The 132,084-nt window shown below is 42.5% G+C and overlaps 2 protein-coding genes and 3 pseudogenes across 2 annotated transcripts; 2 read left to right on the forward strand and 3 right to left on the reverse strand.

Annotated features, from left to right (window-relative positions):
- The first annotated feature begins 2,687 nt into the window (after positions 1-2,687).
- Positions 2,688-17,492, forward strand: Klrg1 (killer cell lectin like receptor G1). The gene is made up of 5 exons (XM_075981973.1): positions 2,688-2,906; positions 6,638-6,742; positions 7,861-8,033; positions 16,173-16,270; positions 16,599-17,492. Exons 1-5 carry the CDS (start codon positions 2,825-2,827, stop codon positions 16,708-16,710), a joined length of 570 nt encoding a protein of 189 aa, XP_075838088.1. The 5' UTR covers positions 2,688-2,824; the 3' UTR covers positions 16,711-17,492.
- Positions 17,493-39,545: 22,053 nt separating this feature from the next.
- Positions 39,546-40,175, forward strand: LOC142855310 (U6 snRNA-associated Sm-like protein LSm7 pseudogene; annotated as a pseudogene).
- A 1,881-nt stretch (positions 40,176-42,056) lies between these two features.
- On the reverse strand, positions 42,057-42,702 carry LOC142855311 (PRELI domain containing protein 3B pseudogene; annotated as a pseudogene).
- Positions 42,703-43,584: 882 nt separating this feature from the next.
- On the reverse strand, positions 43,585-51,894 carry LOC142855312 (DNA-binding protein inhibitor ID-2 pseudogene; annotated as a pseudogene).
- Positions 51,895-55,040: 3,146 nt separating this feature from the next.
- Positions 55,041-104,182, reverse strand: LOC142856068 (alpha-1-inhibitor 3-like). The gene is made up of 37 exons (XM_075982869.1): positions 104,055-104,182; positions 100,933-101,116; positions 100,069-100,228; positions 99,903-99,955; positions 95,161-95,181; positions 94,725-94,893; positions 94,255-94,339; positions 93,144-93,252; positions 86,667-86,784; positions 86,406-86,515; positions 85,785-85,946; positions 84,554-84,784; positions 84,375-84,438; positions 83,493-83,534; positions 82,039-82,187; positions 80,801-80,950; positions 75,903-76,055; positions 74,483-74,570; positions 71,745-71,907; positions 70,896-71,124; positions 70,075-70,201; positions 69,734-69,855; positions 69,209-69,260; positions 66,769-66,852; positions 66,328-66,504; positions 66,036-66,117; positions 65,074-65,230; positions 64,779-64,853; positions 63,387-63,567; positions 62,414-62,637; positions 60,846-61,064; positions 60,556-60,683; positions 58,462-58,552; positions 57,758-57,826; positions 56,793-56,895; positions 55,501-55,542; positions 55,041-55,185 (listed from the first exon to the last, which is right to left on the reverse strand). Exons 1-37 carry the CDS (start codon positions 104,138-104,140, stop codon positions 55,169-55,171), a joined length of 4,476 nt encoding a protein of 1,491 aa, XP_075838984.1. The 5' UTR covers positions 104,141-104,182; the 3' UTR covers positions 55,041-55,168.
- Positions 104,183-132,084: the final 27,902 nt, after the last annotated feature.

Consider the following 132,084-nt stretch of genomic DNA (forward strand, 5'->3'; position numbering starts at 1 on the left):
ACTAGAGCAGTGAAGGAAGCTGCTTGTTCCCACAGGAGAACAGTCTGCAAGCTCAGTGACTGTAGACGTCTGACCCCTGAAACATCAAGAAAATACATTTATGTCACTGTGGCTCTTAAGTGTGTCATAGGTGGCTTGTTACAGCGACGATAGGAAACTAATACTCTGTTTCAGGCTTCTTTTGTTTACCATTCATTGACTTGTATATTTATTTTTCTTTCCTTTTTCTTTTGCTTGTATGTGTGAGTCTGTGGTGTGTGTGTGTGTGTGTGCGCGCGCGCGCGCGTGCAAGGGAGCATGCACATGGAGGCCAGAGGAGGATGCTGAGTGTCCCGCCGTGTCACTCTCTCCTTTATCCCTTGGAAAGGCTCTCTCTGAATCTGGAGCTTGGCTGGCAACCAGCAAGCTCCAGCAATTCTCTTGTCTTGACTCAGCCCAATACTGGGGCTGCAGGTGCATGCCACTTTTGCACAAAATTTTACACGAATGCTTAGGATTTGAACTCATGTCCTCATGCATGTGTAGTGACGAGTGCTCTTACCATTGAGCAACCTCCCCTGTCCTGTATAGTAAATTTGTTATAATCTATTTTTTCACCTGGTGACAGTCATAATACATTACCTACCCCCATGCATATGTGTATATATATATGTGTGTGTGTGTGTGTGTGTGAATGTAGAGGCCAGAGATTGATGTTGGGTGTCTTCTGAAATTGGTCAACTAATAATAATACTGTAGCTCAACAATTTGGCTAGGCTGGTTGGCTAGCGAGCTCTGGGGATCTTCCTGTCTCTGCTGTCCCAGCGCAGGATTGCAGATGCATGCCACCATGACTGGTTTTTATGTGGGTGCCGGGGATCTGAACTCAGGTCCTTATGCTTGCATGCAAGCATTTTACGACCTAAGCTAACTCCCTAACTTTGTTATTATCCTACAAGTTCTTTATGTTCATTGATCTTCCTTCTGAATGTTCCAATTTGCTATTGACCATATTCAATTAAAGATTATGAATAGTATTCCAGAACGTTTGTTTGATTCTTTTTTGTAGTTTCCAATTCTTTGATGAGATTCTAAGCTTTTTATTCACTCTGACCCCCCTTTCTAAAGTGTTTCAAAATATTTTTGTAATTATTATAGCTCTTGTTCATGGATTCCCATCAATTTTATTATCTCTACTTAATGCGTTTTCCTCAGACTGTGGTTTAAAAGCGTTATGTCTGAGTGTCAACTTGACAAGGGGTGGGCTTGTGATGGTTAATATTGGTTGTCAACTTGACAGGATCTAGAACAGCGGTTCTTAACTTGTGGGTCGTGACACCACAGGGTTCACACATCAGCTATCCTGCAATCAGACATTGACATTACATCTCATAATAGTAGCAAAACTGCAGTTATGAAATAGCAATGGGGTCACTTCAGCATGAGGGACCAGATGAAAGGGTCACAGCGTTCGGAAGGTTGGGGACCACTGCTGTACAGTTACCTAGGAGACTAACCTCCTGGAATGTCTGTGAGGGAGTTACTGAGGTGAGAGGATCCACCCAAAATGTGGGCAGCACCAGCGACAAAACGTGGTCCTAGACTCAAAAAGAAAGTCTTGAGCAGCGAATCAGCGTCCACCGCTCTGTGTCCCGCCTTGCAGATTCAGTGAGTTCAGCCGTTTCCACCATGAGGGACTGCATCCCCTCATCTGTGAGCCAAAATGGGCTCTCCTCCATCAACACGCTTCAGCTGTTAGGTATTTGGTCATAGCAATAAGAAAACCAGTTAATACACCCAAGTCACATCACAGCACTGTGTGGCAGGACTGGCCTTGAACTCCTTACAGTCCCTCAATGAAAGAAGCTGGCGGGAACTCAAACAGGACAGAGCCCTGGAGGCAGCAGCTGATGCAGAGAAGTGCTGCTTCCTCTACTTGCTCAGCCTGTGTTCTTGCACACCCCAGGACCCCCATTCTGGGGAAGGCACCACTCACAATGGGCTGGACCCTCCCTTCTCATCACTAAGTAAGAAGATGCCTATGGAGTCATCTACAGGCCAATCTTATGGAGGCATTTTTCTCAGCTGAGAATCCCCTTTCCCATATGACTCTGACCTACGTCAAGTTGACAATAAACTAGCCAGAACAATGATCTTATCTGTTTTTCAATTTTCATGTTTTCTTACGTGAGTTTTTATTAGTTTTTAATATTTTTATTTTCTCCTACTAGAAAGCCATTGCTGATAGTTCATTGGCTTTTGTTTCTCTTTGTACGGAAGGCTAAAGCAAGGTGTATTTGCCACTGTGAGGAATAAAGGTGCGCACACACCTGGAAGAATGTTCTGGGCTTAGATAGTGTGCCACACTCCCAAAATACACGGAAGTCTGTTTCTTCCTACCAAGTCTGTTTCTTCCACGCAGCCAGCAGCCCATCATCATACAAACGTTCATCACGACTCAGCAGGCCCACGGGATGATGAAATCAGTTCTAGTTGGTGTCAGTCTCTTCAGAAGGGAAGGAGACTCTGATGAGGGCTGGGAACTCCTCACTTTCAGTGCCGAATCCATACAGAAGCGTGGGCGTGAGCACAGCAAGACGAGACTGGGAGTCGGGGTGTGTCCACTGGGCATCTAAGGAGTGTGCCGCAGCCGCCTTTAAAGGACAATTTGAATATTAAGCTCTGTAGCAGCCCTGGAACTTGAATCATTTCCTGAATAAATTGCTTCTGTTTCTGTCAAGTTTCCTGCGGCTGTTTTACAGGATGGGCCATTTCCTCACCGGCGCTTTCTCTCACCCTGCTCTCGTTCAGCACCCTCGGCTGAGTGTGAACGGCAGTCGGTGAGATGACTGACAGCGATATTTACTGCACGTTAGAGCTGCCTGCTGCGCCTCAAGCCCCAGATGGCTCCAGATCGAAGCTCAAGGGTGAGTGAGCCACTTCGGCCCCGAAGATTGGGCCGCGGGCGAGTGGAGAGGAGGACAACCGGAGGACAGAGCGCAGCAAACCGAGGATTTGAAGAAACACATTCGGGTTCAGTTTATAGTGTTGGTGTGGAATATGGACCTTTGGCGTGGAGTGTAGCTGTGACGCTGGTCTCAGAAAATTCTTTTCTAAACTGGGCTGTGGAGGTGCAAGCCTTTAATCTCAGCACTCGGGAGGTAGAGGCAGGCGGACCTCTGTGAGTTTGAGGCCAGCCTGGCTGTAGGCTCTTGTAGAGAGCTAGTTCCAGGACAGGCACCAAAGTTACGGAGAAACATTGTTTCGAGGAAAAAAAAAAGGAAAAAAGAAAAGAAAATTCTTTTCTAGATACTCCTGCCATTCCAGCTAATGCCAAACAATGGCAATGCCATCTTTTTTTTTTTTTGGTTAATTTTTTTCTTTATTCCTAAGAATTTTATACATGTAGACAAGCATGCTATTTTTTATTGATCCTATTTGAAAGTAAGAGTTTTGTCTGCAGTCAGGCTTGGAGCAGTTTACTGTAACTATTGAAATCCTGCCATCTCTTCTTCTCTATCCATGGCGTGATGAAAACAACAGCTTTATTGAGGGTACCGGTAAGGTTTCTTGAGACAAGAAATGGACCCACGATCGAGGCCAGCCTGGTCTACAAGAGCTAGTTCCAGGACAGGAACCAAAAGCTACAGAGAAACCCTGTCTCGAAAAATAAAAAAAAAATTAAAAAAAAAAAAAGAAATGGACCCACGAATATAGATTTGTTTTCTGTCGCCCACCCCCTTCTCATATTGCATCTGAATGGTGATAGCATAAGAGGTGCTGAAGCTTACTGACCGCTGGCCCGGGGACCTGGGGGGCCAGGGAACACCAACAGTAACGCCCACAAAAGCCATTTTCTATGCATATTCACATCTGAGACAGGGAACAACGGAAATGCCAAAATGAATGCTTGATTTTACATCTCAAGCTGGTGGCTCCAAAAGATATGTTCTCTTTTGTAGTTTTGCAGACTTTCTCTGTTTGTTATATAAGTTTCTCATCATGGTCTCCTTTTTTTTTGGTTACAGTTTTTAATGCTGCCATTTGAAAGCATTGACATATTTTCTAAATCATGGGCATTTCTATTTCTATACACTGTATACAACTACACATTTTCATATGTGTGATTTTTTCCCTTTATTATATCTGTTCTAATATGTAAGGATTAGAAATATTAAGTCAAAAGAAATGTATATTTAAAGTATAGATCTTAATAATATTGAATGTTATTATGTTAACATATATTATATGTTAAGTAAAGAACCTAATAATAATTAAAACTAATACATACATAAAATAAATTAAAATTTCTGTTTTACTTATTTTCTTAAATTGGATGGTGACTACTCAAATAATTATAATTGGATACCTTTTTTCATTTAGCAAACAACTACAAATGAGAGGTTTTTATTTCATTAAAAAGTTGTCTATGCAGATGGACTTGGTAGTGCACACCTTTAATCCCAGCATCAGAAGGCAGAGGCAAACAGATCTCTGTGAGTTCAAGGCCAGCCAGTTCCGAGTTCCAGTTCAGCCAGGACTAAACAGCTAATTCCTTTCTCAGGGGGTGAGGAAACCATAATTTTTTTTAAAAAAGGCATCTATGCCACAAATCTGGTGTATTTGTTATTTACTTTATCTTTATTTATTATTTGAGACAGGGTCTCTCTAAGTAACCCTGGCTGTCCTAGAACCCACTATGTAAATCTACTTTACATAGATCAGGCTGCCTCCTGAGTGCTGGGATTAAAGGTGAAATCTGTTTGTTTGTTGTAGTTTGTTTCATATAATGATAGTTATTTGGGATTCATGAGTCAAAATATTTATCATGCTGATCTCTTTTTTTAATTGATTGTATTGAGCTATACATTTTCTCTGCTCCCCTTCCTTCCTCTCCCCTCCCCTTCAGCCCTCTTCCATGGTCCCCATGCTCACAATTTACTCAGGAGACCTTGTCTTTTTTTACTTCCCATGTAGATTAGATCTATGTATGTCTCTCTTAAGGTCCTCTTTGTGGTCTAGGTTCTCTGCGTTGTGATTTGTAGGCTGGCTTTCTTTGCTTTGTGTTTAAAAACCACTTAAGTGAGTGCATGTGATAATTGTCTTTCTGAGTCTGGGTTACCTCACTCAATATGATGTTTTCTAGATCCATTCATGTGCTTGCAAATTTCAAGATGTCATTATTTTTTTCTGCTGTGTAGTACTTCATTGTGTAAATGTATAACATTTTCCTTACCTATTATTAGGTCGAGGAGCATTTAAGTTATTTCGAGGTTCTGGCCATGACAAACAAAGCTGCTATGAATATAGTTGAGCACATGTCCTTGTGGTACGATTGAGCATCCTTTGGATATGTACCCAAAAGTGGTATTATTGGGTCTTGAGGAAGGTTGTTTTCTAATTTTCTGAGAAATTGCCACACTGATATCCAAAGGGGTTGTACCAGCTTGCACTCCCACCAGCAATGCAGGAGTGTTCCCTTTTCATTTTGAACTCTTATGATGCTTCTCTCATTATGAAATTTAAGAAATTGAGACGTTTTCATGGATAGCAATGTATAAGAATAGTGTATCTAAAATTTGAATAGATATATGAGACTAAATTAGGAAATTAAATTATTTTTCTTTTTCTTTCATTCTAAGACAGAGTCTCGTGTAGCCCCAGCTGGCCCCAAATTTGCTGTGTAGCAAGGAAGACCTTGAACTACTGATTCTTCTGCCTCTAGATGCAGGATTCCCAGAGGATCTATGCCACATGGTTATTATGACATAGTGGTCCATCTTCAAACAGAAGGCCAACCTATACTTATTATACTTTCAATATTTACATGTAAAACAAGGTGGATTTTATCATCTACTTATGAGATGAAGGCTATTTTGTTTCAGTTTAAATTTTATTTATTTAAAATTTGAAGGATACAAAAGAAAACAAGTGAAAGCATCTCGCTTCTGTTTCTTCTCTTAACCACCCTCTTTAAAAGGGAAACACTATGGAATGCCTTCAGGGATTTCCAGGTTTGACCTTAGCCAAAAGGCAGAGAAGTGATCTTGGATAGACTTCAGCTATAGCAATTGTCCCCTGTTCTGAGGAACATGTCTTTCTTTTAGCTATATATCGAAAAATCACTTTGTATTTGTTTGTTTTTTTTAAAGAAATTCCTCTTCAGAAGCTATGTGTTTCGTGGATATAATTATATTTGACTGGTCTTTTCTGATAAAAAAATCTATATTTTTAGTTGATAGATTTAGACATTTGGCCTTTTCTTCCTATAGATGTTACTGTCTTCTGAGTATGATATTTTACACATGTGTGCGTATTTGTAGAAAGATGTTTCTTGAGGAGAAATTGCTGGGCCAAAAGGCAAATACTTTGCAATTCTTGTAAATAATGGCAAATTGTCCTTCAGTTCCCCAAAGGCAGAGTCTGTTTACACACTAGCTCCCAAGTGTCACACACTTAGGTGTGCGAGCATATAAGCCACAATGGCAAAGGCAAGAGTTTCCTTTAACTTGAGAGCAAGCGCTGGACCCAATCAGGAAAGGAACCTGTCTGGCCTGGGTCTCTGTCTGTCCAGGCAGAACTGCTTTAATATACCAGAGGTTCTGGCCTGAGCCTCTGTGTCTGACTCAGGATCTTGCTTTGGATTGTGTCTCTGCAGCTGTCTTACAGAGGCCCCGTCTTTCCTGCCTCGTGACGGTGGCTTTGGGGCTTTTGACTGTGATCCTCCTGAGTTTAGTGATGTACCAACGGATCCTGTACTGTGGTAAGTACCAACGTCACCTCAGATTAGCCTTTCATTTTGTATTATAAATCAAGATGACAGTTGATGACAGGGTTTTACAGAATTTACTAGAGAATTCTAAAGCTTCAGCACTGCTCTCCACATTGTATTCGAGTCCTAACTTTCCATAGAGAAAATACCAGGAACTTGGGACTTTTTGATCCAGGCTGATTGTGCCACAGTTGTCTGGAAAAGATGCAAGTCCCCAAAATGCAACTAGCACCTCAGTCTGCAGACCCCAACCCTGGTGTCACGTGCAGCCTTCCTTCCCCACTTTCTGGTTCCTGACCTATAGTATGTAGTCTACATAGTTCTTTGTATTCATGTGCTCCTGTGGTCCTGAGGTAGAATGGCTTATGGCAATTTTATGCAAATGTGTCTCATGGAAGGAGAAAACCAGTAGACTGAAGTTTCCTGAGATATTTTCACAGCGCCCTCTCGTTCCAAGTGTTTTAAAGGAATGAGGAGTGCATCTTCTAGAAAAACTCAGCAAGGAGAATCCTAGCACTTTTCACTTTAGCATCTGATGTGCTTTTCTGCCAGAAAAAAATTATACTCAAGTAAGTCAGTTTTATTGAGTATAACAATTTTTTTCTAATTTCTGTTGGCTCCAGATGACCATATCGGTTGGTTTTTTCTAGTTTGTTTCCTTTTTCAGTGCACATTATGGCATGCTGTCTTGGGGCTGGACATCTGGAAGGGTTCTTCTGTCCATGTAGCTATACACTGGGGATGTGAACGCAGTGCATAGACATGTGCTGTGTGTGCAGATGCAGGCATCCTTTACGCAGTGTGCACACATCATAAGGATACGGACAGTTTTCAGTGTCGTGGGCCCTCCACAGACCTCAGGCAGATCAGACCTTCCATCAGAATCCAAGTTTGCTTCATGGTGTGCACATCCGAAGTGGTGAGCTGGGCATTGTGGACCGTTCAGTTTGAGGCCATGTGTGTTGCAGATTTCTCTAAACCGTAGTGTGAAAAGGGGTAGGGCAAGGTTTTCCTTGACACTGGAGTTGCCATGTTTTCTTATACCTCCCTTTTATTTTCCAGGACCATTTGGTCCAACAATGATGTGAGCTGTGTCCTCTTCCTTCTAGGCCACAAGAACTGCCCCAGCTGCCCCAGCTGCCCCAGCTGCCCTGACCTCTGGGTGAGGAATGGTAGCCACTGTTACTATTTCTCAGTGGAGAAAAAGGATTGGAATTCTAGTCTGGAATTCTGTGTCGACAGAGGCTCACATCTCCTTACGTTTCTGGACGACCAGGAAGTGGTAAATAAAACCATGCAGAAAGTATAGAGCATTTCCCCTCCCTCTTCTTTCCTCTCCCCTCACCCATTCTTCCCCCTTTTAGATGAGACTGTGCTGTGTAGTCCAGGCTGGCTTTGAACTTGTGGTCTTCCTGCTTCAGCCTCCTAACTCTTGTGTGCATGTGTGTGTGTGTTTAAACATTTATTTATTGGCATTTGTGTATGTGTGTTTTTTATAAACAATTGTTTATTTTCTTGTGTGTATATTTGAACTATTTATTTATTTATTTGTGTTTGTGTGCATGTATGATGTGCTTATATACGTGCGTGCGTGCGTGCGTGCGTGTGTGTGTGTGTTAGAGGTAAGGGGGTGGCAAGCATTGCAGCAAAGAACTAGACCAAAAGCCCAGACTTAGTTAAAAGGCATTAGGTGCTGAAACACACAGGCCAACAAGGAAGCAATGATTTCTGTGGAGTTAGTGGAACTCAGGAGGGAAAGGGGCTCAAAGACAAAAGGGCCACACATAGGGGCTAAATGTCCTCAGCTGAGTGTTTTCTTCTCACTCTTTGGAATTCAGTAAGTTCTAAATTGGAAACAATGTCCAGAAGGTTGAGTTAAGAGGCAGAGAAAACTGTGGGGGTCCTGTTTCCTAAGTTCTTTCTCCATGCCTCTGCTGGTCCTAGGGGATGTTAGCAGTGTCAGGAGTTGGCATCTTGGCACAAATTTGGTCAAACTTGATTACAATTCACATAGAAGAAGAAAGTAAGAAATATTTGGTTTTTAGTGTTAATTTCTTGATTATTTTTTGTTTTGATTTGTTTTAATTTGGAGGGAATAAGATCAAACGTAGGGAATAGCTTATAAGTAATTGAGAGATAGGGGTTTTGTAGCCCAGGCTGATTTCAAATATATGATTTTTCAGACTCAGCTTTCTATTCAGATTAATCTGCTGGGATTAAAGAAGTCCACTACATACCTGGCTTGCTAATTGCTATTTTGAGAAAAGATGAGATATTTAGTTTATTTCCTCTCAAAAGAACACTTGTACACTTGAAATTCTGGAAGGATCTAAATTCCAAACCATTCCTCAGAGATTTGCTTTTCCTTCGTCTCTTCTCTAAGCCAGAATGGAAGAGATACCCCGGAATCTCTTCACTGCACAGGAGAAGAATAGTCTTGTTTGCGGGAACTTTTAGAGCAGCTAGTTTCATTTTGTTATCGCTGTTTTGAGGATCTTACTAAACAAGTGAGCAATTTGCTCGAAACGTTTGTCCCCCAGACTCCAGACACAGCATCAGTGAGTCACAACACATAGCGACAGAGAATTAGCTCCAGCAGCACCGTAAATTACACTGTGTGCTGAGGAGTTAGGGAAAGGGCTAACTTGCGGGTGTCTGGGAGTCGGCTCTAGCTGTCTTTCCATGCAGAGGAGGACCGGGTTTTTGAGGAATTTTGTCTTTCTTTCTTTATGTTCCCTGAATCCTGTACCCACTGTGGAGAACACTCAATAGTTACTCTGCTGCGTTTTCAAAATGAGACAGTTTTCTCTTAACCCCAGAGCGCTGGGTTCCAGTCAGCGGGAAAGGGTGGCAGGAGCCCCTGACGGATTTATTAACAGCTACTACTGATGGTACTTTCCACACTCTTTCCACACTTTTTTTTTGGTTTTTTCGAGACAGGGTTTCTCTGTGATTTTGGAGCCTGTCCTGGAACTAGCTCTTATAGACCAGGCTGGTCTCGAACTCACAGATCCGCCTGCCTCTGCCTCCCAAGTGCTGGGATTAAAGGCGTGCGCCATCACCACCCGGCTCTTGTGGACTCTTGCTTGATTCTCTTTCTTTCTTTCTTTCTTTCTTTCTTTCTTTCTTTCTTTCTTTCTTTCTTCACTTTTTTTTTTTGCCAAAGTCTATAACAAAATGATGTGCATGGGTTGTCAGAGTGTAATAGGGAGAGCGCGGGCCCTTTTGTTCTGTCCTGCCCGGCTAGCTTATACCCGAAATAATAACACAGAAACTATATTTATTTTAACACTGCCTGGCCCATTAGCTCTAGCCTCTTATTGGCTAACACTCACATCTTGATTATCCCATTTTTATTAAATCTGTGTATCACCACGTGACTGTGGCTTACTGGCAAGATTCTAACCTACGACCGTCTCAGGCCAGAGATTCATGGTGTCTGCCTGTCTGTCCTTCTTCCCAGAATTCTGTTCTGTCTCCCTGCCTACCTAAGCTGCTGTCCTATTAAAAGGCCAAGGCAGTTTTCTTTAATAACCAATGAAAGCAACATAAATACAGAAGTACCTCCTACACCATTTCCCCCCTTTTTTTGTTTAAACAAAAAAGAAAGGCTGTCACACTAACATAATAAAATTACATATAACAAAACATTTATCAAGTAAGAATTACAGCCACACTATTTTATATCTATTTTATCTTTTATCATAACTAAAGAAAACTATAACTATTCATTTTTTAACTCCATCAAAGACTCCGGAAGGATATATTACCTAAGTAAACAAGAAGTAAGCAACTTCCAAATCCTAGAATTGACAGAGACATCTTGCTGCCTGGACAGACAGTCACCCAAAATTCTTTTGTACCATTGGGGCATCCATCTTTAGCCTACAGGCCCATAGTATCCGGCAGACACTTTTATGAAGCAGGAAATTTTAAAGACAGTTCAGTCACTTTTTTTTTTGTATCCTTCAGAATGTTTCACAGACTCTTTTATAAAGCAGGAACCCCGAAGGACCATCTCACCTTTAGCTAAGTTTAGCAGTCCTCTCTCTGTGGGTTCTTTATGTTTAGTTTATGTAACAGTTTAGGCAAGAGCAGTTTTTTTGCCCAAATAGCTAACCAACTCCATAAGGAGCCTCTTTGATGCCTATCTTCCTCTTGAAGTAGCTGGTGCTGCCAGGAACAGATGTGTCTCATTGTCATGAAAAGCCCTAAGTTATTAAAACAGTAAATGCCATATTCTGTAGCCTTTGAAAGATATGAAGAATTCTTATCTGAAATATATCTATGCACATCTAGAAAATCTAACTAACATGACTACAAACTTGACTATTATAGATGATTATCCATTAACAACCTATATTCCCTAATTATACATTACATTTTTAAGTGCATTACACAATCACAATACCTTAATCAAGATCAGAAATATATATATATTTAACAAAATTGACCTTAAATTTGAATCAATAAATCAAGATTTATACTATTGCAAATTATTCATATCTATATCATCAGAGTTCGTTGCTCGACTGTTGTTTTACTCCTTTGTTCTCAAGGCATGGCTTACTTCCTATATTATAGCATAAGCAATATTCCCAGTTTCATACACGGGTCTGGAGAACACCAAAAGACCATATTTAAAAACAAAAACCTGGGTCTGGTGGAACATGCCTGTAATTCCACCACTCACTAGGCTGAAGCAAGGAGAAGCATGTGCTTTGGGTCATCCTGGGCTATGGAGTGAGACTCTATATAGCTATACAAATCTATGAAATCTATGAAAACCGAAAGCTTTCAGGGCATCAAGATGATGCAGTGAGCTGGGCAGTGGTGGCACATGCAGGAGGCAGAGGCAGGGGGATCTCTGTGAGTTCAAGGCTAGCTTGGTCTACGAAAGCTAGTTCCAGGACAGGATCCAAAGGTACAGAGAAACCCCATCTCAAGAAACCAAAAAAAGAAAAAGCAATGTACAGCCAGCAAAAGTGTTTGCCACCAAACCTGACGACCCGAGTCCGGAGTGCGATCCCTGGAACTCAGACGGTAGAGGGATGGAACTGACCCCCACCAATTGTCCTCTGACCTCCACACATGCGTACTGTGGCTTGTCCACTTCCTCTAACATAAATAAGTAAGTGAATGCAATAAAAATTTAAACGTTTTAAACTGGCATTCCCTTGGTGTAAAGTGCATCCTCAGGCTATATGGTTATTCTTTTTAAAAATTTAGTTGACTTCTTTTCTTTTCTTTTCGGCTATGTCCCGAGCCTGGTGACAATTATTTTCAAATCAGGTGACCAGTGTGGTTCCTCGCCCCAGTGTCCTTTCGGGTTTATTTATGGGCCCCCTTAAAGTGGCAAATTCCATTGTTTTTAGACCTCAGGGAAGCTAACTGTTTTTCAAGTTAATACTTAGATGCATTGGTTTAAGTGCTTCTCATGTTTTTCATTTCAAATGAAGAAAAACTTCTTTCCTTAGGGTTTTGAAAACCAGAGCCTTCTGTTTAAAGACGCACATCCTGTGTGTCTAGGGTGTGTTGACACCTTGCGCTTTACACTGCGCTGTTAGCATACAACACGATTTCATTTCTTTTCTTCCATCTAGAGCTAACTTGCTGTAGGTAACTGTTAAACATTTGTGAACACAATAAAATTGTGAAACTATTTTTAGAGATTATCTAAGATGATGATTTATTCTAATATTGATTAAATCTTTTCAAATTCTTAAGGTAAAAGTCTACCTATGTTTAATTATTATGAGTCATGATATATTCACACAAATTATTTTTTGGGGAGGTAACTTGATTATGTTTTAGTCATTAAAACTGTGCTGATTCATCAAAACATCGGACTATTTAATAGTTCTGTTGCGTGACTGGCTTTCCTCAATATGTATTAAAATAGCTCAGGTGCATTCCATGAACCATATTAATTTGGAAACTTAAGGGGTGTACTTTTGTTCCTTAATGGTAGTTTCATTTTAATTAAAAATATTACCCACAAATTGTATATATATATATGTATGTTTACCTGTAGTATAGAATAGATTGTATATGCAATATATATGGGTGTTTTGGGTTTGTTTGTTTGGTTTTGAGATAGAGTTTTTTTAAAAGATTTATTTATTTATTATGTATACAGTATTCTCAGTATTCTGTCTACAGGCCAGAAGAGGGCGCCAGATCTCATTACAGATGGTTGTGAGCCACCATGTGGTTGCTGGGAATTGAACTCAGGACCTTTGGAAGAGCAGGCAGTGCTCTTAACCACTGAGCCATCTCTCCAGCCCGAGATAGAGTTTTTCTATGTAGCCCTGGTCGTCCTGGAGCTCAGGCTGTAGACCAGGCTGGCCTCAAACTCGCAGAGATCCACCTACCTCTGCCTCCTGAGTGCTGGGATTAAAGGTGTGTGCCACCATGCCTGGTTTAGAGTTTAAATAGTAACTTTAGAAAAAGATAAAAAGGAAAGAAAAGTATGTATTTGGTTTAATTTTTTAATTAAAATTTAAAAGTAACAAATATTTTTGTTACTTTTAGTTTTTGCGTTTTCCCCTTTCTGGAGTACAAACATTGATCGTTCCAGAAGTGACACAACAGCCAAGTGTTCCATTTCACACTCTCTTTGTGGGATAAGAGTCCTGAGTTACACCCTTGGCTATATTTTCATGCTATTTCTTCAGTTAGACACGTGTACGTGTGCCCACATAACCCAATCAACCAATCAGAGGACAGAGAGATAATTTCATCTGTGTTTGAAGCGTTTTCCACATGGGATGTCCTTCAACTATAAGTGATACGGTGAAAATTTGGAATATCTGGGTTCATGCTGAGTAGAAAGGACTGGTCAAGTGGCTTAGCCTTGTTTGCGTCTTGAGCACAACAAGCCAGAGCAAGCAGGGAGTTCATGAAAGTGCTCCTTACCACTCTGACCTAGGTCTTCCCCCTTCTCTGCCTTATTAGCTCTGGTTCCTCCTTTGGAGATGCTGAGAAAATGCAATGAATATTTTTCTTCTCTCTTGTGGTGAGAGGGGCTGATCCAGAGCCTTGCATACACTAGATAATCGCTTTACCATGGAACCCCAGCCCCAGCTTTCTTAGTAAGCCAGGGGAGAAAGCAGACAACACACCTTTCTCTTTTTCATTTAAGCAGGCTTTTTAGCAAGTGGGCTTAGAAAGGCATGAAGTCCCAAGCCACCCTGAGCACTGGAATGCCAGTCTCTGTCTCTCTGTCTCTCTGTCTCTGTCTCTGTCTCTCTGTCTCTGTCTCTCTCTCTCTCTCTCTCTCTCTCTCTCTCTCTCCTTTGTTCTTCCTTGCTACTCCAGCATGCACACTATGGACTCAGGCAAAGCAGAAGGGGTGGAGATTTCTGTTTAGGAGACTTTTGCCTCTGTAGCATGAGGGCTGACTCCACAGTCTGCCTCCCCAAAAATACTGCACAGAGTTTCCTGTATTTCCTCGAGGTGTTGGGAAGATTGTAAGTAAGCACTTTTGCCATTCCAGTGATTATATTTTAGTCAGAAGAGATGAAGTCATGAACAGAAGTGCTAATTCAAGCCGGGCGGTGGTGGCGCACGCCTTTAATCCCAGCACTCGGGAGGCAGAGGCAGGCGGATCTCTGGGAGTTCGAGGCCAGCCTGGTCTACAAGAGCTAGTTCCAGGACAGGCATCAAAGCTACAGAGAAACCCTGTCTCGAAAAACCAAAACCAAAAAAAAAAAAAGTGCTAATTCATGCTTTGGAGACAACGTGCACCTTGAGGTAATGGTGACTGTGGGTGCTGTTTTACATGGACCCCTCAGAGCTGGACTGAGGCCTGCACAATGACAGCCGTATGACAATCTAGGGCAAGGGTGTTACAGGGAGAAGGAAAAGCTGTGCAGACCTAATGCAAGATGTTCTTGGTCTGTTACAAACAGCAAAAACAAAAGGAAGGTTGATGGGCTTGAAGCTGCTGACTGAGTGGTTGGCAGGGCCCAGATGGTGCCAGCTTTTGTATGTATAGTAAAGGTCTTAGGGTTTTATAGCCTGAACCTCAGTGAAGAGAAAACAGAGGTGATTCTGCCTTAAAAGTCCAGAAGGGTTCCAGCTGAGTGCCGACCCTGGGCATGCAGAGAGTTTGTTTTTCACTTTACTTTGAGTAGAACCCTTTCTTCTTGCTGGTGAGACTGCCGTCCGGCCGGCAACAGAACACCATCCACAGCAGAGCCCATACGCTCCTTCTCTTCAGCCCCCGTCTTCCAGGAATAGAACACAAGCGACGGCCAAGTGGGACATCAGTAGTATCACGGCAACAGTAGAGCTGGAATTTCACTGGGTTTTCTTGATTCCTAATAAAAGACTTTTCTCCAAAAGAAGCTGTTCAACAAACGCTAATCTAAAACGCCATAGAGGTCGAGCAAGTCATTCAGCCCAAATTCAATTAATTAAGCTGTCCCTGGAAAATACTGGAAATTCATTATGTGAATGCTCAACCTTACGACAAGATTAATCTTCTCGGATTTAGTCCTTGTTCTGTTGAATGTACTGGGCAGTTCCCTCAGGGCACAAACATCTTCTTTTGACTGTCCCACTGTCTAGAGCGGAGCATCGTTTATCTTGGCCTGGGGGTAGCACACACGCGGGTATACTTAGTTTAACTCTGCCATCAGGCCCATTGCCTTACCGCACTCCCACCCCCTTGTTAAAGACAAGATTAAGGATTTGTAAAACGAGAGTGTAACCAACGTTGGTGCACTGGCTGAGTAAGATGAGCGCCTCTGCAGTTGGCTTGCGCTTTCTGTTGAATACCTATCAGACTCCATCTAATCAGAAAGGAAGTAGCCATGGAAGGTGGAGCAGCGACCATAGCTTATCGGTTATCTCTAAGAATGTGCTTATAAACCAAAAGTCAGTGTGTGTGTGTGTGTGTGTGGGGTGGGGAGGGAGTGGCTCCTTGCAATAGACAGATTTCTGTTAGCTCTCCGAACCCCATTCGAATGAGAAGCTAACAGAGGGATTAGTAATCTGGGTCATTGTGATAAGACCCCGTAGATAGGGTGGTTGGTAGAGAGGGTGGGTGAAACAACAGACACAGTGTTGGGACCAGGATGGCCCCCAAAGTTAAGGTCCCTGCAGAGAGCCACTTTCAGCTCATCCAAGGGTGTCTTTCCTTGGCTTTCAAGAGAGCTTCAGCTCCGATCTTTTCTTATTTTAAGGCCGTAGAAGCCTGTCATGGGAGCTGCATCCTACGAGCTCACATAAGCCTAATTGACTCAGATGCCATCACACTGGAAGCCAGGGTTTCAATGCATGAATTCTGGGGTACAGGCGTTCGGTCCTCACCCAGTTCTGAGAGAGTACAGGATAATTTTGTGACCGCTCCAGGGGTCCCTGGTGTCCCTGCAGCTTTGCTGTCTTGATTCACCATCTTCAATCTCTTGCTCAGATCCCCATCCGCAAGCATTTGGACAAAACCTTTTACTGGATCGGCTTGAGGAAGAAGGATGGCTGGAGGTGGGAAGATGGCCCAGTTCTAAGCTTAAGGTACAGTCTTTAAGGACCGAGGGCAGTGAGGAAAGAGGAAGAAGGGAGGAAAACCCTCGGGCTTGGGAAACAAGGAAAACAGGGCAGGCAATAAAGAGGGAAAATAGAGAGGAGAAGAGACAAGGACAGACAGGAACATTGGTGGTCAGAGCAAGGTCAAAATTGTGGTGACACTTTCAAGGGGAGGATAAAGCCTTTTGTTCTGCCATTTGGGGACCTGAGGAGTCTGAGAAGGACTCCTCAGGTCCCCAACTTTTTCTTTCTCACCCTTTCAAGTCTTCTACTGTGCATGTTACTCGAAGCGACTGACGCCTTTGATTTCTTACAGGATTTCTTCTAACAGTGTGATACAGAGGTGCGGTACCATCCACAGAACTGGCCTTCAAGCCTCTAGTTGTGAAGTTCCTTTGCAGTGGATCTGTAAGAAGGCCGTACACTGACGGATGCCACCATGTCCTGAGCCTTGGGTCTGCCATACGTCTTTAAAAAGAGGGAACTGGTCCAGAAAATCCTTGTTCACAAATGGATGTTTAACAAATGCCAAACCTACTATGATATGCCTTCAGACAGTGGATTAGCATAGCCTCCTGGGGACTGGCATTTTCCTGCTGGGCTTTCTTGGAGACTGTTTAAGTAAGTGTTATGTTAGCCATTTAAAGCCTGGATCTGGGCAAATGAAAGAGGTAAAGTCTGTTTTAATGCTTCTCTCTGTAGAAGCTCACACTGGCGCCTTCCTCCCCACCTCTGCCATCTCTGTCAAGGACATGCGGAAAGCTATTCCTCTGCAAAGAAGAACGCAGCCCTGCCATGTTCAGCGATGGTTACTTGCCGATCAACTAGACAGAAACACACAGCTCATGTTCTCACTCCCGCTTGGAGGCTAAACAAGCTTGCCCATACTGTAGGGAAAAGAGCAGTAGTCACAGCATCCAGGAGGGTAATGGAATGGGAGAGGCTGGCTCGGGATTTGGCTGGGGCACTCTGTAGCTCAGTGGGGTGACAATAATGACCAATAATTATTGCATGGCTACCAATTTATTGTGGATTTAAAAATAGCTCGATGAAAGGACTATGGGTGCTTCCTGAGAGGATGGATGTACTTGACCACTCTGATGGGATCATTGACATTTGATGAAGGCATCAAAACATCATGCTGGACCCCATACATGGGCACAATTGTTATGTATCATTTAATTGAAATCAAATAAGTCACAATTAAAATTAAAAAACCACCATTCTGCTACATTTCTATTTTATATTCTGACCTAGTCTATAGAGACATGTGCATGTAGTATTTTGGTGAGGTCCTTTTCTGTGTACTGGCGTGAAACATACGGAATACGTGAGCTGATGTAGGTTCTGTCGTTGTGCGTGGGTCTTGGTGCGTGAAGTCTCATTCTCCAGCACTGCTGGCTGCGAGAAGCCATGCCTGCAAGACGTGGAAAGTGGATGAGGACAGTGTGCCGCTTTCTGCCACCCAGCTCTCCACACTTGCTCAAAGACCAGCACTTAACCTGCCTTTTCACAGAAGCTGGCATGGGTGTGGTCGAAGGTGCCAGTGTGTGGCAGTTTCTGTTCTGTGTGGTGAACGTGTGCTTTGCATGTTCACTCAGCGATAGTCATTCATCTCCTGGGTTTTTATAGAGGAAACTTGACAGAAGTAATTTATACGGTTGAGTCCTGTCCTGATGCCTCGTAAGCGAGACGACTTCGTTATTTCTTCTTGGGAGAGTTTGGACACAGGTGAGGAGATGCCCTTTGAGTCCACAGCAAAACGGAAGCAAGTCTTCGCCTTTTGACAATGCTGGGTTGCCGTGTTTGTTTTTCATAGTCCACTCTTCCGCCACTCCATTTCGGCATCTAAGATAGTACTGACATTCAGCAAATATTTAATAAACACACTGGTGAACGAAATAAGAGAAATTAAAAATATTTATTCTAGTTGTTTCTGTTAGGTCATGTGTTAGAGGGAGTGTATTCTGGCCTTTCTAGCCCACCCAAGGAAGTGGTAAGTAGCTGACACCCTGAAGGCACCAGGAAATTTAATTTGGGTTTTATGTTCACAGAAGGGAGTGGTGGAGACTCACGTGCCCACCCCCCTACCATCTCAGCTCTGCTCCTGGCAGAGGACGCTCATCATTTATGGGCGTGGTGGTATTTTCTCCCACTTTGTCGGGGCCCTGATGATGACTGCACTTGAGTCATGGCTTGAGTACTAGAGGCTGCGCAGTCTCAGTTTTCTGTCCAAAGATACATGAAGGGGACACCGGGCAGGATGTGCATAGCTTTCTTTACCAAGAGTTCAGTTGATGCGTAAGGGTTTCTCACGCTTATCAGTACTGAGTGTCATCTCTCACTTTCTTGTCCCCCGGAAGTGTGAGTATAGAAATTGCTCATCCCCAGCAGGTCGTTTCTCTGGTATCAAATTTCAGTGAACTTAATTTGTGTGTGCACACGTGGCAGAGTGTGTGTGTGTGTGTGTGTGTGTGTGTGTGTGTGTGTGTGAGTCAGGACAATTTGTTGAGCTGTTTGCTCCTTCCACCATGTGGCATCTGGGGATGGGACCAGGCTGGGTGGCTGGCATCTCTACTTGCTGGGCATTCTCTCCAGCTTGGAGTAAAACATTTACTTAAGACACGACCAGAATATTAAGAAGACTAAGATAAACAAGAGAGGGAGAGACCTCTGTAACAGGCATCTGAGACAGTAGTTAAAATGGAAATACAACCATATATCCTTTAGACAGTAGCAAGAATTGAGGCTTCTGTCTCCTTGCATTTTTATTATTTTTTTCTACTTTAATAAACCACTTTTGGAGCCTGAGTACAGAGATTAGCAGAAGGAAACGCCTTGGTGTGTGTGTCGGCATCTTTGTTGGGCCATGCACACTTCTCGTGTCTGTTTCTGCTTCTCACTGATGCCCACTGCCGTTCACCTTTCCTCCAGGATGTTCTTTCTGTCCGCTTCCATCTTTAGGAAGTGGACAGGTTTGACCTTGGTTTCACATGTTTTCAAAACACACCTCATGGTCTCACTGCTTCCTGTAGTGTCACGCCAATGAGACCTCCCACTCAAGCTGTGTGTAATTCATTCATCCTTTTGGCTGCTTCACAGCCTCCGTGTGCTGCAATGACATCTCTCTATTCCTCTGATTCCCCAGGATGAATCGTTCTACATAGCCTTGTTCTTGAGTTTTCTCTACTTAGGGAATGGCCACGCCCTCTGTGCTGATGTTTAGACTTCAGACTGAAGTGCTGGAACTGGCAAAGAGAGAATTGGGAGAATAGGCAGACTCTCAAGGGGACAGCGTAACACTTCCAAACACAGGGCAGTGGTGGGATGGCGTTTGTCTAGCACGCACCAGGTCCTGGTTTTTGTCCTCAGTATCATAGACAGAGAAGAGCAAACACTGGCATTTCAACAAGCGATCCTCAACCTGCTTGTTGTTAATGAACTAAACACGGACCCTGGAGAAAGCACAGCTGGCCTAGACACTGGCCACAATCAAAACAATAAGCGGAAGAGAGAAAATATGATTAGCTATTCTTTCCTGAGCCAAAGCTAAGAGATGCTGAAAGACGGACTCCCAGTACTAAATGCAGCTAGTTCACTCCCGTCTCCAACACCAATCCCAAGTTTTGAGCCACCCAGGGCAGACTGCAGAGTTAGTGACAGTAACAGAGAGAGACTAATCTTTCTTCTCCGCTGGCTGAGAAAACAGAGTGTGTGCGTTTCATGTCCAAGGTACAAGTCATACTGGGGGGAACACAATTTGGGCGGAACACAGTTTTCATTCATAAAATGTCTCAGTGGGGAGGCTTGAGGAATCCAGTTTCTCTTCCTAGCTTGACTGTCAAGTCTCCTTTTGCAGCTCTGGTTTTATTAAATCACCCTGAACCTTTCTTCTGGTTTTTGGTTTGTGGTGTGGGAAGGTGCTGCAGGAGAGGCGTCTCTGACCTCAGGCCACCTCATCTGTGGGCTGAGGTGCCTCCAACTCAGTGATTCTCAACCTTTGGGTTGTGACCTGATTGGGGTCGCATATCAAATATCCTGCATATCAGATATTTGCATCACAGTTCATAACAGTAACAAATTGCAGTGATGAAGTAGCAACAAACTCTTTTATAACGGTTAGTTGTCACCACAACATGAGGGACCGTATTAAAGGGTTGCAGTGTTAAGAAGGTTGAGAACCATTGCTCTAGTTCTTTGATAACAGAATTTTATTAGCAGATTTACCAGTTTGTTCTATTCTGTTTTCTTGTTCACTCCATTGGCCGATTTTCTCGTCTGTGCCAGCAAAGGAGGTCGTCGTTACTGCTCCTGCCTGCAGGTTTAACTGTGGTTCCTCAACTGTAGTTTTCTTGTATTAATTACTGTGATGCTTTTCAAGCATTGCTACCCTTGAAAACCGTCTGAACACCAGGCCTGGTGCTGCAGACCTGTAATCCCAGCTACTTGAGAGGCTGAGGCAGGAGGATTGAATCAAAATGAGCTCCAGGCCAGCTCACCTTAGACTTTGTCTCAACATAAAAAGTAAAAAGAATGTCGGGATTGTAGTTCAGGGGTCCAGCACTGCCAGGCGTGTGAGAAGACCGAGGTTCAATTCCTTGGACCGCTAAAAACGACATAAGCAAAAAAAACTAAAACCAAACCAGAGAAGAAACTCAAACCTGAAAACCACTCTGAGCCAAGGATGCTAAAAAGTGTGTTTCCTATTTTTCCTTCTAAAGTTATAGCCTTAACTTGTGCTTGCTCAGGAATTTATTCCTTAACCTTGCAACTGAGCATGCTCAGAAATGAGTGTGTGTGTGTGTGTGTGTGTGTGTTTCCCAGAATAAAATCCCTATCTTACCTTTATTTGAGGAGTCATTGTTTCGGGAAAAACACCCATGCTCTCCTTGCCTGCCGCGTGGGACACGACTGCCACGTGACACAGCTGTCTCACTCTGCAAGTTTCGGCCGTGCCTGTCTGTCTTCCCATTCACCGAGAGGGAACCCCATTGTGGTCAGTAACGTTCCTCATGGCTTTTTATAGTTCCTTCCCCATCGCTTCTGCCTTCCCCGTGACACGCCCCTCCCCTACTACATCTGAACATACTTTGTTTGGCACTAGACTTTAGACTGCATCTCTTTTGGGGCTAGGGTCTCATTATGTGGATCGGACTTGCCTTGAATTCATGATCTTCCGCTCTCAGACTCCCGAATTCTTGGACTACGAGCAGCGTCACCAGGCCTGGCTGGATGGCTTCATTTAAAGCTAGAGTGTATAGAATTTTAAAGAATTATACAATGCGCATTTTCTTCCATCTTCCTTCATTTAAAATAATTGACACTCATCCACAGTGTACATGTTAATACTTCATTTTTGTGTGCTCGTATTTCCTTATATGGATTTACCATGATTGCTTTAGTCTTCCATGTGTTTACGGTCATTTATGGTTTTTTCCAGCTTGAAAACAAACCTGTTATGGAAACAAGTGTGGTAACATGAAGAGTTCAGGAATAGAATATAGAAATAAATGGTCCAGTCCAGGAATATAGAAATATAAAGGTAGAAGCCCAAGCACATGTTGGGAGACAAACGCTTTCTGCCTTTAGAGCGGTCATCCTGGCAGCCACTGTGCGCAGATGCGAACTTTTAACAGTTGTCTCCTGCCCCAGCTTCCCAGCTAGGCAAGTCCTGCAGACAAAGGCTGGCTTCGAACTGTTGCTTCTCTGGGACCCTCTGCTTGTATTCCCTTCATTTTTAACTGTCCGTTAGGTGACTCTGCTCTGTGCCTTGCATTCTTTCAGGGACAGTGAAAGGCCACAGGCTTTCACAAACACTCAGTGAACATTCTCATGTCCTATAACCAAAAGTTGTAAAACTGGAAATGTACTGTGAATTTAAGCCTGACCTCAAGGCTGTAAAAGCTCTTTGACCCACACCTGGTGCTTGATTTTACTCTAAACAGAGACCCAAATCAACCCCCATAGCCACCATTCCAGACCCATCTCTGGCTGTGCTCACAGCTAGAGCTGAAAAACTTTTGTGTGCCCCACAGTGAATTTTTTTTTCTGGGATAAAGTTTGCTTCTGGTTTAATAGACTTCGGTGGTCTGTCCTCCATCATTAATAGACTTCGGTGGTCTGTCCCCCATCATTAATAGACTTCGGTGGTCTGTCTCCCATCATTAATAGACTTCGGTGGTCTGTCTCCCATCATTAATAGACTTCGGTGGTCTGTCCCCCATCATTAATAGACTTCGGTGGTCTGTCCCCCATCATCAATAGACTTCGGTGGTCTGTTCCCCATCATTAATAGACTTTGGTGGTCTGTCCCCCATCATTGCACGACGCCCGGACCCAACAGTGCACACCTGGAATCCCAGAACTGGGTAAGGTTAGAGTGCAAAGGTCATCCTCAGGTTTGTTTGAGACCAGCCTGGGCTAAAAGAGACCACAAACCACCTTAAATAAATAGATAAGTCATGAACATTTGAGCCCAACTCTACATGTGGACATAAGCTTCCTTTTCTTTTGGGCAAATAGCCAGAAGATGGGATGATTGCATCAAATACAGGTTTATGTTTAAATTAAAAATACTAAGCTTTTTTCCAGGGTGTTTGTAACATTTCATCATCGGATCAGTGAAGTGTGAGGGTTGATTTCCTCTGTGTCCTGCTGGAAGTCCTTTAGGTTTTAGCTCTGCTAATAGGCGTGTGGTGTATCTCACCAGCTCAATCACCGTTCCTTTAAAGATTAAGGATGCTGAACATTTTATTTTTATTCCACAGCAGGTCATAACCGATTCATTTCTTTAAACGAATTAACTAGAATAAAATGTAATAGAAAAACAGTGCATCCCGTTCTAAGGATGGATATGGTTTAAGAAACCTTGTGGGCTGGTGGCTCAGTGGTTAAGAGCACTGGCTGCTCTTCCAGAGGTCCTGAGTTCAATTCCCAGCAACCACATGGCGTTTCACAACCATCTGTAATGAGATCTGGTGCGCTCTTCTGGCATACATACAGGAGACAGAACACTATACATAATAAATAAATCTTGCTGCAATTAAGTAATGTTGTATGTGTGTTTTGATTAAGATTTTTTCCTAGCTTGGGTCATAGTCAGTCATAGAAGTTTGAAAGACACTGATTTAGTAAGCATTACTTGTAGTTCTGTAGTCCTTGAGGTTCATTTTTGGGCAATTATTTAAAGTGATCTCATATTGTCTAGCGATGAACTACACATTGCTACCGTACAAGAGATCTACAGCACAATGTCTTGGGGAAATGAAACGTTTCAGGGATATTAAATTATAATTCTATAAAACATGTGGAATTCAAAACTGTTGAACAAGTAAAAGAGCAGTTAATGCCAATAATAAGCAATGTGAACACTTTATACAAGGTCATCTGCTATATTGTTATCTGAGGACGCTGAACATCTTTTAACGTTCTTACTCGCCCCCTGCATATTTCCCTTGAGCAGATTTCTCTTCAATTATTTTGTCCATCTGAATTTAATTATTTTTTGTTCTTCATTGCTTTTGTTGAGTCTCCTGTGGTTAAGGCTGGCCTTAAACTCACTATACAGCAGAGTATGATCTTGAACTCCTAATTCACCTAGCTTTGCTGCCTAAATGCTTCAACCATGGCTGGCTAAAGTTTTTTTTTCCAATTTTAAATTGTGTATTTCAAATAACTAAAAGCAGATTTTAAATATTTTATTAGAAAAATGATTTTGTGAATACAGATTAGTTACATAGCTTGGTTTATCTTCTGTAATATGAGCACATATAAAAATAATTGTTTCCCTACTCCCATATCCACCCTTCCTTTATCCCAATCATCCCATTCAAGCATGGGATAAAACTGGACTCTCTGAACATGGTGGACAATGAAGGCTGATGAGAAGCCAAGGACAATGGCACTAGGTTTCGATCCAACTGCATGAACTGGCTTTGTAGGAGCCTACCCTGTTTGGATGCTCACCTTCCTAGACCTGGATGGAGGGGGGAGGACCTTGGACTTCCCACAGGGCAGGGAATCCGGACTGCTCTTCAGACTTGAGAGGGAGGGGGAATGGAGTAGGGGGAGGGGGAGAGGAGTGGGAGAAGGGGAGAGGAGTGGGGAGAGGGGGAGAGGAGGGGGAGGGAAATGGGAGGCGGGGAGGAGGCAGAAATTTTTTTCAACAAAAAAAATAAATAAATTTAAAAAACTGCTTTAAAAAATAATTGTTTCCCATAATATATAATAAATTATTATGTGATTATATACCACATATATTTATTGTGGATTAAAATTTAAAACTTACAATTGAAAACATGTACTTGAAAATTCAGACAGAAAAATATTAATTGCTGCATTATTCATGAGAAGCAAAGATTGAAATAAAAATATCAGTAACTGAATGATTAAACAAAATATGATATGGATATTTGAATATTATTTAGACACCAAAAGGAATGAGCTACTGATAGATGGAATATTGTAAGTTATCTCTTTTGAACATTATGCCAAGCAATGTTCTTCCATTTGTATTGAGTGTACAGAATAGGTAAATCCATGCTGGAAGAAAGAATAGCGGATTCCAGGATCCGAAGAGAAGGAAGGAATTCAGAGTGATGGCTTAACAGATAAGGGGGTTCCTTCTGGTGTGCTAAAAGTAGATTTAAAAGTGATGGTTGCACAACACTTTGGACATACGTAGTGCTATTTAATTATTATGCATTTGAAAATGGCTAATTTTGTTATTGAATTTCACCTTAATATATATATATGTTAAAGAGGAATTTAAATTATGTGCATTTCCTTTGGTTACTTCAGAATTAATCTCTAGTTTTGTTATTTGTCTAGATTATTTAGCTACTAATTTTTTAATTTTATTAAGCTATATATTTTTCTCTGCTCCCCTCCCTTCCTCTCCCCTCCCCTTCAACCCTCTCCCATGCTCCCCATTTACTCAGGAGATCTTGTCTTTTGCTACTTCCCATGTAGATTAGATCCATGTATGTCTCTCTCTTAGGGTCCTCATTGTTGTCTTGGTTCTCTGGGATTGTGATTTGTAGGCTGGTTTTCTTTGCTTTATGTCAAAAAACTGCTTATAAATGAATACTTGTGATAATTGTCTTTCTGGGTCTGGGTTACCTCACTCAATATGATGTTTTCTAGCTCCATTCATTTGCCTGCAAATTTCAAGATGCTATTTTTTTTCCTGCTGTGTAGTACTACATTGTGCAATTGTACCACATTTTCCTTATCCATTCTTCAGTCAAGAGGCATTTAGGTTGTTTCTAGGTTCTGGCTATGACAAACAATGCTGCTATGAACATAGTTGAGCACATGTCCTTGTGGTACGATTGAGCATCCTTTGAATATATACCCAAAAGTGATATTGCTGGGTCCTGAAGAAGCTTGTTTCCTAATTTTCTGAGAAATCACCTTACTGGTATCCAATTTGCACTCCCACCAGCAATGCAGAAGTGTTCCTTTTACCCCACATTTTCTCCAACGTAAGTTGTCATCAGTGCTTTTGATCTTGGTCATTCTTACAGGTATAAGATGGAATCTCAGAGTTGTTTTGATTTGCATTTCTCTGATGACTAAGGATGTTGAGCATTTCCTTAAGTGTCTTGTTGACTGTGTCCTTTGCTTTACAGAAGCTTTTCAGTTTCAGGAGGTCCCATTTATTAATTATTTCTCTCAGTGTCTGTGCTACTTGGGTTATATTTAGGAAGTGGTCTCCTGTGCCAATGCATTCAAGTGTACTTCCCACTTTCTCTTCTATGAGGTTCGGTGTGGTTAACTTTATTTTGAGGTCTTTGATCCATTTGGACTTGAGTTTTGTTTATGGAGATAGATATGGATCTATTTTCATTCTTCTACATGTTGATATCCAGTTCTGGCTTGCTGAAGTTCTTTATGCATTCTCTGTACAGTTCTTCTCAGACAGACTTTGCAAATGCACTCTCGGTCTGTGCCTTGCCTTTCCATTCTCTTAACTGTTACAAAAACAGAAACAGTGTTGCACGCCTTTAATCCCAGCACTTGGGAGGCAGAGGCAGGCAGATCTCTGTGAGTTTGAGGCCAAACTGATCTACACAGTGAGATACAAGAAAGCCAGGACTGTTATGCAGGAAACCCTCTCTCAAAAAAACCAAACCAAAGCCAAAACATAGAAACAAAAACGTTTACTTTTATGTGTATAAGTGTTTTTCCTCCATGTATGTCTGTGTTCCACATGTGTACAGGACCCATGGAGGCTGGAAGAGGACATTGGATCTCCTGGAACAGAAGCTACAAACTACTGAGAGCTGCCATGTGGTTGCTGGGACTCAAACCCGGATCCTCTGGAAAAGCAGCAAGTGCTCTCAACTGCTGAGCCATCTCTCCAGCTTATCTCTAGTTTATCACTATATATTAGAAAATGTGTTGGATCACATTTGTTTTGTTTTGACAAGTCCTGGGAGAATAGCTCCTACAATTTTATCATCTCCGGAGTGATGTCGTTTGTGTGCCAGTTTGATTACTGGTGGCTGCTGGGCAGCTTTAGGCTCCCTAGTTTCAGGGTTTCTGCTTTAGGTTGTTTACCAAAACAGTCGGGTTGGGTCTTTGAACTCTACTGTTCCTCCTTTGGCGGGGCTGAAAGTTGATTTGATCATCATAAGCCTATTATTTAATAAATTGCAGCTACAAGAGGGAGCATAAAATCTTAGAAGGCCAGAGTTCTGCTGGGTATACACCCAATGCGGGTGTGAGCATTCGCCACTCCTTCTTACATGGACTTGTTTTGTGTACGTTTTCTACCTGTCTGTTCGTCTGTGTCCTTTATAGCATCCTTTATAACCAATGGACATGTGTAAGAAGTGTTTTCCTGAGTTCTGTAGGCCATTAACAAATGGACTTAACCGAGGAGGAGATCCTGGAGTCCTGGATTTAAAGTCAGCTAATCAGAAGTGTGGGGCACAAACTGCTTGTAGCTGTCAATTGCTACATCATCGGACACTGGGACTGTCATGTGACTGGGACAGCAACTAATGATACTATTTTTGGGTAGATAATACCAGAACTGAGTTAGCTAATATGTAGCTAGTCTCCACTGAAGAATCTTCTGCAAGATCAATTCCCTACATGGTTTATGGGCTTCTGAATTAAAGTTAGAGAAGCATTATACGTAAGAGTTTGTTTCTGGGAGAGACACGTTTTGTTCTGTTTTTGCAGTTGGCCTTTTGTATTGTGGCCTGTGGTTTCTTGTAGCACCTAAGTCTTTACCTAGTCCAGTGTCACAAAGATCACCTTTATGTTTCCTTCCAACTTCTAAAAATAGCTTCAGGGTTTTTATTTACATTTTGATCGCTTTTAGCTTCAGTATTTAATAGGACATAAAATAATTCTTTAAGAATGCCTTGAAATTATTTTTTTCTTATGAATGGGCAATTACTTCAGTACCATTTTATTTTGCACAAGTTGTGCTGTGTGTATGATGTATCTATTTGTTTGTGGAGGTGTGCTGGTTTGAGTAAGAATAGTTTCCATATATCTGAACAGTTGGTAGAACTGTTTGGGAAGGATTAGGGGGTGTGGCCTTGGTTGGAGGAGGTGTGTCACTGGGGGTGGGCTTTGAGATTTCAGAAGCTTCTGCCGTTCCCAGGTAGCTCTTTCAGCCCCATGGTGTGTCTTTGGATGTGATATCTTATCTACTGCTCCAGTGCCACGTCTGCCTGTCTGCTCCATGCTCCCCGTCATTATGGTCACGGACTTTAACCCTTTGAAACTACAAATCCCAAATTAAATGCTTTCCTTTTTATGATTAATAAATAAATTTTTCCAGGCAGGGTCTCTCTATGTAATCCTGGATGTTCTGGACCTCACTATGTAGACCAGGCTAGTCTCAAACTCCCAGAAATCTAATGTCTTTGTCTCCCAAGTGCTGATATTAAAGGCATGCTCCACCTCACCTGGCAAATGCTTTCTTGTATAAGCAATATAAAAGTAACTAAGACAGTAATCATGCATTTGTGGTTGCATATGCACACGTGTGCGCATGTGTGTGGGGGCCTAGAGGTAGGATTAGGCTTTTGTTCTCAACTGTTCTCCATCTTTCTTTTGAAGATAGAGTCTCTCACTGAATGTGTGGTTCTTCAGTTGCTAGGCTCCCTGGCCAATGAGATTCAGAGATCTTTCTGTCTCTGCTCACCTCCCTCTGTGGCTGGAGTTGCAGGCATGCATTACTGTGCTGTTTTCTTCCGTGGGTCCTAGGGATGAACTCAGTTCCTCATGCTCGTACAGCAGACATTTCACTAACTAAGATGCCTCCTTAGTCATCAGTACAATTTGGTGAAGTAATTACTCTTTTTTTGGTGACTTGGCGCTTTTGTTCAAAATCAGCGAACACACACACACACACACACACACACACACACACGCCAATCCCTGTCTTCCTTTATTGTCTCAGTTATTTATAATGCTCCCTTTACAAAGTACTCACAATAGCTTTAGCCATCTTGAAATCAGGTCCTCTATCGCTTCTTAAAAAAAATGTTTTAGCTGTTGTAGGCCCTGTACTCTTCCCTGTAGATTTTAGGCAAACATGCTCTAAATTTTTATTATTTTTCATACAAATATGTCAGAGAATATGTACTTGAAGTTTGGCTGGAGTCTTCCAGGTGTCCTACCAGCTTGAACTTCCCAGCACTGTGAACCGTCCCTCGGGAAACAGAGCTTTTGATGATGACCAAGTCTGTTTCCATGTTAGTACTGAGATAGAGAAAGAAATGAAGAGGAGGGGAGAACACTTGAGTTCTGGCACACAGGGCAGGGTATTGAAGTCAAGTCCAGGAAGCCAAGGACCAGACTGAGTTTCAAAGCACAGAGAGGAACCATTAGGATGAAGTGTTAATGAGCTGTAAAGTGGACTAGCGAGAGGGAACTCTGCGAATTTGACAATAGGGAGGCCATTGTTGGTTATTCTGTATTGGCGTGATGGTGACAGATGTGCAGAGAGCTGAGAGCTGGCAGATGAAAGGGAGATAAGTGAGTGGAAGCAGCTCATAAAATGGCTGGTGACAGGAAGGAAGGAGATAATATCTAAGTAGTCACAAGTGAGGTCAAACGTGGATGAGAAAGAACAACACATTCACCACTGGAGGTGAAAAATTCAGCTAAAGGAGGACACGCAAAGGGCAAGAGGAAGAAGGCTTCATGTCCGGGCCCTCAAGGCCCTGAGACAATGTGAGTCCCAGCAGACAACCGAGAATATGAACTGTGCAGGAAAGGGGACCATTTCGCCATTGAAGGATGAGACCGAATGACTGGAAAGACCATGCAGTCTCTTCTTGTCAAGCGAATTTATCTTTTCAGTGAAACGGATGATAAAATCATGTACCAAGAATGAGGGAGGAAATGATAGACTTGGAATAATTAAACCAGGAAAAGATAGACATCTGCTCAGAGACATCGTCGCCGAGTGGTGATGACAGCCAGCAGAGGCAGGGGCCTGTGCCTTCTAGTGAGACCAGTCTGCATCACGGCGAACTTTGTACAGTGACTGCCATCATCTTGGTCATAGTAACTGACAAGTCTGATGGTGGCAGCCGTAGTGGACCGTGGAGAGCTTCCAGGGTGGTTTAGAGGAGGAGAAGCCATCTAAGAAATCTAAAGAGGAGGAGGTGGACAAGAAACAACCTAACAGTAGGCGGCTATGCTTGGTAGGAAGAGATTTGAGTATAGGACACGAAGTAAAACCACTTCCTACACTATTTTTTCATAATATATTCCTTTTACTTTTTTATTCTTTTAAAATTATATTTTAAGGTTAGCAACAAAGTAATGAATTTCATCATGGTATTTTGTTTTGGTTTGGTTTTTTGAGACAGGATTTCTTTATGTAGCCGTGGCTGGCCTGGGACTTGCTCTGTAGACCAGGCTGGCCTCAAACATAGAGATCCGCCTGCTTCTGCCTCCCAGGCGCTGGGATTAAAAGCCTGTATTACTTAAATGTGTCATTAATCTTTATCCTCATTCATCCTCCTCCTCTAACTCCCTCCTCTGTGCCCCTCCCCCTTCCAGTCGTTTCTCTCTTTCCCCAACTAGTCTTCTTTAGTCCCCTCCCTTGCTTTATTGTCACATGGACTTCATCTGTAATACGTTTCTTTGAACTTTTTCATTCCATCTATTTATATATGCACACACATGTGTATGCACACCCCAAGTCAGAGGACAACTTGCACTTGGCATTTCTCTCCTTCCACCATGTAGATCCTGTAAGTCGAGCTCAAGTCACCAGGCTTGGTATTGGCAATGGCCTTGTGGTGGACTTCTAGACCGGCGAGAAAGAATGACCACCACATCAGGATTCTACTCAGAACACGCTTTACTGGAGTGCCCTTGATTGATGGGGAGCAGGAAAGGAGGGGGCAGGAAACGAGGGGCAGGAAGGGAAGGGCAGGAAGCTAAGGGGAAAGACAGCATGAAGCGAAGGGGAAAAGTGAGAGAGAGAGCATAAAGCGAAGGGAAGGGCACTTAGGCAGCTGCTTAAATAGGGAATTGGCACACGGGTCGCCCTGTGATTGGCTGCCACCAACAGCTGACACCAGACCGCATCGGGATAGGCTCAAGGATCCTCATCCACCACGCATGCGGGAAGCGGGGGGGACGCGCAGCTCTCAAAGGCATAGCCAAATATGGAGTTGTTTATTTCCAACAAGACAGGATGTCGGCGCCATCTTGTAATGGCAATCCTGTCCGGCTCACTACAGGCCTTAAGCCACCAAATCATCTTGTTGACATGTAATATTTTTCTAAAAGTGGCACTAAGGGATTAAAACATGCTAATAGTTACAGAGAAACTGTCTCAAAAAAGCAAAAAAGAAAGGAAGGAAGGAAGGAAGGAAGGAAAGAAGGAAGAAAGAGAATAGATGCTACTAGCCTTCTCTAGAAAAAGGCTGAAAAGCTTGTTCTTTCACTAGGGTCCTCCCTAACTCTCAGCTCCATAAAGTCTTCACATTGTAAATATTAGCTTACTTGTTTTTCTTTTTTTCTTGTAGGCCTGGAGATTGAACCAAGGGCCTTGTATAGCTCGGCAAGAGCTCTAACACTGAGAAAGGTCACTCCCCAATTTTGGTTTCTTATTGCTCTAATTTCTGTATCAGGGGGAATGATACATAGTGCATTTGTGTTAGGGCTTGTGTTTTTCTGACTGCTGACTTGAGTTACTTCTATTTTCTCTGAGTTATGTTTTCATATGCTTTATTTGGTATTATTCTTCTTATTGCTCTGAGCAAGCACCTTCAGGAGATAACTTATGGAAGAAAAGTTTTACTGTAGCTTATGGTTTTAGAAGGTATGGTCCATTATGGCGCACTCCTAACCCTCCACAACAGAGCCTTCCACAGGGGACCTACGGGGGACATTCCATTCAAATCACCATAGTCAGGAAAAGGATGCTCTCACAGTTTCACGTCTGCCACTGTGGTAAAATGCCCTGATGAACAGCAGCGGGGGGACAAGGTTTGCTTCATCGCAGTTCCTGGCTACAGTCCATTGCTTGGGGAAGCCAGAGCAGCAGGAGGCTGATACACATGGCACCTGCACTCAAGAGCAGAGAGAAACAAATGCTCGCGTGCTTGGTGATCAGATGACTTTCTCTACTCTGTCCAGTCTAGGACCCCGGGCTGGGGAATGGTGCTGACCACATTCAACTAGGGCTTTCCATAGCACTTAATCAAGACGGTCCCTCCTATACATTCCCATAGCCCAACCTTACCTAGAGAGTTCCTCATGGAGACTCCCTTACCAGCCAGTTCTAGGTTGTGTCAAGCTAACAATTAGAACTAATCATCAGAGATGCCAACAGGCATGAGAGGTATTTAGGAACCAAACCAGAAAGGAACCTCCACATGTTATATTATAATTAAAACATCAAACCTTCAGAAGAAAGAAAGTATATGGAAAGTGGCAAGAGAGAAATACTAAGTCACGTATAAAGGCAAACCCAGGAGAATAATAATAGGTCAAAACTTTAAATCCACGAGGGCATAGAAAGATGTATTTCAAGTTCTGAAAGATACTGACAACAGACTACTGTAATCAGAAAACTGTCATATTGGAGGAAAAACATTCTCCATCATAAAAATATTCTCAGAGTGTTTATCACCATAAAACTAATGCTATAGAAGGCATTTGAAGTAATCTTTTGGACTAAAGAGAGAGAGAGAGAGAGATAATGAGACCACAGGAAAGAATAAAGCACCTTAGAATAATTGTTTAGCAGGAGAGGAAGAGAAAGATAAACAAACACTATCCAATCAGCAAAGTGACAGGAAGCAATGTGTGCCTTTCAGTAATTACTCAGGATATTAGTTGTCACTACTTGCCTATGAAAAGACACAGACTGAATTAAAACAAAACAAAACAAAACAGGAACCATCTATTTGTTGACTCCAAGAAATAGACACTACTTTAGGATGAAAGGGTGGAGAAAAGGTTTTAAAGGCCTAGGGACCAACTAGGTATCGCTGTTAAAATGTCTGACAGAATAGAATTCAAATGAAAACTAGTAAGAGAAGAAAGCCAGTACTGATTAGAAGAACAACCCACCAAGAAGGCATTATAGTTCTAAACATATGCCCCAAACACGGGTGCATACAACTTCATAAAACAAATGTAAAGCCATTGATAAGCAGTAGGTGACTTCAGTACCCCATGTTCAGCAATTGAGATATTTCTGCAACAGGAAAGAAACAGGGCTGGAAAGACGGTCCACCAGATAAAAGTCCTTGTGGTGCAACCCAAGCAAGCTGAGCAACCTGACTTTGATCCCTGGAAGCCAGGGATGTTTCTAGCTGCAGGTGGAAGGAGAGAAGTGACTCCACAAAATTGTCCTCTAGCCTTCACTCTTGCTATGGCATTCATACATTCACACACATCATATATGTATATGCGCACACACACATACACACTACTAATCAGTAAAAATACAGTTAAACAAATCACTCTTCAAATAAACAGAGAAATGTGTAAATTAAATTATATCATAGAGCAAATGAACTCAACAGGTGTCTGTAAAACATTCCATGCAAACCCGGAAGGATGCACGACTTTTGCATTTCCTGTGATTTTCTCTAAAACGGATCATATACTAGGACATAAAACAAGTCAACAAATTCGGGCAACTTGAAACAAGTCTTAAGTTCTATTGATCACAATGCAATCATTCTACAAATTAACAGCCAGAGATACACTAGAGCATATACAGATTCATGGAGATTAAAGAACACAGCACTGGATGAGGAGTAAGTCCTTTAAGAAATCAAGAAGGAATGAAAACATCTTTATCCAAGTGAAAACGAAAAACAACATGTCAAAACCCATGGAGTACAATGAAAGCTATCTTGAGAGAAAGGTCTGTATATCCAAATGAATCAGGGAGGTATCAAATCAATGACTTAATGATAAACCTTAGAGTCCTTTAAAGGGACGAGCACACCAAACCTCAACTCAGTAGATGGAAAGAAATTCAGACCAGGGCAGAAACTGATGAAATAGAAACAAAACAAGAATAAAAAGCAATACAAAGATAATGAAAGAAAGAGTTGGCTCTTTGAAAAGATAAATGAGATTGACAAATCCCCAGCCATTGTAGCCAAAAGAAAGAAAGAGAAAGAGAAAGAGGGAGGATCCAAATTACATAAATAATAAAGACGGAAAAAGAACAGCAACAGATGCCAACACAATTTAGAAAAAAAATTAGGAGATAGCTTTAAGATTCATATTCCCCAAATTGGAAAATCTAAAAGAAATGACAAAAATGAGATAAATACATGTATCTATAACAAGAAGTAAGATTAAAGCAATAATTTAAAATCTCCCAATTAAAACAAGCCAGGTTTACACTGGTGAATTCTATCAGCCCTTTAAGAAAGAACTGATGACACTTCTCACACTATTCCGTATAACAGAAAAGGAGGGACATTGCTAAACTCTTTGAATGAAGCTGTTGTTATTCTGATATCAAAGCCAATGATGTTAAAAGAAAAAGAAAATTACAGATCAATCTCCTTGATGAACACAGAGGCAAAAATTATCAACAAAAGACTTGCAAACCAAATTCAACAACACATCAAAACGATCATTCACCATGATCAAAATGTCTTTAACTCAAAGATATGAGGATGGTTCAATGCATGTTAATCAATAAATTACTACGTAAAAGAACTCAAGGGAAGAAGAAAAGTCTTCTTAAAAAAGAATCAAACATCCTTCATGGTAAAAGTCCTGAAAAACAGACCAGAAGGAACACATCCCAATAAAGGCTACAAGTGGCAAACCCGTAGTTAACATTGTGTTAGATGGAGGAAAACTCAGAGCATTCCCACTGAGTCAGGAAGAAGACCAGGGTGTCAACTTCCTCCGTCCTTATTCAGCATAGTGCGGGCACTCTTACCTATACCAAGACAAGAGAAGTAAATGGACGTGAACAGGAATAGGAGATCTTTTCATTTTCTGATGTCTTCATTTTCTTTCTTCAAAGATTTAAAGTTCTTATCATGCAGAATTTCCCACTTGTTTGGATAAAGTTACTCCAAAATATTTTATGGTATTTATAGCTATTGAAAAGAATGATGTTGCTCATTTATCATATACGTAGAAGAGGTGCATTTGGGTTGTTTTCAGATTCTGTCTATGACAAAATAATTCTGCAGTGAACATAGTTGAGCACATGTCCTTATGGTACAGTTGAGCATCTTTTTTGTATAGGTCCCAAACTGGCATTGCTGAGTTTATTTTATTTTATTTTATTTATTTATTAAAGATTTCTGTCTCTTCCCCGCTACCGCCTCCCATTTCCCTCCCCCAGTCAAGCCCCCCCCCCTCGCCAGCCCAAAGAGCAATCAGGGTTTTCTGTCCTATGGGAAGTCCAAGGACCACCCACCTCCATCCAGGTCTAGTAAGGTGAGCATCCAAACTGCCTAGGCTCCCACAAAGCCAGTACGTGCAGTAGGATCAAAAACCCATTGCCATTGTTCTTGAGTTCTCAGTAGTCCTCATTGTCCGCTATGTTCAGTGAGTCCAGTTTTATCCCAGGCTTTTTCAGATCCAGGCCAGCTGGCCTTGGTGAGTTCCCGATAGAACATCCCCATTGTTTCAGTGTGTGGGTGCACCCCTCGCGGTCCTGAGTTCCTTGCTCGTGCTCTCTCTCCTTCTGCTCCTGATTTGGACCTTGAGTGGGTCTCTGTCTCTGTCTCCTTTCATCGCCTGATGAAGGTTATTATTCAGGAAGATGCCTAAATAAGGTTCTCCTTATTTAGCTTCTCTAGGATCACTAATTATAGGCTCAATATCCTTTGTTTATGGCTAGAAACCAAATATGAGTGAGTACATCCCATGTTCCTCTTTTTGGGTCTGTCTTACCTCACTCAGAATAGTGTTTTCTATTTCCATCCATTTGCATGCAAAATTCAAGAAGTCATTGTTTTTTACTGCTGAGTAGTACTCTAATATGTATATATTCCATACTTTCTTCATCCATTCTTCCATTGAAGGGCATCCAGGTTGTTTCCAGTTCTGGCTATTACAAACAATGCTGCTATGAACATAGTAGAGCATATAGTTTTGTTGTATGATAAGGCCTCTCTTGGGTATATTCCCAAGAGTGGTATTGCTGGGTCCAGGGGTAGGTTGATCCCGAATTTCCGGAGAAACTACCACACTGATTTCCAAAGTGGTTGTACAAGTTTGCATTCCCACCAGCAATGGATGAGTGTACCCCTTTCTCCACAACCTCTCCAGCAAAGGCTATCATTGGTGTTTTTGATTTTAGCCATTCTGACAGGTGTAAGATGGTATCTTAAAATTGTCTTGATTTGCATTTTCCTGATCGCTAAGGAAGTTGAGCATGACCTTAAGTGTCTTTTGGCCATTTGAACTTCTTCTGTTGAGAATTCTCTGTTCAGCTCAGTGTCCCATTTTATAATTGGGTTGATTAGCCTTTTACGGTCTAGTTTCTTGAGTTCTTTATATATTTTGGAGATCAGACCTTTGTCTGTTTCGGGGTTGGTGAAGATCTTCTCCCAGTCAGTGGATTGCCTTTGTGTCTTAGTGACCGTGTCCTTTGCTTTACAGAAGCTTCTCAGTCTCAGGAGGTCCCATTTATTCAATGAGGCCCTTAATGTCTGTGCTGATGGGGTTATACGTAGGAAGTGGTCTCTTGTGCCCATGTGTTGTAGAGTACTTCCCACTTTCTCTTCTATCAGGTTCAGTGTGTTCAGACTGATGTTGAGGTCTTTAATCCATTTGGACTTGAGTTTTGTGCATGGTGATAGATATGGATCTATTTTCATTCTTCTACAGGTTGACATCCAGTTTTGCCAGCACAATTTGTTGAAGATGCTCTCTTTTTTCCATTGTATACTTTTAGCTCCTTTATCGAAAATCAGGTGTTAATCGGTTTGTGCGTTAATGTCAGGGTCTTCTATTCGATTCCATTTGTCGACTTCTCTGTTTTTATGCCAATATCAAGCTGTTTTCAATACTGTAGCTCTGTAGTAGAGTTTGAAGTCAGGGATGGTAATGCCTCCAGACGATCCTTTATTGTATAAGATTGTTTTGGCTATCCTGGGTTTTTTGTTTTTCCATATAAAGTTGATTATTGTCTTCTCCAGATCTGTGAAGAATTTTGATGGGGATTGCATTGAATCTATAAATGGCTTTTGGTAGACTTGCCATTTTTACTATGTTGATCCTCCCTATCCAAGAGCAGGGGAGATCCTTCCATTTTCTGGTGTCCTCTTCAATTTCTTTCTTCAAAGACTTAAAGTTCTTGTCATATAGATCTTTCACTTCCTTGGTCAGAGTTACCCCAAGACATTTTATGCTATTTGTGGCTATCGTGAAAGGTGATGCTTCTCTGATTTCCCTCTCTGCTTCCTTATCCTTAGTGTATAGGAAGGCCACTGATTTTTTGGAGTTGATCTTGTATCCTGCCACATTACTAAAGGTGTTTATCAGCTGTAGGAGTTCTTTGGTAGAGTTTTTGGGGTCGCTTATGTATACTATCGTATTATCTGCAAATAAGGAAATCTTAACTTCTTCCTTTCCAATTCGAATCCCCTTGATCCCATTATGTTGTCTTATTGCTATTGCTAGAACTTCAAGCACTATATTGAAGAGGTATGGAGAGAGTGGACATCCTTGTCATGTTCCTGATTTTAGTGGGATGGCTTTGAGTTTTTCTCCGTTTAATTTAATGTTAGCTGTCGGCTTGCTGTAAATAGCTTTTATTATATTTAGGTATGACCCTTGTATCCCTAATCTCTCCAAGACCTTTATCATAAAGGTGTGTTGTATTTTGTTGAATGCTTTTTCAGCATCTAATGAAATGATCATATGGTTTTTTTCTTTCAGTTTATTTATATGGTGGATTACATTGATAGATTTGGGTATGTTGAACCAGCCCTGCATCTCTGGGACGAAGCCTACTTGATCATAATGGATAATTTTTCGGATGTGTTCTTGGATTTGGTTTGTCAGTATTTTATTGAGAATTTTTGCGTCGATATTCATGAGTGAGATAGGCCTGTAATTCTCTTTCTTGGTTGGGTCTTTATGTGGTTTTGGTATCAAGGTAACTGTAGCTTCATAAAAGAAATTTGGTAATGACTCTTCTGTTTCTATATTGTGAAATGCATTAAGGAGTATAGGTATTAGTTCTTCTTGGAAGTTCTGGTAGAATTCTGCATTGAAACCATCTGGTCCTGGGCTTTTTTTTGAAGGGAGATTTTTGATAACAGTTTCTAGTTCTTCGTGACTAACAGGTCTATTTAGATCGTTCACCTGGTCTTGGTTTTGCTTTGGTATATGGTATTTATCTAAAAAAATGTCCATTTCTTTTGCATTTTGCAGTTTTACTCATTTCTTCAAACTTTTGGTTATACTTCTCATCCATTTGGTTATACTTCTCATCCATTTCTATGCGTTTTTCACATGTTGTTTAAGGGACTCTATTGCTTTCATAAAGTCAATTTTTTCCACTTCTTCTGTGTTAGGGTGTTCAAGTCCTTCTGTTGTAAGATCATTGGGTTCTGGTGTTTTCATGTTGTTTTTCAGATTATTGTGTGAATTTTTGCCTTGGCGCCTGCCCATCTCCTCCTATGGATGCTATCTAATGGGTCTTTTAACACCTGATCAGGTTTCCTTGCTGGCCAGGGGCTCCTCTTACAAAATGCCCTCGCTCTGTTTCCTGGCTCCTACTGGGGGCCAAGATCCCTCTCACCCCTCAGAAGGGTCTTCAGGAACAGGACCCGGCTCCTCCTTTGCCAGGGACCTCGCCAACCAAAGGCCTACCTCTTTGATTTAATTGTAGTGGGGCGATCTGCTCTCGGTGTTGCGCGCTGGTCCCTGCCACCTGTGTCTGCCGCAGCACCGGTCCCTGCTGGTCCCAGCAGCCTGCGGCCTGTGTCGTCTGCCACTGTGCCGGTGCCCGCCGGTCCCCGCCAGCTGCGGCCTGCCGCCTGTGCCATCTGCCCGGCATTGCTGAGTTTTAAGGTAGAATATTGCCTAATTTTCCTAAAAATTGCCATACTAGGATCCAAAGCGGCTGTACCAGTTCGCACTTCCACCAGCAGTGGAGGAGTTTTTTCTTTACCTCACATTCTCTTAAAGCATAAATTGTCAGCAGTGTTTTTAATCTTGGTCATTTTTACAAGGATAAGATGGAATCTCAGAGTTGTTTTAGATTTACATTTCCTAATGGCTAAGGATGCTGAACATTTTTAAATGTCTTTTAGTCATTTTAAGTTCATCTGTTGAGTCTTCAGTTTAGGTCTGCACTGTATACTTTTATTAGATTATGACTAATTTCCTGAGTTCTTGGTATGTTTTGGAGTGGATTAGTAAAGGTATTTTACCATTCTGTAGGTTCATATTATATCTTGTTGACTATGTTATTTGCTATACCGAAGCTTCTCAGTTCAGGAGATCTCATTTATTATTTCTCTCAATGTCTGTGTCACTGGGGCTGTATTTGAGATGTACCAATGAATTCAAATGTACTTCTAACTTGTTCATCTGCAAGGTTCAATGTGGTTGGTTTTATGTTGAGGTCGTTGATTCATTGAAACTTGAGTTTTGTGCATAGAGATGAATATGGATCTGTTTTCATTCTTCTACATGTTGATGTCCAACTAGGCCATCATCATTAGTTGAATATGCTTTCTTTTTCCATTTTCCTATCAGCTAGGCAGACTTGCAAAGTAAGAGAAGGATAGCTTATAAGCTTTTAATTAGATATACAATGGTTAAAGCCTTAGTTATAATAATCTTATTGGGAGATCTTGGGCCACTAAGTAAAATTCTTAAAGGGAGCAATGAGCCAATTTCCAATAGAGAGCTTATAGAAGCTGCCAAACAGGTACTCAAGCAGGTGGAGTATAGAGCAACAGGTAGAGTATACAATAATCAGCAAGTACAGTATATTAATTATGATTCAGCCATGGCAAGTGTGTGTATTAAGTACAAAGCTTATTCTACAGTGGTTTTATGAAAAACTGAACGCTTTTTATGGCTGCACCTTCCCATTCTTGCCAGTTAAAATATTAAACTCTAAGGTGTGTGGTGGCAAGACGGCACAGGACAAAGAGAGAAAGAAGAAAGAAAGCATCTTGGACTTGTCTAAGTGCTTTGAAAAGACCATCCGAGTGAAGTTCCAGGGTGGCCAGGAAGGCAATGGGATCCTGAAAGGGTTTGACCCACTGCTCAGGACCTTGGAGAACATGAAAGACCCTGATGACCAGGACAAGCTGATGGAGGACACATGGCATCTGGGGCTCGTGGTGTGCTGCGCACCTCAGTGGTGCTTATTATCTGCCCACAGGATGGCATGGAGGCCATCCCCAAACTGTTTATGCAGCAGCAGGATGCTTAGCAGGTGGAGGGCACCATGACCCTGGGAACCTCCCTTCCGGTGTGAACTTCCTTTTGGTGTTTTGGTTTCTGTTTTTTATTTTGTTTTGTTTTGTTTTGATAAAATTTTCCACTTGATAAAAAAAAAACGAAGCAAATGAAAAAGAGATTAAACTCTTAATTTAAAACAGTAGATTGTCTAATACAAAAGAACAGATAAAAGCTAGGCAATAGTTTAACAGAAAATTGACTATGATCAATGTTTCTTATACTAAGCAATAGATTAATTGATAATTTTAAGATAGTGATTCCTAGACAATTGTGTTTGCTCAATTCAAAGGCCAGAGTAATGGTAAGGAAGTCTTGTGCCCTCCCCCTTTGATCAGGGTATATAAGGACTGTGAGTAATGAACTCGGGGCTTTTTTCAGTGTTCACTGGAAGCCCCCCCTGACTCAATCTTCTGTCTCCTGTCCATTTCTTTCCTTAGTCCTCACTCTTCTTTTCAGGAATGTGTGGACAATTTGGTCAGCTCTGACACATGGTTCCCATACATTGGGGCCTGAAAATAGGGAGTGAACTCCTGAAGATGGTGGTTATTTGGCTGAGAGGATAGTTCTGTACAGTGTGTATGTGTGTGTGGTGTGTGATGTGTGTGTGTGGTGTGTGATATGTGTGTGTTGAGTGCATGTGTGTACTGTGTATGTGTGTGTGGTATGTATGTCTGTGGTGTGTAATGTGTGTGGTATGGTATTTGATGTGTATGTGTGTGGTATATGCACAGGAATGCCGTGCCTGCAGAAGGCAGAAGATGGCAGCAGATCCTCTGAGCTGGGGTTACAGGGCATTGTGAGCTGCCTAAGGTGGATGCTTGGAACAGAACTTATGTTCTCTGCAAGAGCTGTCCCAGCTCTTAACGATTGAGTCATTTCTCCAGCCCTCCAGCAGTTTTTCTTAAAAAGAGATTTTTGTTAATTAAATTCGTTTGAGGACTTGTTCACAGTGTATACTCACCTGACCTTGCTTCTTCCTATGACCTCTTAATATATTTGTTTTGTTAGTTTTGCTCTGTGACCTGCAGAGGATAACCAGGGCTAGTGTGTGGCACTGGGAACTATCTGCTGGAGCCTGGTGGGCCCAGCAGTGGATACCCACGGAAATACAGTGACAACAGCCTCCCAGGGGCTATAGAGGCTGTAGCTCAGAGGTAAGGAGAAAGTCCTCATGTCCCCTCCCCTTCCTTGACTGATTTTTGATAGGGCTTGTCTTGTATAGGCCCAAACAGCAGTTTTTTTGTTTGTTTGTTTTGTTTTGTTTTTGAGGCAGGGAATGTCTTTCTTCATTAAGTCACAAAACTTTGGCAAATCAATACACTACCCATTAATAAAATAAAATACTATTTTTGCTGGAGTCATATATTACCTTAGTGCTAATTTTCACTCCAAAAATATCATTTAAATACCAAATCCAAACACTGGTTTCTAACAGGGCAAGTTATTTTATACAAATTAATGTCATTTGAAATTATACAATGTCTCTTTTTAAAGTGAGTTCCTCATGTAGGAGATTCTAGTTCACCGCGTTGGGCAACTGTGTGCACCCGAGGGCAGCCGGCCTTTGTTCTGGTTGGTCCACAGTCACGTAGCGTCTCAATACCTAAAAGGCTAAGATTCTATACTTAAGGAGACTCGAGACCAACATCAATTTCTTCTAAGCACCTAAACAACAACAAACAAGCCTGTTAACTGCCCACGTGAACACAAGACTCCAGCCAGCCCCTCATCCCTTCCACCTCAGATGAATACTTGACTCAGACCCTCTCCATCTTTTGTTTTGATCAAAAGTCACAGCCTTTCCCCAGCTCATTAAAAAAATAATAAAATCTACCTAAGTAGCTATATTCTTTTAAATAACAAATAAATATGATGTCAGCTTGAAGAATCCTAGGTCCCTGCAGCTGCACACCAATTTCCATTTTTCCACCAACGCTGCTGCGGCCGCCATTGGGGTCCTTATGCTTCCTCTGGTTGACGCTGTCAATTCTTCAGTCTCGGCGTTCAGTCTTTGGATCTCCCATTCCATGGCGTCTCGGTTTTTGTTAGCGTTGGAAGATATGGTGCTTGCCATGAGTCCTTCAAGGTAGCTGCTGAGCCTGACCCCTTTCACGGTGAGGATGGCTTCCTGGGTCAGGACAGTTTTCTCTGGGTGCTGGGGGTGCGGCTTGTACATGAGCCTCTCGACGACTGAGACCGTATTTGTAAATGAGATGTCGGTGCTCCATTGTCTTTTTTATTGTGTCAACTACAGAACGCTCCTGCACGTATGTTTTTGTTCTTGCTGCACCAATAAGAGACTTCACAAAGGAAGGCTGGCCCCACTCTGTGCTGAGGAGCCTGTGGCTGCGCAGTTTTCCAGAGGGTTCTACTTGTCTGTCCAACACGTCAGTGCCAACTACACTTGGATTCGTGGGGTTTAGGCATTTCTGCATTGCAGCCATGCTAACCATTTCCTATGGGTGGTCAAAGACGTGCTCGGATGTCCAGATCTTCATGGTGCCAGCCGCCTGCTCGGTGTCTGGTGACGTTCCGGGACGAGGAGGCACAACAGCACAGTTTTAAATCAAATGTTCAATCTTTGCTAAAGAAGTTAAAAAAATGTTTCACACATGATTTTAATTTGCATCACTGCTGTTAAGAATGGTAACATCTTGCCGGGCGGTGGTGGCGCACACCTTTAATCCCAGCACTCGGGAGGCAGAGACAGGTGGATCTCGGTGAGTTCGAGGCCAGCCTGGTCTACAAGAGCTAGTTCCAGGACAGGAACCAAAAGCTATGAAGAAACCCTGTCTCGAAAATCCAAAAAAAAAAAAAAAAAAAGAAAAGAATGATAGTATCTTTTCACATAGTGAAGAACTATTTGTATTCCTTTTTCTGTGAACTAATAGTTCAAAGCCTGTATCTTTCTTTTAAAATACCCTTGATTTATTTTGTATAAAAAGGATAAATTTACAACTAAGCTTTTATAAAAAGCTTAGCATAAGTATATCATTATATTTTTATGCATAAATAGGTATACCACTATACCAGAAAATTTAAATAGAGTCCACACAGCATCCATATCTATATCTATCCAATTCAGTAGACTCATATCAATTTATTTAAATAACCGAATACTGGCTTCTGGTATTCATACCTCACCTTTGAAAAAGGCAAAGTTGGCTTAGGTTGGGCAATTCCTTGTGATTTTTGATGTTTTTCATGCCCCCAAGGTAGGAATAGTATATAGAGAAAACCTTCCACCTGTAGAAAGGGCGATGGAAGTATCTCATAAACAATGGTCCGTGCAGGATACTCCTGGGGAAGATGATTACTCTTAGTTTTTCTTCTGCTTGTTTTCTCTTATAAAAGGTCCCTTCAGCTTGTTCTCCATTTATTCAGCCACAGAATATTTTGCTGTTGTTTGACATCAGCTCAGAAGGGAGCAGATGTCTGCAGGACCGGATGCCAGTGACCCTGTTCAGGGTGATCAGGGGCATCCCAGATGCCTGGTTCTGCCCATGTCTCTGGTGTTCCAGGCTGATGTTCGTGGGGGTGAAGAGTCCAGGGCGATTTCCAGGTTCAAGATGTAAACAATGATATGATGCAGGATTTCCACCTTGGTCACCTTTTTCTATGGGATGCTGGGCGCCAGTTCCTTGAGCTTTGAGTAGCAAACACTCATGTTTTAGAGCAAGCTCACTGGGTGGTCCACCAGAGTTTTGCCCCAGGAGATGCCCAAGATGTGGTCTGACAGGCTGTTTTCTTAATGGATCTCACCTGACTGAAGGCTTTCTACCTGCTCTTACAAGGAGAGTCCAGGAGGGAGCTGCTGCTGGTGGGCTCAGTGGGCTGCAGGGTACCAGGCTTTGTTCAGAATCCCGAGCCTTTATCTTAAAACAAACAAACAAACAAACAGACGAAAGAGTGTGTGAAAGACACTTTCCTAATGGACTGAACCAGTTGGGGTGGTGTGAGCCTGTTCGCCCTATTGAGGCTTCAGGGTTATTAAGCTCCTGCACCAATGATCACTCTGGGACACAGTAGGACCTGCTTTCAAGAAATTGGCATGATCAAGGTGCACTTTTTAAATAGAATCTCATCATATAGCACAGGCTGGCCTTGACCTTATGGTGACCTTTCTGCCACTACACAGTGCTTCACACGTGCACGGAAGTCGCTTGGGTGTGAAGTTAGTGGAAAACATCCTGTCTTGGTTTGTTCATCTCCTAAGTAACAATGCGATAGAATTTCCCTCCAGTGTAAGAAATTTCGATTTTTCACATACCAACCATCATCATGTATTTTATGAGTTTCTGGGTTTACATAATCCAAACCATTCCTTTTTACATTTTAAGAGTTCATAAAACAAGTTTTCCACATTTTCACATAGTGCATTTTTATTTATTTCCTGCTTAAATATTTAAAGCCTTTGGAATTTATGTTGGTGCAAGGTATGACTTTTCCACCAAGCCTGTATACCTGCTGCTATAACACTGATGGACGGATCCACTGCTTCAGAACTAATTCAGAACCTTACCTACGTCGTATATCACCTCCCCTGCAAGCAGATAAGCTTATCACTTTCTATTTTTCACTGAGTAGTGTTTTTCCTCAGTTATCTATTCCACAGTTCAAATTATTGCATCATGATACAGTTTAGATGCAACAAACCTGTCCATTATGTTTCCTCATTAGAATTCCTCTTTGCTCATCTTTTTCTACTTGTGTATTGGAATCATATTGGTAGACTTGAGTTTTCATACTGACTTGCTATTCCCTTTGTTTAAATGATCAGCACCCATCGTGGTTTTCAGTAGTGTTTTATTCAGATAGTTCCTTAATGCACATAACTTCTGATCATATTTCCCTTCTGTTATCTTTTCTCATACCCACTTCCTTCTTTCTATGCCCCGAACGGTCCCCGTTTTCTTTCCTACCCCCTTTTCCCCTAAATTCCATGTGTGCGAGAAAACGTGTGATGATGTCCTTGCAAGGCTGGCTTGTTTTGCTTGTAGGAAGATAGAATTCAATGAACTTGCAGGCAAATGACATAATTTTGTTTTTATAATGGATGAATAAAGGTCCTTTGTGTGTATAACCACACTTGTAAAGATCCCTCCATCTGTTCATGAGGGTGACTCGGTGCTTGGCGGCTAGGAATAGCACTGTGATAAACACGGCTGCAGTTATTCCTACACAGTAAGCTGACTTTGATTCTTCGGGTTAAAGAAGTGATGTGCTAACTAGCCTTATGCCACTGCGACACAAGCTAGAGTTATCTGAGAGGAGGAAACCTCAATTCGGAAGATGCCTTCATAAGACCTGACTGTAAGCAGGCCTGTAGGACATTTTTTTAATTAGTGATTGATGGGGGGGAGCAGACCATTGTGGGTGGTGCCACTCCTAGGCTGCTGGTGGTCCTGGGTTCTATAAGAAAGCAGGCTGAGCAAGTCAGGGGAAACAAACCAGTAAGCTGCTCTCCTCCATGGCCTTTGCTTCAGCTCCTACCTCCAGGATCCTGCCCTGCTTGAGTTCCTGCCCTGACTTCCTTCAGTGATGAACTATGCTGTGAAACTATAAGTCAAATAAACCCTTTCCTCCTCGACTTGCCTTTGCTCATGGTGTTTCATCACAGCAACAGAAACTCTCAGACCGGGGATGTGTCTGGATGGTACCACACTCTGTTTCCAGCACAGGTTTCCATACTGATAAGGTGAATAATCCTCACCCACGTTTCCCCCACATCCTCACCAACATCCATTGCTTTAATTTTTTCACAGTAGCCATTCAGCCTGGGACAGTTAACACCCTGGTTTACTTTTTGATTTCCATTTCTTTGATGGGTCAAGAGAGTGAATGTTTTTTTCATATCTAAAAAGCGTTATGTGAATTTTTGTATTAATGGGACTAGAGGGTGAAGGTGGAGTTGTCTTGTGTCCCGGCAGTCACTTCCCAAATTAACCACTCAGAAACTTATTAATTACAAATGCCCAGCCAATAGCTTAGGTTTCTTTAACTCTTACAACTCAAGTTAACCCATTTTTTTTATTTTAAATTTGTTATTCATTTTACATACCAACCACAGTTCCCCTTCCCTCCCTCCTCCTTCTCTCCCCACCTCCCCCCCCCAGTTAACCCATTTTTATTAATCACTGCTTTTAATTCCCCTTTATTTCCAGTTTGCTTTCTGTCTGGTTCGTGACTCCTCTGGCTCCACCCTTCTTCTTCCCAGTGTCCCGAGTCTGGTTCTCCCACCCAACCTTTTTCTGTCCAGCTTCTTTGTTAAACCAATCACAGGGACATATATTCACACACTGTGAAGGAATATTCCACATTTCTCCTACCTGGTGTAAAATATGCTGTGATTGGTTTGTGGGTCAAAGTTATAACCCCACATTATAAAAGAACCTATGGTGACTGTCTAGGCCATCAAGATGTCCCTGACAATAGGTAACAACCTTCTGGGGTCTTTGACGGTTAAAGACTAAGAAATTAAACTTAAAGTTTTTCTTTAGTTATGATAAAAAAGGTAGATTAGATATGAAACTTTGGACTCACAAAGATAAAATAGAAAATAGAATATTTTTTCTGATTTTGCCAAATACAAATGACCGAATATTGTAACTGTAATTCTTTTTTTAAATTTTTTTTAATTTTTTAAATGTAACTGTAATTCTTAATTGATAACTTGTTTGTAGTATATAATTTTACTGTGTTCACATTAAAACCTTCCTTTATAATTTAGACACAAGCGGGAAATGCTCTGGAATATTTCTGTACACTGCTTAAATTAAGCTGTGATTGATTGGTTTTAAAAAGCTGGCTGGCCAATAGCTGGGCAGGATAAGGAAAACCAGACTAAGGACACTGGGAAGAAAAAGGGTGGAGTCAGAGGAGTCGCCAGAGTGACGTGGAGAGGAAATAGGAGGTGCAAGATGGAAGAGAGGTAGCGTCAAGTGGCTGAATGGCACTGTGGTGTTTATTTTTGAGGCTATTGTGAACGCAATATTTGTACCTTGAGTTTCATCCTGCTACTTTTCTGACAATATTTATCAGATATGAGTCATCTGCCTGAACCTTAGTGTCTTTTAAGACCATTATCATCTGCAAAAAGGGTAATTTGACCCCTTTGCTCTCTATCTGCATTCCTTTTATTCTTCTGGGTAGAATTCAAGTGCCGTTTCTTTTCTTTTCTTTTCTTTTCTTTTCTTTTCTTTTCTTTCCTTTCCTTTTCTTTTCTTTTCTTTTCAAGATAGGGTCTCACTATGTAGTCCAGGCTGGCTCAAAAATATAGAGGTCTACCCGCCTCTGCCCCCTGAGTGCTGGGATTAAAGATGTGCACCACCACACCCAGTGGAGTTCAAGTATTTTATTCAATAATAACGGCCAGAGAATGGACGTCTTTGTCTCATTCTTGATGTTAGAGAAAACGTTTTCAGTTTTTCTCAGTTTGCTGTGCACAATCTTTGCTCTGCTGAGGTTGTTCTTTCCGCTCTTAGTTTCTTCAGGTCTCTTTATGGTGTAGAAACACCTGATATTGTCAAACGCTTTCGACGTGTACTGACATGATCACGTGCTTCAGGACGCTTACTAGCCTGTCAAGCCACCCTTGCTTTCAAGAGCAGGAGACAACCTACTCTTAGCGCACGATCTTTTAAAAGGGAAATCACATTTGTGAATATTTGAGGACTTCTGTATCCAATAAATTGGTTTTTAGTGCCACCTTTTGTGTGTGTCCTTATCTGGGTCTGATGTCAGGGTAAGACAGTTTGTAGAAGCATTTTATTTGAGCTTTCTCTCCCATTCTCAGGACTTAAGAAGCATTCCTCTTTTCTATTTTATGAAATAGTGTGAGAAATAATTGTTCGTCCATTTTAGAATTCAGAAGTGGATCCAATTAGTCATTAGCTATTCTTGTTAGGAAATTATTGCCACTTCAGTTTCATAGCTCATTATATAGCGAAATGGCTAAGGCAATGCTATCTTGTCCGACTATTTTCTATTTTGTTTCTGCCTCCACACTCCTCAACCTTCTATACCCCGCCCCCATGGCCACACCCTCCTGGGCCATGCTTTCGAGACTGTCTGTGACCCTGACCACAGTCCAGACCTATTAACCAAAATAATTGATGTTTGAGCAGGCAGAAACATAAAACTAAAATAACCAAGAGGAAGTGTAAGTCAAAAATAATTGTCATGTGGTGTCTGGAAAATACCACCAAGCGCTGCAAAAAGACAGAAGTTGCTCTGAGCCCCCTCAAACATTGATGTCATTGTGGTTTTTGTCTTTAAAAATGCTGTTCCCTAACCTTTGGCACCAAGAGACTTTGAGGCATAAGTCTGTTCTTGGTCACCCACTAATGAAATAATTCATATATTTTGATCAGTATAATTAGCATGGTTGCCAATAACTGTCTCCTGCGGACCATTTCATTAGAACTGTTTACATTGTTGATGTCTTGGTAAATCACACATATGACTGGAAATGTACACACTTCATCAGTCATGCACATGCTCAGAAATTTATTATTTCCTCTAGATTTTCTGATTTACTGGAGTTTAATCTTTTAACATAATCTTTAACTATCATCCCCCACCCTCACAAACCTCTCCTCTGACTGGAGGGCTACAGTGATAGTTTATGTTTCCTGGAGTTAATGTCATGTTAAAGTCTCTGTCCAGTTGTTCTCTGGGGATCTAACTTTTGCTTTCTCTTCAGTGTGAATTTACCCTGATAAAGGCCCAAGGCCCTTGTAGGGAAAGAACCATCGACTGTGTCCATGTTTAATGTTACCAGGGTGTTTCCTTAAGAAGGCCAACTTCCCTTCTCTGTAAGCTGGCTTTGATGGTTTCTATAGTTCATCCAGAGTTTTATACACTTGACCTGAAACTCTTCTGTTTATAGAAATCAAGTGAGGCGTCAGGAGGCTGATTTATATTATTTGTAGACATGGCCATAATTAGCCCACCCAGTGGGCCTGTGGAAGTCACATCATTCTGTCGCTTTGATTCTACTCTTGACTGTGATAACCACACTCTCATGGACTCAGTGGTTCTGAGCCTTTAAGATTTGGAAGTCTTAATTCCCAACATGGTGCTATTGAGATATAGGGGCCTTTGGGAACTTATTAGACCGTGAACATGGACTTTTCACCCACACAGTGTCCTTTTAGGAAAAGCCCAGAGACATAGTTTGAAGACTGTGACCACATTTCAGCAGACCGACTAGTCAATAAAAGCCGTGGAGTAGGGAGGAACATTTTCAGAAGCTCCAGGGCCTGACTCCTGTCCAGCAGTGCCATGGGCTGGACCACTGTTCCAGTATGGAATTTAGTCCCTCTGTCCATGTGGGTCTGCCCTGAACGGCGGGACTACAGCTTTAGCAGGTTAAAGAGAATCGAATATTAGGTTAGATACTGCGTTGCTGTATTTTATCATTTTGTCTTTTCAAAGTTATTTCCCTTTCCTTGTCTCTCTTCCTTTTGGCCATTTCATTTTATCCATTCTTTAAGAATTTTATATATCTATACAATGTATAAAATAGTTATACAATATAAAGATATTTCTACAATGATATTTTGATCATGTCACCCACATGGTCCTCTCCCAACTTCATCTTCCCCTTTCTTTCTTCTTCTTCCTCTCGATTTTCCGCTCTTATAATCCGCTGAGTCCAGTTAGAGCTGTCTGTCTGCCTGTGGGTCCTTGGATGTTCAAGGGTCATCCCTTGGAGTGTGTTGTCCAATTCCTTACTTTTTGCATGGTGTTAATAGAGAGCAGTGCTTATATTTATAACCATTGCTGCCACCATGTGGTCATCTTTCATTACTGTACTGGGGGGTAAAAGGCTCCAACTTCTGACTTTAACGCGAAAAGGGAACACACACACACACACACACACACACACACACACACACACACGCAACTCCAAACGGTGATGCGAAGAATCTGAGACCTGCATCCAGCGGAGCTCATATGTGCTTCATAACAGCATTCGTTCTTTAAAAACCATTCATCTGCATGTAACCTAGTTTGAATAATTTCCTAGTCCTAATCTCATCTCAAAGTAAGATGCATAACGACTCTGGAAACGCATTGCTGATCCCGTCTCTTTACCGAAGTGGATTCCAGAGGAAAAAAAAAATGCATAGGAAGCTGGGCCTAATCTCCAGAAAAGTCTCCACTGCTAAAATCTCTCAGGAGACTTCCATTTTGTTCTAGAACTTACTGTATTGGCCCAAATAATTTTGGCTGTCCCTGAAAATGAAATAACAAACGTTTTAAGAAGTAGAAGTTCACGTGAGACAGATCTGTGCAACTGCCCCGCAGCAGCTCTGTCCTCCATTCCTTGTCGTCCCACACCGCATCTGAGTACACAACCACCGCTCTTTGCTGTTGGTTTTCATTTTGTTTTTTTTCAGACAAGGTTTCTCTGTGTATCCCTGGCTGTCCTGGAACTCACTCTGTAGACCAGGCTGGCCTCAAACACAGATTTTCCCCTGCATCTGCCTCCCGAGAGCTAGAACTAAAAGCCTGGGCCACTAGGCCCACATCACAACCACTGTTTTTAAATGATCCCCCCCAAAATCATTATTAATAATTATTAAATTAAATAATTACTAAATTAATCTCACCTCATAGCTCCAGTCTCCTAGTGGCATAAACAAGCACAGGCATCATGTTTTGTTAAGACAGCCTTTTGTTTACTGCAGCAAGTATTTGCCACAATCAACCTAGACAGGCTTGATTCATTTAGACTGATCAGTCGTCCCTGCTCTTTTAGGTTTCGTGGTGAGGTGGCACAGAGCTCACAGTGCAAAGCTCAGTAGAGAACTTATTTCATGGCTTAGAGAAAAAGTAAGCCAGTGAGTACACTCCAGGTCCCACTAGCCCTGAGAGGACACCATCCAGCTCTTAACATTTCCCTCTCCTCCCTAAAGGAACTAAGGCCTTGACAGCTGGGCCCCCATGTTAGAGGCTTGGTCCTCAACCTGTGCTACTATTGAGGGTGGGGGTGGGACCTTAAAAGGGGCTGACCAATGGGAGCAAGACAGGTCACTGAGGAGATTATGGGACTCTGTCCATTTCTTTCTCTCTTTGGAAGGCTGATCCTGAAGTGAGTGACTTTCCCCTGTGACATGCTGCCTTGCCACAGGCTCAGAAAAACAGACTAACTAACCATTAGGGTTTGAATCTCAAATGTCCCCACAGGCTCATGTGTTTAAACACCTGATTATCAGTTGGTGGTTCCCAGGTTGAGAGGATACAGTTCATTGTGATCACCAGTTCGTCAGTGGGTGGTTTCTAGGTCGAGGGGATACAGCCCATCGTGGTCACCTGGCCATCAGCTGGTGGTTCCCAGGTTGAGAGGATACAGTTCATTGTGGTCACCTGGCCATCAACTGGTGGTTCCCAGGTCGAGGGGATACAGTTCACTGTGGTCACCTGGTGTCAGTGGGTGGTTTCCAGGTCTAGGGGATACAGCCCATTGTGGTCACCTGGTCATCAACTGGTGGTTTCCAGGTCGAGAAGATACAGTTCATTGTGGTCACCTGGCCATCAGCTGGTGGTTCCGAGGGTGAGGGGATACAGCCCATTGTGGTCACCTGGCTGTCAACTGGAGGTTCCCAGGGTGAGGGGATACAGCCCATTGTGGTCACCTGGCCATCAGCTGGTGGTTCCCAGGGTGAGGGGATACAGCCCATTGTGGTCACCTGGATGTCACCTGGTGGTTCCCAGGTCGAGGGGATACAGCCCTTTGTGGTGGGGAAAGAATAATGGCTAGGAATGTTTAGGTCCAAGGATGTAAGAACTTACGAAACAAATTCCTCATACTCCATAGATCGAGAAGCAGACAGAACTTGGCTGGGCTAGAATTCTCAAACTTCACCCTACTGCCATCCAGGACCGATATCCAAAAGATCTCACAACCTCTCAAAACAGCACCAGCTTGGGACCAAGCATTTCTCAGACACCCAAGCCTGTGGGGACATTCTGCATTGAAACCACAACACCTTCTATGACATAACAGGTTTATCATTACCGTTTTCAACAGGATTTTCAATCTGTCAGTCAGGATAGCTATTTTAATGGCACTAAAGGACACTCTTTTTACCTTTGCAAAAAATGTTTCTACCCAGATGTATTATATATTTTTCCCCCTTTTGCTGGAAACTGAATATAAGTCGCTGTGATTGGTTTAATAAACAAGCTGACTGGCCAATAGCTGAATAGGACAAAGTTAGGTGGGAAAGCCAAACAGAGAATGATGGGAGGAGGAAGGGCGGAGTGAGTGAGGGAGACAGAGAATGAACTAGACACACCAAATGGAACAGAGGCAAAAGCCATATGCCTCGGGGTAGCACACGGATGAATAGATATGGGTTAAGTTGTAAGAGCTAGTTAGTGACAACCCTGAGCTTTTGGTTGAACTTTTATGATTAATATTGACTCTCTGAGTTGGTTATTTGGTAAACAGCTGCAGGTTATTTGGGAGCAGGCAGTCAGTACAGAAAAACTCTGCCTACAGTTGACACACTTAAGAATGCAGGTCAAAATGCACAGATGACCTCAGAGTCTGTGTCAGCATGCACAGGGCCTAAGTGGGTCTGAACCAGACACAGTGGGGTCCTAGAGATGAAAGAAGAAGTAGGCACATGCCTCCATCCCTAACCCAGGAGCAATCTCTGATTGATAAGTACTTGATGTAGTGGTGTATTATTTGCATTTTGATAAATAAATCTTGCCTGAAGAGCAGAGGCAAAACTAAAGCTATTAGAGCTCAGGCAATGGTGACACACACCTTTAATCCCAGGATTCAGGAGACAGTCAGATGGACCTCCGTGAGTTCAAGGCCACCCTGGGCTACACAAGATCAATGCCGAAACAAATCCAGGTGGTGGTGGCTCACAATTGTAATCCCAGTCCTAGAGAGTCACACTCCTTTAATCCCAGCACAGGAGGGAATCTAAAATTGGAGGAGAGAGAGGCTTAGTCATCTTAGTTTTGTGGTCACCCAGCCTTGGTAGAGAGAGGTAAGACTTCTCTATTGGCTTTGCTTTTCTGGTTTAAGGTTGAGATTTATTTATCAAAATATAAATAATATACCACTACAACTTGCAAAGGAAAATTTAGTTTCCTCCCAGAGATATTCATTGGGAGAGTTGGCTGCATGTCCAGCAGTAGACAGTCAAAAAAAAAAAAAGTAAACTGAACAGCATCTTTGGAAGTTCCTTATCTCACAGTGTCGTGTCAGGGCTCTTCCCTTTTTCTTTTAAATTTTATCTTATTTTTAGTTTTTGGTTTTTTGAGACAGGATCTCTCTGTGTGTAGCTCTGGTTGTTTAGAACTCACTCTGTAGACCAGGCTGGCCTTGAACTCACAGAGATCCACCTTTTTTTGCCTCCCAAGTGCTGAAATTAAAGGTATGCACCACCACTGCCAGCCCCGTATTTTATTGTATTTATATACTCTTTTTCTCTTTGTACCTTACGTGTCCTTTGAGTATATATTATGGTTTTCTCTTTACTGTTTTAATGGGATTCCCATGTGTGTGAGCAAGGGGGTCTCTGTGTCTATATCTGTTTCTTGTGCATCTCCTTGGCTCACTTCCTTCTGTATGTTTTGTCTTATTCTTATGTGTTGGTTTTTGTTCTATCATCATATAATATCATATTATATATTATAATTATCCCTTAGAAACCTATTTCTTTTCTTTCTTTTTCCCCTTTTTTTTGGGGGGGGGGCTTGAGACAGGGTTTCTCCGTGTAGTCCTGGCAGTGCTGGAATTAGCTCTGTAGACCAGGCTGGTCTCGAACTCAAGAGATCTGCCTGTCTCTGCCTCCCCAGTGCTGGGATTAAAGGGGTGTGCCATCACTGCCTGGCTACTGTTTGTTTCCTAATGAGAGGCAAACATGAGATGGGTTGGGATGGGAGAGGAGGGGGTAACTGGGAGGAATAGAGAGAAGGCAAAGTCTAATCAATACATATTATATGAGTCAAAAAATTCTATTTTAATAAAAGGGAAAAAATTTAAAAACTGCTGATCAAGTATTCTGTCATTGAGTTGTAATCCCTGCCTTTTGAGTTTTTGAGATAGAGCTGGGTTATGAAGGCCAGGCACACTGGAACTTTCTCAGTAGCCTCGAAGGCTCTTGGATTGGCTTTCCTCCTGCCTCATCCTCCAACAGTGCTCTGAATGCAGCTTGAACCACCACTTCTTGCTTGCTGCACAGCCCTGTTTCACTAATACACCTAGCGGGACTTTTCTTACAGAGGAAAGGTTGTCATGAACCTCTCTTCATGCTCTGGGGGTCTGTATTATTGAGCAGTGTGGTAAAGCCTTCCCAATTTTCGCAATATGTAGGTGGAGTTTTTCTGTGTCCCGGCAGTCAACCCCAAATAACCACAAGAGACGTAATATCAATTATAAATGCTCAGCCAATAGCTCAGGCGTATTGCTAGCTACTCTTACATTTTAAATTAATCCATATTTCTTATCTACCCTTTGCCACATGGTTTGTATTTTCTTTCAACATGAAACAATTGTCTTGCTTTTCTCTGTATCTTTCATGGCTCCTGAGACTCCACTCTTCTTCTTGTCTGTGTCCTCCATGTCTTGCTGTTCCACCTCCTGCCTAGCTGTTGGCCAGTCAGCTCTTTTATTAAACCAGTCAGAAGGTGCCTTGGCAAAGACACATCTTCACAGTGTCCAAAAAGATTATTCCATATCAACAATACATGTTCTTCTGTTTGAATGTTACTTTTGTACTTTGCAAATGTGGGGTCTGGTGCAAGGCACTAAATGAGCATGGAGTAAATTTGGATTGAGTGAGGAAAGAATCAAAGAGACTCTCTGTAAGTGTGCATTTATTTATCACGCTTGTTCAGTTTTTATATTACAAAGACAAACAAAAATCACCATCTTGAAGATTCCTGGGTTTGGGGACTTCAGCAACGTCTTGCCCACAGATATGAATTTCAATAATTTTGTTTCTCTGTGTATGTGGAGAGAAGAAACAACACATTGATGAATATAATTCTAACTGGGTACTGACAGTAGGGTTTTCTGCAGGAAAACAAACTGGTCATGGTGGAGAACGGGGTCCATGGAATTTTCTTCCATAAGCTACGGTACACTTTAGCAAGGAAGCTAGAGTAGTCTTCCAAGGGCAGTGTGCCCATCCCAAGGTGCACGTTTCTGTGTTTTCATACCGTGGGAGAGGCCTGAGCTAATCTAACAAAAATTCTGGGTAGTTTTGGAGGGGAAGAGGTCAGAGGAAGGCTTGCCGCAAGGAGTGCTAGGGGCTTACCTGAGCTGCAGGGGGCGCTGTATTCAGCGAAAGCCACTTCATCTGAAAGACAGGGAGAAAAATTGAGAAGGGGAGTTTTGATGCGAGAGGGTTTTGTGGAGCGCAGTTGATGTTTTAGGACTGGCCAATTTTCTCATTCAGGGCCTGGATGACTACTGAAAAGTCTTCTCTCTGGGGACATCAGACAAACTAAGCAGAGGAATTTCTCCCCTTGAAGCCACTGGTTGACACCTTTTTCCTGGGTCCGGAAAAGGCGCTTATTGCCATGCCTGATGATCACAGTGAGTTCCGTCCTTAGGATCCACATGGCAGAAGGCGAGAGCCCCTTCCCCCAAATTGCCCTCTGACCTCCAGAAGCACCGTGACACGCCTCCCTCTCATGAAATAAATAAAGAAATGTGCAAACAGCCCCAGAGTAAATTACCCTGCGGAGGAAATCGAAGTGCGCTTATCCTACAGTGTTTGAGCAGAGGGCTGGGAGTGACGTGTAGACCTGTAGCCTCTCACATGACTTCCTATATTTCTGATATTTTTTCCTTCATTGTTTCTTGATCTCTTCTAATCTGAAACATCTGTCACAGAAAACCCCCATTTAATTCCCCAGCTCTGGCTTTGCGCTCTCTCTCTTTGGTCATCAGTGACCACTCAGGCTATAATTCTCTCTCATCCTTTTATTCCTACGATAATTATTTGTATGATTCTTCATTGCTGCGTTGCTATATTCAGAAGAAGATTTGTCTATCTTTTAACCTATAGACACTTCTTGGCAAAACGTTTGGTCCCTTGGGTTATATGGACCTGTTTGGTCCTGCATGATTGTTTGGTGGTCAAATAAGTTGAAATCTTATAAATATTTGTCATACTCATATTCTGTAGGGATAAGTCCCGCCCCTTGGGGTGCGTGTTCGCCTTGGGCTAATGTCTGCCTATAAATTTGGCGAGCGTGCTCCCAGCTGGCTCTTCTGCTTTCCTGGTCTCCGCGGGAACGGTGGTTCTGTAAGTCTATTTCTACATTAAAACTATATATATTTTTACAATCTGTCTGCATTCGTTTACGCCGCTACAATATTCTTTTATTAAGAGCTGACTTGGCCAATCTGGCCTATATAATGTGTCACTGTCTCAAAAGTAATTATTTTAAAAACGGGGTGCGATGGTGTATGTCTGTAATATCAGCATTTGGGAGGCGGAGTCAGGAGGTTTGAGAGTTTGAGGCCAGCGTGGGTTAGATAGTGAGAAGCTGTCATAAAGAACTCAAGCTGCTTTAGGGTCCTTCCTGATCTCTTGCTCACCTGTCTCATAGTAGTCGTAGACTTTCACGATGGCAGGCTGCAGGTTCATTACTGGGATGTCTTGTTGAATGACGAAGGAGAAGGTCAGTGTCTGATTGGTCACCTGGCCAAGAGAGAGAACTAAGTCCAGAATCTCTGAGGTGGCCGCTGTTCTCCTTCAGGTTTTGGATTCTGAGAAGCAGCTTATGCATTGGGTAGCATTTAACTCACAGTCACTGCTCACACGTGTGGATGCTGATGTGGGTTTTAGAGTAGGGTCCTGAGGAACTGAAGCAGAGGCTCCTGGGAGTATGTCAGGCTTTCCTAGTCTATTAAACTATTCCAAAAATCCATATTCCTCCTTAATGTGCGATATAGGACACTCAGGACCCTATGATAAGTTCCAGGATGTCCAGCAATGAGAAAAAAGAATTTAAAAATTACTCTTAAATTATTATTAGCGGTATTTTTATTGTTATTATTATCATTATTAGTGTGTCTGTGTGTGCATGTGTATATCAGTGGTGGCCAAAACAGGGCATCAGATCCACTGGAACTGGGGTTACAGGCAGTTGTGAGTTGGTGTGGACTCTGGGAACTGAACTCTGGTCCTCTGCAAGAACAGTAAGTGCTCTTAACTGCTGAGCCACATCTCCAGGCCAGGGAAAGAGAATTTAAAATATCAACTAGTATGAACAGAGGGAAGGTGTCTCTCCAAAAGGCTTCCCCTAGAATTGTTTTTCTTCTGCCTTATGTCTCCCACAAAGACATGTCTGGGGAGGCAGGAAGGACCCTCACCTGATCCACATAGATCAAGGGCTGGGCACCTATACATGTCTGGAAGGCAAGAAGGACCTCACCTGATCCACATAGATCAAGGGCTGGGCACCTATACATGTCTGGAAGGCAGGAAGGACCTCACCTGATCCACATAGATCAAGGGCTGGGCACCTATACATGTCTGGGGAGGCAGGAGGGATCCTCACCTGATCCACATAGATCAAGACATTGCTGGTGCTCACTTCTGTTCTGCTCACGTGCTCTGATCTTTCAAGCTGAAAATGAGATAAAATATCTGTGTTACTGAAAAAGCAAAGGCCTTAGGGGGAGAAAAGGCAAATGCACTGTGGGATTGAAGGTGATAGAAAGGTAATGTTACCAACTCATTTAAATGAATGAGAAGAAACTTCCCTGATAAGAATGAAGATACGTTCAGGAAATTGTGAAGGCTGCTCTACCAGAGACCTGACTTAGTGATGGATATTTTTGACTTTTGTTTGAAGGTGAAGTAGTCCTGCATTTGATAGTACTTACTAATCTCATCTCTGTGCAAGTTTCTTTCTCTGTACTCCGCTGTTGATCTTAGTTTGTTGTTAATTTTTATAGTTCTTAAAGCACCACATCTATAATTTTGGTATTTAATAATATTTCCCCTGAATCATTATTGACCAGGTTGATTACACTTTAAAAAATTATTGTTAGCTAGACTGTGGACTCAGTGAACTCAGGCACTTTCTTCTATTTCTCCTGCTGGCCTCTACCACAGTAGTCACCTATACTTACAATCCTAAAAATCCAATTTTGTTAGGTTAGTACTAATGTTGCTTTGATGCAAATCGGCATTATTGCAATCATGTTGGCATGCTCCTGGTCTGAGGAGACAGAAAATCCAAACATCTGGTTTACCTACCTTTTTCACTGTTGCTTTCAATGGAATGAAACCAGATACCATCTTCACATCAACAATCACCATGTTGGAGGCTGGGCGACTCCCTGTGTAACTGCAGACCAGGGAAGTGGATGAAGAAGTGACTTTAATACTTCGAATCTTTTCTCCATTGAGGTCCAGCACTAATTCCTGATAGGCCCTGTGTGATTTTTTTTTCTATACCTCAAAGTACGTGAGCTTCACTGTCAATATAAATAGTTCTGAAAATAGAATGTATAACAATAACATCTGAAGGGTTCATTAAAAATAGATGAATCCATGGGGCTTGCTGGCCAGTCAGCATAGTCTGCTTAACAAGTCTCAGGTCAGTAAAAGACCTTATCTCAAAAAGCTGGTATGTATGGAATCTGAGGACTGATGATTGATGTTGTCCTCTTTGTCTCTGTCTCTATCTCTCTCTCGTAGGATTCCCCTTCATATGCTGTAAATACTATTGGTTAATAAAGTAACTGACTAAACTGAATGCTGGGAGAAAGGAGGCAGAGTCAGAGAGAAGCCTTGTAGCCCCCTCTGGAGACAGACGCTGGATGGAACTTTACCCAGTAAGCCACAGCCATGTGGTGATACACAGATTAGTATAAATGGGTTAAATTAATATGTAAGAGTTAACCAATAAGAAGCTGGAGCTAACAGGCCAAGCAGTGATTTAAATAATATAGTTTCTGTGTGATTATTTTGGGGCTGAGCAGCTGGGAATGACCAAGCGTCCAACATTCTCTCTCTCTCTCTCTCTCTCCTGTTTCACACACACACACACACACACACACACACACACACACACACACACACACCACTGTTGTGGAATATTTGTTTAATGATGCAAAGATGTGTTGCATTCTTTTATGTTGCATTTGTTTAACAACTCTGTAAAGATGTGTTATTTTGCCTGCCTAAAACACTTGATTGATCTAATAAAGAGCTGAATGGCCAAGAGTTAGGCAGGAGAGAGGGATAGGCAGGGCTCCCAGGCAGAGAGAATAAATAGGAGGAAAAAATCTAGGCTTCAGAAGAAGAGCAAGGAGGGAGAAAAGGTGAAGAGGAGGATGCCAGGGGCCAGCTACCTGCTACACACCCAGCCATGGAGTAAGAAGGAAAGCAAGATATAAAGAATAAAGAAAAGTAAAAAGTCCAGGGGCAAAAGGTAGTTGAAGAGAAACAGGATAATGTAAGTTAGAAAAGCTGGCTAGAAACAAGGCTGAGGCTGGGCATTCATAAAATAAGAATAAGTCTCAACGTATTTATTTGGGAGCTGAGTGGCAGGCTCCAAAGAGTGATAAGACCAACGACACTTGCCACTCTGTGGAGAACAAGACGATGGGACACACTGTGGATGTCTTCTTTCCATTCAAGAGACCTTCAGTCTTTGCAGTTAGCCCCCACTGCTGGTTGTATTTGACAAGTGTCCAGAAGAATAGAATATCGTTTTCCCCTCTAGAAAAATGGAATCTTAAAAGACCAGGAAGGCTTGGCTTTGCTGGTGAAGAATAGTACACATTACCTATCTATTTTACTATGATAGCAGGTGAGAAAGGAACCCCCAAAGTAGACTGATTAGAGATTATGATTCTATAATCTTCCATTGTTCACTTTGCTGAAGTCAAGAATTTTTTTATAGTCAAAGCAAAATCTTTTTCTTTTCTTTTTGTTTTTAGATTTACTTCTTATGTATACAGTGTTCTGCCTGTGGGCCAGAAGAGGTCACCAGATTGAATTATAGTTGGTTGTGAGCTACCATGTGGTTGCTGGGAATTGAACTCAGAACCTCTGGAAGAGCAGTCAGTGCTCCTAACCTCTGAACGATTTCTCCAGCCCCAACAAAACAAAATTTTAATGAAGAAACTTGCTTTAGATATCTCTTGAACCCATTCTGGAAAGACAACACAGTAATAGGAGAGAGAGAGAGAGAGAGAGAGAGAGAGAGAGAGAGAGAGAGAGAGAGAGAGAGAGAGAGAGAGAGATAGAAGAGAGAGAGAGAGAGAGAGAGAGATAGAAGAGAGAGAGAGAGAGAGAGAGAGAGAGAGAGAGAGAGAGAGAGAGAGAGAGAGAGACTCATACCTGATTTCTACTGAGATCTGGAAGCTGTTGTGGCCTTTGGGGTTATCACAGGTCAGAGGTACTGTCTGTACCCGCAGAGCAAATGCAAACTCCTGTTTCTCCAAGTGCACGTTGTATTTCAGCGTTGTCTGATAAGTAGTGGATAGAAATACTTTACCTCCATTGCACCGGGTCCTTGGACTGATTTCTCCCAGTTTGAGCATAATGTGTGCAGGTAAACAAAGGGAGACTTTCCGTTTTGGGGGAAGCAGGCTCACAGCTACATACCCACAACTTCTCCAGAATTTTACCTGAGTGTGCACACATCCTTCCCCTGACACGTTGATGTCATAGTTCCCAGGGATGTTTGGTAGTGAGACTTGCTGCAGTAACAGGCGGTTACTGTTCTCTACTTGGAACTTTCTGGAAAATGTCCCTGAAGACTGGATGGTCACCAAAGGAGTTTTCTGACTTCTGGTAAAAGTCGCTGCTCCGTACATGGACAAAGCATGGAGAGCCACCACGGTGTCCTGCGAGGGATGAGTGTAAAAGTTCAGGGTAGCATCAGTGTGGAAGGGTTAGGGTTCTTCCTGGATCTGTGACAAAAGGTTTTGTCTCCAGTTATTCAATCTCTAGACTTTAGGAAATATTTGAGAATCAAAGACATTCACATAATTTCCCTCCTTAAACAGAGTGCCCTGGCAAATGCAGATTCCTGTCTAGCCAGTACAAAATATAAATACAAATTAGATTTTTCTCCCAGCATTTGCTGTTTCCTCCTCTGTCCCCATGCCCATGATGATGCCCAACATCGCATTCCTGCTCTCATTGCTAAACTTTCTTCTGCACTTGATGAACAATCCCGAGACACCAACATCATGACCAAGGGCTAGCCACGATTCAATCTTATCAAATAAAAGAAACAACTACAATTTAGTGTTGTCCTTCGTCGCCTTGCTCCTGGGTGGCATACTTAATGGGGATGCACTTCCTGCTCTAGAGAGGATCTCTCCCACAGGCTCTCTCCTTATCCCAAGTCAGCTCCGGATGCGCTCCTGATTGCACAGCCCAACAGGAGAACAGAAACGCGTGGCGAGGGTTTTAATATTACAATGCAGACTGCCTATTGAATGAAAGCGGAATAATTGGATTGCCAAGCAGGGTTGCTAGTGTTGTGGAATTTTATTTCTACTTTAGAGAAGCTAGTCCTCTTACTGTACTTCTATGGAGAGAAATTCTGCCACCTATGCCCCAAATACCCAGAGAATAATCTATAGATATTATGGTAGATGTGTATTTTTTTGGAAAAATATTACCTCATGAGAATCATACTGACTAGTTGATAAAGCACATGACTTACAGTCTTGATTATTTCCAACTGTCAAGAAGTTAAAGTGGGCATCAGGAGCTCCTACTAGGTTGGGGAAAACCAAGGCCAATCTCTCCATACATAAGATTAGGAGAGTCTGTCAGGAAAAAGGAAACGGCCACTCCTCAGGGCAGCAAGATGATAAAGATGTCTGTTTGGTCCAAATAGCATCTCTTAGGTACTCCACGTGATGTTCTAGGGTGAGGGATTATGTCTAGGAATCTGGACATTCCAGGGTTTTCCCCACTGTTTTCTATCAAGGTTTGGGTCTGGGTTAGAGGTTGTCAGGAGTGTAGGTCTGTTTCACTACATGTGGTATGAAGAGAAATCTTGTGTCGAAACACAGGAACTAGGAAAGTTTATTATGGGATATATCATCCCCAACTTCCCACAGACCCAAAATATGAAAGAGTAACGTCGTTGTTTTTGTTCTCCTTTTCCTTTTGATTGTTCCTGCATCTCTTGTTCCAATCCCCTCACTGCATGGGGACTCTGAAGAAAGTCACCAACCTGTGTGGAAGAGAAGCCGCCATGGGAATTCTGCTGCTTTGTGAGCCACCTCACAATGAGCGTTGCCAAAGTCAGGTCCTCAGGGCTTGGGGCTGGCTGGGCAGTGAGGAGAGTGAGGAGGACGTAGGCGTTCATCTCCACTTCAGCAGAGGGAGCCTGCGGCTCGTACAGATAGCTCTTTGACTTTCTGGGTTTCTGAGGTCTTTCCCAATGGATGGAGTTGTCTTAGGGTAAAAATAGAGAAATAACAAAGTGTGAGTAGTCAAGGAATGACTGTATGTCTATCTATAGAAAGAAGGAAATATAAAAGGTTATAGCAGGTTTTAAAATCTTCACTCACCATATCCCCAGATTTATTAATCCCTAGTAAAAAGCTGCAGTTGGTGTGATAGGGTGCGATTGAGAAGATTATCTAGACAGAGATTCCTAAGGTATTGATTAAACTACATCGTCAATGCTGCTCTAGCAGAGTTGGCGAGAAGACAATAGGAGACATGAGTCTTTCCCTCATCAACTCCCTCACACCCAACAGAACATCACTTGGTCAGTGTTCAGTCTAAATGACTTAGGGAAGTTTCCTGTTGGTTTCAGAATTGCAGCTGAAACAGCAAAACCTTGAAGCATAATTTCCTTTTTTGTGTTCTTCCTATCTTTGCTCCTCCTAATTGGGTATATGTGTATCAGAGAGAACAGTTAAGTGTTAGCTACATTTACCTTTGTAATGGTAGTTGGAACTATATACATTCTACAGTGACACTACATGTGTTGATTTGGATCACTCTATGGGAAAATACTGAAGAGAAGCCATTTGTGTATAGAAGAAAGACTAATTTCTTTATGGGTCAGTCCAAGGAGAAACCTCGGTGTGCCATAGAGACGGAACTAAACTCTAATACTATTTCCACACTCCGTATACTCCCGTTTCCCTCCAATGGAACTGGATGGAAACGAACATGATAACACACACCCTTACCTTCTTTTATAGCTTCATTATCAAGTGATTTCAAGATTTTATTTCTCTTATCCTGGCTCCCTGCCAGAGCAAAAGCATAGGCCAAGAGTGCCTTGGTGTACACGAAGCTGCCATTTCCCCCTTGCTCTATTGTCTTCCAGGCTGCCTCCAGGCAGGTCATGGCTTTGGAGACAACAGGACGCTGTTGGCAGAACAACAACACCTGAGCAATGTGATAAACGGTCCTAGTAGGCCCTGGAGCAGACAGGGAGGATATAGACATTTATGCTTTTCAAATCCATCCTTCCGTTCCCTCTCCTCTCCTTTCTCCCTCACTTCCTCTCTCCCTCATTCCTCTCTCCCTTTTTTCTTCTTTCCTATCTCCTGTCATGGATCTTTTTTCTTTCTATTCTTTATCTTTTAGGAGCCATTCATTGTTGTAGGAGTGCGGGGTCCCTTGTTCCATCCCGCCCGGCTACCTTACACCCGAAATAATCACACAGAAATTGTATTAATTAAATTACTACCTGGTCCATTAGCTCTAGCCTCTTATTGGCTAACTCTCACACTTTGATTAACCCATTTCTATTAAATCTGTGTATCACCATGTAACTGCGGCTTACCAGCAAGATTCTAACCTACGTTCGTCTTGGGTCAGAGATTCACGGCGTCTGCCTGTCTCTGCTTTCTTCCTCTCAGAATTCTGTTCTGTCTTCCCCGCCTACCTGAGTTCCACCCTATCAACTAGGCCAAGGCAGTTTCTTTAATAACCAATGAAAGCAACACAAATACAGAAGGGCCTCCTACACCAATTCATTTTTATAAACTATATTCCACTTAAATAGAGACTAAAGGGGACAGTATTAGAGTCTGTAGTTTTGGCTTGATTTTTTGGAACATATCCAGGATTTCATGAAGCAAGTAGATGATAATTAATGGAACCTTAAAAATACAAAAGTATTGTAGAAAAGAAAGCTGCTACTTGGCTTCAGATGGGGGTAGGAATGATATGGGATTATCCTTTGTATGCTGTGGATAGGTTTTATTACCATTGGCTAATAAAGAAGTTAATGGAAGCCCAGAATAGAGCAAGGTGGGAATTTCAAGCAAAGCTAGAGGAGAAAATAAGGCAGAGTGAGAGAGATGCTGTGTAGCCCCTGAATGGGACAGACACCAGTTGGAACCTTACCAGTAGGCCACAGCCATGTGGTGATACACAGATAAATAGAAATGGGTTAATTTAAGATGTAGGAGCTAGCTAGAAATACGCTTCAGCTATTATGCAATTAGTATAGTTTCTATGTGATTATTTCAGGTCTTGGTGGCCTAGAAAACAAACAAAACCTCTGTCTACATAGGAAGCCATAGGCTTTACAGCCTTTTGGAAAGCTGGAGAAGCCATATGACACCTACCGTGTCTTTGAGTGAACTCTCCAGAAGAGCAATGGTTATATAGGCAGAGAGGGTCACTTCATCTTCTACTCCACCCTAGAAACAAAAAGGAGTGAAATAAGTAAAATACACAGCAAGCAATTCTTCAAGGATGTCTTCCCCTCTGTACTCAACAGAAAATTTCATTTATATCCTCATTAAGAAAAAGTATATTCCAAACCTAGAGGCTTCTTCGTCCCAGCGCTAAGTAGTATGGCCTGGTTTTCAAACGTTATTATTAGGTCACCATGATTATAAGTAGTTCAGAATAGGTCACCTTCATGGCATTGTTGAACAGTGACCCGGAGCTCCTGAAACAGCCATTGTCCTGCTGTTGCTTGGAGAGCCAGGTGAAGGCATGGGTGATGTGTGTTTCATCGATGAAGATGAAGGCTTGAGCCTGGGTGAAAGACTTGAGCACGAAGGCTGTGAGCCTGATTGGAGAGGGCGAATGGGGAGATGCAGGCTTTTGTTCTGATGCAGCACCTTTACACAAGGGTTTCCCGGGGTCTGGACCACACTGGTGTGTAATCAGTCGAAGGCTCTCTGAGTTCATGAAGCTGGGCAGTGCCTCTTGCTATTCCGAAGTAGTCTTCCATCCCCGGCCCTCTTGGATGTGGACACTACAGTGTGGTTCAGCTGTTTCCAGCTTTGCTTTTTCATGGCTGCTCCCTCGCTCCCTCTGATGCTTCCCTAACACCTGCACCCTCATCTTAGCCTTCCCCAGCCTCCCTGTGATTTTCTTCTGTAGGTAAGAAAATCTCTCCTGAAACCCCTGCCACATGTTTCCTGCCTCAGAAATGACATCCCTCTCCTTGACTTACTTCCTGTTTCTACCAGTCTCTATGTCATTTGTCACCTGTTGGTTGTCTGCATGTTTTATCTCAATAATACATTCTGATGTAAAGCAAGGCTACATAAAGAAGGGTAAAAACTTTTCAAGTCTTGGTTATGAGTGTCTTTGGATGCTCAGCAATGTGTAGTCGGGTATTGACTGGTGAAAGATCTTGGGGAGAAGTGAAAAAAGCCAGCTTACTGAATTGAGTAGAGCAGGTGGTACAGAGTCAAGGCAAATGAGCGCTGAGACAGCTTCGGTTCTATACTTACGATTCAGGCTACCTCAGACATGTCCCTCACAGGCCCGGGCATCGGTTATAGCTCCATGAAAGAGGATGCATGTGTAGTTGCCATGAGGAACAAGAGTTGAACAAGGCCTGACACAGAGTGGACTTTTCTTACCAAGTGTTTCCTTGGCCGCCTCGATCCCAAAAGGCACTGTAGGAGCCGTCTTTGTTTTTGTAGTTCAGCTGCCTCTGATAGCCTGGAACAGAAGGCTTTGAGTGGGTTTTGAAGGACCCGAGGCCTCAGAGAACGACAGGATGTAGGTCTGAAGCCGGAGAGGCCCTCATATATGCAGGCTTATAGGACTGACCCATGAGAACACGGCTCAGTTTCCCCTGTCCGATCCTTAGCCCATTTCTAGAGAGACTGTGCCCAAGATCAAAGTGAAGTTTTTGACTGATGTACTGACCAGCACTGAGGTACCCAATGGCCTCTGATTTGATCTTCTCAGTCAGCTGTTGGGTCTCATTCAGATATTTCAGTACGTAGATGTTAGGAGCAAAAAGGGCCATGTTCTGCTCCCCACAGCCAAAGGGCAGGCGGAGGAGATTCTGTGTATTTCTTATGGCTGAACTTAAGATATCACCTGGGAGAGAGAGATGTAATATTAGACAGAACAGTCATTATCTTCAAGAACAAAATAACATTTTAAATGGACTTATTTCTCAATGATATGAAGGAATTTTAAGGGTGAGGTGTGCTAGGAACCCAGTGGGTATTGAGGAGATAGAGACAGAAGATGTCAAAGAGTTTACGTGTCATATTCCCGAAGTTACATTTGGAATCTCTGTGGGGACAGGGCAGTGGTAGTGACTCTTGTCCCCAGTCCTCCGGGGATGGGATGACTCACCCAGCACGGAGAAGTGTGCTCTGGCTGAGTCGTTCACTACCGCTGCTGGGAGCACCAGAGACACTCTTTCAGATATCCCAACATCTTAGAATAAGCAAAACAAATGGGTAGATGGTTTACCTCTGTTTTCCTCATTTCTAAAGTCCCCTAAGACAGTCACTTTAGAACTGTGTCTTAAGCTTTGACTTCTTGCCTCCCTAGAGAAATGATCTTGTAAACACTACAAATCCACATTTCCTGGTACTGCTGGCTTGCCAAGCTCTATTGCTTCTGCCTTCATCACCAGTCATATTGAAGAAAAGCATCTCCAAAAGGAATTTCTGAGTCTCCTATTAATTATTAATTACTAATTACCCAATTTTTAAATAGACACATGAAAACGTGTTTCTTGATTGAATTTTGATGTAGGTATTTTCTTCCTAGAGTTTTTTGTTTTGTTTTGTGTGTGAACTTTGACATTAGTGTTTTCTGGCAACAGGGAACCTCATTTGAGAAAATGTCTCCATAAAATTGGTCTATAGGCAAGACTTGGGGAGTTTTCATTTGTAGTGATTGATGTGGCAGGGCCCAGCCCAGTGTGAGCAGGAGGTTCTGTCGGGTATGTGAGAAAGCAAACTGAGTAAGTCAGGGAAAGCAGCGCTTCCCCACAGCCTCTGGCTCAGTCCCCGCCTTCCCTTTAGGAAGGACTGTGAACGTATTCAATGGAATAAACCACTCCTCTCCGAGTCGCTTTTGGTCATGGTGTTTTATGGCAGCTATGAAAACCTGAAATAAGGCAGGGTATGGATAAAAACCCAGTGTGCCAGCATAAGAGAGTGGATGAACTAACTCTGAGCTGTCTTTTGTTTTTCCTGGGTTCCCCTGAGCTGCCTTGGGCAGCTTTGCTGATCACTCCCATGCTGCTGCCCTGGAGGGCTTCTCTACGGCAGGGGTGATGGCCAGGTTACCTTGTAATAAATAAATATCAGGAGAACCAGAATAGACCAATGGGAAGAATAGAGTTTTTCTTATCATGTCCTTGGCTTAAAAACAAAATCAGTCTCCAGTGGGCCCTTTCACGTATGTCCTTTCATGGAAACCATTTAAAGGGGGTGAGCACTGTGTGACGAGTCTCCTCTACACACTCTATCAGTAGCTCTCACATGCGGGCATCCCCTTTACAAAGGCGTTTGCTCTATTTCACCTCTTTTGCTAACTTTCATATAATAATGGAGTTTACATTAAATTAAAACTATTACTCCAATTTCCTTATTCTTTTGACAGACATATTTTGAGGAAGCACTACACCACTCAATAGTGCAGGGGCTGGCAGAGTAGTCGTTATTGTGAGTGGGCAGCCTCTGCCTTCATGCTGGTCCCTCATAGGAAACAGAGAGCTTCCCTTGTGAGATACATTACTATATTTCTTTGCAATAATATGCCCAGTGAGGAGCACAGATGCAAGAACAAGCCATAAACACAACCACTAGAGAAAAATATTATGTTTAGTGTTTACTACATATCATGATTTAGCTAGGCTAATGTATGGAATTTATTCAGATATAAAAATAATTATTTTTATTTATGATCTAATACAATACAAATATGGTCCTTCCCAAGATATTTTCTGCATTTTTTCTTTTATTAGGAAATTTTTTTTATGACCTCTTCTTAGCTATTCCCTAGCTATAGCTTTCTAAGTATTGAGACAGACTGGACGAGAAGGTTTCTGTGTTCCAAAGAAAGGGGCTACAGTGAACTCTGAAGTCCCCGGCAGAACTATGACCGCACTCCTGACAGCTGCATCAGGTAAGTAAAAATCTTGATAATTTATGTGACTGAGGTTTTTTTAGATTTATTTATTTATTATGTATACAACATTCCTTCCATGTATGCCAGAAGAGGGCATCAGATCTCATTATAGATGGCTGTGAGCCACCATGTGGTTGCTGGGAATTGAACTCGGGACCTCTGGAAGAGCAGTCAGTGCTCTTAACCACTGAGCCACCTCTCCAGCACCCCTGAATTTGGCTATTTTTTAGTGGTTATAAAGTATACAGCATCCTAGTTTTCTTTTTTATTATTAATTTTTTTGTTTATTTTACATACCAGCCACAGTTTCCCCTCCCTCCTCTCTTTCCATTCCTTCCCCCCACCTCCCAATCACCCTCCATCTGTTCATAAAGGGGCAGGCCTCCCATGAGAGTCAACAAAGCATGGCATGTCAAGTTGAGGCAGGGCCAGGTTCCTCCCCTGGCATCAAGACTGGGCGAGGCATCCCAGCATGGGGAACTTCCAAAAAGGCAGCTCATGTGCCATGGATAGGTCCCGATCCCTCTGCTAGGGGCCCCACAAATATACCAAGCTACTCAACTATCCTGGTTTTCTTATAGGAATATTTCAAGAGATGTAAGTAGATGATATAAGCTATTATCTTATTGCTGTTTTGAAGGATTCTCACCTGATGCACAGAGCAGTGAACTGAAGGTATGTTCTTTCTTAATTCCTTCGGGCTTGGACAAAAAGATAGAAAGAATGACATGAGAATTACTGAGTGTGTAAACACAAAGATTCTGGAGACATTGCTGTGTGTGTGTGTGTGAGTGTGTGAACAACTTCTTTACTTTCGGGGCTAGTGCTGAAATTAGATGGTCTAATTTTCCACCATATCAGGAATGGCATAAACATTTGAGGATGTGGGCATGCCAGATTAAAAAGAAGGTAATAAGGAACGATAATAAAGACAAAAGGGATGGCATAATAGGAGCAGAGAAAGAGGTGGAGCTTAAGAAGATAACCCATCCCTCTGAGCTCCAGTCAAGGGAGTAGGAGGGGAGGAAGGCAGAACCCAGTGATCTGAAAGCGTGAGCTTGCCACTTGCTATGAGCTATCTCAAGGTCACATGCTATCATCTTTTGTTTTTCATCTAAACACAATCAACACTGCTCCAGCCTCAGCACACTGCCCGTCAAGGGACATTACTCACCTCAACTATTAAGACTTTGACAACCGTGTCCTTTCTCCCAGTTTCAGGAACGGTGGCCACCTCGGAACCACAAGGCTCTGGGGACTGCCGCGCTTCCGCAGTCACGGAGAAGTTCACATTCCCTGAAACACACACAGAGCTGAGCTCAGTTGTGCCCGGAACTTGGCACCTTCCAAACCCCAAGAGCTGCAAAGCATCCCCAGGGCTATGAGTAGGTCGAGGGCTTGTCCTGCATTTAAGAAGGTGATGAGCTTGGGGGCCCCGTGAGAAGAAAGAAACTTAAGAACCTTTCCTGCGTTCACCATTTCTGCATGGAGTCCCCTTATGGGGTTCTTACTCACCTAATGATTTGGGAGTTACCAACCAGGAAGTGGTGTGCCTCCCATTGGCACAGAGGCAGTGAGAATCTTGGTCTTTTGCCACTGGGACAGCTGTAAAATCGGGGGAGTCTTCCAGCAGCACACCCACCTGTGGGCCCACATGGGCAAAGAAAGAGCAAAGATGTCACCATAGAGGGACAACGTATTATGTGTGGGTAGAGGTAGGTGAAAGACTGTGGAGCGTGGTAGTGGAACACATGTGCCTAAAATGTCACATATGCTGACACAGAACGCTTGCATAGATTTCAGATGCACCTACGTGATGAGCTATCATCTACACAAATAGATATAATTATATATTTCTCTATTCATATTTGTTTTATTTTGATGGCAAATATGTATTTACTGTACTAGAGTTTTACCTACGATATTAAAGTACACATCTAGCTCTAGTGAAAAAAATCCGCTATAGAACAATATGCCATTTTATCCTGACAACAGCCTACTATAACTATGTGGACCATATCTTTTGATTGTATCCAGAAGCCACATGGAATATCCAGTGTCAGTCTGTTGTCAGACTGTGTCTGTCAGTCTGTATGTACGTAGTGTCCAAATCACCTAATACACTTTATGTGGTGTCCATATTGTTAAACAACTCTTTGTTGTATATACGTAACTAGAGTCTGAGAATTTTTTAAGTATTAGGAATCGGTGCTGATGGGTCTAATATAATCTCTTCCTCTCTTTATTTCTTCTTTCCATTTAATTCTTAGTTAAAACTTATACACACTCATTTCCCTCTTTCTTTCTGGTCATACTTAATTTGGAAAGGTCTTCACCCGGATGCACTTTTGGAGGTAGTTCAGCACGGTGGCCTTGAGCGTGAAGGCTTCTCCACGGACCACAGAGTAGGGCATCGTGAGCTCCACGAAGAAGGGCTGGAAGGCTTGGAAAGACACCACAGGAGAGAGGCCAAGTCCAGTGTCACTGGACAGGCAGAGGGCTCCGGCCTTCCACTCAGTGATGGTGTCAGGGACGGTCACTTCCAGGTCAGCTACTCCTGATGAGCTGGGAGGGTGAGAGTGTGAAGCTCAGAAAGTGAGCGTGTGAATTAGTTATTTCTGAGATGGCGCCCAACGAGTGTGACCTAACGCCATCACCAGTGAGTGTGAACCAAAGCCACCTCTTTGAGTCCTTCAAAGGAATGATGGGAAGAGCACAACGTGAACAGGACTCCACATGGAGAAATGAAATCTTTCTGTAGTCTTGTTTTCCCAGCTCAACTACTGGCTTCCTGACACCTCAAAGTCTGGATGTTAGTGGAAATTTGAACACAGATTCGAAGTTGTCTCTGAACACCCATCTCCAAAATACCATATAACAATTTTATGACCTATGTGGTCGTCTCCACAGAGCCGTCTAGTAGTCTACTCCATGTAGGACTGCCTTACTTACTACTCAGTATGTTCCTGAATGGTTTTAAGGATCAGAAAGGTACATGATAATTTTTATGTGATTTTTTGGGAGTGATGGAAATACATATATTTTATAATTGATGGGTTGATATGCTATGATCTTCTAAATTAGTGATTTCCTTTGTTTATGAATGAGATTATTTAGAGAAATACTAGAAAATAAAGAAATTTTTTTAATGCCCAGTCCAAATCCTACAAATGGAAATCACTTACTTTACTGTGACTAAATCCCAGATCCAGGTTTCAGGAAAGTATTTTCGAATGGTCTCGGTAAGTGGATCTTCACGAGGTGGATCTTTGCGAGGTGGATTTTTAAGTTTTGCCTTATGCTTGGATTCTCTTGGGACAGCCACACTCTTATACATGGCAAGAGGCGCTATGAAGTTACAATGGAGGAGATGAACAAAGTACTGAGTATAGTGGTGTACAATGGGACACAGTGTGCAAGGTAAACATAGCTTAGTTTTCAGTTTCGTCTTGACTGTTACATGCGACTGTAACAACTCTGGACATGATACATGGAACCACTCATTTTGGTGGAGGCTGGGCAACATCTTTGTCAAAAGTGGAAACTCTGAAATTTTGGAGAAAACATCCTAGTGCAGTTGGAGTTGGAAGGAAGCACAGTGCATATTTTCTTGGGTTGGATAGTCAGGGAATGCTTACAAATATAATGATCCCCCTAGGAGCAATGAAGAGCCATAAATACAAACTCCCAGGCAACAGATCCCATGGCTAGAATGAGAATCACTTCAGACCAGTGCTGAATGATAGCTACATAATCAACAGAGACTTTCTTGGGATGCTTTTTTTCCCTCTAGATCCTAGATCTGTAGGATTAACCCATTATTTTAATAGGTTTTGATTTATATACAAACTGAGGGAGGTATAGGTATAAACTCTTGTATCAGAAATATACACAATGGAGCTGGGTGGTGGTGGCACATGCCTTTAACCCCAGCACTCGGGAGGCAGAGGCAGGCTGATCTCTAGGAGTTCAAGGTCAGCCTGGTCTACAAGAGCTAGTTCTAGGACAGGCTCCAAAGCTGCAGTGAAACCCTGTCTAGAAAAAACAAAACAAAACAACAAAAAAAAAATATACACAATGGAAAAGTCCATATCAAGGTTGTGTGTGTGTGTGGGTGGGTGGGGGGGAATTGGCGATGCAAAGAAAGTTAATTATTCAAGAAACATAGCATTGGCTTGGGTTTACACTGGCAAGAAATGAAAGGTTTAAAGGTAGGGACAGAGGGTATGTGCTCTGCTTTTTCTAAGAACAAGTATACATGCGGATTCAGTTAAGACTTTACCTAAATATTTCCCAGTGGAATCTCAGCATTGAAAATCTCTCTCATTTTTAAATAAATATACATACAGATAGCTTCATTTCTACAGGTCCTTCTCTGTGACGGCTACAACCTCTAACCTGTCTTTCTATTTGCCTTTGATTACTTAGGGATTTCTAGTATCTAAGTTCTTCACTCATTACCTTAAACATCTCCAGGGAGTTGCCCAAATTATCCAATGTCTAGAGTAGTCCCAGTGCCTTAGGTCCTATTACTTTTAGAAACTTTTAGAAAGAAAATTCAATTTCTTTTTGAATCAGCATAAGGAAAATTGATACCTTCCAGTGAGAATTATTTTTAATTTATGTTAACACACATGTAAAAATAAATTTTAGTATTTAGAATATAAATAATAATGAAGATGGAGATTCAAGATTTCAAGCTATATTGCAGCGGTATAGTAATAAAACCAGCATGGTACTGGTTTTGGATACTATACATGCTCTACAATTTTATTTTATCACAAAAATAGACATGCAGATTAATGGAACAGAATACAAGATCCAAACATAAGTTGGTGTAATTACAGCCATCTGATAGTTGACATAGATGCCAAAACACACACAGAGGGAAGGCAGCGTTTTTAACCACGATGCTGTGAAAACTGGACCCTCACATATAGAAGAAAGAAAATAGACCTATGTCAATAACCCGGCACAAAAATTAACTCCAAATGGATCAAGGACCTCAACATGAAATCCGAAGCTGCTCGAGAAGAAATGTGAGCAGTAACCCTGTGAAACGGATGTGCAGGAAGGGGACTTTCACAGAGCATCCATCAATTAGAAGGTTAAGGTCAATAACTGACGAACGGGACCTTACAAAGCTAAAACGTTTCTGCACAGCGAAGGAAACCATCAGCTGAGTGAAGTGGAAGCCCACGGAGTGGGAGCTTTACATCTGACACAAACAGCCCGATTTTAAAATGGACTGTGGATCTAAACACAGTTTTCAAAAGAAATAAAAATGGCCAAGAAATAGCTTTGATAACGCTCATCATGCTAGCCACTAAGGAAATTGAATTAAAACAACGTGGAGATTTCATCTCACCCCAGTCAGACCAGCCAACAGAACAACTGACACCGGAGAGGACATAGGGAAACGGGGAAACTGTCATTGGCTGATGCTGGGAATGCAAAGCCGGTGCGCCACTCTGGAGGTGATGCACCGGAGGGGAAGGGTTTATAATGGCTAGCCTTGGTGGAAGACAGGGGAGTGCACACCTTGCGGCTTATGTGCTTTGGTTTTGCTGTCTTCACCCCGTCTGCAGTGCCTGGTCTTTTCCTTCTCCTCTTCATCCGCAATACTTAGGAAATTCTCTTCACCTCTCATGAAATGTCTACAAAAGTTCTTCACACTTCACATAACGATTCTCTATTACAGTAACTATTGCATCTTGTCTTATCTGTCTCTTTAACAAGGAAGGAAGAACCCTGATTTTTAACTTCCCCCTAGCATCAGCATACATTTGGGCACATTTTGCACAGGTAAGTTTGGCTTCTTTCTCTCTTATTTGGATACTATAATGCTCTACAATTTTATCATCTTTGATAAATAATTCACATTTATTTTATTCTGAAAATACATGTTGACTTGTTATTTTACCTGCTGCCAACAGACGGATATGTTTATGCTCAAAACATAATGGACGAGGTTTGATCTTCAAGTTGGTGAACGCCTTTAAGCCTATGTCCTGGAAAGAACATTATTAATCATATAAAATACCTCAAAATTCTGAAGACACTCTATGTGTATAAAAATTATAGTAACTAATTCAGATACAGGTTAATTCCTATTCAAATTGTGTTTTTTCATACTCTTTAGAGAGTGTGGTGAGGAACACAGAATTCATAATGAGGCATATGTTCTGACCTTCTGTCTGATACCATGCCCTGTTATTTTAAAAAGTCATTCACAGCCATGTACAGTGGTGCATGCTTTTAATCCTAGCACTTGGTGTAAACAGAGACTGCACATTCTTTTCTCAGCCACCCAGACCCAAATAATCACATAAAAACTATATTAATTGCTGCACCGTTTGGCCAATGGCTTAGGCATATTCCTAGCTAGCTCTTATATCTTAAAGTAACCCATTTTTATTAATCTGTATATTGTCACTAGGCTGAGGCTTACAGGTGCTGGCATGTTATTCCTTTGGTGCTTACATGGTATCTGCCTGACTCTACCTTCTGCTCAGATTTTCTGCTTTGCTATATTCTTCCCTGCTATAGGCCAAAGTGGCTTCTTTATTAACCAATGGCAACAAAACATATCCACATAAGCATACGGAGGGGAATCCCACATCAACTTGGGATACAGAGGCAGGTAGCTCTCTGCTGCGAGATATTTGATTAGATTGTGTAAAGATATGTAACTGTGATTGGTTTAATAAAAAGCTAACTAGTCAATAGCCAGGCAGGGAGAGAAAGTAGGAAGAGGAACTTAGTTGTGGGGAGGGAGAAGAAAGAGAAAGAGATGCCAGGGGCCAGCCAGTTAGACACAGAGGAAGCAGAAAAGCAGAACATACAGAAAGAAAGAAATGTAAAAAAAAAAAAGTCTACGGCAAATGTAGATAAATAGAAGCAGGTTAAATTAAGTTATAAGAGCTAGTGGAACAAGCCAAAGTTAAGACTGAGCATTCATGATAGTAAGTCTCTGTGTCTTTATTTGGGGACTGGCTTGTAGGACAGAGAAAGACTTGTTACAGAACTCTGTGAGTCTGAGGCCAGCCTGGTCTACAGAGTGAGTGCCAGGACAGACAGAGCTACCTAGTGACAGCTTATTTCAAAAATCCAGAATTTATTTTTTTAAAAAAAAAATGCCACTTATTCACTCTGTGCCTAGACTGGACACTTTCCAAGATGCATTTTTTTTTTGCAATGCTTGTATTGAATCCAAGGACCATAACACATAACATCTGCTAGTGATTTATATCCTTGATCTGACTTTGCAATTCTTTACTAGTTTAGCTCTTCATTAAAGCTAAAAATCATAGCTCAGCACGTTAATGGGTAATACTGCTTACCTCCACGAATTTGTAGACACCCTTCTCCAGTCTGTTTAAGTATTCGATGCTCTGATTAACCTTATCACCTCCAATCCACACACACGGTTCATCGAGTAGCTGATCCAAAGTTTGAGGGCTGTTGATTAACTTCATCTCTGGCAGACTGTATATCTGTAAGAAACAAGGGAGCCTCTTTCTTGGGCTTTCTTGGAAGATACTTACAAAGAGAAAAGAATCAGTATGATCACTGCAAATCACTTCTAGATTGTTCGATGATCCCTAAGCGAGGTTTTCTAAGTATTTTCTATTGAAGAGTGCTTTAATTCTGAAGGTGCTCACAGTATTTAGGAAAAGACTAAAACTACTCCACATATTAAAAAAAGGAGTTATGAACATAAATCTTGTGTATTATATTTGAGAATGATATAATTTTAACATATTAATATAAGACATTAAACATTGAGAAATATGTTTATGCTACTTCAACCATTCAATACATATAAAATACCAAGGTTGTATATTTCAGTCTACTGGAATACTATAAAAACAAACAAATAAGACAGAAGTTAAGTTAGTCAATATGTAAACAGCCTGAAGAGATCTGAATGAAGAATTTGCTACATATTTTTTTCCTAAAATTCAGGGGAAAAAATTCAAAATAAAACAAACCCAAGCCACCTCCATCTTTGACAGAAGGATGCATTCAAGCCTTCAAATGGCACTTCACAGGATTAGAAAGAGATCGAGGGGGCTGAAGAGATGGCTCAGAGGTTAGGAGTACTGGCTGCTCTTCCAGAGGTCCTGAGTTCAGGTCCTAGCAATCACATGGTAGCTCACAACCATCTATAACGAGAGCTGGTGCCCTCTTCTGACATGGAGGCAGAACACTGTATACATAATAAATAAATAAATCTTTTTTTAAAAAGAGGCAGAGGGACTGCAGGTGATGTGTCCAAATGGAAGTGCATCACATGTTAGCAGTCATAGGAGATGCTGGGGACATATGGAAGCATATTATTCATTTGCAGCCATAGGAGATGCTGGGGACATACAAACAAGTTTGCCAGACTTTGCCGGACCCAGCCTGGGCAGTGGAGGATGGGAGAAGTCAAGGCTAGGTGAATGTGTGTGAAGAAGACAGGAGACAAAGGCTTGCCAACCCAGTGTGCTCCGAACCTGTGTCTCTGAGACATGAACTTTTCTTGGGATGGGGTGGTGTCTGGGCAAACAAAGCTCACAAACTGACTTTTGTCTTTGGTGGCTCCCTTGGAAAGAACAGACTGGCTTGCTTATAAAGTAGCAGCACAGCCAATCATGTGACAGACAGGGTCACCCAAGCCCAGACCACAGGACCAGCTTCAGTTCCCTATGAACACACTTTCAATTCTTCTGCAGATTTCCAGTGTTAATCACAGAAACCAGTATCAGCAGAGATAAGAGAGTTGAGGAAAGAATAGTAATTAGAAACTAAATAATAAAACAAAGCCTCCCAAGTAAAAAGAAAGGAAGAAATAAACAAAAACTATCAAATTCTCACCAAGATATGATGCATTGCATCCAGGCAGCAAACTCAAGACTATTTAAAATCTAGAGCAGGGAAAAATAGGTTTGGATAGAAAGCTAATTTGCAACAAAATATTTAAAAATATGAAAGGTACATCTGAAGGAAATTGCTCAGAAAATAGAAAAACCCAAGGATAACTAGAGTAAAAGACAACGTTAGATGATTTACTTAAGACACCCACCATCTGTCTAAAAAGAACAATAGAATGACAGAGAAATTGATAAGAATTGAAACAAAATCTTAGAGGAGAAGCAAATTAGTCTCTCCTTCCAGGTTTTAAACTTGGGATCACTATGATCTTAAGGGACTGAGAATTTAGAGGTCTGGATATATGTGCAAGGATAATAAAATATGTTCATATCTTATTTTCTTAGGCATTTAACAGAAATTGCCTGACTTGTGAATCAATTAAACAGCCACACACGTGCACACACCGACTAGCCAGATTATGACTTTTGACCAGATGCAAGATGAGAGATGTTTTCACATTATATTATATAGTCTGAAGAGCTGTCTGCATCACCATTCATCAGGACTCGAGTGGATATTTAAAAAAGATGGCCAGCTTGATCCAAGTGACAGATCCCGGCAATAATTGTGCAACTGGTACTCAGGAGCCTTCAGCCTCCGAGTAGGGAACTCATGTTTTCTAAGTTCAGAGGCCCCGGCTGAATGTGGGCTCGGGAGTTCTCTATCTACCCATGGCTGACAGTCAGTGTGTGGGAGGATGTGAGTTAAGGCAGTCCACAGTAAAGCAGGAGTGTTTACGGCATCTCTGCTTCTACGCTTTAACTTGTTCGATGATGATTTATATTGATATTGTGGCTTATGTGGACTGTTATTTCATAGAGGGCATATTTTTTGTGACTGTCATTTCTTGTCTTCTTACGTGTTTTAGCTCATGCATTTAAAACAGTACTGTCAGAAAAGACCCGCAGGCTCACCAGGACACAGTGAGAACCCGTGGCTTTCCACGGCCTCACATTCTAGTGAATATTCTGGAGATCAGATACACATAAAAGATCTTAAAAGATTACAGAGAGAAAATAAATAAAATCAAAGATGCAGAATTAATGGCTTTGTGCATTTTAGCACTAGCTTAGGAAGATATAAATCCAGAGACCCAATGTCTCCCGAGTTTTCAGGGAACGTGATTTCTTAGCTAACGTTTTGTCCCATTTCAAAGTATTAATTATTACTGTAAGTATAGATACTCAGAGGTGCAAAAGAAGTTCGTCTCTGATTCACTCTTCTCAGAACAGTACCTCCACATGCTTAAAGCCCACGGGAGTCAGCGGCCTGAAAAGAAGTCATAGCAAGGTAGAAAACAGTGAACCAAATACAGGGAATTTTGAAGGAACTTCCCCGAATAGGGGTGAACATTTGTGCTACAGAAGTCAGCCAAGAAGAGAGCAGCAGGGTGACAGAGAGCTCCAGTGGGGCCAACAGAAGAATTGCCAGAGAGCTGAAATCGAGTGAGGGGGAGGATGACCCTACAGCAAACATGAAAAGGAATGATTATATGTCGGGATGTACAAATGAGAGGAAATATGGCCACAGCACACCATCTGACTTAATAACAAGCCATGATTTTTGTTTATAGAAATAAAGACTTTCTAAGGATTTGATACAGTAATCATATAGTTCTGTAGGCAAGATGAAGATAAGAGGGGTCTACCTAATCAGTTTTATCATGCTGCTTTATAGTAAGAAGAATAAACAGATACTGCTAAAGATGAAGGAAGGCCAAGACTTTCAAAGGCTAATAGAGAATGTGAAATAAAATATTTAAGAACTAGCTGTAATCATTGAAAGAATGAACAGCTAAAGCTTGGATAGCTCAGGGTGGAGACCAGCCCAAGGGAGGGAGGAGCGATAATAAAGGTCAAGACCATGAAGGGGATAACCACAGAAACACCTAACCTGGGCTAGTGGCAGCTCACTGACTCCAAACTGATAGCAGGCAAACCCGCATGGGACCAAACTAGGCCATTGAATGTGGGTGACAACTTTGTGGCTTGGACAGTCTGTGAGACCACTGGCAGTGGAACCAGCATTTACCCCTAGTTCTTGGCCTGGCTTTTTGGAGTCCTTTCCCTGTGGAGGGATACCTTGCTCAGTCCAGATACAGGGTGGAGAGCCTTGGTCCTGCCTCAAAGTGATGTGTCAGACTCTGTTGACCCCCCTTGGGAAGCCAACAAAGTGATGTGTCAGACTCTGTTGACCCCCCTTGGGAAGCCATGCATGCTTTTGTTTGCTTGCTTGCTTGGTTTTTTTTTTTTTTTTTAACTAATTGCCAGTATTTGTCAGCTAAAGCAATTCCTCAAGAAATCTTTTATTTAATAGATTTGGGGGAAAGTCAGACTCTAACAGTAAAGCATTTTAGTCATATTCCTTCCTCAGCTGTTTTCTGCATGTGCGCCATAAAATTCCGCCATTAAAATGGAAGTAAATGCTGGTTTACCTTGTGCGTTAGTCGAAGACTGGTTACTTCCCAGCGTTGTCTGGACTAAAGGTTACGTATGCACCTTACATACATTTTAAAATAGGCTATTAGCCAGTGTCAATAATTTTTTTAAATATTTATTTATTTACTTATTATGTATACAATATTCTGTTTGTGTGTATGCCTGCAGGCCAGAAGAGGGCACCAGACCTCATTACAGATGGTTGTGAGCCACCATGTGGTTGCTGGGAATTGAACTCAGGACCTTTGGAAGAGCAGGCAATGCTCTTAACCACTGAGCCATCTCTCCAGCCCCAGCGTCAATAATTTTTTTAAAACTATTACGTGATATGTAATTTTCCTTAATAAAGCCCATTCTTACTTCAATATGAAGAAGAATTTTGCTATGCTTATGGTTTCATTTGCACATCTGAGAATTTTCAGAGCAAATTGAGAACCTCCTTGTAGTGTTTTTAATTCAAAGCATTATGTATTTTTCTTATTTGGGGAACTCTTGAGATGCCCAAGATTCCATCTGTGTAAATGATTTTGTTTGGCTCCCACAGACAGCTTCTCTCTGAAAAGCTCCATCGGGAACGTGCTAGGGGGCAGCCACTCCTGGGGTGGGGGAGAAGCAGTAAGGACACAGAGGACCTGGGCCACACACAGGCTTTATAACCCACTGAGTGCTTTGCTTCAGGCTTTGTCTGGAGTTTATTGACTGAAGTTTTCGGAGCTGTTCTTTGGGGTTTTATAATGAAGAGCTCCCTTAGCGATGCCTTTAGCATTAAATGCGGTATTTTTACATTAAAGAGTCCTAGAGTCTGAACGCCTACTGTTTTATCAGAACCAGCACCTGGAGCCTCACCTCTGGCCTCTCTTGGACAGAGGATGATAAGGACTCACCGAGGAAGGGGAGAGCTCAGCTTCAGGCCTCAGGAGCAGCACGCTTTGGTCCACGGCTCTCAGGCCACAGAGGGACTGAGGAGAAGCTGTGACCTGCAGATGGGCGTGTGAGGCAGGAAGACTTTGGGCTGGAGTGAAGCTCAGGTCCACCTGTGGGAAGGGGAATCAGGCTTAGCCAGCTTCCTGCTCTTGCAGCCAGGAAGCCTGCTACTTGAGTCATCTTCTACCTCTGCGTGCACATCCGCTTGCCAGATCATGACTGTCGGGAGGTCAGCCGAGGCTCTTCGCTTCCTTTTTCATCATTGGGATTGATTTAGGAAGATGGGAGTTGTGTCAGTCAAACTCTAAAGCAATAAACGACTATTTTGGCTCCTTGAAATTCTTGCAACTAGCTCGTTTTTGGTCTGTGTGCACATGTATGTGAGTACGGTGTCATGCACACGTGCGTGCAGGTGCGTGTACCCATGCACCAGGCAGAGGCCAGAGGAAGATGTGGGCGCCCTTCTCTCACTCTCTACCTTATAGACAGAAACCTGGGCTAAACTGGCAGCTGTCAAGTTCCAGCAATTCTCCTGCCTCTGGCCTTCACAACACTGGGGCTATAGGAGTCACCAGTCATGCCTGGTTTGTCACATGAGTGTTGGGATCTATGATTTAATAGTGTCGTATCATAAGATTTAGTAATAGCAAGGCCCTATGTCTTTATTACACACATAAAAAATCATAATGAAAAACTGGAGGAAAAGGAAGTACACTAACAATTGATAGGCCTGGATTCTATTACTGGTCTTGCTTAACACTATGTGACATTAAGGGCCTATGAGATGGCTCACTGGGTAAAGGCACCTGCCATGAGTCTGATGTCCTGAATTTGATCTCCTAGACTCCTGTGGAAGGAGACAGGCATTGAAAAATTGTTCTCTTTCCTCCACATGTGTGCATTCATGTGCACATTGCACATGCAGATAAATACAGTAAATTTTAAGTTATCTGACTTTGAAGTAGTTAGCAAGCTATTAAAAGTGTTCAGTTCCCCTCTCTTGTTCCCCACTTCCTTCCTTTCTTTCTCGCCAACCTCCAGCCATTTGGGGGTTTGTGAATTAAAATCTGGCACTCCAGTGCCATCTGTATCTTTGCACTGAGGCGCACACCTGCTCCTGGGTTTAGTTTATAAAATCTGTATCCTTAAGAGGTGGTTTTCTTTTTTAAATAAAGATTTTTAGAAATAAGTCACTCACTTTGTTGGGAAGACACTTTTCAATGTCAAAGTTTGCAGAATCTGCAATCATTTCTCCATCAGGCAAGATGGCATAGATGAGTATCTTAGCCACGGGCGCCATGCTCAACTCCACAGGGATCTCCAGGGCAAAGTTCCCTTTCACTGGAGCTGTGGGGAATGGGAAGAGGCAGGCATGGGTCAGAATACTGTCAGGAAAGCCCAAATAGCTAAACACAGGGATCTGGGGGACTATCTGTATGTGGAAGACATTCTCACATCTGGTCTGTTCTGTGGTTAACTGTTCGCATGCTAATGATCTCAGGAGGGTGTGGGATGCTCACAGCATCCCACCAAGATGTTTACCATGGAAGGCTATAGTGCTTATTTATAGCTAATCATATACTAAGCTCTTAACTCTTTTACCCCCTAACATCCCAAACAGCATCTGTTAGATACTCCTGTTATGAAAAGGGATGAAACAACCCTTGCCTGATGTTTCATTTATTATAAAGATCAGAAGAAGAAGAATATAGATGACAACTTGATCTCAGAGGAGCAAGCTACATTTGGAAATAATAAGCATATCTTTGGAGTTCATGAAATGCTCACTGTATTTCCATTTCTTGAGAGAAGATTATGCAATTTTAGAAGTCTCTGTTATTGCTTCTGGTGCATCTGAGCAGATTCATAATCCTTCTCAAGATGGGTATTATGACTTCTATTTAGTGTTCGTAGAAAAAGTAACTGGATATTTTATTAAATAGATAAATAGATTTTAGAATTGGTCAGAGAGGGCTCAAAGGGGGATGGGACACATTGATTTCCCTGGAAAGGGGAAATAGAAGTGATCTCATGGTGGACTGGGGGCAGGTGGTGATGGGAACTTGAGGGATTGTGTTGGAGAGTGGGTGGAGGGGGAGAGTACTGAATGAGATGACTGGAAAGGGGGCACATTTTGGGGTCAGGTAGAAACCCGGTGCACGGGAAACTCTCAGGAATCCATAAGGATGACCCCAGCTAAGACTCCTAGTAATAGTGGATATGTAGCCTAAACTGGCCATTTCCTGTCATCAGATTGGTGACTATCCCAACCGTCACCAGAGAATCTTCATCCAGTAACTGATGGAAACAGATGCAGAGACGCACAACCAAATATTAGGCTGAGCTCGGGGAATTTCTCTGAAGAGAGGGAGGAAGAACTGAGGGTTCAAGGACACCACAAGAACACAACTCACAAAATCAATTAACTTGGCTCATAGGAACTCAGAGTCTGGGCCAATAACCAGAGAGCCTGTGTGTTACTGACCTGGGCCCTCTACATATATGTGACAATTGTGTAGCTTGGTCTAGTTGTGGGACTCCTAACAATGGGAACAGGGGCTGTCCCTGATGCTTTGGATGACTTTTGGGAGCCCATTCCTCATGCTGGGTCTCCTTGCCCAGACTTAGTACAAGGGAGGAGCTTAGTCTTACCGCAACTTGACATGCCATGTCTTCCTGACGTCCATGTGCGGCCTGTTGGACAGAAACAGAGGAGGAGTGGATTTAGGGGGTGGGGGAGGGAATGGGAGGAGATGAGGAAGGGAAAACTTCAGTGAGAATATGAAATAAATAAATCAAAAATACATTGTATAAATATATGTAACCTTCAAAGAATAAATAAAATATCTTTAAAAATAAAAGCAAAGGACTGGAGAGATATCTCAGAAGTTTAAGATCACTTGATGTTCTTCTAGAGAACCCAAGTTTCATTCCCAGCACCCACATCAGGCTGCTCAGAACTCTCTGTAACTCCAGCTTCAGGGGATCTGATGCCTCTGACTTTGAGTCACCTACACTGATCTGCACATACTTACTCATAAGAGCATGCGTACACACACACACACACACACACACACACACACACACACACACAATTTAAAACAATAAAAATGAATCAAATGGATAAAAACTGGTGCATCTTGACTGGCCTAAAGACAAAGGCTGGAACCCTCCAGATTTTGGTGGGGGGTTGACACTGAGATAACACCTTTTGCCTTGGTGGTGATAATCTGTTTGTAAATGCATAGATTCCTCACTTGGGGTGTATCTTGGAGTACTTTGTATTTTCGGGGGTTACCTCTTCAGAATAGAAATTTCACCATGTTGAATGAGACCCACGTTAGGGGTCTGAGACTCGTCCATCCTGAAGAGATAACCTACTTGAGATGGCAGAACCTGGACTTCCGGCTGTGGAGGGTGTTTACCGTGACACACAAGCGTCATGGAGTATCCTTAGCTGTTCAGTGCTGAGATCTCTCTGGTGATATTGTGGGGAACTCAATGGAGACGTGCTACTGGGTGGGACTCACTCACATTCTCCTGGCTCCGTGTGGTGTGTGTGCTTTCCAGTCTGGATAATTCTGCCCTTGGCCATGACCTGAGATTAAAAAGTGTTTTCCAAGCTTACATTGAAATTTTACATGGCAGGAGGAGAGGCACGGTCAGGAGGTGAAAAGACTCTTTGTATTTCTCAGCGTGGAGCTAGAACTCACCAGGTAATAAAAAGTGAGTTCTCTCAGCACTCTTAAGACTGGCCCCTTCAGAATAAAATGTGCCCGGATTGTCTTAGTCTGACTGCAGGGCAAGACGCCGCCCGCCTCCGTCTCCAGGTGGACGTAGCTCCAGCTGTAGGAGTAGACACTGTGCGCTATGTGGTGCTCCTCTGCGTATTCGACTGCTGCACAAGGGAAAAAACGACAAGAACTTTCCTCCCTGTGGTAGACCTGGAGAAACAACACATTTTGTCATTAATCGTTTTAAAAATTAGACTTATAAAACTACATAACATTTTATGTGCTTCGTTGGCTTTGAGGCCAGGTACTGGAAAACCAGGAGATTTGGGGCCCAGTATTGATAGTGTAGCAGAAGCCAGAGGCCTTGAACCAGACCAACGACTGATTGCAATGAACACTTATAAGATGTAGAGACTAAGGGTTTACTGTGTGACTCACTGGGGGCACACTACAGCTTCCACACCAAGATTTTTTTTGGTGTTTTTTTCTGTTTTTGTTTTTGTTTGTTATTTGTTTTACTTTTAAATTTTTTTTTGAGGGGAGCATTGCAAGAGCAGAGGGCAGAAGCAAGGGGATGGGGAGATGAGTGGGATTGGGATGCATGATGTGAAATCCACAAGGAATCAATGAAAAGTTGTTAAAAACATGCAAAAAAGATAGAGATAAATTTCATTACTAAAGCAGTAGAAAGGGAGTCTGGGTAAAAAGAAAAAAAGAAGCAAGATGAGAAAGAAAGGAGATGAGGCCCAAGCCTGAGAAAGGAGATCAAAGAGCAGCACAGTAGAAATCTGAAGTACGTGGTGTGGGTATGGAGAGCAGATGACTGGGGGCAGAAGCATGTGAGTGGGGGGTGGGGAGACGGAGAGATAACTGGGGAGGAGGATCAAGCAGCAAAATGTTTGAAAATGCCAGAGTGAAACCTGTTCTTTTCTATGCTAATTAAAAATAACACATTAATTAATCAATTTAGCTAATTAATAGACATGTTTATTAATTAAATGTGTAATTAAAAAAAGCACATATTCATAATGTGTGCACTGATTTCTGTCGCCCTTTGCTTATGCTCTTATTACTTATCAGAAACCATTTGCGTTTTGTCCTAAAATGAGACAGCTTGGCGTGGGAATACTTCTTCCTTAAGCTGCACACTATTGAGTCCCAGCTGTTCCAAAGCTTCACTATGTGTCTCGTGCCCCTGTTTCTGACTCACTTTGATAGCGAGGGAATGTATGTCAACGTTGGTGATGTTGATGGAGAACTCTGCCAGGCCATGCTGATCTGTGGTAGTAACATTGGTGTAGCCAAGTTCCCGCGGTTTGATGAAGACTTGCTCATTGGGGATGGGGGCTCCTTTGGGATCCACTAGACGGACCTGAGTTGAACAAGGAAGAAAAGTATAGTCTAGGGATGATGATACTACACAAAGTATAAGAGAAAAACGTGTTTCAATATTATATAAAGATCTCAAAATATGCACCAACTAACAGCATGCAAAAAATATTTTACAAACATCTAACACTTTAGTAGAACTGGATGTGCAATGAAAGCCAGGGGCTTTGAGGTTTAAGGTTTTCAAGGACAGTAGTTATAAATATAAATTTTGCTACATAAGCTTTAGATTTGGGATATCCTGATAACTTTTTTTTAAGTTTTCGGTTTAGCTCTGAGAATTGAACCCATGCACTTGACCATGTGAAGTACAAGCACTACCAGCAAGCTAAATTCCTGTTTGGCAAGCAGTGAGGTCAGACAAGTCGAACACCGAGCAGAATGGCCTGGGTTGAGGAACCACAATACAGCCCAAGCATCTATGAATCCAAAAGTACTTTACTTTCACAAGGAATGGAATCCCGTATTTAAAGTGTGAGTCCGCTTTCACGAATATGAGTTTGGTTGTTGTTCTTTCAAGTTCAGTTCTCCTAGATCCAGTGAACTCGAATCCTGAAAAAGAAATTAGCAGCATCATTGAAAGCCCAAGCCAGTTAGAAAAGAATTATTTGCATTTTACATCCTTTTTCAACACCATTGAAACCACTGTTGATGTGAACAGGTGTGAGTTTTCATAGCCTCCTTCTCCATATTACTCACGTACCTGTCCCTTCTTCTATAACCTTCGCGTCCACTTGAAGATGCTGGACTCTATAATACCTTTGCTTTAATTCAAACACGCTGATGTTTCCTTCTTGTGTGGTGCAGCCATTGCTGTCTAGCTGATATGCAAGATAAAAACAAGGAAAGAAGGCACAGTGTTCAGATCGATGGGCGGCTCAAACCTACGCGTGAGGGCTTCATTGAGACACGTGGGTGCTCGGTGCTTTATGGCATGGCATTCCGGTCATAAGCACCAGGACTCAGCTCACACACTGAGCTGATGGGTGCCACGGTCATGAGCCAGGCACAAAGCTGCCTCGGCTTTGTCATCTATAAAAATAGTGATTGTCTTCATAGACAACGAAGAGTACTAAGTAAATTCGCAATGAGAATGTAATCAGACCGCTTTCTTGTATGTCATTAGGACTTAATAATCACTTTGTATTATTTAAAATAGCAACTACAGGCTTGGGTGTAGTTCAGTGGTACATTTTACTAGTAGGCATGAAACTGTTGGCTTGATACCAAGTACCAGTAAATAGATTTTTCTGGTTAAAAAAAAGTGAAATCTATTTCCAGATGTGTAATGGGGGCTTAGGTGTTGCCTCGGTGTGGCTCTGTAATTGAGAAAAGTCTTCAGAGGAGAAAGGACAGATATTATTCTGAAATGTGAAAGAGAAGGGTAGCCAGAATTATATTACTTTGCTTTTTGTTTGTTTCTCTGCAGCTTTGGAACCTGTTCTGGAACTCACTCTGTAGCCCAGGCTGGCCTTGAGCTCACAGAGCTCCACTGTCTTTGCCTCCTGAGTTCTCAGATTAAAGGTGTGAGACCACCATCCAGTTATTTTTTTTGTTTTTGTTTAGTGACAGGGTTTCTCTATGACTTTTGGTGCCTGTCCTGGACCTTGCTCTGTAGACCAGGCTGGCCTTGAACTCACAGAGATCCATCTGCTTCTGCCTCCTGAGTGCTCGGATTAAAAGCATGTGCCACCACCGCCCAGCTCTTAATTCAATTTTAACTTCACAGTTTACGTTGCCTTCCGTTTTCATTTCTACAGTGATTGCTGGCATAGCACTGCACTTTATTTTATTTAAATTGTATCACTCTATTGTCTTTGGTTTCCTGGTGGTATAGCAGTTTGTTTTCTTGTCTCTGAACGGCAGTGGGTACTGGGCTGTTGAGTGAAAACTGCTTATTTAGAAGACCCCCAAATAAAACTGGAGGAGATGTGTATTATAGGAGATATGTAGATCACGATGAAGAAACAGGAAACATGAAACAAGGCAATATGACAACTATGAAAGAACACAGCTCCTCACTAACTAAATCCCAGAACACTGAAACTGTCATAATGCTGGCCCAATAATCTAATTGTCTAGCTTGGGAAATGGCGAGTGGCCTCAAAGAGGATTCAGACAAACACATGGTGGTGTTGTTATTATCAGCTCAGAACAAGAATGGGAAAGTCGGCAGCAGATGTGCTGGATAATAAAAGAGAAATAGCTTATGAACCAACCAGAACATCCAATAAAATCATAGCAAATAAACACATAAATAAACAAATACATAATTGTCAACAAACAAACTCAAATAAAAATGATTTTAATTCTCTAGGGGACACAGGACAACTAGTTAGAAGAAAACATGAAAGGATAGTATGATAGTTTGGATATAATTGACCCCTTTAAGCTCACAGGGAATGGCACTATTGGGAGGTGTGGCTTTGTTGGAGTAGGTATGGCCTTGTTAGAGGGTGTGTGCCACTGTGGAGGCAGACTTTGAGGTCTTTATATGCTCAAGCCATGCCCAGTACTGTAGAACACTTCCTGCTGCCTGCTCAAGTTGTAGAACTCTCAGCTACCTCTCTAGCACCATGTTTATCTGCTTGCTGCCAGGCATGATGGCATGAGAATAATGGACTGAACCTATGAACTGTAAGCTACTTAATTAAATGTTTTCCTTTGTAAGACTTGCTGTGGTCATGGTGTCTCTCCATAGCAATAGAAATCCTAACTAAGACAGAAAAAAAGAATAGATAAGAAAATCCAAAGCTGATAAGAATCAGGAGTATCAATACTCATAAATGATAAAATAGACTTCAGTGCAAAATTAGTTACAAGAAATAAAAACTCACTACCTATTAGTGAAATGAATACACCAAAAAGAGGATACTAAATAAACACATCAATGTATCAACTTCATAAAAGAAATACTACTAAGGAAAGGATAGCTAGATCCAGACGCAATCATAATGGGCAACTTTAGTACTACACACTCATTAATTGACCATCTGGATAAAAAATAATAATTTCCAGAGTGTTGTATAGGAATTTCATCTGAGTTTAAACATTCTGTCTGGAAGGAGGCTCACTAAGACCCAGGACATAAACAAGAATTACAAGGCTCAGGAAGGAAACAACTCACAAGTCTCAAGAAGATCTTAAAATTGATAAGACTTCGAAGTGACAAACAGGCTAAAAGAATTAATGTCCATCAAACCAGCCATACAGAGAATACTAGAAACAATATTTTGGACTGAGGAGGGTAATAAGCAGAGGTAATAGTCTACTGAAAAGAAAAAATGAAGCTATGATTATCATAATATGAAATAGAATTAAACACAAATATCAACAAAATAATAAAATGGTAGCAATCAACAGATACCTTCCAGAGACAACTTTAAATATTAATGGCTTTAACTCTACAATCAAAAGACACAGGACAGTTGAATGGGTTAAGAAACAAAATTGGTCTTTTTGTGGTTTACAAGAAGCTCATTTTATCTTCAAGGATAGAGAAGAGAAAAAGAGGAATACTTTATTCCTATCAAGGGAACAATTAACTGAACTGACAATACAATTTTAAACATATATGAGCTAAACTCTAGCCCACACACCTTCATAAAAACATACTACTGGACTTCAAGACACAAATGAAACCCAATTCAGTAGTTACAGTTGATTTCTAAACCTCAGTTCCCCTATTAGGGCATCTGGACCAAAGATAAACATAGAAGCATCAAAATTAAATGACATCATACATTAAATAAAGCTAATCTATACCTATAGAATATTCCACCTAAACACCAAAGAATACTTATTATTCTTTGAAGTAACAAATGGAAGTTTCTGTAAAATAGACTACAAACTGGGACACAAAACAAATCTGAACAAACATATTTGTTGAAAATTTAAATAACCTAGTCCTTCTTATTTGACCACAATGCAATACAGCTTAGAACCAACAGCAAAAGAATTTCTGGAATTACACCAACTCATGGAAATGAAACAGCTCACTACTGAATAATGAGTGAATCAAAGAAGAAATAAAAAAAGAAAAATTAAAAAATCCTGAAATTAAGTGAAAATGAAAACACAGCACAATAAAACCTCTGGAACACATTCATAGCAGCCCTAAGAGGGACATTTGCAGATCTGAATACTGGCATAAAAAAGGAGAGAAATCACATAAATAAATGACTTGATGATAGAAGTCAAGGATTTGAAAAAGAAACTCAATATTAATAAATGGGAAAATAATAAAGACTAGGACAGAAATTAGTAGAATAGAAATAGAGAATACAAAGAATTAATGAGTCTAAGATATGGTTATTTATGAAGATAAGATCAACAGACCTTTGGAACAATCAACCAAAAGACAGAAAGAAATTACTCAAATTAACAGAATCAGAAATTTACAAGGAAACATTACACAATTATTAAAAAGATTTAGATGATTGTAAATGAATACTTTAAAAACCTGTACTACATTAATTATTTAGAAAACCTAAAATAAATGGACAAATTTCTACATTCATTGAAAATACAAATGTTAAACCAATAAGAAATAGAAAACTTCAACAGTCACATAGACTCTTGGGGGGGGAGCCACCACTACCATTTTCCTAAACTAATATAGCTCCTTATTATATTCCAAAGACTTTTCCTTATACTTCAGATATGTGTAGATCTTAGCCCTCATCAAATACTCTTGCTTTTCAATCTCTAAAGACACGATAGAGATCCACAACTCATCACAATGAAGAGAGCAAATACCTGCGATGTGCTCAGCCCACCTGATATATCTCCAACATAACCACGGCATTAAAGGACCAGGGAAAGTCATGGAACAAGCATCAGACAGAATGTAAAAAACCAGAATGCAGTGGCATAGAGGGACAGGGGAGCATGGTAGAGGAGTGGGGAGTGAGAAGGGGAGCAGGGAGAAGAACATGAGGGATCAGGAAGATCGAGCTAGGTGAAGGGCAGAGAGGGAGAGCAAAGAAAGAGATACCTTTAAAGAGGGAACCATTAATGGGGTTAGTGAGAAACCAGGCACTAGGGTAGTTCCAGGAACCAACAAGGATGACTCCAGATAAGCAATAGTGGAGAGGGTACATAAAATGTCCTTCCCCTCTAATCAGATCGATGACTACCTTAATTGTCATCACAGAACCTTTATCCAGTAACTGATGGAAGCAGATGCAGAGATCCACAGCTAAGCACTGGACCGAACTCCTGGAGTCCAGCCATAGAGAGGGAGGAGTGATCTATGAGCAAAGGGGCCAAGAACATGACAGGGGAAACCCACAGAAACAGCTGACCTGAACTAGTGGAACTGACAGCAGGGGAACCCCCATAAGACTGTGAATGTGAGTGACAGCTGTGTGGCTTGGGCAGTTTGTGGGGTCACTAGCAGGGGACCGAGTATTTACCCCTAGTGCCTGAGCTGACTCTTTGGAGCCTATTCCCTATGGAGGGATACCTTGCTCAGCCTAGCTACAGGGGGATGGGCCTTGGTCCTGCCTCAAGTGAGGTGATAGACTTTGTTGACTCCCCATGGGAGGCCTCACCCTCTCTGAGGAGTGGATATGGGGTGGGGTGGGGAGAAGATGGAGGAAGTGGGAGCACAGGAGGGAGAGGGGATAGGGATTGTTTTAAATAAGATTGTTTTAGAAAGAAAAGTAAAAAGACACAAGTGAAACATTAAGCTGAGTTAAATAAACTTTCATGAACTTAAAAAAATTAACCCAACCCCATGTGTATGCAACAAAGCTTAAAAGATGTTTACATTGAGACTCTTTACAAAGTACATGTGACCACTTCCATAAAGATGGGGTCTATTGACTGAAAAACAAGGCTCAGCTAAGGGTCTATGGAGAATGACTAAATGAATAAACTAACGAATAAACATAAGAGTTTGTGGGAGTCCGGAGTGGCCTGGCCCTACAGGGAGCACAGATGTCACCAAGTCTGTTGTAAAGTACACATGACAACTTTCATAAGGATGGGTTCTATAGACTGAGAAACAAAGCTCAAGATAAGGGTCTGGAAAGGAAGAGTCTGGGATAAACGTATAGTCTGAGGGTTCAGGTGTGTCCTGCTCCTACAGATACCAGGACATTAACTACACCCATTCCATTGGGTGGAGGAGACGATCCTGCATGTTTAACCTACCTGGTTTCCCTAATGCTTATCTGTGAGCCCAAGGACCTTGGGCTCTCTACACTTCATACACTGTGGTCACGTGAGACTACAGCCTAGTACAGCCACTTAACAAGTACGTATAGACGCTTCTCAGAAAACGCAAGGTCAACATACCACATGATCATCTATCAGGAGTGTATAAAAGGAACCTATATCAGGATACCAAGAGCTGTGTTCACGTGCATGCTTGGCATTTATTGATTCACAAACAAGTGAGTCCATCAGTTGATGAGTGGATACTCAAAACTGGACCAGAGAATGGTACAGGCTTGGGGATTGTCACCTTTCACAAAATATACCAGACTTAGACACACAGCAGTGTGTGCTTTCCGCCGCATGAAAGGGGAAAACAAAAAAGACTGCGAAGTAGATGCTGTTCCGCTGGGGAAGAAGAGTCGGACAGCAAGACGTATGGGGGAAGAGCGAAGGTGACGAAAGAGATAATCAAGTATGTGATACACGAGTAAGAATGTATTGGAAAGAAGCCTATTGTTTGGTACAATTTACTCACATTCTATATGTGCCAATTAAAACATACTTTCAAAGAATAGTCTAAAAGGCTTGAAAGTAGCAAGGGCAACACAGGAAGAGGAGAACACAGGAACAGAGGTGGCAATGGGACTGGGGAATATGGTGAAGATACAGAATCCTTATGTATGAAAATGTCATAAACTTATTACTTTTGTACAATGAATACATACTAAAAATTATTGGTGGCCAAGGTTAGCCGCAAAGGTGCTGACCTATCCCTATAGTAATAGTGGGTCCCAGGACTATCAATATTGTCAATGAGGTGGTGGGGGTGCTGGGAATTGCACACCTGCCTGGCTAGTGTTCCACCACAGAGCCACACCCCAAGGTCCTGAGGTCCCAAGGTCCCAGAACATCCTCTTTTAATATCTGGGTGTGCGTTTCTTCTCAGTCTTGCTGTCTGTGTTTCTGTTAGTTAACCCTGGATATTGAAAACAGGCCTTTGAACAGATTTACTCACCCGGCTCCTGACTTCTTTGCATCCAGTCTCTTTATTCTCGATATGCTCCTTATATTTATAACATATCTGTATCTTTGCATGTCCTGGCACAGGCTTCCCATAGGTATACCTGTCAGAGAGACAAGAGTCTTCCTAAAGTAGAGCCCTAAGTCCTTCCATCCACGTTCCCTTGGTCCATCTGTAGCAGTAGACTGACTATGTAGTTTCACAATGACAGCAAACACGGTCCGTTAGTACCACATGACACTTCCTAACTAGACATATTAACAATTTTGCCTCATTAAGAACCTCTGGGGCGGGAGGGACGACAGGATTTTCTCCCCTTTGTAGTTCTGGAAAGATTAAATGACCAAATCAGGAACTTCAGCTAGCAAATGGGGGGCGGGGGCTGAGAGGACTGGGAAGCGTGGTGAAAGGACTCAGAGCTATTCTAACAGACTTCCTCCATCTTTTGCCTTCTTTCTGTCAGTTTCCTTTTGAGTGTGTTTATTTTAATGACAAGCAGTCCTGAGCTCGGGTGTGCCTCTTCTGTTTGATTCAGCCCCCATTGCAAATTCCTTCTACCGTGGTTTGGCTTACTGCGATTCCAGACTTAAAGAGCAATTTCGGTTGCTGTGGCCCAGGGTCCTTATTTATCAGGTACAGAAACGCAAACAGAAAAGTGAGCTGTTTTAAAAAGTTCAGCTTGGGCGGCAGTGACCGGAAGTAGAGCCAGACTGGGAACTCTTGTTTCTCCGCTCTTTGCGTCCACCCGGAATAGGTCAGGAGAATGCCGAATTTAGTGCCTGTGTTCTCTTCACGTGGGTCAGGGAATCTTTTTAGGTACCTTCCTGTCTCCAAAGGCAGGAACTCTCTACTGCCTCATACAGTTAATGTTATCATTGGTGTCATCAGAATTATCATCAGCAACATACACAATGAACGGTCAAGCAGTGATGGATGCAGAGCAGTCAGGGACATGAAGAGGAAATGAACACCGTGGGGGAACATTCTAGGAGGGAAGGCCACACAGCCTTATCATTTGTAAAGACTCTCCTGTGAGGCCTTATCCCAGATATTTTTATGTTCAAGCATATTCTTAAGGCTAGAAGGTTAAGCACAGCTGACTCACATCCCGCACACGGTCACGTTGAGCTTTTCATCTTGTATCGAGATGGCCTTTGGGACCTTTACTTGAACTTCAAATCTGGGAAGCACTATTGGGAGAGAGAGAGAGGGAGGAGAAACTCAGGTGGGAAATGACTTTTCTAGTTGCCTAACTGATCAGCCTCCGCCAAGAAATGGTGATTTCATATTATTGAGGTAACCGCCCCCTCTAAAGTTAGAAAGTTGAGCCGTCATAGGTTATATCCAGTTTGAAAAGCTCAGAGGTATCTACTTAAAGAGGAAAAAACCAAAGAATTTGCTTCTGAAAATCCCAGAACTCTCTGGAAGCTCCACGTTGCTAGATGGGTAGATTAGCGAGAGTCAGATGAAGCCCAGTCTTATGCACCGGAACTTAATGTCTCCCGAAGAATTCATCCCACGACAACCAGAAACTTAGGCCAGCCACTTTCCCTTGTCAGTCTTCCCAAGGCGTACCGAATTCCTCCACGGTGAAGGAGTGCTCTTTCTTATCTCCTGATTGCTTTAGTATCACTATCTTGTAGGACCCCAGAATGGGCTCTGAGGATAGGCTGAAGGACAGCTGCTTAAGCCCGGTCTCCGTGGTAACATCCCTCCACTGCATAATGCGGTTCCCTTTTGGATCCTGTGAAACAGGTTGCAGACTTTCTGAGTAGACAAAGTGTTAGCTGCAGCCACACATCCGAGAGCACTGTGTGTGTGGTGGAGCATCTGGGAACTTGCTAATATTCCTTTTGGACAGGGAGGAATAAAGGTGAAGTAGGGGATATGAACCAGTTATCTGGGGCGGTGGTGGAAGCCTGCCAACCCATAGAACTGCTATGGTGTGCCAACGTCTAGTTACTGCCAGCGGACTGATTCTTTTAGAATAGGAGATAGTTGAGTTTCTTACCTCAATGTAAGCCAGAGGAAACTGGAACAAAGGGAAAACAGGGTTAGTTTAGAACAGTGTTCTCAGTCTAGGGGGTCACAACCCCCTTGGCAAACCTCGATCTTCAAAACTATTTACATTATGATTTATAGCAGTAACAAAATCATGGTTATGATAGAGCAATAAAAACAACTGTATGGTTGGGGATCACCACATAAGGAACTGTATTAAAGGGTCACAGCATTAGGAATGTTGAGAACCACTGGTTTAGAAATTTCACACAGACAGCAAATTCAATAGAGTCACAGCATGGACCATATGATGGGAGTTTCAGCCAGAATTCAGCGAGTTTAATATCCGGCAACAAAGTCCATTGCAAACCAATTAACCACCATAGAGAAATTTTAAGTGTATGTTCTAGCACTCTCAGAGTCATACGAACCTCTTAACGGATAGGAACTGAGAAATGGAGCTTCGTGGGCCCTTATCAGCAAGGTATCTCCAATGTGCTATGAGACCCACCCTGAGCCTTTACAGTATGGAGATTGAAGAATCTATTGTTCAAATCAGGAACATTTCCAGTGTGAAGTGGGGTGACTAGTTTTTAAATATATCTAGTTATAATGCTTAACTTGGGGTGTGTCCTGGGCACACATATAGCTAGGCCCGCTCCACGCAGGGCACTGGCTTCCCACTCCTCGTCTAATGAGCACACACACTCCATATTCGCCTCCTGGACGCAGTTCAGCAGAGCAAACCAGTGTCTAACCATTGCTCTAGGTCAGAGGAAGGATAATAAATGCACAGAAGGAATAAATAACCATAAATAAACAACAGTAACTACAAAGGAAGAAAGGGCTCATAGCTGCTCTGTGTCTAAGGAGAGTTGCTGCCGAGTAAGGCGCGGCTGCATGTTCAGAGGTTTTGTGGGCGAAGTGTTTCTGATTGATGAGGTGAAGATCACACAGTAAGCAGGAGGTGGCAAGGTCATTTAAGGTTCTGTTATAGCTGAGCTGTCTGAAACGGTAAACTTATTCTAGGTGAGCATCAACTTGCAGAAAACACGATCACTTCCAGCAGTTGAAGAGGGAGCAAGCAGGGGCAGTTGTAAGGGAATTTTAGTGATATAGAGCTTATTTCTGAAAGTCTGGAAGAATAAATCATGACAATGGCTGATGAAACTCTGGTGCGCGTGTACACAATGAAAGTTCATTCTGCTGCAAAAAACAAAACCACAAAATTTGCAGGCAAGTGGGTGAAACTCCAGAAATGATAATGGTAAGTTTGTGGGGGCCAGCCAAGATAAGCTAAGTATGAACAGGTCACCCAAAGGAAGTTCTTTGTTTCCAACCATTATCACCTGCCAGAGTAGAACTCGGCCCTCGATAAATTTAATAAGAGGTCTGAGATTCAGTAGTTTACCCTGAGGCAATGCCTGGCTGTAAGAGGAACCACAAGCTGTTACTGGACTCCAACCCAAGAACAGACCATCCAAAGGAAACGCCTAGCATTCCAACCACTGTAGACAGGACCACCTGCCAGCACACTCTCACCAGGACACCCCTAGACAAATGTCAGCCAATCAGGGGTTCTAAACCTCAGAAACCCCTCGCCCCCACCTTTACTACTATAAAAACCCAATTCTACCTGAGCTCGGGGCTCTCAGGTTATTCCAATACATTGGACATGCAGAGAGACCTAGTTTGCAAACTTGATTAAAATAAAGGATCTTTGTTTTTACATATGGGACTCGGTCTCCTTGTTGGCTTTTGTGGGACTTCACGGATTTGGGCAGAACAAGTTCAGAAAGATGATTGCTGTGTGTTCTTACATGTGGCGCCTCACTCCAAATAGAGCTACGTGTTTAATCTAGAGTCTCATGCAAGCAAGGAAGCTAGAAGAGGACCACTGGGGAGGGAAATCCCCCAAGGTAGGGGACAAAGCATGACATAGGTGATGCCAAAGCACAGGTGCACTTTTGGGGACAAAATATTTAAACAGGAATGAGTGTGTAGGATGGGAGAGGCGATAGGGGAGGGTGCGAGGGCTAACCCAAAGAAGAATCCATGAAAAAACCACATGGAAACTCTTTTCTAGGTCAATTAAGAAGCATAAGTTGAAAGGAGTCAGGAGAACAATGCAAGTCTAGATAATGCTCCTGACGGCCCTGGGTCACTGCACAAATGTCCCAGTGGTAGGCATGAGATATCTCCTTAGGAGTTGCTGGCCAGGGAGGCCCTAGAGACCCCCAAAGCAGTAGAGGGTCTTGCACTCTTCTTGATTGCCCACAATAACTAGTTGCTGATATTCTGTTGTGGAAGACACCACTCAGCGTGGTTGAAGGGTGCAGAGAAACCAATTAGGGAAGAAAGATCCCTTAAAGTTCCTCAAAGACCCCAGCCCTGGGGAGACAGGATTTTCCAATCCCCCTCTGCAGAGGGTCTTCCCGCCCATGCTCCTGCTGTGTGTGTGTTTCCTCACCTCTAATAAAAGCCTTTCTTTGCTGGCAGATTCGACATGCTGTGCTCAAGATTTTTCCTGCCTTTTAATTCTTTAACTGGCAGAGAAAATGAACCCTACTGTGTACAGTAGTAGCAAGATCATTTTATAACTGGCACACAAAACCTATTGGAATTCAAGATAAGTCATTTTGACTAGGGAATTCAGCAAGATCCACATGAGAAAAAGTAATGGGGTACATAGAAAAAAGATCTTAATTGCATGAAAATGAAGGAAATGAATTATAAATTCTATCAACACCATTTATTAATGAAAACTGTGATTTGGGGAATAAGTCAATTAGGAAATTCAGTAGGCTTAAGAAGAACATTGCAAGCCATTAAGAAATACATAGAAACATTTGTTATTAAATGATTAAAGGTGTTATTAAACACTCTTTTCAAATCAATATATACATTATTAATATTTCAATGACATTTCCAAGTCTAATTGTAGAACTGCAACCTGATAGTAAAATTTACACAAAACATCGAGGAGCAGTTGATGAAATTCTGAAGAAAGAATTAATCTGAGGACATAAATTTAACCTAAATAAAAATGAAGGTGCAGTAATGTTCATGAAGCCAGGAAGTGAAAGACAGGAGGGAAAGGCAGCTGGTAAATGCTAGCTGTTCAAGCAGAAGAACCTGGGTTCCATCTATGGAATCCACATAAAAAGCAGGAACGGGTGCCTGCTGTCATCATAGCTGGGGAGCAGAGACAGCCAGCTCTCACAGGGTCCCTGGCCAGGCCACCTCGCCTGATCATCAAGCCCCAGGTGAGCCAGAGACCAAGTCAAAACCCACGGTGTTCAGCACGCAAGAAACGAAGGCTAAGATTGCCTTCTGGCTAGCACATACATGTGTACACACATGCACACACACAGAATGAAAATGTATTATGCACAGACACACAAAATGCTAGGAAGTGAGTCAACAGTCTATGCTGGGAATTTTATAGTGTCACAAGCCTACAGAGCTAGGTAGAGCGATTAAGAGAGTGTCCATACATATGCGTATATAATGAAGGATGGAGTTAGACTTACCTTGGTCTGTACTCTTAAAGAAAACTGACCTCTCCCAGTAGCTATCAGTTAGCACCAGCGCCTCAGCTAGAGGTGGGATTTCACGAACATCTCTCCTCTCCATGCCAAGGTTTGGTCTGGCTTGATCTTGCACGTGCTTGTGCATGCTAACACAATTGTAAGTTCATATTTGTGGCCGCCATGCCGAGTCCAGTGGACTGTTCCCTTGTATTCATTCACTACCTCTGACTCTTAGGCTCTTCCCTTCCTCTCTGACACAGTAATCTATGGTCCTTGAGAAGAGAGGATGCTATTCATATGTTTAATTTGGGCCTTCACATTCCACAGTCAAGCTGCTGCTGATTGGAGCCATCATCCCTACCGTCTAACTTTCGTGGAGCTGGAAGGTGCTATGCACACCACAGGGGTGGGGTAGGGGTGCAAGGGGGTGAGGAATCATCAATCTTACCCAGCTGTGAACCCTATAAACTATGAGAACAAGACATGCCCACTGGGTGCAATAGTAATACAAATGTCGTAGAAGTAACCAACCACTCTCTGACTAGATTTAAGTCCCATTATGCAAGATGAAACCCACATTTGACAACCCTGTCGGGCCAAGAACCTATGGCTAGATGTGTCATAGGCCCTAAAGGAGAATTCATTGTTATTATGTTGCTAAAGGGCATGGTATCAAACCAACTGTTACCTATTGATCTTTATACTTAGAAAGCATCTCTCAGTCCTTGTCAGAGAAGCTTCTATTTGTAGCAGAGAGTGGTTAGCACAGACACCCACAACTTGCTGAAGTATGGAGGATGAGAGACTGGTAAATGCTGTTTTATACTTAAGAGAGTCCATTTAGGGAAGGACCTAAGTGTTAAATACAAAGTTGCATATAGAAATACCCATTAGACTAGAAACGAATTCTTCAAGGATGGCACGACGTGACAGAAACTACAAAAACATCATGAAAAACATGATTAAGCCAAAAGGTTCTGTACAGTAAAAGTCTCCATGAAGTATAAAGAAAGCCCAGAGGCTCTTAACCAGTAACAGACTGCAACATATAAGGAAAACATAGCAGGGCCAATAGTAACTGAGGAAGAGATATAAATAGGCAAATGAGCAGAATAGGAAGCAAGATCAACTCATACCTTAGCAAGGGGCTAGAAATGAGAATATTTCAGTAACATTGTGTCTTCATGAACCCACCAATAGCCACATGTAAAAGACTCACCAACTCACTCAGAGGGTGCAGATTTATATCCATAGAGACAACCCGGAATTTGACTGGACAAAGAGAGAGAGAGAGAGGATTTCCTAGTGAGTTCCAGACCCAGGCCTTCTCTGTGCCATGTTGAGAAGGGCTTCTTACTTTTGTTGCCCATAATGGAGCTTCGCACCTGTCTGTCCTGGTTTGTACACGGGTTTGTCTGTCTGGACAAAGACGGCATTCACTTTGTTCCACACCAACATCATATTCTTCTTGCTGAATTCATGTTTTGGTCCTTTAATGTGGACAGACAGGTACCCCCTCTCATAGGAAGATGAGACTCTGGGGAGCTGAGAACGAGAGGGACACAAGACCCTTCACCATCTGACCCTTTGGAGGGCTGAGAGTCCCTCCGCTCCTTCCACACCACGGGAAGGAAGGGAGGCCCATCAGTTTTTGTTTAAGCATTTTGAGGAAGAGGGTACATTAGGAAAAAAGTAAGAAAAGAAAGCACAATGTTTCATATGAGTTGATGGAAGCAACAAAGACACAGTCATTTATTTATATGGAGTATGTGCTATCTTGACTGAGAATTAGATCTAACCCTGAAACCAAGGTAGAGTGAAAACTAATGTATTAATGGCAGTAGGAATTGTGTCTTCATGATAGGTCCAGAGAAGAAACCCAGAACTTTCCCAGGATATCAGTTACACAAAGGAGATGTAGTCCTGACTAGTTGGGCTGCTATCTGAAGCTTATAATGTACTAGCAGGGACTACTATGAAGTGGCAAAATCCTTTGTCCTCTGGGTGGTGGGATTTCTGAGAGACTTCAGTGGGAAAGGAGCATATGCACAAGTATTGGCTCTTCCCATTTTGGGTTGGGATAATCTGTGCTATTTGTTTATTGGGTAAATATTCTGAATTTCTATTATTTTGAAGAAGTAGATGTGTTTCTAGATTAATCTTTCTCAGAATGATGTGAGTACATTAGATATCTGCACACATATGTACATAAATACAGAAAACAATTTGGGACCGGTCCCCGTACTCACAGTGAAGGAGACACAGTGGAACAAGTCCTTGTCAACCACAAGCTCATTGAACAGACTTCTGCTTTCTGAGCGAAACTGCAAAGAGGCTCTGACAGTCACTGTCTCATTCAGGTCGTATAGATGGAAGCAGATTTTCTCAGGGGTCTCAGTGTAGAGCCGGGTAGGGACCAATGCCATATACTTACTGTAAAGAAAAGAGTTCGGGTCAGCTGAGGACAGGTATCATTGTCCATGACTGGAGTTTCATTACGCTAATTATCACCATCTATGTTTCTACAGCTGAGATGGCAGGTGACACCTGACACAGTAGAGAGGTCAGACAAGTATCAGTTTTTGTAATAACTCGGCTTCAACAGTGATATCCATCAAGACAGGTTCAAATGGCATGTACACCCTTCACTTAAACAGCTAGCATTCAAGTTCTAGGAGTTTTTAAAAATCTTTTAAAATGAAAACGCGGAAAGAATAATTATTATTTTCATAAAAATTTATGAAGATTGTTCTTAATTACCACATTTAATTATTGAAAAATAGTTCAGTGCCCTGTTTTTATTTCCAGGTACTCTTAAACCTAAGATTTATAATGTGACTGTACAGTCCAGAGTTGCATGATTCATACATGTTACACTTGAGCAGGTGCCAAAGGCTATCTGTAGAAATCATCTTCTACCTTCTTCTTGCATCCGGGTTTTTTGTACCCAAACTTGACCCAAATCTAGCCTGTCATTACTACATCATATAATGAAAAAAAATTAACAGGTTTCTTTGATTTTTACCACTTTAAATATACTTTTTTGATCAAAGATAATAAGAAAAGCCACTCAACAATATTATCCTGATAATGTGGCTATTTGGGCACCAAGTAACAAGTTCTACTGGTAGTTTAAAAATTAGTTTAAAAAATTACATATAACAAAACAGGTATCAAGCAAGAATTACAGTTATAACATTTATATCTACTTTATCTTTGATCATAGCTAAGGAAAAATATCTATCTATTCTTCAACTCCACCAAAGACTCCTGAAGGATATACTATTACCTAAGTTAACAGGAAGTGCATTGTAAGCAACTCTAATCAAAACTCTAGATTTGACAGAGACATCTTGCTGCCTGGACAGTCACTCAAAGTTTTTCTGTAACATTTGGGCATCCATCTTCAGCCTACAGGCCCATAGTATCTAGTAGACTTTCCTATGAAGATCTTGGAAACCCAAAGATCTGTTCTGCATTGTAGTAGCAAAGTCCATCAGTTGCTTTCTTCTGTGTCCTGCAGAATATCTGGTAGACTGTTTTATGAAGCAGGAACCTCAAAAGATAGTCTCACCTTTAGGCAAGTCCAGCAGTCATTTTTCTTCCCTATCCAGTTCATACAGTATAATATCAAGCAGTCTAGGCAAGAGTAGTTTTTTTTTTCCCAAATGGCCAAAAAACTCCATCAGGAGCCTCTTTGATGACCATCATCCTCTTTAAATAGATTTATGCTGCCAGGAGCAGATGTGTCTCATTGTCATGAAAAGTCTTAAGTTAATAATTTAAACATTTTAAATGCCATATTCTGTAGGTCTTTAAAAGGTTTGAAGATTATCTATCTAACTGAAATATATCTCTATATGTCTAGAAAGCCTAACTAACAAGTTTTACTATTACAGATGACTATCTATTAACCTGTATTTCTTAATTATACATTATATTTTTAAATGAGCTGCACAAACATAGTACCTTAACCAAGAGTAATATATATATAATTGATCTTAAATTTGTACCAATAGACCAAGATCCATACCAATGTAAAGTATTGATCTCTATAGTATATCCCCCTTTAAATATAAAGAAACATTTATAAACAATATTTGGAAATTTGGGAGTAGCTTTCTCCAAACTGCTTCCTGTTTTTTATTGGGCAAAGTAATTTTGGGGGGATGTTCATGGCAACCTTTGGGGGAATCTTGATCCATCAAACCACATTAGTCTGGAAGGAATCCATAGGTTCTCATCTTCTGTGAAAACAAAAGAAGAACCTCTTTTCCAAAGCAACAAATCCTTAGACCCAAATTTTGAAGTCACGATACCTTTAAAATATATGTTATTTTAGCTTAGCATCCCATACAATGAAATGTCTCTCTGAACTTAGCTCATTTACAGTAAAAAAATTCAAAGAAAACATAATAATATACATAATCCAGACTCTCTGTGTATATTTCATCTTTACTGACTTATTTTTCTTTACTCCTTTAATCAATGCCTGTCTGTACTCTGTCTCTTTAAAAACTTTATTAAAATAACCATTTACTTTTATAACTGTCTATATTCTTTTTCTTCTCTCTATCAAGCCTATGTACATTTATCCAACACTGTGACCCATTTAGAGGTCTTTTTTTCCCTTCTGATCTGTCTTTATTGTGTATCTGTAATCATTTTCTGACCAGGACCATTTCTTAAAATACAAAGTAGATTGGCTAGGACTAAGGCTGCTTTGCCTTTTGGCTCCACCAATTCCAACATGGTGGCAGTCCATTCACTGCTTCTGAGACTGCTGGGTGGGAGCCATGCTCACAACCTCAACTCTGGTAACTAGTTGGTCCATGTTGCCACCAAGTAATTTGCAGCATGCTGCCCACAAGTCCCATTCACGTGCTTGGCCTCCTGAAAGAGCCAGAGTTGATGCTGGCAAGAAGCCACCATTTTAAAACCATGCAGATTTCTTTCTTTCTTCCTTCCTTTCTTCCTTCCTTCCTTTCTTTCTTTCCTTCTTTCTTTTTTTTTTTTTTGCTGTTGCTGCTGAATCATGCCTTTTAAAGAAATTATGCCTCTGCTTTCTTCTAGCAAGCAGAGCCCACCCGAGAAAATGATGCTACCAAAAAAAAGCCATGCTTAACTCTGTTCTTTTGTGTCTAGGACTCCTTTCCAAACTTTCTCAGGTTTTATGTGGATTAAGTCAGCCCCACATTGGTGTGCCAATTGTTGGGGAAGGCTGCTTGCTTGTTCCTGGCTACCCAGACTCCCAAAATAATCATCCAGAAACTATATTACTTTTAATACTCTTTGGCCAATAGCTTAAGCATATTGCTAGCTAGCTCTTATATCTTAAATTAACCATTAAGAGGACCTTGGTGGTACTCACGGTTGTCCATAGAGTGAGGAAGCAGAAGTCAGGAAGGCAAGAAGAACTGAAATAAGACATTGCAGAGCCTGCCTGCCCTTCCACATGGTGTAGGAAGAAAGGACAAGAGGATGGTACCTATGGTGTTCTCTTCCCTAATACCATTGCGGAGATCCCTTGAAACACAGTGGTCTATTTATGAGTGCCCTGTGCAAATAGGAAGCTCCACCCTAGGTGGCCAAACAGAGAAGTGGAATTTTGCAAGAGTTTTCTGTTAGTGTCACTGTATTCAGTGGTGGCCTCGAAAAAACTCAAATAAATTACAACAGTCTCAGGAAAAGTGCCAGAGCAGCTGTGGATGGTGTTGGAAAAGAGTCAAGGTCATAGAATCTACCAGGTTTGAATTAGAGCAGATGTTCTCAGTGTTAATACTACTGAGCAATAAATCTTTGCAGTATGTGGCTGTGCCATGATTGTGTAACATTTGCTACCTCACTGCTTCTAGTCACCTGGAATCTGAGCAGTATACTCCCTGGGACGGGACATCTCAGTTCCCCTCTTTCCTTGTTTGAGAGTCACTCGAGTGGTTCAGGTTGGAGATTTTCAGTTCTCCTTTCTCTGGTCATTCAAGTATCTACTTTTATGGGTCTTATGTGTAAAAGGGGGACTATGGATACTGGGAAAGCCCCGAAACTCACCTACTACAAGTTACTGTGCCTAACTCTTTTTAGTTAGAAGTTCACAGACCTCATCTAGAGGTACACTTGAGAAGTATTATCTCTGTGGTCTAACAGGAAGCCCAATATAATCTGTGCAACTGAAGGCAATTGCTTTAAATGTTAAGGTGATCGATATTTGGGGTGCACCTCATTTCCTTTGGACGAACACTAAGGTATGATCTGGAAAACACATTAGCATTTCTATTCTAGATAATGGAACTGTTTATTTTTTACAAAGAACTTATGATATTGGCTTGAGGGAAAATTATAGCATAAGCTAAATCAACTATAATCTTAAGACTTTAAGTAAAAGGAAAGAACATGCTAAAAGGGGATGTAGGGCAAACATGTAAAGGTTGAAAGAGAAATTAAACTGATTGAAAGAAAAATTAAATTCATTGATTGACTTCTGAACCCCAATTTATCATCAATAGGAAGCTTCATCAACTCCTGAGCTGGTCCTTTTCCTCCAAATTCCACAGAAACAATAATTGCACTTTTCTTTCATCTCCTCTCCCTGATCTTTATTTTGAGCATGACAATGAATGGCTTTAAATTCCCATAAGATGACGCTCGAAGTGATGGATATACAAACACAAACAGGTGCTAACAGTGTGGGATAATATTTGGTGGCAGGGCAGGTCTAAGATGGCATAACTCAGACTCAGAACTCACAGGTGACTTCTTGTTAGAGAACAAACATGCTATAATGATTTACTTGAAGTTTTCCAGACAGAGGAAAAAGCAGGATACAGATCTGCGTCTTAAAAAAGCATATGAGAAGGCTTAGAGACCAGGAAAGCATTGGCATGTCTGAAATGGAAATGTTTCATTGGAATAATGATACATCAATAAAGCTAAACTTAGATGTATGAGAGTCTATGGGAAGGAGTATAACCAAAAGTGAATTTAAATAATCAAAGAACATAAAAAGTTTTCTGTTTAGCATGATAGCTTCTTCAGTGCCTTGAGGGGATGACTAAAAGTCTCTAGATCCCACTGGATGACTAGTGTAGTTATCTAGATAAGACGTGATGGTGTTCCAAGCTGAGAAGCTAGGAGTCAGGCAGACTCACTGGTAGGTAGACAGGGAGATGGGTTATAACTGGGTAATAAAGGTGGCAAACCTCCAAGATGATTGGCATTTTTCTTGCTGTGGTAGTTGAATAAGAATGACCCCTATAGGCTTATCTTTTTTGGCGCTTAGTCCCCAGGGAATGGACTGTTTAAAAGAATTAGAAAGTGTGGCCTTGTTGGAGGATATGTGCCACTGGGGGTGGGTTTGAGGTTTTGAAAGTCCATGCCACCAAAATATCTCTCTCTCTCTCTCTCTCTCTCTCTCTCTCTCTCTCTCTCTCTCTCTCTCTCTCTCTCTCTGTGTGTGTGTGTGTGTGTGTGTGTGTGTGTGTATGTGTGTGGGTATGTCTCTTTCTCTCTGTCTCTCTCTCTCTGCCTATAGATCAGGATATAGCTCTCAAATACTCCTCCAACACGATGCCTCGTGCATGTGGTCATGTTACCTGCTATGATGATGGATAATAGCCTCTGAAACCGTAAGCAAGAAACTGATACCAGGGGTTGGGATTTTTCTTGATGGGTCTGACCACTTTGAGTTGGCGTAATATGAACTTTGGCACTTTGAACTAGAGAAGTGGTTGAACACTTTAAGTGGCACTTACTGGGGAATCCTAGGAGGAACATGGACAGTGGTGCTGAGAGCAATGTAAATTATGGCAGCCCAGCTCAAGAAGCTTCAGAGTGGGAAACTATTAGTGAATGGCCTAGAGACCATTCTTGTGATATTTTGGAAAAGAGTAAGTCTTCTTTTTTTGCCCCATCTTAAAAATCTGCCTGAGGCTAAATTGAAGATTTTTTTAATTAATGGCATTGGCAGAGGATATTTCAAGGCAGCCTAGTATTGATTCTGTCATGTGGTTATTAGTAATCACTCTTATGCAGACCAATCATGAAAAAGAGACAGCTGGACAAAGAGAAACACAAAATGTCATCTTTGAGGAGAAAAGAAGCACCAGGAAATGTAACAGAGCAAAGTCCAGAGCTCAAGGAGATAAAACAAATTTAAAGAAAACCTTATTGAAGCATGATTAGTAAAAACTCAGAAACAGAAATTGGGGTTCAGCCTGAAGAACTGAAAAGCAAAACAGCCAACCATTGGCTCTTACCTCTACCTGAGTCTGAAATGTCGATCTTGTCTCCAGGAATCTCAGAATGAGACTGTCTGAGAGCTGTCTCCTCCTGGTTTATAAGCCTCTCTAGTGCTGGGATTAAAGGCGTGCACCACTACCACCTGGTTTCTATGGAAAGCTAGTGTGGTTCCTGGGATTAAAGGTGTGTGTCATTGCTGCCTGGACTGTAAGACTTGCCACTGATGCTAGATAGTATAAGGGGACTAGTGACTTCAGGGCCATACTCTGCCCAGTTAAGCTTCCAACTTGTGAAACAGTATTAAAAGAAAACAAAAAGTAAAAACAAACAAACAAACAAAAACCTTAAGCAGTGGAAGAAGCAATCAGCAACAGAAAGCTGATGCAGACATAACTGAAGGAAGTGGCCCATGTTTTAGCCCCATCAACCAGCAGAATTTGGCAGCATCAGTTACGAAGTCTGATCTTTAGAGTCAAGAATACAAGAAAGGTGTTGTGGGATCTTCCTCCACGGTTAAGGAGAGCCATTAAGGCTAAGCACGTGTCAGGGCTGTCCCTGTATGGAGGCCCAGAGAGACCATGTGTGAAGCTGTGAAGGCGAAGCCTGGGTTGCCTTGGAGATACCTGTGAGAGATTTCAAATACACTGGGAAAAGACCACAGACTTGCTTTAAATTATCACTAAATGAATTTATTGAATACTGCTAGCAGGCCGATAGCCTCAAACGCAAATTGAAGATGTGTTATGCTGATCTAGCTAGAGGAAGAGCTTTTGAAAGTGGACACCACAACTATCTCAATTGTGTGAAGTGTGAAGTGGAATGAAAAATGTCTTTTACTCCCCTCAACTTTAAAAAACTATTTCTATCCCCCTGTAAAGGAGCTGTCTCGCTCTATGGTACACATCCAAAAGTGGGGTTTCGAAAACCAGAGTAATCAATTCATTATCTCATAATAGTTTTACAAGGTTGGGGAGGGAGCAAGGAGTCAGAGTTGCTGGAAGCTCATCACTTAGAAATTTAGAATGGGTACCTAGCACAAAACGAAGTTTTTCTTTTTTAGGAATTTAGAATGCGTTCCTAGTGCAAAAGGAGTTTTCCTTACCCATCACAAACAAGGATGTGGGAGATGTCAGAGCCAGGGGATACCCAGCAAGGAGAGTTGTATACCTGGTGTAGAACCAGCCCAAGAGAGAGAAGTGTGTTATAGTCAAGAAAGTTGACAGGGGTTAGAGACCTGAAGAACACCTTGACATCAGACACAGAGATGCACAATTTGTACATCATCTTATGGGTTTTGGTTTTGCTTTGGTTGAGTATTTCCCCACTATGCTCCCTTTGATCCCTTTTGGAATAGTAATGTATATATTCTGTGCCACTGAATGTTGGAAGTAGGTGATCTGCTTTTTGGTTTTGATTTTGTGAAGATAACAGTCAAGATATTGCTTGAATCTCAGAAGAGACTTTGGACTTTTAAATGGTGTTGAGACTGTGATAGATTATGGGGACTTTTGAAATTGCACTGACTGCATCTTTTGCATTATGACATGGCTACAAGTCTATAGAACTGAATGTGGTGTTTTAACAAGCATGGCCCCTAAAGTCCCATATACTGAATAATTAGTCTCCAGGCACTATTTGAAAGAATAAAAAAGATTAGGAGGTGTGGCCTTGTTGGAGGAAGTATGCCACTGGAATGGGATTTGAGGTTTCAAAATCCCATGCCAGGCCCAGATGCCTCCCTCTCTCTGTGCCTGCGTCTCTCTGTGTATCTGTTTCTCTCTCTGCTTACATGTCAGAATATAGCAATCACCTACTGCTCCAGCACCTGCCTGCATCCTGCCATGCTACCATGATGACAAGGCTGGCAAAAGCGGCATAAGTGGGCTCATTTTGGCTCACATTGAGGGCACAATTTGTAAAGTTAGAATCCAACCCCAAGAGCTGCAATTGACCTTCTCTTCTCACAGATATCACCAGGCCGTCTATGAATCTCTAGCCAATAGATATCCAAGAACCATGGTTTTTACCGGGGATGTGAGGTTTATATCAAAGATGTTGCTGGCCACACCTCCTTCTCCCCACTCTGGTGTGGGAGAATTGTCTGTATTCTGTCAATCATATTTTAAATAAATGCTGATTGGCCAGGCAGGAAGTATAGGTGGGAAAACCAGACAGGAAATAGAAATGATGTAATGAGAACGGGAGAATTCTGGGAAGGAGGAAGTGATTCCTCCCACTCTTGCCCAGATCACCGAAGCAGCAGGATGTGATCTGCCTCACTAAAATAGGTACTGAGCCACATGGCTAACATACATCAGAAAAATGTATGTATGTGAGAATTAGCCAGTGAGAGGCTAGAGCTAATGGGTCAATCAGCTTATACTTTATGGAGACCCATGTGTGATTTTCTTTGGGACTAAACAGTTGTGGGGTACTGGGGGGGACAAAAACAACAACAAACAGTACCCCTCGCTCATGTTACACCACCCGTTCCCTGAATCCTGTCTTGGAATCAAAGATAAGAAGGGAGCCAGGCTCTGCTATGGAGGCCCTGATTCGATTCCTCTCTTCAGAACTCTTACCATGCTGTGTGTGTCTGATGTTGGCTTTAACTCTCCTCAGAGCCTCTGCTGTGCTGTTTGCTGTCTGTCTGTCCATCCATGGCATCAATAGCTCTTTTACTAAACTTCTAACTGCCCCACAATTATTCGAGTGAACTCCTTGAGTCTGCGTCTGAGAGCTTTCACAGTTTTTCATGGAAGGAGAGGCCTAGAGGCAGGAGTGGGAGGTGACACCACATTGTGTGTGTAGCCAGAGGAGGCAGACAGCAAAGATTGCTCATGCTCAGCTGGTTTTTATTCAGTCCAGGACTCCAGTCCATGCGTTGGTACCACGGCACATAAGCATGAGACTTCCCACCACAGTGAAGCCAAATTAAAAACTTCTCCATGGTGAGTCCAGATCCTAAAGGCAGACACTATAGAGGTATTGATCTCTGACTTTCTTCTTTTCTGTGATGTCGAAACAACTAATACCCTCTTCCAGGGACATGCTGCAGTTCACGGAATCTAGTTTGTATCATCAAGATTCCTCGTGTTTGGTATTTTGACTAGAGACAAGTTCTTTTTGGAGCACTAAGGTCCACAACTGTTTATGTTTCTAGGCTTTGAGAGTCCCCAATATGCAATGAGTGCCATCTTTGTTTCTCTTACAAGATAAAGGATCCTGGAATTTGTCACTGACCTGCCAATCACATAATGCAAGTTCTATTGATTAAAAAAAAATCCAGACAAGAGCAACATAAGGGAAAAGTGACTTCTTTTGGCTCTCAATGGGGAAGTCAAGCAAACAGGTTCTAGAAGTGCCTGGGCACTGACACCCACAATCAGGAAGCAGGTTGAATGCGTGCATGCCTGCTCATCATGAAGAAGCAATGTGTGCTGTATATGCATCCGTGGACACACATGAGATAAAATGGAAAGGGATGTGTTGCGTTAGCACACTTGTTACAGGTATAAATCTCTACACCCGTGGGATTAAACGAAGGAGCAAAGACGTTCAGGAGGGACTGTCACCAACAGGCACTAACTGAATGTGGCCACAGACAAAAATGCAAGGAGGATGCAGGAAGCCAGGGCAGCCTCATATTTTAATTTATAGATGTTCTACCTGGTGGAGTCAGGCCCATCCCACTCAGACCATCTCTTTTTGGGCCGTTCTGTAGGGAGATGATCCGGAAATTTACTTTGCAAATTCCTTTCACAGTGCCACCCAGGTTTGTGTTCAGTGTTGTGACTCCTGAAATGTTGAGCAGCTCACGAAGGGCACTACTTTCCTCTGCTTCCCATTTGGGAACAATCCTGAAGCATGTCCTAGAGAGAAACAAACTAGGAAGGAAATTCTAGACTACGGTTCAGTGGAGCCATGGCGGCGTGCAGCATGCAGCTTTGATCAAATGTGGTTTTCTTTCCTTTTGGTTTGGTTTTGATGTTTATTTGTGGGATTGTACCACGGCACAGAGATAGAGGTGAGAGGACAGCTTGAAGAAGTCAGTTCTCTCCTTTCCTGTGGGTCCCGGATGTGGAATTTGCGTCATCAGCCTTCCTTGCTAGCACCATCTCACTGTTAGGTCCAATGTAGGGCCCCAACTCTCCAAATGACAGTCTGGGTTCAGGGCAGGCCGGACTCTGACCTGGCAAACACATGGATTGTTCGCGGATAAACAAAATCTAACATCGACTTTTCTTAGAAATGTGTGCACAGAGTATCCATACGCTGAGAGGAGTCATCAGTTCCCTTAGCTCCACATACGAGAGCAGCTGCTAAGTCTAGAGCCTGAAGCCGTGTCCACTACATATTAACTGGACACCATGGCTCCTCAGTATAATGGCACCTGAGCTCTTGATTTGCTAAGGCTCTCCTTGGGGTATCCAGGAAAAAAAGCAAACAATATAGCCTCCAAACAATCAAGGCAGTGAACACACCTTGGGATCCTCTCAAACAAGCCACAGCCTGTGCGCAGACAAGAGGGTTAAGAGATGGAGAGAATGTCAACTTGCGACTTCTCAGTTCCCAGGAATGCTCTTCTACAATTTACTCTCAAATATTCATAAGAAAACATGGGCTTTATCTAGTTACATACTTGAGAATTATTTAGGCACGATAGACAGCCAATCAACATGGATGCATATAAAACAAGGCGGCAAGATGTTCATGCAAGATGAAGTAAATTAAGGAGGCTAACGGCTAGTCACAAATGGATGACTCAATTAAATAGAGGGATGCAGGGGCATCACACAACCATTTGATTGCCTCCTTGAGCATAAAATGTATGTCCGGGACAGAGAGTAGCTTTCATGTTAAAATCCTGTAGCACACACATGATAGGGACCCAAACCATAGAGACATAAAACTAGTTTTCACTACAGAATTCACTGGAGACAAAAGAAAGTTTGAACAGCATTTGCATCTCAGAATAGGGCACAGACTGGACCCAGACAGCCTAGCTTTAGGCATAGTGCCTCTACTTGCTAATTGTGCCCTCTTGGGTATTTTTAAAAATGTATTAGTAGATTAGTAACCAGAGTCTCCAGATACACAATGGGTTCCATGTCTGTATCTCCTTGGCCAAAGTCGAAAGCTCTTGCATTATCAGTTGTTTGCTTCGAAGTGTCCCTTTGCCCACGAGAAGGTTTCACCCCGTCAGAGTCAGCCTGTGTCCTGCCTACATTTCTCCATCTGGTATAAAAGATTTCTTTTAAAGGATTGTTTTGTTTGTTGCCCTATATGACTTCATTTTACCAGCAGGTTTGGACTTCTTGAGAACAGAGGATGGACGCATTCTGGGTGGAGACATAAACAAGACCATCTGTTGAGCACCATCCATGCTGACTGAGGAATGCTTATCCCTGGACTTTGAAAGTCTGCCCCCTCCCCCCCAATGAGGTTAGCAGGGTCACGAGAAGAAGATAAGGCCTATGTACTTTGAATGAGAATGTTCAGTCCTCAGCTGGTGGCCCTGTTTGGAGAAGCTTGGGAGGTGTGGCCTTGTTGGAGGAAGTGGAGCCAGGCTTCGAGAGTTTAAAGACTCAGGCCACATCCATCCCATTCCCATTCTGCTCTGATTATGGTTCAAGTTGTGGACTCTCAGCCGCTGCTCCAACAGTCTCTGCTCCACTCTCATGGACTTTTATCCCTTTGGGGCTGAAAACACCAACTCTTTCTTCTAGAAAACATCTTGATACAGTACTTTAGGAGAGCAACGAAAAAGTAACTGATGGCGGTTGTCTCGACACACACAGTTTCTAGCAGCTGAAAGAAGTCAAGAGAGTGACTAATAGCTATTTGACAAACAGAAAATGATGAACAAATACCTCACTGAAAATTCTGATAAGCACAGTAAAATTACCATCAGCAAGGGCAAGCTTAATTTAATGGGCATATATAAACTTCTGTGGTGGGCAGAGAAACCTTGACACAAATGGACTGTGTACAAGAACTGACTTCATGTTGGTTTGCAGTGCAAATCTCTCTCTCTCTCTCTCTCTCTCTCTCTCTCTCTCTCTCTCTCTCTCTCTCTCTCTGTTTTTCTGGACAGGGTTTCTCAGTAGCTTTGGAGCTCTGTAGATCAGGCTGGCCTCAAACTCACAGAGATCCGCCTGCCTCTGCCTTCCAGTGCTGGGATTAAAGTCATGCGCCACCAGCGCCTGGCTTGCAGAGCAAATCATTAGTCTCAGAGATTCAATACCATATAAAACATGTTTACATTTTTTATTACATTTATAGTTTTAGTGCATGTGTGCGCAGGCACACACACGCACGTGTGTAAAAGGCAGAAGACAACTGTGGGATCATTTCTATGTTTCTATCATTAGGTTCTAAGATCAAACTAAGTTTTTCATCTTCAGCAGTAAGCACTTTAACCATAGAAAAGTGTGCCGGAGAAGCTTCATGCAGCTATGAGCCACAGGCTGTGGTCAGGGCACTAAGGGACCAACTCAGTCACATCTGGACTCTCAATTCAGACTGTGTCTCTCCAGAGTCCCAACCTTATTCAGGGACCCAGCATGTCCTGCAGCTTTGTAGAACACACTGCCAAGGCTTTATGTGTCCTTTCTTATTGTCAGCTTGATACAGGCAAGACTCACCTGGGAAGATGAAGTCCCAGGTGAAGGAGTGCCCAGATCAGATTGGCCATGTCTTGAGGGATGGTCTTGATTGATGCTTGATGTGGGTGGGGCCAAGCCACTGTGGGTGTGGCCACAGAGCCTCTTCCAGATGCTGCTGGGAAGAAGAGCACAGTCTATAAATTTGGAGGGACATTGAATTGACAACTGGGAGCATATGGTCCAGCCTGGATACCTCAGGCCACACTTACCCAGTCACCACAGGACTGTTGGGGTAGGTCATGTCACACACTTAGTCACCACAGGACTGTTGGGGTAGGTCATGTCACACACTTAGTCACCACAGGACTGTTGGGGTAGGTCATGTCACACACTTAGTCACCACAGGACTGTTGGGGTAGGTCATGTCACACACTTAGTCACCACAGGACTGTTGGGGTAGGTCATGTCACACACTTAGTCACCACAGGACTGTTGGGGTAGGTCATGTCACATAGTCACCTAGTCACCACAGGACTGTTGGGGTAGGTCATGTCACATAGTCACCTAGTCACCACAGGACTGTTGGGGTAGGTCATGTCACATAGTCACCTAGTCACCACAGGACTGTTGGGGTAGGTCATGTCACATAGTCACCTAGTCACCACAGGACTGTTGGGGTAGGTCATGTCACACACTTAGTCACCACAGGACTGTTGGGGTAGGTCATGTCACACACTTAGTCACCTAGTCACCACAGGACTGTTGGGGTAGGTCATGTCACATAGTCACCTAGTCACCACAGGACTGTTGGGGTAGGTCATGTCACATAGTCACCTAGTCACCACAGGACTGTTGGGGTAGGTCATGTCACATAGTCACCTAGTCACCACAGGACTGTTGGGGTAGGTCATGTCACACACTTAGTCACCACAGGACTGTTGGGGTAGGTCATGTCACACACTTAGTCACCTAGTCACCACAGGACTGTTGGGGTAGGTCATGTCACATAGTCACCTAGTCACCACAGGACTGTTGGGGTAGGTCATGTCACATAGTCACCTAGTCACCACAGGACTGTTGGGGTAGGTCGTGTCATTTAATTTTGTTTTCTGACACAATGTCTCACTCTGTAGCCAAGCTGGCCTAGAGCTATGTATCTCAGACTGGTCTCCACTTCCAGTGAGGCCTCTAGATGGACCCTGTTTTGGTACCATCCAGAGGTCAGGAAAGGTGTCTGCTTCAGTCTGCCCCCCCCCCCCCCCCGCTCAATAAATCAGCCTTCTGGAGCATTCTTGTCAGGATGGGGCAGTATCACCTTGGGAGAGAGGAGACAGGACAGTCTACCCCTCCCTTCATGATTCACTCTGCTGTCTGACAGTACGCGTCTATCTCCTCCTTGGTGAAAATTGATAGAGCAACATGGGTCTTTTTGGTGGCTTGAAAGAAAATGGCCCCCAGAGTGGCACTATTAGAAGGTGTGGCTTTGCTGGAGTAGGTGTGGTCTTGGTGGAAGAAGTGTGTCACTGTGGGGGCAGGCTTTGAGGTCTCATATATGCTCAAGATACCGTCGCCCAGTGTCTCAGTTCACTTCCTGATGCCTGCTGATCAACCTGTGGGACTCTCAGCTCCAGCACCATGTCTGCCTGTATGTAGTCATGTTCCACCATGATGAATAATGGACTGAACCTCTGTAAGCCACCATTAAATGTTTTCCTTTATAGGAGCTGCTGTGGTCATGGTGTCTCTTCACAGCAATAGAAACCCTAGCTAAGACAGTCTTAACAAATAATCCTGGGACTGGAGAGATGCGTGACTCTGTAAGAGCAACAGCCACAAGCATGAGTTGGGATCCCAGCATCCTCATAAAATATACAGTGAGACCTGGTCTTGAGTACACACCATGATGCCTGTGAGTAGGAAGTGCTCAGTTGATATAAAGAAACCAAAAAAGAGATGATGAAATTGGGACTGTCCGTCTGGAGTCCAGGGTCTGATATGAGCTGTGCTTCTTGCGTCTGCACCACAGGCCCTGAACACAGACCCAGTCACTGATCACTTCCACGGAAACAAGCAGCTGCCTGCATTGCAAGAGGGGACTCGGGGAGTGTGCTGATAGACAATCTGATGGAGGGAATGGTTTGGGTGTCATTATATTAAAGCACCCAAGGTATACCTTAGAAATAATCTAATGTTTAAGTTAAAAGAAGAAGGTTTAGCGAGTCCGGTTTTATCTCAGGCTTTTTCAGACCCAGGCCAGCTGGCCTTGGTGAGTTCCCGATAGAACATCCCCATTGTCTCAGTGTGTGGGTGCACCCCTCGCGGTCCTGAGTTCCTTGCTCGTGCTCCCTCTCCTTCTGCTCTTGATTTGGACCTTGAGATTTCTGTCCGGTGCTCCAATGTGGGTTTCTGTCTCTGTCTCCTTTCATCGCCTGATGAAGGTTAATATTCAGGAGGATGCCTATATGTTTTTCTTTGGGTTCTCCTTCTTATTTAGCTTCTCTAGGATCACGAATTATAGGCTCAATGTCCTCAGAGGACTACTGAGAACTCAAGAACAATGGCAATGGGTTTTTGATCCTACTGCACGTACTGGCTTTGTGGGAGCCTAGGCAGTTTGGATGCTCACCTTACTAGACCTGGATGGAGGTAGGTGGTCCTTGAACTTCCCACAGGGCAGGGAACCCTGATTGCTCTTTGGGCTGACAAGGGAGGGGGACTTGATTGGGGGAGGGAAATGGGAGGCGGTGGCGGGGAAGAGACAGAAATCTTTAATAAATAAATAAATAAATTAAAAAAAAGAAGAAGGTTTGTGTGGGTTGTGGGTTGCTTAGAATAACTGAAGGAGAGGAAGAGAGAGTAAAAAATTTGAAGAATTGGTAAAAAGTACAAAGAGAAAGTGACTAGAAAAGGCAACATGGAGCGTGCTATTCACAGGGAGGAATTCCTGAACAAGGAGATAAAAACTCCCTAATAATTTACTCTCTGCTAAAACTACATGAATAAGGATCTTACTTATAAATGAGCTTAATGTTGCGGTAGCATTCATAGCTGAAAATAGAGACAGTGGAGATTAGAAAATTACTTATGAAATAAATATTCTATTGATGAGACCAAACAAGAGGCTGCAGAGGAGAAAAGAACATCTTGAAATGAAGACACACACATATAATAGAGAGAGAGAGAGAGAGAGAGAGAGAGAGAGAGAGAGAGAGAGAGAGAGAATGAATAACCATTAACACTAAGGAAACACTTTGATTGAACATGATCGAGAGGACAGGTAGTTCAGTACTAAGATAATATCATATAACACTGAATCCTAGAAAGCCCGTCTAGATGTCTCTCTGGAACTTCAGGTCAGCCTGAGCTACATAGTCTGTGTGGAGGGGTGGTATGCAAGTATACAAGTTTACCTGCATAGTGCAGCTACATCAGGCATGGGCATCTCCACTTCACCTGACACCACCACTAAGAGGAAAGATCCATCCTACCAAGCGTACTTTTCCCAAAAATTTGTTAATATTTCAAAATTTATGTATCTGAGTATATGTACACAAAGGCACCAAGTGCATGCAGGAACCCATGGATATCAGGAGAGGGCACTGAATATTCTGAAGCTGGCTTTATACATATGATCATGAGTCAGAGTTCGGGTCTGAGACCCAAATGCAGGTCTTCTGCAAGAGCAGTAAGCGGTCTCACCACTAAGCTCTCACCAGAAACTGCATAAAGATTCTTAGGAAAGAACATGCAACTAAAAGGCTCATCACATGATCCTGTGAGGGTGATGGGAGTGCTCAAGTTGGTATGGATGAGCCCTACTCGTGCACATACATAAAACATACATGTAGTCTCATTCATACACATATGCATATAAAAATGTAATCTGTCTCTCTCTCTCTCTGTTTTGCACACACACACACACAAATGCTTAAGCAAACAAACAAAGGGGTGTCAGTGTAGGGCAGTGGTCAATCCATGAAGAGATGGGTATCTGGTCTTTTTAACTCTCTGCAATTCAGAAGTTACTCAAGAGTTCAGTGACCATGTGAAACAGAGACAGTCTGAGTGGGAGCGAACAGGATATGCATTAAGATTGATTTCTCATCTTAGTGTTTCAAGCTGTGTGTGAGGATTCTAATATTTGTGTGAAACAAAAACAGCAGTAGGAAAGAAAATACTTGAGGTAGTTTATTTTAACTTAGAAATACTAGTTATTTCTAAAATTATAAAATCAAAAAAATTTCCTAAACACACTGAAAACAAACAAAAACTACCAGAACAAATAGAATACTGTGGTGTGATGACAAACATTATGTTTAAAAGTTTAAAATTACAGTGCTCAAGAGAACGATAAAACAAAAATGCCTCTCATCTGTGAGCCCCACATGCCCAAGGACAGATGACTTCCAGGAATGTTGCAGGCTGTCCTTATAATTACCCAATTTTGTTTACATAAGATAACAGACCACATTTTCACTTCTGCAAACAAGTTTGTTTGTCCCTCAGCACGTGGGAAGGATGTGTGCTCTCCTGAGTGTGGGCGGCATGTGTACCTGACCGCACGTAGGCAGGAAGTGTGTCACTGTGGGATTTTGCTCCTGGTTGCATGAAGACAGAAGCAACCAGCCTTGTGAGGAGGTTGTGAAGATCAAAGACAAAAGACAGTCTTTTATCCAGATCAGCCCAAGACTGGATAAAGCACAAAGAGGAAGAGACTCCTAGGAAGAATTGATTTCTCTTCTCTACTGTCCCATTCTGCCTGAGCACCCCAAGACTAGAGCAGATTTCCTGGACAGCATCCAACTGGTACAACTTGGCATGAGCTGGAACACATCAGAAAGACATTTTTCTCTATCTGGCTACCAATACCCAGCACCCTCAACTCTCCTCTTCAGGGGGAAAAATACTCCTGCTCCTACTTGTTCATGGCCTCTGTCCCGACCCAGGCTGCTCATGGTTTTCTTCTCAGATCCCTCCCTGGAATTTCCTGTGGGCAGTGTCTTAGCTAGGGTTTCTATTGCTGCTGTGAAGAGACACCATAACCACCAGCAAGTCTTATAAAGGAAGATATTTAATTGGGCTGGCTTGCAGTTTCAGAGGTGAGAAGCACAGCAGCATGCAGGCAGACATGGTGCTGGAAAAGGTGTTGAGAGTTCTACATCCTGATCTGCAGGCAGCAGTGGGAGTCTGTGTCTATACACTTGTTTCCCTTAAATAAATAACCCTTTATTATTCCTAATTCTGAATTGGTGTGGGATTATTTTGTGACTTCCATCTTCAGGCGGTGGTCAATGGGTTCAGTGTTTATGAGAAAGTCTTGTCATCCAAAGTACTATACACAAAGAAGTTTGATTTCTGTGGCCATGGGAGATGGAGCTATGTGTGCATCATTATTAAACTGTTAGAATCAGTTTATTGTTTTATTAGTAATAGTGGAATCAAGACCAAGCTATCAGGAGATGAAGGGTGGAAGGGGGCTTCTTTCTCTCTCTGTTTCTCTGTTCTTTTCCCCAACTGAACTTGGTTCTTTGTTTCTCCTACATTCTGTTCATTCTGTTATGTAGTACGAGGTCCTGTTTGTCATGGTTTCTGTCTTGCCCAGTTCCCACAGTTGGTAAGCCCCAAATAAATTACACAGAGAATCTACATTAATGATAAACTGATTGGTCCATTAGCGCAAGTTCCATATTAGCTCTTATAACTTATATTAACCCATTATTCTTATTTGTGTCAGTCACGTGGCTCAGTACCTTTTTCAGTGAGGCAGGTCATATCCTGCTTCTTTGGTGGTCTTGGAAGGACTGGGGAAAGAGCTTCCTTTTTCCCAGAATACTCCTGTTCTTATTCCCTACCTCTATTTCCTGTCTGGTTTTCCCGCCTATACTTCCTGCCTGGCTATCAGCCAATCAGCGTTTATTTAAAACATAATTGATAGGTATAGAATTGTTCTCCTGCACCGTTACATGTTTTTTATTTTGTTTTTCCCCTGAAGCACTGGGCCTGATCTGCCTCTCTGCCCTGCATAAAGACAAAATCGTCTAAGTTGCAGTAAGATCATGAAGCTGTCCTATAGGAGATTCCCCACAAAGCTTTCACCTTGCCACCTGGTGTGTAATTTGAGAACTGACAGATGACGAATTCCTGACTGTCCATAGGGCTACCGCTTGGTTTAGTTCCGGTCACTGGTGCGGCCCGATCCACTGCCACCTGCCTGTATTCTTCCTTGTTGGACCTGCCATCCTGTCTACCTAGTCCTTCATCTGGACCTTGTTTTTTCCTCTTGCCTCTGCAGCTGGGTTCAAGTCATTAGCTCTGATCTCGGAGCCAGACTGCATCCTCGGCTCCTCTGCAGCTTGGCTTCTGTCTCTTCTGTTATCACTACAGAGTCTTCTTACATTCCTATTCTCCCACTCCTAAAACCTGGAGTGTTCTGGGGCCTCTTCTGCCTTTAGAGTGATTGTGAAAACTATGGAGAGTTAGCAAGCAAGCAAGGAGCATACATACATACATACATACATAAATAAATAAGATAGATTTAGTGTGTAATATGTGATTGGGTGCTAATACTACTAATTAAAATTGAATTAACAAAAGCTGTTCACCTCAACAGCGGTTAACAAAGAAAGTGGGAATGCCTGACACTTTCCTGCCTTTGAAACCTTGTGAATTTATTATTCAGTAAATCCTGACACCGTGAAAAGACACAAATGTTCCTTTGTGTTTGTGACACAGTGTGCTTAGGCCACACCGTCTCTTGGAGTAGATGAAGGAGTGGTAAGATGAGCTTCAACACGGATTCATAGACAGCAACTTTCTTTGTCAAGTTCTGCTACTGCGACAGAACACTTGACACAGGGTGATTCTGAGGAACAAAAATTTAATTCCTATTTCCAGAGACCTAAAGGTCCAAAATCTAGGTACCAGGAGGTTCAACCTCAGGTACCAAAATAGCACAATTATCACATCATCTGGAGAAAAGAATTAGTGTGTTCTTTGTGTTAGAAGAACAGAGAGAGAGAGAGAGAGAGAGAGAGAGAGAGAGAGAGAGAGAGAGAGAGAGAGATCGTCTTTCTCACAGTAGCATCGATTTGTTCACAGAGGATCTAAATATCTCCATTATATTTCCCCTATTATTTACTTATTATCTTTCTATTAAATTAGACTTTATTCCCTCCAGTCACAGTAATTCTGTATTTGCTGTATGTAATGCCTTACCTATCTTACCAGCTTTATTTTATTTTTGGAATCCAGTAATAAAATCCACAATATATTCTTATAAAAATTAGTTTCAGATCTTCATAGTTTGTATATATGAGAAAATATGATTTTTTTAAAAAAGTACTAGCCATATATTCTGCAACCTTATCCAATTATTTAACTGTTCTACAAGCATTTCTGCTAAATTCCTGAGACTGTCAGCATACACGAGTGTGCCGTCTGTGAATACTTTTCCTTTCCATGCCGCATGCCCATTCTTTACTCCTACCTTCCTACCTATGTCTTCTAATGAGAAATTGGGTATGAGTGGAGAAAAAGATGTTTGTCTGTTTTCAGTCTTTGGGAGAAAGAATAACAGGGACCCAGACCTTAGTAAACCCTGAGACCTTAGCATAACTGACTCCATGATGGATGTACCATTCTGGCTGTAAAACTCAGTATGTAGACAACACCACCTGCTGAAAATAAAAACACACACCTAATCCATCAAAGTCCACAGTTATGAGAAAAATCTCTAAATGTACTAACCTTGCTTTTTGACTTCTATAGCTCCAGTTTTGGCTAACTGCTCTTGTCAGCTGAAGCATGTGAACTCAGGACATGGCTTTTGTGCTCAGAAGCTCACCCTGAGAAAAGTCTGGTTCTACAATGGGATCCTGAACACCCAATGTAGTTACTGACCAGCTAATAAAGATTTCTATTGGTTTAAACCCATGTCCAAGCAATCTTCTCTGGTGAATACTGCACATTTTTTTGGAGGTCCCACTGAGATCCCGGAGAATAGACCCTAAGACACCATCTACTGTCACCCAGGTAAACATGCAGGCCAACACGTCTCTTTGTCAGGCTGCTCTTTCCCATCTTCCACCTTCCTCCACTTCCCAACTTAACCCTTTCCCTTCTCCCGAGGAGGATCTGCAGTCCTGCCTGAGGCAGTCTAGGACTTTTTTTTCTTGCTTCTGTTACCTTTCTATACTTTTTTTGGGGGGCTTCTATGATACTGTGTGACCATATTCTCTTGTCTCTCAGCTCCTGCCTGCAGTCCCGCAGCTTCTGCTCTCAGATACCTCCGAAAGTTCCCTCTTTCCCCTCAGAGCTACCTACTCTGCCTTTTCCTCTGCGGAGCTCCTCCTGCAGCTTACAAACAAAATAAATGATGTTATATCTCTTATAGCTTGCTCTGTTCTGCACTTTTAAAAGTCTCTTATCTCCACTTGGAACTCAAACATGTTTTAACTACTAAAACTTATAAATTGTTATTTAATTCATTTAATGATAAACGTTATTTAACCTCCTGTACATGATTTCAATATTAAGCTGAAATTCAGGTATGCTTAATAGATAGATGGTCCTCAAACTCTTCAGAGATCTGCTGAATATGGCATTTAAAATGTGTAATAAAAGAGCTTTCCATAACAGACATACCAATATTTACTGGAAATCCCAGGTTCTACAAAGAAGACAGATGGGGTCAATGACTTCACCTGGATTGTGGTAATGCTAACCACTGGCTGAAACTCTGTACACTGTTGGGTTGATTACCCCACTCTGCCTGGCCAAAGTAAGGTCAGTTCTCCCAAGTTCCTCTACAGGAAAAAAAAAATCTCTCAGATCTGAGTCTGACCACCAAAGGCCAAAGTTGCTCTATGTGGCAGCTGAAGATTAATTGTTCTCCTATAAGACAGTTGAAGACCTACACCACTGCCCCAATGAAGCCGTGGAAGCCTAGGGCAAACATCCAGACAATGTCATTTTCAGTGATGCACAGGCCATTTGGATTATACCTCCTCCCAGAATTCATCCTTCTCAGATCTCTGATGACTTGACTGAGATGACTAAACCCACACCAACCACTCCCCAGCAGCCTGGGATCTCACGTCTTGTGGCAGGTGGCCTCCTCATGTCCCTCCTAGATACTGGAGCTACCTTTTCCGTACTGAGAGAATTCTGGGATCTCATTCACCCCTCTCCTTCCTTCATAGTCAGAGTACATGGTAGGTCTTCCAGACCTCTCTAAAAACTCACTCCTGCAAAAACACTTGCTGCTTGCTGTCTGCCTTTGCCTGATCCAACAGCTAGTCCCTGACCCAACTGTCCCTCCAGAGTAATGAATCTCCTTTGTGCTGAGAATTTAGTGTCTGAGCCCTGTACTGACTCCAAGAGCCCCCTAAACCTTTCAGAAACCACTGTGGGTCCGTTCTTCCCAATCAGCATGCAGACAAGTAGGTTAAGAGAGGAGTGAATGCCACTTGTGTATTTTCCATGCCCAGCAATGGTTTCTTACAATTTCCTCCCAAATGTTCATGTAGAAAACATAGACTTTCTATAGATACTCACTTGAGAGTTATCTAAGTGTGATAGATGGCCATTCAAAATGGAGGCATATACGGTGACTGGAAAGATGTTCATATATAATACAATGAATTAAGGATCCTTATAGCCAGTTGCAAATGAATAAATAAAGATTTACTTGCCTCCATGGGCATAAAATGTATTCTAGGACAAAAATAAAAAGTAGGCTTTTCTCTGTTAAAATCTGCAATACATAGGGAATCTAACTACCATGATTTGTAAACTGCCATTTGTTTGACATAGAACCTTCTAGAGAGGTGCAATCAGTGTGTGCTTGACAGTAAGGCATTTTTAGCTGTGCAGTAGGTGCTAATGAAGTTTGAACGATATGGGCATTTCAGAACAGGCACAGGCTAGATCCAAACAAGCTAGCTTTAGACATAGACACAGTGTTAATTGTGCCCTCTTGGTAATTTTCTTAATATATTAATTGATTGATAACTACAGTCTCCAGAGATGCTGTGGGCTCCCTACTGTATCGCCTCCGCCCTCAGGATGAGTCCCCAGTGTCTGTCTTCCATCCGGCTGTCTCTCTCTCTCTGTAGGAATCATAAGATGGCTCGCAGCTACTTCTCCAGCACCATGTCTTCTGCATTTTGTGATGCTCTCTACCTGATGATAATGGGCTGAACCTCTGAAACTGTAAGCACACTCCCAATTAAATTCTTTCTTTTATAGGAGTTGCCTTGATCATGGTGTCTCTTCACAGCAATAGAACAGCTACTAAGACTTTTACCCTCCTGCCCTGAGACAAAAGCCTAGCAGCTTAAAACAAAGACCTTGTAGGTTTTTGTCTCCCATCTGCACATCCTCTGGCTCAACAAGTTCAAGGATGGATCAGGTTACACAATAGTTCCTTCTATTCCTTCAATCAATAGCTGCTGAGATACCAGCCCATCGGGGTGTGGTCTCTCTCTTTTCAAAAAAGCAGCGACCGCCCTCCGCTTGCTCTCTTGCTTCGGGCTCCACTTCCGGCTCCTAGACTCCCTTCTTGATTGTGCAGAGGGCTGTTGTCTGGGACGGTGATCTGTAAGTTTTCCCCTTTAAATAAATAACCATTTTATTAATCATAATTCCAAACTGGTGTGGGATCATTTGTGACTTACACCTTCAGTGAACCAATCAACCTTCCTACTTTTCGTCAAACTGACCAATCCTAAATTAGGGGAGGAAGACTTTTCAGAGACCTTACGATCTTTTTCAGGCCTGTTTTTCTCTGTGTGTACTTCCTCACCCCCAATAAATACCTTTCTTTCACTGCGTGTTCTGTCTGCCGTTGTCCTTGGTGTTTGCGATTTCTCAGCTGCTACCTGTTGTATTCCAGATCTTCCCTGCCATTTAATTCTATAACTGGCACTGAAAACAAACCTGACCAAGACTGCATCAACACTTCAATTGATAAAGTGTTAGGATTACTGAGAAGATAAAGAATTGATCATATGGTTAGAAGAAAACTATGACGACCATCTGGTGAATGATTCTATGTTCAGAACGGAAAGGGAGGAGAAACGTGTGTGTTGCCGTGCAGATCTCTGCTTTGTTTTGATAGACTGTGGTGTGTTTGCTGGCTGAAAGCACAGAATGTGTGTGCATATGTTTCGTGGTAAAATTCTGAGTGTAGTGTGGATGTGAGGTGACTGTGGAAGGCTGTGTTAGTCAACATTTAGTTTCTGTGACAAAATACCTGAGAGCTCAACTTATGAGGATAGTTTTTCCAGAGGTTTCAAACCATGGTTGCTTTGACGTTTGTAATGAGGCTCCACAACATGACGAAGGCTTTGGGTGAGAGAAAGTTTGTGGATTGCGGGAGGGGTGAGGGAGAGTTTCCAATATCCTGTTCCAAGCCACGGCTTCGATACCTCACTTCCCTCCAACAGATCCTACCTCCCATAAGTACCAGTACCTCTCATTTGCATCACAGGTTGGTGACCAAACTTTGAACACATGGAATCGTGGCATCATGGAAATTGAGAGGCATTTCAGGTCAAAACTGTAACATCTACCACTGTGTAGTACATGACAGAGTTAATCAAAATAAAGTTTGAAAACTATATGAAAACCTACATTTCTTGTAACCCAATTTAAAAGATTTTAAGAGAAAATAATGGAAGACATGTAACATGAATGAACCTAGTGGGTGGCCAGGACCAAGAGTTAATGTTTTCTTGAGACCTGGGACTCTTTCTAAGGTTTTTCTTATTGCACTTTATATCTCTCCTTTTATTCTGTCTTTATGCAAACTGTCTCACTCCATATATTTCTGTTTTCTACTTACTGTTAGGAATATTTCCTAAAATGAGCTTCTCCACCAACATAAATAATTCAAATCAGGCCAAATCAGACCAAATTAAAAGATATCTAGGTTTAATTGGACATCTGTGCTCTTGGGTGGCCTGAGAGAGGGGGACGGAAAGCAGACACAGCCACCGAAGAGAAAGGAAAACCACATGTTTATTCTCTGGGAGGCAGTTTAAATAGTCTGTGGGAGTGGTCTTGACCTTTCCTGGGGAGGGGTCAAGGTTTGGTGGGCTCTCTTGACCCTCCCTGGGGAGGGCGTCAAGGTTTGATGGGCTCAGGGGAGGGGGCTTCAGAAGATAAATGCTGGAGGCTAGGATTACATTTCAAACTCTTCGTATAAGGGTAGGAAGCTGAGGTGATATTTATGACCAACATTTTAGGCTCTCTTTGGATTTAGGGACATCGGCTCAAGTCTGTCTACTTCCTGTGGGCATGGGGTGGGGGAAGGGGGAAGGGAGAGCTGGGTGTTGGTGGGTTTACGTTCAGTGAGAGGTGTGGCTGGAGAGGCCAGGCATCTGTTCCTTGAGGGAGATGAAAAGGCAGGTGACTAGGAGAAAATATATTGTTATTAACTATTTTGTTTGTATCAACAAAGATGAGTGTGCCAGGATGAGGAGCATGTAGGCCCTTCATTGTCGCATCTTGGAAAACTGGAGGGTAGAAGGTCCTAACTGCTGGACAGACCAAGTGTCCTGAGTAGGTGCCCGCTTGAGCCTGGAGAGACAGTACCAGCATGGGTGTCCCAAGAGCTTGGCAGCCGTGGGGGTGGTGAGGATTACTGTGTGAGGTCCTGTCCATCAAGGTTCAAGAGACCTAGGAGCTAGATGTTTGAGGAGTACTCTGTCCCCTGGGGAGAGCGGGGCAGTTTTAGGGGCATTAAGGTCCACTGGTGTGGGGGCAGGGAGACAACTGTCAGCATGTGAATGGAGAAGAGACCTCAGAAGGAAGAGGTAGGGTGGTACCCCACCAGTGCAGGAGTTTGGGCTGGGAGGTGATGGTTAAGGAGAAAGGGCCTGCTGTAAAGGGCTGCAAGGGCTCAGGCCAGTAGGGGAACGTGGAGTGGCCCTGGGCCGAGTAAGGGCAATGGGGAGGGAGAAGGGTGGGCCAAGATAACCTGAGTTCAATGGAGAACTTGGTTAGCTGTTGTTTGATGAGTCCATTGGCCCTCTCCACCATTCCAAAGAATTGTGGATGGTAGGGGGTGTGGAATTTCCAGGAGATATTGAGAGCTTCTGAGACGAGTTTTATGACCCTGGAAGTGAAGGCTGGCCCATTTTCTGTTTGGATGGACCGTGGGACGCCAAACTGAGGAATGCCGTGGTCTAGGGGTACCTGAGCCACCACATCTGTGGTTTCCCTGGAGGGCAGAAACACTTCTATCCATCTTGTAAAGGTGTCAACAAGTATTAAGAGATAACAGAGTTTTTTATGAGTAGGCATATGAGTGAAATCAACCTGTCAATCTTTGCCTGGTTGGTGCCCACAAAGTTGGTGTAGAGACTGACATATGTGGAGAGCCTCCTGCAGATTGGCCTGGGCACACATCTGGCAGGAGGAGTAAACCTGTGAAATACCATCTCAGAGATGGGTGGGGTCAAAGAGGGGCTCCAAGAAGTGGAACAAAGTTTGGGGCCTATGTGCAGGTCTGGTGGATGTCTGAAATGATAGACAATGCCTGGTCTTGAGGAAGGATGGGACGGTTATTTAAACAGAACCACCCATCTTTGTTTTTGTGCCCCCCCCCCCTTTTATGAGCTCATCCTTCTCTTTTGGTTGGTAGCAGGGCTGATAGGAGGGAGTTAAGAACAAAACATGTTTTGTGAAATCAGAGGAGCTGGAGGCCAGCCCCTGGGCCACTGAGTCAGCCTTGGCATTGCCAAAGGCCACTGGGTTCTTAGAGGAATGGTGTCCCCCAGTGAATAATGGTTACTTCCGCAGGGAAGCTGGAGGTCCTTCAAGAGGTTGGCTATAAGGGGTCTATTAACTGTGGGAGTGTCCTTGGTAGTAAGGAAGCCCCTTTTCTTCCAGAGTGCAGAATGAGTATGGGCTATTGAGAAGGTATACTTAGAGTCAGTATAGATATTAGCCTGTTGGGCCTTGGCCCTAGTCAAGTCAATTAATTTGGCCTTTTGTGAGGAGGTTCTCATTGGCAGGCTGGTTGCTTCAACTGTGTTAGTGGAAGTGACCATTGCGTATGCTGCCTGGAGGTTTCCTGATTTATCTATTTATTATTATTTATCTATTTATTCCATCAACAAACAAGGCGAGTTGGGGATCTATAAGTGGCTGATCTAGAAGACCTGGCCAGGGGTAGGTTAAAGCATCTACAGCCTCTGGGCAAGAGTGAGAGGAGGTACCAGAGTGAGAGGGAACAGGAAGGAGAATTGTGAGGTTTAAGGCAGGACTGGAAGCCAAAATAATTTGGGGGTTTTCTAGAAACAGTAAATGAAAAGCCTGGACTCATGAAGGCCCAAGGAAAGAGAGAGAGAGGAGAGAGAGAGAGACAGAGAGACAGAGAGACAGAGAGAGAGAGACAGAGAGACAGAGAGAGAGAGACAGAGAGAGACAGACAGAGAGAGAGAGAGAGAGAGAGAGAGAGAGAGAGAGAGAGAGAGAGAGAAAGGTGTCTCAGAAGGTCTGAGAGGCAGTGGGTGGAATATACTGTGATTGGTCCAGACAAGGTGATCTTGTGGACCTTGTGGATCTTGTGCCTCCCAAGTGGGTGCAGCTGCTGCCACCAGGGCTCTCAGGCATGGTTAGCATCCAGAGATGGTGAGATCCAGCTGTTTGGATAAAAAGGCAATGGCCCGAGTCGAAAGCCCAGCCTGTTGGGTTAGAACTCCCTTGGCCAGGCCACTCCTGACCTCTCATCTGTATAGAGATGGAGATGGTAAAGTTTCATAGGGTCTGGAAGAGCAAGAGCAGGGGCTGTTAGAAGGACATCTCGCAGGAGAGATGGCCGGGTGGGTGAGAGGCCCTGTGGGGATCTCTCTGGCTGCCTGGTACAGAGGCTAGGCTGTAATGGCAAAGTTAGGGATCCAATGGCTGAAGAACCCTAGCAGGCCCCAAAATGAGAGGATCTGAGCCCCCTGTGATTGGGGACTATAAATCACGCAGGGCCTGAACCCTGTCAGAGGTGAGGGTCTTAGACCCTGGGCTAAGTTGAACACCCAAACATACCGCTGTAGGAGAGCACAGCTGAGCCTTAGTTGGCCAAGACTTGATATTCCAGGGATCTAAAGAAGTTGAGAAGTGCAGAGGTGGCCTGTTGGGACAGGGACAATGTAGGACTGCAGAGAAGATCATCAATGTGTGTGCTGGGACCTGAGAGATCTTGAGCCAGAGCTTGGCCAAAGAAATGGGAGCTGTCCTGAAACCCTGAGGGATAACAGTCCACGTAAGCTGTCTGGAGAACCAGGAATCAGGGTTCTCTCAGGTGAAGGCAAAGAGGAAGTATTGAGTCAGGATGTAAAGGGACAGTAAAGAAGACATCTTTTAGGTCCAGAACAGTAAAGTAGGAGGTGGTAGGAGGGATGTTAGGAGATTATATGGGTTGTTAACCAGTGGGTGAATTGGAATAACTGCCTCATTTATGAGGCGAAGGTATTGAATCAAGTGGTAAGCACCAGAGGACTTACGCACAGGAAGAATTGGAGTGTTGCAGGGTGAGTGGATAGGAATTAAATGTCCTTGAGATAGGAGATGTGTATAACAGGCTTAAGGCCTCTGCGCCTGTTATAGCTTCGTGGTGGGAGGATTCAGCTGTTTCTTCTTGGGCATTAAAAACTTTAAAGGCCATTTTTACCAATTTCTGTATGTGGGTTTGGAGACCTTCCTCAGCCTTTTTAAACTTTTTTTCTTATATCTAGTGCTGACTGAGAAATAAAATGGGTAGTCAGGACTGTGGCTCCCACTGGGGAGGCTGGGTCCAGGCTAGTATATTGGACCATGGTCTCTTGCAATCGGTTTAAAAAAATGGCTGGGTTTTGGTCAACTAGCTGTGTGATCTCTCAAAGTTTGTCAAAATTAGCTACTTTTTCGGATACTATCTCCATTCCCTGAAGGAGGCATGGGACCATGATGTCCACCTCTATTGGCCATTTTGGCCAGGTTGGTAATCCCAGTGTGGTTCTGTGACTGGCACAGCTACTTCCCCCACAGGGACTGTATTGTCTACTAGGTGGGTCTCATCTGCATACTGTCTAGCTGCTGCCTGAATTCGACTTCCCTCCTCAGGAGTGAGAGTACAAGGCTGGATGACATAGAAATCATGCCAGGTTAGATCGTAGGCTGGGACAGACAGTGAAACTCCTGCAGAAAAGGAACCCAGCCGCTTTTCTATTTGAGAAAGATCTGGAAGAGAGAAGGAAACATGGATTTTAATAATGCCATCGGCTCCAGCTACCTCCTGGAGAGGGCAGAAAAGGGCAGGGTTATGGTGAGATCTGGTATGAGAGGAGATGGGGGAGGGTTAGTCCAGTGTGTAGAGGGGGTCCAAGAAGTAGGTTGAGGTGTGTGTGGAGGGTAGGGAGATGCAGTAGGAGGGAGGGGAGGGGAGGAAGGTGGGTAAGGAGAAAGTTGACCTTGAACTTCTGGTTTGGAGGTGGAGGGGGCAGGTGGGCCCGGTAAGGGAAGGAATGTGGAAAATGGTTTTCCGCATGAGGGGCTTGAGGAATAAGGATTTGAGGGAGTGGGAGGGGCCAGTGCCTCTTGCTGCATGGTCATGGTGGAGCTATCAGGGTCCCAATACCCAGATGGTCAGGAATCTGGAGGCGCTGTGACCCCAGCAACCAGAACCAGTGCCGCAAGACATTGGCTACTGAGGCAGACATATGAGAGTTCTGTCCATTTATTTCCATACTGGCAAAAGTTTTCTAGGTACCTGAGGACACTAAACTCAAGAGTTCCCTCTGGTGGCCATTGCATCCCATTGTCAAGGTCATATTGAGGCCAAATCTTGGTGCATAGAGAAATTGGCCATTCGGGACACATTGTATCCAGCAGTCCCAATTTATAAAGATTTTGTAGGAGGCAGCCCGGACGTGATAATGGATCTGGCTTCGAATTGCAAGTGCTCATTTTAAAAGTCTAAGCCCAATTATGGGGCTCAAGTCTGTTACAGTGTGTCCACTGGGACAACTCTTGAGCCAAAATGGGGCTGTGATGAAAATTGAATGGTAGGCGTGCCTAGCCACGCAATCTTCACTTCAGCTAAACTCGGCTTAGCCACTTGGATCAGGCTTTCATGGTGCAATTGCAACTTCAATGGAAAGCGCCAAAATCCACAAAATCGACATGAATGGATCCCCTACCATACTGGCATAGAGAAAAAAAAGGGGGGGGGACTCACTGAGATGAAGCCGATGTAGTCTGGAAGCTGATTGTTGTCCTGGTGGAGAGCACAGGAGATAAGGGTGTTTCTAATACATGGCCTTGAACCCCTGGGAAAAACAGCCCTCTTGGTGGGACTTCCAAAATGTTAGGAATATTTCCTAAAACGAGCCTCTCTGCTGATGCAAATAATCCCAATCAGACCAAATTAAAAGATATCCAGGTTTAGTTGGACTCCTGCCCTCTCAGGTGGCCCCGAGGGGAAAACGGAAAGCCTATAAGACTACAGAAGAGGAAGAGGGAAGACCACATGTTTATTTTCTGGGGAGCTGTTTAAATAGCCTGTGGGAGTGGTCTTGACCTTTCCTGGGGAGGGGTCAAGGCTCAGGGGAGGGGCTTCCAAAGATGGATGCCGGAGCCTGGGATTATACTTAACTTTTCTCTCTAAGATTTTCCCTATATATTATTATATCTAATAATAATCATTAATCTTTTGCTATTTCCAAACATGTACATTATAACTAATGTCTTGATGCATACCATATCCTATCACCATTCTTTTACTATCTAATATGATTAGAGCTGAAGTGGTGATTGCATATTCATAGCAAACGATACTTCAATAGTAATTGATTTTTGTATATAGTTTTCTTTTTCACTAGTAAATTTTGTTCTTTCAGAATTTTACATGTATCTACAGTGTGCTTTGGTCTTTTTCTCAGTTCCTTCCCACTCCTAACAGTTTCCCTCTACCTAAAAATCTCTTGCTTTTATTTACTAGATTTTTTTCCTTGTTGTGTCTCACAGAGTTTGATCCTAACTGTCTGTGTGGTTCTAAATTTGGAAATAGTCATCAAAGCCTGGTGGGCCACCCTGAGAGCACAGCTGGAGACCATGCTTCCCTCTTTTCCTAGGATTTGTTGATTGCCAATAGTGTAAGTGTTACAGCTCTGAAGGGAATTGTATCCTGGCTGTCAGAAGCAAGGCTGTATCTGTAACTGTGTTCCGGAGGGGGATGGTTTCCTTGCAGGAATGCAGCAATCCTGCTCCTCTCTGAGAGAGGTGCTACAGCTCAGTTCTACACTCTGCCAAGAGAGTTTCCCAGCAGAGATGTCCCTTGCTTCTCTGCTCTGCTCCACTAAGGGAGTTTCCCAGCAGAGATGTCCCTTGCTTCTCTGCTCTGCTCCACTAAGGGAGTTTCCCAGCAGAGATGTCCCTTGCTTCTCTGCTCTGCTCCACTAAGGGAGTTTCCCAGCAGAGATGTCCCTTGCTTCTCTGCTCTGCTCCACTAAGGGAGTTTCCCAGCAGAGATGTCCCTTGCTTCTCTGCTCTGCTCTGCTAAGGAGAAGACCCCTGCAG

Source organism: Microtus pennsylvanicus, chromosome 8, assembly GCF_037038515.1.
Source record: "Microtus pennsylvanicus isolate mMicPen1 chromosome 8, mMicPen1.hap1, whole genome shotgun sequence".
Classification (NCBI taxonomy): Eukaryota; Metazoa; Chordata; class Mammalia; order Rodentia; family Cricetidae; genus Microtus; species Microtus pennsylvanicus.

Bases quoted from the DNA above. Each gene is read 5' to 3' on its own strand.
- Klrg1 (XM_075981973.1), top strand. From the start codon at position 2,825: ATGACTGACAGCGATATTTACTGCACGTTAGAGCTGCCTGCTGCGCCT. The intron at 6,743-7,860 runs GTAAGTACCAAC...TCTTCCTTCTAG, and splicing joins CCAACGGATCCTGTACTGTG to GCCACAAGAACTGCCCCAGC. The intron at 8,034-16,172 runs GTAAATAAAACC...TCTCTTGCTCAG, and splicing joins TTCTGGACGACCAGGAAGTG to ATCCCCATCCGCAAGCATTT.
- LOC142856068 (XM_075982869.1), bottom strand. From the start codon at position 104,140: ATGTGGAAGGGCAGGCAGGCTCTGCAATGTCTTATTTCAGTTCTTCTT. The intron at 82,188-83,492 runs GTAAGACTAAGC...CATTCCCCACAG, and splicing joins ACATGGCATGTCAAGTTGCG to CTCCAGTGAAAGGGAACTTT. The intron at 66,853-69,208 runs GTGAGAATCCTT...GCTTATTCTAAG, and splicing joins TTCACTGCTCTGTGCATCAG to ATGTTGGGATATCTGAAAGA.